At 48.6% G+C, this 144,179-nt stretch overlaps 1 protein-coding gene across 4 annotated transcripts; it reads right to left on the minus strand.

The window, feature by feature from the left end:
- Positions 1-35,266: 35,266 nt before the first annotated feature.
- ICE1 (interactor of little elongation complex ELL subunit 1) lies at positions 35,267-104,534 on the minus strand. 4 transcript variants are annotated; one of them, XM_060400281.1, is made up of 20 exons: positions 104,202-104,534; positions 88,148-88,206; positions 85,763-87,452; positions 84,405-84,489; positions 83,991-84,157; positions 83,100-83,211; positions 81,143-81,219; positions 80,121-80,158; positions 77,802-77,884; positions 77,551-77,590; positions 77,417-77,473; positions 67,386-67,472; positions 64,754-65,127; positions 57,925-62,457; positions 56,328-56,496; positions 50,854-51,014; positions 47,849-48,039; positions 45,933-46,039; positions 38,840-38,938; positions 35,267-36,538 (listed from the first exon to the last, which is right to left on the minus strand). In XM_060400281.1, the coding sequence occupies exons 6-20, from the start codon at positions 83,175-83,177 to the stop codon at positions 36,357-36,359; spliced, it is 6,276 nt and encodes a 2,091-aa protein (XP_060256264.1). In that variant the 5' UTR covers positions 83,178-83,211; positions 83,991-84,157; positions 84,405-84,489; positions 85,763-87,452; positions 88,148-88,206; positions 104,202-104,534; the 3' UTR covers positions 35,267-36,356. The 4 variants fall into 4 exon arrangements, with proteins under 4 accessions (XP_060256264.1, XP_060256262.1, XP_060256263.1 ...); XM_060400279.1 differs by having other exon boundaries at positions 83,991-84,489; XM_060400280.1 differs by having other exon boundaries at positions 84,405-87,452.
- Between the last annotated feature and the right edge of the window lie 39,645 nt (positions 104,535-144,179).

A 144,179-nucleotide genomic window follows, 5' to 3' on the forward strand; every position in this document is an offset into this window, starting at 1 on the left:
CATTAAATAGAAATGTTTTAAAACTATCCAACAGGGACTATGACCCATCTTATTCCTTAACTCTCCTGGAAATGAGAGACCCTCTGCTTGTCTGGAGGCTGAACTAGTCTACTCCAGGCAGAGGGTAAGGGTCTTCTGTGTTATTAATTCCTAAAATCTCTGATCATGGACACTCTAGGAGTGACGTCTTCTCTATCTGCTATGCCTTGGTGCTCAGGTCCTTGTGGACAAAAGAAAAAAGGTCCCAACTTCTTTGACTTTTGCCCCATCACAGGACTGAGACTGTGTCCTCTCCCCTCAAGTCAGGGCAGCCTTGAGATGGCTTCAGTCAAGCAGTATGGTGGAAGGGACCCTGTGTCTTCTGGAACAAGGTCTTAAAAATCATGTTGCTTCTTTGCAGTCCCCTGAAGCCAGTCCTATGCAGTGAGAAGCCACGTGTGGACACACCGCTCAACCTTCCCGGGGAGCCCGTGCTTCAAGCCATCCAGCCCAGGTAACACATGTCTGGGTGAGGAAGAAACCAGATGGTTCCAGTCCCCAGCCTTGGGCCAGCCCAGCCATTCAAATCTTTCCAAATGAGACCCTAGACCTCCTTTCTGTGTTCCATACAGTTTCCTGACCCACAGCATTTGTGAACATGTTATCTTATCCCCACAAAGCTTAGGGTCATTTGTTACACAGCATTCAACCAGAACACCCACCGTTACTTCTGCCCATGTTGCTCAAACTTGTCCTGAGTCCACCTCTCAATCTGCTTCTATCCTGACTACGGGCTTCTCCAGCAGCTCAGTGGTAAAGAATCCCCCTTGCCAGTGCAGGAGACACAGGAGACGTGGGTTCGATTCCTGGGTCAGGAAGATCCCCTGGAGGAGGAAATGGCAACCCACTCCAGTGTTCTTGCCTGGAGAATCCCATGGAGCCTGGCGGGCTACAGTCTGTAGGGTTGCGAAGAGTCGGACACGACTGAGTACGTATGTGTACATACACACACACACGCACACACGCCAACTGTGAATTCTCTGCCAGTCCTAATACAAACTTCCCATCTTAACACTCACCCAACTTTACACTAATATTCTTCTCATCGTAATATTTTTTTTGTATTTATTTCCAAAATGTATTTGTAAAACCATTTTACTATCATGGGATGTTTCCATTCTTTTCCATTATAAATACGCCATCATAAACATCTTTGTATGTGATTTTATGCTTGAGTTTCAGATTTGTTGTGAAGGGTCGATTTTCAGAAGTTCAATTACTGGGTTAAAGAGGATTAACGCCTTTAGGCTCTGGAGACATACTGGCAAATTCATTTTCAGAGTTATAACAATTCAGAGTGACACCAATAATCTATGAGCATGTCTGTGCTGCTCTGCCCTCTCCAGTTAAATTAAGCTTTATAATTAAGAAAACACTAATTTGAAGCGTAAAATTCACGGTTTTGTTTATCTCACAAATTTATTTAGAGGTGGGATGACAAGGGCAGCTAGAATCATAGGTACATCACAGCACGAGATACGAAAACAGACAGAATATAATTTAGAAGAGAAAGAGCAAAAGGAAAGATTGCTGAGCCCACGGTGGGCGGAGAGAGAGAGATGATACAGAAGGAGATGGGAGAAGGCAGCAGAAGGACCCTCAGACCATGGCAAGACCAGATGCATGAAGAAAGAGGAAACCGAAAAGAAATGTGAATTCCAAGCGGCTGTGTGGGTCACTGTGTGGATCAGAGCTCCCAGGGGTCAGGTAGTAGACAGGTCTCCAGGGGGTTTTCAGCTGTGTCTGAGAATCAGACCAAGGTATTGGAGAGACCCAGATGCATAGTCTTTTAGAGAATAAGAAAAGAAAAATTCTGATCAGCAGTGTCGTTGTGATAAAATGTCCACTTGTTTATCACCTCACACTTTCATCAGAGAGAAGCAAGAGGATAGAACACTAGCTTTAGATAAACAGCAATAGGAAAAATGTTTTCAATATTCAAAATATTCCAAATAATACTTGGAATGGAAGTGAATTTAATTCGAATACCCTTACTGTTATTTTCTGAAAGAACTAACAATCCATCTTCTCGAAGTTAAATGCAGTTCCTTGAACTAAGAAATGTATAAGAAAATTCCAAACAGTCTTTTCAAAGAGTGTATTTTTTGAAATCGTACTGTTTAACGGTCAGCTTGTTGCACAGTTTTATTTATTTCTTCCCAGATACCAAGGCTGGTGATAAAAACATCTGGTCTGGGTGAGCCTGTTTTTGGCAGCAGCATATTATGTAAATAAATATCTGCTTAAAAATGCATCACACAATTGCAACTGGTATCATCAGCTCCCTAGTTTCCTAAGAACAATATGAGATAAACCACGATTAAGTCTTCTAAACAAGAAGAGAGTGACAGTTAAAATAGTCGGTTTTGTTTAAACTTTGCTCTGGACTGGCATTAGGACCTGTGTAACTCAGGACATTGCAGGCTGCTGGACTTGCAGAAAGAAACATCTTTCCCCCAGACCACACTCAAGGGCTTGGCACAGACACCTCACATGTGCAAGCAAATCAATATTTTATTTCCTACTGAGCCAGGAAATAGGCAAACTAAACACTCTACTTCATAGTAAAAGTGATATTTACATGTCAGGTGTGATTGCTTGTATTTGTACACTGACCTACAACATGCTAAGGTGATGTCCTTCTTATATTCCATTACGTTATCACCACAATTCTAACAAAAAGCTATTAGTCATCCCACTTTTTTCAAAAACTGGTGCTAAATAAATCCAACTGCTTGCCTACATGTGGGGAGCTCAGTGCTGAGGGGGGAAACTACAGCTGCCATTTGATGCAACTTAGAACCAAAGTTTTCCTATTGCACCTGGGCCCTCAGACCCCGCCACACCTGGGCCCTCAGACCCCGCCACACCTGGGCCCTCAGACCCCACCACACCTGGACCCTCAGACCCCACCACACCTGGGCCCTCAGACCCATCACACCTGGGCCCTCAGACCCCGCCACACCTGGGCGTTCAGACCCCACCACACCTGGGCCCTCAGACCCACCACACCTGGGTGTTCAGACCCCGCCACACCTGGGCCCTCAGACCCCACCACATCTGGGTGTTCAGATCCCACCACACCTGGGTCCTCAGACCTCCTCACACCTGGGCGTTCAGACCCCGCCACACCTGGGCCCTCAGACCCCACCACACCTGGGCCCTCAGACCCCGCCACACCTGGACCCTCAGACCCCGCCACACCTGGGCCCTCAGACCTCACCACACCTGGACCCTCAGACCTCACCACAGCTGGACCCTCAGACCCCACCACACCTGGACCCTCAGACCCCACCACACCTGGGCCCTCAGACCCCACCACACCTGGGCCCTCAGACCCCACCACACCTGGGTGTTCAGACCCCACCACACCTGGACCCTCAGACCTCATCACACTTGGGTCCTCAGACCTCACCACATCTGGGTGTTCAGATCCCACCACACCTGGGCCCTCAGACCTCATCACACTTGGGCCCTCAGACCTCACCACACCTGGGCCCTCAGACCCATCACACCTGGGCCCTCAGACCCCACCACACCTGGGCCCTCAGACCCACCACACCTGGGTGTTCAGACCCCACCACACCTGGACCCTCAGACCTCATCACACTTGGGTCCTCAGACCTCACCACAGCTGGACCCTCAGACCTCACCACACCTGGACCCTCAGACCTCATCACACTTGGGCCCTCAGACCCCACCACACCTGGGCCCTCAGATCCCACCACACCTGAGTCCCCAGATCCCACCACACCTGGGCCCTCAGATCCTAGTCACACCTGAACACACCACATTTGTATCCTCAAAACCCACCACACCTGGGCCCTCATACCACCAACCCACGCCGACCTCACCTCCCACCTCAGAGGGGGTCTGGGCCCTGCCTGAGGACCCACCAGCTGCCGGCTGCCCTGCCCTGCTCTGCACTGCTCGCTCTGCATGACCGATGTCCGACTCTGTGTGACCCCACGGACTGTGGCCGGCCAGGCTCCTCTCTCCAGGAGATTCTCCAGGCACGAGCCCTGGAGGGGGCTGCCGTTTCCCTCTCGCAGTGCCCACTGTGGTTACCAGGCGCCCCTCCCCATGAGCTCTACCACCTGCGTTTCCAGGAGCGGACCTTCCACAGGCCAGTGGCGGGCAGAAGGCCCTGTGTCTGCAGGGCCTCCGGGTCCGGGGACCACCTGGAACACCACTTTCTGGAGAAGCCCCTCCTGCTCACACCAGCACTCCACAGGAGCAGCAAGGCCTCTCTCTCATGTCCAGAGGCTCTTTGAAGAGAGGCCTGCTGTTTTCCAACCTGCTTTCCCTCCACGCGGCTGACACCCCCTCTTGGGAAATGAGGCTTTCTCCTGCGGGCCTTGGGAAAGCACAGCGGGTGGCTTTTCTCACAGCTGCGGGGTGCTGCTTATGAGGCAGGGGCCCAGGGAGGCCCCCAGGGGCCAAGCAGTGGGTCCCAGTCTCTGCAGCTCCATCAGTCTTCACAGACGAGGCTGGGAAATGTGATAGGGAAGGCGGGGGAGCTGGACCCAGGCCAGCGGGCAGCATGGGTCCATCCCGGGGTCTTCGGCTGGGGGCCGGCGGGCTTCAGTGATGCTCTGTGCCATCAGATTCCACAGCAGCAGGCCCGAGGCGAGGGGCAGAGGCGTGTGATGGGACGGGGTGTGGGCGGGAGATGAATGGTGTGAGGTCCCGGCTGGAGGAGAAGCAGGAAGCCACGAGGCGGGCGTGGCTCCGGCCTGATCCCAAGGGGCCCCAGGTGTGAGTTATCCCCCAGTGCAGTTCCAGCCTGGAGCCAGGAAGTTCCAGACCTGGAACCTGGCCACGTCTCCGGGGTCGTGGCTGTTGGGGGCAGGATGGCAGGACCTAACCTTTGGGCACTTCCTGTCTGTGCAGGTGAAGGAGGGGTCAAGGTCAGCGTCCCACAGAAGAGCCACAGCTCCACTGGGGAGGTGGGTGCAAAGGCAGGAGGGGCCTGAGGGCTTCAGAATCAAGCACCAGCATCGCCCTCCACAGGTAACAGGTATTTAATTGCTTAATACTTGGGCTTCTCTGGTGGCTCAGGCAGTAAAGAACCTCCCTGCCATGCAGGAGACCTGGGTTCAATCCCTGGGCTGGGAAGATGCCCTGGAGGAGGGCATGGCAACCCACTCCAGTGTTCTTGCCTGGAGAATCCCAAGGACAGAGGAGCCTGGCGGGCGACAGTTCATAGCGTCGCAATGAGTGGGACACGACTGAGTGGCTAACACTGACACTTGCTGCCAGCACTGTTCCTGAGTGGGTTCCCTTTGCCCTCCTGACAGTCCTCACTGCCCTGACTTCACAGAGGGCAACCTGTGCACAGAGGTTGAGGCTGTGTTCCCTGGTGGTCGCACTGCCGGAGGCAGGGCCTGGCCCTGGGCCGGTATTAGGGCCTGTGTCTGCACGTCTCTTGCACAAGAGCCTGTTTCCTCCTCTAAGATAAAGAAGCAACTAGCTGGGAGGGTTGGAGACAATCCTTATTGATTATGATGCGGCCCTGCCTTATGCCGGGGCAGGAGCAGGGAGAATCAGGAAGGGGAGCAGACACCCGCAGCCTGGTCAGCTCCGTGTGGGGTGAGCCTCTGGCGCCCACGTTCACTCTGATACTGGCTCACAGACAGAAGGGCTCTCCAGGTGTCTCAGCGGTAAAGCGCTCGCCTGCCAATGCAGGAGATATGGTATGGGTTCAATCCCTGGGTCGGGAAGATACCTTGGAGGAGGGCATGGCCACCCAGTCCCGTATTCTTGCCTGGAGAATCCCATGGACGGAGGAGCCTGGCGGGCTAGAGTCCACGGGCTCACAAAGAGTCAGACACGACTGAAGCGAACTGAGCGCGCGCTCATAGGCAGGAGCAACCACGCACATTTAACTCCCTTTTCTCAAGACCTCAGTATGAGGGCACCTACTCCATCCTATTTCTCAGGATGTAACCGACCAGCTCCCACGGTACGTTTGTGTGTGTGCGTTAAGTCCCCTCCGTCACGTTTGACTCTGCAACCCTATGGACTACAGTGCGTGCTCTACACTGACTTGGCCCAGTAGCCCAGTTCACCAAGCCCTGGTCCAGGCAGTGATATCCTTGGTGGTTTGTTTTGTGTTTGAACCCTGGATTCATGCCAGGTCAGTGCACCTGGGGAAATGCACGGCCAGGGTCCTGAGACCAACACGACTTTGTCAGCAGATCAAAACTGAGCCTGCACTGTGCGCTTCTGTTTAAAGACACTTGTTTAACATATGGTTGAGTTACTAACACTGAATTCAAGCCACCATCTCTGGAGCTTGTGTCTGAGTGAAGCTCATCTAACACGTGTATTTTCAGAACCTCTTGTTCTTAGGACCCTGGGCAGTGTTTCAGCATGATGCTTGAGGGAAATTTTAAACAGTAAAGGCATCAACCAGAAGCCTAAATATGGGGAAAATGCGTCACTAAATAGACTGTGAAAAGGCCGCTTGTTCAGTATGGGAGCCGAGACCAGGAGGCAGAGTGCCTTGGTTCCCCCTCTGCTGGGACCGTGCCAGGAACTCAAATTCCCCATGCTCTGCGGTTAGACAGAGAAATCCATGAAAGCCCTGAGACTATTGACCTGGGGCCGCAGATAAATGTTAGCAAGTGGGTGAATGCACACACAGGATCTGCCCCTACTGAGGACAAGCTGTGTGTGATGCTGGTCACCAGGTCACCTTCACGACGAAAGATGTCGTACTGGAAAAGCTCCACGACTATAACACAGATGTCACCGATGAGAACGGACACGGGTGAGAACAGAACCGATGCTCTGGCCCTGAACAGCTGCAGGAGACACCAGTGCTTCTACCAGTCAAGTGCCAGCTTCCAGCCAGAGAAGGGCTGGTGGGCAACTGGTGCTGGCCAGGCCCTGCCGCAGCCTCTGCCAGCATCGCTGGTGAGGATCCACAGTTCTGCAGACCAGAGGTTTATGACACGGAGCTCAGAGGAACCGCATGGAAGTAGCTGTATTATCCACAGAACTGGGATCCTAAAAGCCCTGCCCAGGCTGGCACCATTACCTGGGTCCATGCAATGCCTGTGAAGCCTGGTGCAGGCCCAGGGCCCAAGGGGGCAACCTTGTATATGTCAACACAATGAGTGAGCAAGCCTGGGCCCCTGAGGCCTGGTGTCCTGGGTAAGTGACCGCGGTTTTAGGGTGATGTGGCCTTGGGCAGGCTACTTAGCCACCCTGTGCCTCAATTTCCTGACCTCAGGCACCCACCCCAGGGGCGGAAAGGGAGAACCAGAGACCCCCCAGCCTCCAAGGGGTGCGTGGGAGGTGCTGTCTGTCACCTTTGCTGTTACGGCCCAAGTGCTTCCCCTCTTCTCATCCTGTAAAATCCTGATTAAATGAGCTGTGTCTGCCACTCCTGATCTCCGTCCTATTCCATTTCACACTCGGAAACCAAGCATGCAGCATTTTGTCCAGTTACGGAACACAAGCTGAGGAGATGCCGTTCACAGCACGTGTGTACCCCGAGGACCTTACCTTTGGTGCAATAAGGCAGGCACAGAAAAACAAATCTCATGTGGTATCACTATACTGAGAACCTAAGGAGGTCAAATTCACCAAGACAAAGAGTAGGTAGCTGGTTGCTAGGCGCTGGGGGAAGTGAGAAATGGAGAGAAACTGATCAAAGTTACAAAGTTTGTTATAAGATGAATGAGTCCTAGTGACCCACTGTACATTAGAGCTGGCTCGAGTTAGCACTATTGTACTATGTACTTAGAAATTTGCCAAGAGGATAGATCTTATGTTAAGTGCTCTTATCACACACATACAAATTATGTTAGGAGGGAGGAGGAGGAGGGGAAGAGGCGAGGAGAAGCGAAAACTCTAGGAGGCGATGGCTATCTTTGCAGATGGCAATGCTGGCTCCGCGGTGTTTGTATACTCCAAACTCATCAAGTTGCGCACACTAAATATGTATAGCTGTTTTCATGTCAATTGTAGTTGTTCAGTTGCTCAGTCGTGTCCCACTCCTTGTGACCCCATGGACTGCAGCACACCAGGCTCCTCTGTCCTCCACTATCTCCCAGAGCCTGCTCAAATTCATGTCCATTGAGTCGGTGATGCCATCCAGCCATCTCATCATCTGCCTATTCTTTCTCCTTTTGCCTTCAGTCTTTCCCAGCATCCAGGTCTTTGCAATGGGGTTAGTGTCCTTCAAAGAAGGAGACCCCAGACCTCGCTTCCTGCCTCTCTCACTTTCTCTGCCACGTGAGGACACAGCGAGAAGACCACCATCTGCACACCAGGAAGGAAGTGGCCCTTGACCAGTCTGCAGGCACCTTATCTCCAGAACTGTGAGAAATTAAGGTCTGTGCTTAAGCTGTCCAGGCTGTGGTTGTAAAGGAACAAAAAAAGGCAGCCCTGGGGCCTTGCGCCCCGTATGGCACCGGCTCATAATCCTTTCCTCAGACTCTGCCCTCTGGAGGATACAGCATTGGTTTCAAGTGTTCAGTTTTTAAAATGGAGATTAAAAGATCTATCTTGCATGCCTGTCGTGAGCACGAAATCAAACATATGGGGAATGAAATCACACCCACCTGCATAATCATTTATTGGGCATTAACCATTGACAGAGAATGTGCTAAGACTTTCACAGTCACAGCCTCTGGTCCTCAAACAACCTATGAACGAAGCCCTGTACCTGTTACCCAGATGAGGAGAGGGAGACAGAGGGATTTGATGAGGTTTATCCAAGGTCAACATTGCAGTGAGGTCAGGAACTGGGAAGGAATTCGCACTTGGAGATCTGGCCTGGGGGTGGCGCCTCCGTACCCCCTCTGCACGATTGGTAACACTAGCAGGACAGACCGGCACAGGGAAGGGGTTTACAGATGACAGCTTCTCTTTCCCTCCATCTGTCTTTACAATCATCGTGTAACATGAGCTGTCATTACTTCAACATAGCTTTGTAGCATGCTGCTGCTGCTGCTGCTGCTAAGTCGCGTCAGTCGTGTCCGACTCTGTGCGACCCCATAGACGGCAGTCCACCAGGCTCCCCCGTCCCTGGGATTCTCCAGGCAAGAATACCGGAGTAGGTTCCCATTTCCTTCTCCAATGCATGAAAGTGAAAAGTGAAAGTGAAGTCGCTCAGTCGTGTCTGACTCTTAGCAACCCCATGGACTGCAGCCCACCAGTCTCCTCTGTCCATGGGATTTTCCAGGCAAGAGTACTGGAGTGGGGTGCCATTGCTGGTAACCCCCAAATGCATGTTTCCAGCTGTGGGGAGAATTAGTCCTGTGACATCCCCTACAAGCGCTTGGACCACGCTGGGAATTGAGGCTCAGAAACAACAAAATGAATGGACTGTAGAGCAAACATCATAACGTCTTTCTGCAAGGTCCTTAAAAATGCATGAGCACCCATCCTGATAATCAGTTGTCCCTGGAAGCTGGTGGCTGTTTCTGAAACACTTGCAAGTTTTGATTTGTGTTTCAATACTGAAAAGTTATTCAACTGTATTATATTGGGTTCTTTGTGACGGTGATTGTGCAAGCAACTTTCTGATCCACCCCCACCCCCACAAAAAAAAAAGCAGATGAAAGCTGGCTCTGGGTTTGGCACAAACCACACTTGAGTTTGGAGCCCCTCACCTTGTCTCCTCATAAGGTTCACGTGCAGCAGAAGGGCCGCACAAGGTGTGCAGTCCACCGACCACTTTCTTTTCTGGCGTTAGAGGACGTTATCTTCACTGAAAGGAAGCCAGCCATGGTGCGCATCTTGCAGAAAATTTGGAACCATTATTGGAGAAAGCAGTGCTCTACTCAGGTCCTGGGCCTCCTCAGGTGCACAGTCCAGCTGAGGCTGCAGGAGAGCAGTAGGTCCAGGAGGGGAGCAGGTGAGGGTCTCCAGGCCAGAGGTGGGGTCCAAGTGCAGGGTCTGGGGCAGGGCAGGAGACAGCCTCCTCGGGGCAGGGAGAGAAGAAAGCAGCCAAGAGGGCACACTGCGGCGGTGGATTGGGAATCTTAGTGCTTGTCCGAGAGAGAGGGGGAAGGGACTCCCCAGGTAATAAGGCCGGTCGGAGCACACCCAGCAGGGTGTTTAGGACAGGTGAGTGCAGATAGGAGCTGGAAGGACGAGGCTGGGGATGCAATGGGCAGGTGACATAGCCTTCTCCTGGGCCTTCCAGTCATCCAGAATGACAGGTAAAACAGAGCAGGTGATGGTAGAGGCAGCCAACTAAACACATTAATGACCCGGGTCCAGAATGAGGCTGCGGGCCGGGGTGTCAGCCCCACCCGGGTCCTGTCCACGCCTGTGAAGAGGAAGGAGAGAGAAGAGGCAGAGGGGCACAGGGCAGGAGCACTGGCACCTCTGCCTGGTGGTGGCGGTGGAGGTGGGAGTGCGGAATGGACATCAGGGTCTGCAGGAAGGTCCTGATGAGGGCAGCCTCTTCCTCAAGGCCCCGCCTCAGGCTTCTGCTCTGCAGCCTGCATCCTATCCCAGCTTGGAAGCCGTGGGTGCAAGACAATCCCGCCCCCTCTGATACACTGAGGACTGCAGACTGCCGCTGAGACCCAAGGTGGGATCCTAGGGTCTGCACCACACACCACAGACGAGACGGAGGGTGCCGTGGTTTCAAAGGCAACCACGTAACTACAGAAAGAAGCTGCTGATCCTGGGACAGAGAAGCAAAGGGCTTAGTACACCCCAAGCAGTGGGGTGCGGTGGGGGGCTGCCTCCTTCCAGCATTATGTGGTCCTATGGGCTTGGTTCAGGAGGGGTGGACAAAACCCCCTTCCCCCTCACTGCCTTCACTCTGGGGTCCCAGTCACACTCAAGCAGTTAATCCCACGTGACTCTGAGAAGCTGACCTTCACCCACTGCTGAGTTCATGCTGGAGCCCTCAACAGCATAACAGTCAGCAGAGAGAGGCACATTTTGATTAAAAAGCCCACAAACCCCTGGAGAATAGATTGTGGTGTAACAGTTTTGCACCTGACCACTATTTTTCATGGGGGAAATAATGAACAGGTACATCAGGAAGAATTATGTGATGAGCACTCAGCATCCCATTCTAGGGAATCTGGATTCAGAAATATGAATGTCCTTGTCCCCAAACATGCCAGCTGGCAGACACCATCATCCATCACTCCAGGAACGTTTCCTTCCAAATAAACGACCTTTCACCCTGGGCCACCTGCTTCCTCTGACTCAGGTTGTGGGGCTGGTGTGGAGGGAAATACAGTCAGAGGTTAGTCTGGGTTCTCCAGGGCCATGCAGTATAGGACATATTTGTCGTGGAACGTGGCTCTGAGTCTCTGGAAGACCACGCTATGCTGATGGATGGATGGATGGATGGATGATGGTGGATGATGGATGGATGATGGACAGATAGATAAGGAGGATTATAAATATGATCTCTCTCTATATATATATATTTCTGGATACATAGATATATATATGTATAGATCTCTGTATCAAATATCTGTATATGCATGCATGCGTGCTAAGTTGCTTCACTCATATACGACTCCTTGCGAACCTTTGGATGTAACCCACCAGGCTCCTCTGTGCATGGGATTCATCAGGCAAGAATAGTGGAGTGGGTTCCCTTGCCCACCTCCAGGGGCTCTTCCCAAACCAAGGATTGAACCCGTATCTCTTATGTCTCCTGCACTGGAAGGCAGGTGTTTGTTTTTGTTTTTTTAACCACTAGCGCAGCCTGGGAAGCCCCTATCCACATATATCTATATGAAATCTGTGGGAATCTCTGGCGGCTCAGTGGTAAAGAAGCCACCTGCAATGCAGGAGCTGCAGCTTTGATCCCTGGGTCAGGAAGATCCCCTGGAGAAGGAGATGGCAGCCCACTGCAGTATCTTGCCTAGAGAATGTCGGGGACAGCGGAGACGGGCAGGCTGGTCCTTGGGGTTGCACGAGTCCAACACGACTAGGCGACTGAACAGCCACCGTGTGTAACCTATGCCTCTCTGTGTGTGTGTGATCTCTGCTATTGTTTCTTCATTTCTTTTTCACTTATTCCAGCTCTGATCTTTATGATTCCTTTCCGTCTACTGACTTTGGGTGTTTTTTGTCGCTGTTGCTGTCTTTTTCTAATTGCTCTATGTATAAAGTTAGGTTGTTTATTTCAGGATTTTCTTGTTTCTTGACGTAGGATTGTACTGCTGCAAATTTGCTTTCTTAGAGCTGCTTTTGCCGTGTCCCCCAGTTTCTGGGTTGCCATGTTTTCATTGCCATTTGTTTCCAGGCACTTTTTTATTTCCTCTTTGATTTCTTCAGTGATCTCTTGGTTATTTAGAACTGCACTGCTTAGCCTCCATGTCTATGTGGTTTTAGGCGTTTTTTTTCCCCTTAATTGATTAATTGATACCTAATCTCTTAGTGCTGTGGTCAGAAAAGATGCTTGATACGGATTCAATTCTCTTCATCTCTGGGTATAGATATAGCTATATAGAGACAGGGATTTATTCTAAGGAATTGTCTCACGTGATTACGGGGCCAGGAAGTCTGAAGCCCATGGAGCAGGCTGGGAGTTCAGGGAAGAGCTAACACTGCACCTTCCAGGCTGAATCCCGCAGGGCCACCGGCTGGAATGTAAGGAAGAGTTTCTAAGGCTGTCTTGAGGCAGAATTGCTTCTTTGGGAAATTTCAGCCTTTGACCTTGGGAAATTCAACTGATTGGATGAGGCTTACTCACACTATGAAGTGCAACCAGCTTCAAAGTCAATTAATTGCAGATGTTAATCACATCTAGAAAGGACTTTCACAGCGACACCTGGAAGGATGCTTGATCAAAGAGCAGGGCAGCACAGCAGAGCCACACTGACCCCTAAAGCGAACCACCCCAGATGGTGTCAGTTTCCTTCTTTGTGGAACTCCCTCGGGATGAACAGTCATCTTTTCCTAGAGGCCAGCTGTGCTCTTGGATCAGCTACCTGGCTGTCCAGGGGCCAGAGAGAACTGGGGTGACAGGAGATCAGAGAGGGGAGCAGGAGTCGGTTGCTCTGTGATGGTCTCAAGGTCAGCTTTTGTCCCCTTCTGGAAATTTCCTCGTGAAGGCAACTTCAGGCATCAGGTCTGCGCTCTCTCAGTTCAGTTCCATTCAGTTCAGTCACTCAGTCAAGTCCGACTCTTTGTGACCCCATGAATCGCAGCACGCCAGGCCTCCCTGTCCATCACCAACTCCCGGAGTTCACTCAGACTCACGTCCATTGAGTCGGTGATGCCATCCAGCCATCTCATCCTCCATCGTTCCCTTCTCCTCCTGCCCCCAATCCCTAGGCATGGCAAAATGCCCCAAATTCACACAAGTAAAATTTTTTTGAATATAATTTATACACATTGATGTGCTCAGACATCAGGTGAACTATTCGACAAGACTTCTATGAATATTATGAAGACACATAACACTTTCACCAGCAGCTACATCCCCTTCTCACTGCCTCCCTCCCACCCAGAAACCGTGGGTCTCTGTTGCTTATTTTTGACTATTTTGCCTGTTGAATTATATAATATGTATGTTTGTCTTTGGTTTATTCCAGTAAGTCTATTATTCTGAAACTTATATCTATTGCTTGTTTAACAGTAATTGATTCCTTTTTTTTTTTTTTTTTTTGTATTAAGAAGCACAGTTCAATTCAGTTCAGCTGCTCAGTCATGTCCAACTCTTTGCCACCCGACGGACTTCAGCATGCCAGGCTTCCCTGTCCATTACCAACTCCCAGAACTTGCTCAAACTCATGTTCATCAACTGTGATGCTATATCCAACCATCTTATCCTCTGTCTGTCGTCCCCTTCTCTTCCCACCTTCAATCTTTCCCACCATCAGGGTCTTTTCAAATGAGTCAGCTCTTTGCATCAGTTGGCCAAAGTGTTGGAGTTTCAGCTTCAGCATCAGTCCTTCCAGTGAATATTCAGGACTAATTTCCTTTAGGATGGACTGACTGGATCTCCTTCTAGTCCAAGGGACTCTCGAGAGTCTTCCCCAGCACCACAGTTCAAAACTATCAATTCTTTGGTGCTCAGCTTTCTTTATAATCCAACTCTCCCATCCATACATGACTATTGGAAAAACCATAGCTTTGACTAGATGGACCTCCACTGGCAAAGTAATCTCTCTGCTTTATAATATGCTGTCTAGGTTGGTCATAGTTTTTCTTCCAAGGAGTAAGCATCTTTTAATTTCATGGCTGAAGTCACCATCTCCAGTGATTTTGGAGCCCAAGGAATAAATTCTCTCACCATTTCTATAGTTTCCTCATCTATTTGCCATGAAGTAATGGGACCACATGCCATGATCTTAGCTTTTTGAATGTTGAGATTTAGGCCAGCTTTTTCACTCTCCTCTTTCACTTTCATCAAGAGGCTCTTCAGTCCCTCTTTGCTCTCTGCCATAAGGGTGGTTTCATCAGGTATATGAGGTTACTGATATTTCTCCCAGCAATCTTGATTCCAGCTTGTCCTTCATTCAGCCTGGGATTTTGCATGACGTACTCTGCATATATGGTGACAGTATACAGCCTTGATTTACTCATTTCCCAATTTGGAACCAGTCCATTGTTCCCTGTCCCATTCTAACTGTTGGTTCTTGACCTGCATACAGGTTTCTCAGGAGGCAGGTAGGGTGGTCTGCTATTCCCATCTCTTTAAGAATATTCCAGTTTGTTGTGATCCACAAAGTCAAAGGCTTTGGTGTAATCAATAAAACAGAAGTAGATGTTTTTCTGGAACTCTCCTGCTTTTTCTATGATCCAATGGATGTTGTAATTTGACTTCTGGTTCCTCTGCCTTTTCTAAGTCCAGCTTGAACATCTGGAAGTTCATGGTTTATATACTGTTGAAGCCTGGCTTGAAGAATTTTGAGCATTACTTTGCTAGTGTGTGAGATGAGTGCAATTGTACAGTAGTTTGAACATCCTTTGGCATGGCCCTTCTTTGGGATTGGAATGAAAACTGACCTTTCCCAGTCCTGTGGCTACTACTGAGTTTTCCATATTTGCTGGCATATTGAGTGCAGCACTTTCACAGCATCATCTTTTAGGATTTGAAATGGCTTAACTAACAGAAGCAAAAGATATTAAGAAGAGATGGCAAGAATACACAGAACTGTACAAAAAAGATCTTCATGACCCAGATAATCATGATGGTGTGATCACTCATCTAGAGCCAGACATCCTGGAATGTGAAGTCAAGTGGGCCTTAGAAAGCATCACTATGAACAAAACTAGTGGAGGTGATGGAATTCCAGTTGAGCTATTTCAAATCCTGAAAGATGATGCTGTGAAAGTGCTGTATTCAATATGCCAGAAAATTTGGAAAACTCAGCAGTGGCCACAGGACTAGAAAAGGTCAGTTTTCATTCCAATCCCAAAGAAAGGCAATGCCAAAGAATGCTTAAACTACCACACAATTGCACTCATCTCACATGCTAGTAAAATAATGCTCAGAATTCTCTAAGCCAGGCTTCAGCAATATGTGAACTGCAAAATTCCTGATGTTCAAGCTAGTTTTAGAAAAGGCAGAGGAACCAGAGATCAAATTGCCAACATTTGCTGGATCATGGGAAAAGCAAGAGAGTTCCAGAAAAACATCTATTTCTGCTTTATTGACTATGCCAAAGCCTTTGACTGTGTGGATCACAATAAACTGTGGAAAATTCTGAAAGAGATGGGAATACCAGACCACCTAACCTGCCTCTTGAGAAATCTGTATGCAGACCAGGAAGCAACAGTTAGAACTGGACATGGAACAACAGACTGGTTCCAAATAGAAAAATGAGTACGTCAAGGCTGTAGATTGTCACCCTGCTTATTTAACTTCTATGCAGAGTACATCATGAGAAATGCTGGACTGGAAGAAACACAAGCTGGAATCAAGATTGCCGGGAGAAATATCAATAACCTCAGATATGCAGATGACATCACCCTTATGGCAGAAAGTGAAGAGGAATTAAAGAGCCTCTTGATGAAGGTGAAAGAGGAGAGTGAAAAAGTTGGCTTAAAGCTCAACATTCAGAAAACGAAGATCATGGCATCCGGTCCCATCACTCCATGGGAAATAGATAGAGAAACAGTGGAAACAGTGTCAGACTTCATTTTTGGGGGCTCCAAAATCACTGCAGATGGTGACTGCAGCCATGAAATAAAAAGACGCTTACTCCTTGGAAGAAAAGTTATGACCAACCTAGATAGCATATTCAAAAGCAGAGACATTACTTTGCCGACTAAGGTCCGTCTAGTCAAGGCTATGGTTTTTCGTGTGGTCATGTATGGATGTGAGAGCTGGACTGTGAAGAAGGCTGAGAGCCGAAGAATTGATGCTTTTGAACTGTGGTGTTGGAGAAGACTCTTGAGAGTCCCTTGGACTGCAGGGAGATCCAACCAGTCCATTCTGAAGGAGATCAACCCTGGGATTTCTTTGGAAGGACTGATGCTAAAGCTGAAACTCCAGTACTTTGGCGAACTCATGTGAAGGGTTGACTTATTGGAAAAGACTTTGATGCTGGGAGGGATTGGGGGCAGGAGGAGAAGGGGATGACTGAGGATGAGATGGCTGGATGGCATCACTGACTCGATGGACATGAGTCTGAGTGAACTCCGGGAGTTGGTGATGGACAAGGAGGCCTGGCACGCTGCGATTCATGGGGTCGGAAAGAGTCGGACATGACTGAGCAACTGAACTGAACTGGACTGAACTGAACTGAGAATCCCATCAGCTCCACCAGCTTTGTTCGTAGAGACCCTTCCTATGGCCCACTTACCTTTGCATTCCAAGATGTCTGGCTCCAGGTGAGTGACCACACCATCGTGGTTATCTAGATCATGAAGATGTTTTTTGTATAGTTTTTCTGTGTATTCTTGCCACCTCTTCTTAAAATATTCTGCTTCTGTTAGGTCTATACAATTTCTGTTCTTTATTGTGCTCATCTTTGCATGAAATGTTCCCTTGGTATCTCTAATTTTCTTGAAGAGATCTCCAGTCTTTCCCATTCTATTGTTTTCCTCTATTTCTTTGCATTGATCACTGAGGAAGGCTTTCTTATCTCTCCTTGCTGTTCTTTGGAACTCTGCATTCAAATGGGTATATCTTTCCTTTTCTCCTTTACCTTTTGCTTCTCTTCTTTTCTCAGCTATTTGTAAGCCCTCCTCAGACAACCATTTTGCCTTTTTGCATTTCTTTTTCTTGGGAATGATCTTGATTACTGCCTCCTGTACAGTGCCATGAACCTTCACCCATAGTTCTTCAGGCATTCTATCAGATCTAATCCCTTGAATCTATTTCTCACTTCCACTGAATAATTGTAAGGGATTTGATTTAGGTCATACCTGAATGGTCTAGTGGTTTTCCCTACTTTCTTCAACTTAAGTCTATTTGGTTTATAGGAGTTCATGATCTGAGCCATAGTCAGCTCCTTGTCTTGTTTATGCTGAGTATATAGAACTTCTCCATCTTTGGCTGCAAAGAATATAATCAATCTGATTTCAGTGTAGACCATCTGGTGATGTCCACGTGTAGAGTCTTCTCTTGTGTTGTTGGAACATGGCGTTTGCTATGGCCAGTGAGTTCTCTTAGCAAAACTCTGCTAGCTTTTGTCCTGCTTCATTTGGAACAAGCACAGCTTATCCATTAAAAGATGCTTTCTCTTGGGACAAAAAGCTATGACAAACCTAGACAACACATTAAAAAGCAGAGACATCACTTTGCCGACTAAGGACTGTATATTCAAACCTATGGTTTTTCCAGTAGTCATGTAGGGGTGTGAGAGTTGGACCATAAAGGAGGCTGAGTGCTGAAGAATTGATGCTTTTGAATTGTGGCACTGGAGAAGACTCTTGGAGTCCCTTGGACAGCAAGGATATCAAACCAGTTAATCCTAAAAGAAATTAATCCTGAATATTCATTGGAAGCAATATTGCTGAAGCTGAAACTCTAATACTTTGGCCACCTGATGCAAAGAGCCAGTCCATTCGAAAAGACTCTGATGTGTTTCCATCAGATGGAGGGCAAGAGGAGAAGGGGGCGACAGAGGGTGTGATGATTGGATGGCATCACCAACTCAATGGACGTGAGTTTGAGCAAATCCTAGGAGGTAGTGGAGGACAGAGGAGCCAGGTGTGCTGCAGTCCACGGGGTCACAAAGAGTTGGACACGACTGAGCAACTGAACAGCAACAATTCATTGTGCGGCTCAATAGTCAAGATTTCACTATTATAAAAGTCTTATGAAGTGCTTTGCATGGACATACACACACATTTCTTTTGCACACACACCTAGGAGTGGAGTTACTGGGGAGGCTTCCCAGGCGCTGCCAGTGGTATTCTTGCCTGAAGAATCCCACGGACAGAGAAGGTTCGTGGGCTACAGTCCATAGGGTCACAAAGATTTGCTCATGACTGAGGAAACAGTGCACACCCACACACACACCCCCACACACACACAGAAGTGGATTTAACCCTTCAGAAACTGATGCTTTGCCAAAGTGGCTGAACTGTCTCACTTTCCCGCCAACAGCGTGTGCAGGCACCAGCTTCCTCGGAGTTCTTCCAGATTTGCCGCGGCCAACCTCCTGTGTCTCAGACTTCCTAGTGGAGCAGGTATGACATCTCACTGGGTTTTTAGTGTGCACTGTCCTGGTAAATTATGAAGGTGAAGAGTTTTTCATGGGCTTATTGACAACTTCATATTTTCTCTCATGAGGCGCCTACATGCCTTTGCCTCTTAAAATTGAGCTATCTTCTTGTTATTGATTTTTCAGGAGTTCTTACTGTAGGTGCTGGATAGAAATATTTTGTTTTATGAACACATCCTCACAGTCTGTGACTTGCTTGCTTATTATATTGACAGTGTTTTATGAGGAAGATTTCTTCTTTGTATTTGATGAAGTCTGACTTCTCTTTCATTCCATGACTGTGACTTTTGTCTCACAAGAAAACTTTTCTTACCCTAAAGTAACAAATATATTCTTCTATGATTTTTTTGGATTGTTTGTTTTAGGTTTTACATTTAGGTCTACAGTTTATCTCAAGTAGGTTATCATTTGAAGTGAATTAGTGACTGAGGTTTTTCTTTTCTTTTCTTTTTATTCAAATGCACCTCACATAAGCACATTTTAGACCCTGCTTAAAAGGTATTGATACATAGCAACAATAAAATCTTTCCTTAACTTAGCTATTAACACAAGTTTTGACAACTTGCTTTAATACACCTGGGAGCATTAGGCGACCTCACAAAATCCAACGCCTCTTCTTGCATTTTAAGCTCCTCTGCATGGGACCACTCTGACTCACCAACCACACGTATTTATCACTGTCGGTCTCTTGCTGTTAAAACGGCGGCCCTCCCCACCCCTCCTGTGTACAGTACAGCACACGTGCCAGTCTCCAGATGGGATCACCTCTCTTGATTTCTTCCTTTTTCTATTGCTTTAAATTATGGAACTTGCTATTCATACACATATGTGAATAGATGTATATATATATGCATATATATACAATTTCAAAACTCCACACACATTGATAAAATTGGCTTAGCTGGTAAAGAATCCACCTGCAATGTGGGAGACCTGGGTTCGATCCCTGGGTTGGGAAGATCCCCTGAAGAAGGGAATGGCTTACTCACTCCAGTATTCTGGCCTGGAGAATTCCATGCACTGTACAGTCCATGGGGTTGCAAAGAGTCAGACATGACTGAGTGACTTTCACAGCACACAGCAATCTCAAGATCTTTTAAATTTGTACAAATACGTGACTTTTCTGTTGCTCTTCGTGGCTGCCCATTTATGTGGCTGCCTATATAGATTCAAGGTTGAGTCTGATATAATTTTTCTTTAAACTGAAGAAATTGTTTTAGTTTTTCTTGCAAAGAAGTTCTGATGGGGAGAAATTCTCTTAGGTTTCATCCTGAAAAATTATTTAGTTTGCCTCCAATTTTTAAAGTGTATCTACTTATTCTGGGAAAATAGTAGATTCCCATGAAACAGTAAGGAATACATAGAGATTCCACATCCTTTACTCAGTTTCCTCCAATGATAACACCTCACAATACTACATTCAATATCATAACCCAAGTCATTGGCACAGACGTAGTTAAGATCCACAGCATTCCATCCCTACAAGGATCTCTAGTGTTGCTCTAGTTAGTAAGGCCTCTCTCCTCTCTGCCTCCATCAGTGATCCTGGGTAACCACTAACCTGTCTCCCTGAAGGCAATGGCACCCCACTCCAGTACTCTTGCCGGGAAAATCCCATGGATGGAGGAGCCTGGTAGGCTGCAGCCCATGGGGTCGCACAGAGTCAGACATGACTGAAGTGACTTAGCAGCAGTTGCAGCAGCCTGTCTCCCCACTTTATAATTTTGCCATTTCAAGAATGAAATTTTAGGATGGAACAGTTTGAGATTGCTGTGTGCTATGAAAGTCACTCAGTCATGTCCAACTCTTTGCAACCCCATGGACTATACAGTCCATGAAATTCTCCAGGCCAGAATACTGGAGTGGGTAGCTGTTCCCTTCTCCAGGGGATCTTCCCAACCCAGGGATCAAACCCAGGTCTCCCGCATTGCAGGTGGATTCTTTACCAGCTCAGCCACAAGGGAAGCCCAAGAATACTGGAGTGGGTAGTCTATCTCTTTTCCAGCCCATGTTCCCGACCCATGAATCAAACCTGGGTTTCCTGCATTGCAGTCAGATTCCTTACCAACTGAGCTATCAGGGAAGCCTAATAAATGAAAGTCGCTCAGTCGTGTCCAACTCTTTGCAACCCCATGGACTATACAGTCCATGGCCAGAATACTGGAGTGGGTACCTGTTCCCTTCCCCAGGGGACCTTCCCAATCCAGGAATCAAACCCAGGTCTCCTGCTTTACAGGCAGATTCTTTACCAGCTAAGGCACCAGAGAAGCCCAGTTTGAGATTGATTTACCTTTATTTTTAAGGCTATTTTTGTAAGATATGGACTTCTAGGTTGACATTTCTTTGTGTATGAGTGAGGGGTGTGTGTGTGTGTCTGCTTTATTTTTCCTGATTCGTGTTTTCTGAGCTCTTTGGATGTGGGGGTTGACATCATCAACAATTTTATACCATTCTCAGCAAATATTAAATATTTCTTCTTGTTCTCTTTTCTCTTTCTTGGGCTCCAATTATGGATATGTTGGACCAATTGATCAGTTCAGTTCAGTTGCTCAGTTGTGTCCAGCTCTTTGCGACCCCATGAATTGCAGCACGCCAGGCCTCCCTGTCCATCACAAACTCCCAGAGTTCACTCAAACTCATGTCCATCGAGCCGGTGATGCCATCCAGCCATCTCATCCTCTGTCATCCCCTTCTCCTCCCGCCCCCAATCCTTCCCAGCATTAGAGTCTTTTCCAATGAGTCAACTCTTGGCGTGAGGTGGCCAAAGTACTGGAGTCATTGATATTGTCCCATAAATTAAGAGACTCTTATTTATTCTGGGTTTTTGTTTTGTTATGTTTTCTTTTGTTCGTTTATTTTTGGTTTGCTATTTTTTTCTGAAGTCACCTGTCCTCAGGTTCACTCATTATTTCCTCTGCTGAATCATTATGATACTAAAACTGATTTAATTTTTATTTCTTATAGTGTGTATCTCATTTCTAGAATTTCTACTTGATTCACTTTTGTAGTTTCTTTGTGTTTGCTGAAATTCACCATCTCCTCATCTATTCTGTACGCTTTTCTGATAGATCATTCAGCTTGTTTCTAGTTATTTTAAAGCTCCTGTCAAATAATTTCAACATCGTGTCACCTACAGTTCTACTTCTATTGCCTGTTTTCTTTCTTCGTCATGAGATGTCAGAACAGTGGAGTCTAAAGCAAATAATAGTTCCCTTCATAAAAGGCTTTTCTTCCTTGTGTCAGGTCACTGGTTTGGAGTGACTGAGTAAATCTGTTCTACAGTCAATTTGGTCTAAGCTTCTTGGCAAGTGTAATTTGTTTCAGTTCAAGACCAAGCTACAGATACGAGAGTGGGTGCTGGGCTCAGGAGTTTGCATTCTGTGGGGCTCTAGGCGTGAACACTACCAAGTTGATTCATCTTTTCCACCAGTTCTCCACACCAAGTTAGCTCTGTCTCTGTAGATCTCTCTCTGGTTTGCAACTCGATCGATGTCTTTGTACATTGTTGGGTAGTTCTCTTTGCTTTTCAGGCTTTTGGACACCTGTGAAGACCCTGTTCCATCCAGAATACTTTAGAGGGACTCCTTCAGGCCTCTTGCCCCATCTACAGCTGCTGTCTGTGGAAAATCTGATGTGTTTGGGGAGTGGAAGATTCCGGGTCTCTTGCTTATCCACAGCCCTTGGCAGCTGGAAATCCAACGTGCCTTTGGCTGACTTATCTCAGGTCTCCCCTCGTTTCATAGTTGCGTCCTCAGCTCTGACTGGCTCAGAGAGACTATGATTTTATGCCTTATGCATCTTGTTTGGGTTAAAAACAGCAGCTCTAGTCATTTTCCACTTTCTAACCAAACGGACGTCTTCCATGTTTCTTACCTTCTCTCTGTTTTCTCTCATTCTGTCTCTGAGTTGTTTCTTGTTATATTCAGAGCAATCTTATACCAATATCTCACCATTTGCAACCAGTCAGCTTCCATCCTGTCCCTTGGTTCTATATCATACTTGGAAATACACACGTATGTATTTATATTTTTTTTGTTTTAGAAGTTCCAAAGTTTGTTAGTTCTTCTAATCTATAGTCTGATCAATTTTCATAATCTTCTTTTTCCCTTGTCATACTTTCACAGTCCCCTTATTTTTTAAACATGTTGAACACAATTATTCCATGTATTCTAAACCTGGTAAATAAAACATACAATACACACTCCATAGATCTGACCTCAAACATGGTGGTTGTTTCTGGAAAGTCTCATTCATGGAGTAGGTTTTTTTTTTTTTTTTCATCTGTTTTAGTACTTTTGTGGGTATGAGTATGAATTCATGCTCCTTGGAACTTTTATCTGTGGGGATTCTTCAAAGATGGGGTTTTGAGACGATCTTTCCCAGGTGCTTTAGTGGGACTGAACTGGGAGCACTAGCAACTGACGTGGTGGAATTGGGGCCACACAGAGGGTGTGCATTCCGGCCCAAGCTCCCATGAGAACAGGCCTGTGGACAGGAACTCTCACGTAAGACCCCAGTGAGCGTTAGCGGAAGTGGGGTTGGGGTCCTGCTCCACCTGTAGCTAAGATGGTAGGGGTTTCCTATTCCTACCTGCTCCTTCTGTGGATGTTTCCTGGTCTTGACCTGAGACCTCCTGTGTTTATGGGGTGGGACTGTCAGGGATATCACATTATTCTGGCCCCAGGACTCAGCTCCGCTGACTTTCCTCATGGCCTGTAAACTTTAATCTCATTTGCCTCTCGGACCAGTTTCCTCCCACCCATTCCCCATTCCCATCCAGGCCAACACTTCAGTGATCCTTCCCACCATGGATTTTGGCTTCCTTGTCTGTTCTTACTCTCAGGAGATTCCCTTATGTTCTGTGGGCTCAACTGTGCAACACACTTCAAAAATCTGATACAGTAATTACACACTCATCTGGATATCCACTGTGTAGATCTTCCAAATGGGGCAGCCTGCTCTTGCCTCAAGCCGCTGGACCATTCCAACTTTAAAATTATCATGTGGAAGTGATTCTCATATTAGTCTTTATCTTGGTAACTGTAAATGTTGGCATGAATATAGATATTACTAAGTTTAAAAGGTAAACTTTTACTACATTAAAAGTTTACATTACTACAAACTTACTGTTTTAAATTTCAAACAAGACTATATGATTTAAAGAACAATCCTTAACAAACTATGTCTAATTTTACAGTAATTGTTGGGCAGAAATATACACTTAAATAATGACTAGACATTGTCTGGTGTTAACTGTGCTTGCATATTTTTTGTAAAAGGTTGAATAAGTCTGTGCAAGCTTAACTTAAACGGGAAGCACATAATCAAGCTGGAATTACACAGAAATGTTTTGAGATAGTCTGGAGTAAAATGTATCTGATAAAGTGGAAGTAACTGTGATGTTCTTAAAATGTTCTATCTTCCGTTTCTGCAGATAAGTAATCTCACATGTTGTTCAGTCGCTCAGTCATGTCTGACTCTTTGAGACCCCAGGGACTGCAGCATGCCTGGCTCCTCTGTCCTCCACAATCTCCCAGTTTGCTCAAATTCATGCATCGAGTCAGTGATGACACCCAGTCATCTCATCCTCTGCCGCCCCCTTCTCCTCCTGCCTTCTATCCTTCCTAGCACCAGGGTCTTTTACAATGAGTCAGCTCTTCGCATCAGGTGGCCAAAGTACTGGAGCTTCAGCTTCAGCAGCAGTCTTTCCAATGAATATTCAGGGTTGATCTCTTTTAGGATTGACTGGTTTAACCTCCTTGCAGTCCAAGAGACTCTCAAGAGTCTTCTTCAGCACCACAGTTGGAAAGCATCAATTCTTTGGCTTTTGGCCTCCATTATGGCTCAACTGTTACATCTGTACAAGACTACTGGAAAAACCATAGCTTTGATTAGACTCACTATGGGGCAGTGAAAACCAGGCAGGCTCCAGATTGAAGCCAGAGACTGGTTTGCATCCTCCTGCTGCTGCCATCAGCTCTGTCCTGCAGGGTCCCTGATGCTGTGGACCAAGTGAGATGGGTCACGGAGAAGCTGCTGCAGAGGGCCACTGAGGGGACGGTGCCCTGGCCTGGCTCTTGCTGCCGTCTCCTCTGCCTCGTGCGGTCAGCTGGCTGTCCTGCTCTACTGGCAGGGGCTATGCCAGCCTCCTTCTTCCTCTGAGTGAGTGAGTGAGTGTGTGAGTGAGTGAGGTCGCTCAGTCGTGTCCGACTCTGTGTGACCCCATGGACTGTAGCCTACCTACCAGGCTCCTCCCTCCATGGGATTCTCCAGGCAAGAGTACTGGAGTGGGTTGCCATTTCCTTCTCCAGGGGATCTTCCCTACCCAGGGATTGAACCCGGGTCTCCGGCATTCCAGGCAGACGCTTTAACCTTTGAGCCACCAGGGAAGCCCTTCTTCCTCTAGCAGATGCCAAGAGACAATGAAGTGCCTTTAAACCAGTTCTAACATTTCCACCATCTTTCCTCACATCTGCTCTCTGCTCATAGGGAAACGTCACATGGCGAAACGCTCAATCTGGGATGCGGAAAACGTGCTTCATCCCTAGACGTTAGAGACCTCCCGGGATGCGAGGCGCAGCCTCGGGTTTCTAGGGTCCCACTCAGGGCTCCCTGCAAGCCCATAATCCACGGTGCTGAGGTCGCCTTGCCCTCCCGTGCGTAGGTATGCAGCAGCACCTGATTTCCAAGCAGGCTCCCAGGAAGACAGAGATAGAGCATGCCTCTCTGGTAGAAGTTTTTCTTGACAAGCTACCAAGTAATACTTTTTAAAAGCTAGCCAGGTGAGGTTGGCAGCACATCTTTGCTTCGATAGTTAACAAAGAGTATTGTGATATTTGTGTAGGAACTTGAACTCTTAAAGCAAATTCCCTTTCCTTCTCTCCCCTCAGTCCCGCAAAAAAGAAAATACCCTCAGAAACAAGAAAATAATAAGGGTGAAAGAAAGGGATGGAAATGATTTCACTTCAAAGCTGAGCGTCGGCATCAACTAACAAAGCAGCAGGACCGCTACTGAGTACTGAGTGGACCACGCTCTCAGCTAACGGAAGAGACGTCTCCAGGGCCGAATATCTCCTGAGCTCAGATCCTCGTCACCTGCGTGGGCACTCGTGTTACCGGAAGGGGGACCCACCCCTTCCGCCCGAGAGTGGGCTCTTGTCTAACACTCAGGAATGAATTATCGGAGGAGACACACGAGCTGACGAAGCAAGAGGCTCTATCGGGAAGCGGCGCAGGGCGGAGAGCAGCTGGGGAAGGGAACCCGGGAGGACGGCTCTGCCACGTGGATCGGCGCCTCGGGTTTTATGCTGATGAGGTTAGTTTCTGGCCTGTCTCCTGCCAACCGTTCCGACTTGGGGTCCTTCCTGGTGGCGCAGGCATCGCTCAGCCAAGATGGCTGCCAGCGAGGAGGATTCTGGGAGGCGGCCGCACGTATGGGCCGCAAGGACTCTCTTCTTTTGACCTTCCCCGGGCTCTTCCGGATGGTGGTAGCTCGTTAGTTCTGTGTTCCTTACCAGGCCCTCTCCTTTAAGATAACTCACGCAAGTGGTAACTACTGTCCTTGGTCAGGGCGGGCAATTTCAATCAGTGGTTCCACTAGCATTCTTAGGGGCATCTGTATTTTCTATAGAAAAAAAAAAAAGTTTTGTAACCTCACCGACATTTCTTGGGTAGTCAGACTCTAAAACACCATCTATGGGATACCTGGCTTTTCATCATTGCTACCCTGAGACAGGAGACAAGGCCCAGGGGTGCAAGGAGCCACGCGAAGCCACAAAAGGCAGGCAGACGTTCCCCACTCAGCCTCCACCCGAGAGACTGGGTCAGCGACCCCGGGTGAGCTGCCCTGCGATCCGGTAACAGGGGAGGGTGGACTTGCCCAGTGCGCCCCTAAAACCTGGGAGCTGGGGGGCCCTTCCCAGACCCCTCGGAAACCCAGCCACCACCAACGGACGCAGCCTTTGCCTCGTGGAAACGTCTTCCTTGCAGGACACCGGGAGCATGTGAAATATGCCTTGATGCCCTCCGGTTTCTTTTCTCTCCTAAACCTGTGTTTCTGTGTCTGAGTGGATGCGTGGGTGGTTCTGGGCTCAAGACCAAGGTGTAGAGCGCCACCTGCTGGGAAGGTTAGGCGGCTGCAGACCCCAGCTTGAAGTAGAGCAAGGGAACCGATGAGGTCAATGTATTTTCCATCGAAAATTCTGGCATGAAATGAAAAAGAAAAATACGTATGTATCAACTCGAGCCGGGCACAAGGGTTTTATTATCTGAAGATTCTGTTCTCCCTCTCCTTTCTCTCCCCTTGGTCAGACTGTGGAATTTGAATGGAAAGGAACGCCAGGTAAGGACAAAATGCAAAGCTCGACCTGTGAGAAAGAAATCATTCATGATGACATGTCCCTTTTCTTAAGTTCATTGAAAGGGGGATATGCACAGTGCTATATTTAACATGGATCACCAACAAGGCACTACTGTGGAGCACAGGGAGCTCTGCTCAATGTTACGTGGCAGCCTGGATGGGAGGGGAGTTTGGGGGACAATGGATACCAGGATACGTGTGTCTGCTGTCCACCTGAAGCGATCACAACATCGTTAGTCAGTGATGCTGCTGTTTAGTCCCTCAGTCATGTCTGACTCTCTGCAACCCCATGGACTGGGGCCCACCAGGCTCCTCAGTCCATGGAATTTCCCAGGCAAGAACACTGGAGTGGGTTGTCATTTCCTTCTCCAGGGGACCTTCCTGACCCAGGGATCGAACCTGTGTCTCTTGCACCGGCAGGTGGATTCTTCACCACTGAGCCACCAGGGAAGCCCTGTTAGCCAGCTCTTGTTTTTCAGTGGCTAAATTGCATCCAGTTCTTTTTGACCCCATGGACTGCTGCATGCCAGTTTCCCTTGTCCTTCCCTATTTCCTGGGGTTTGCTCAAATTCATGCCCATTGAGTCAGTGATGCTTATCTAACCATGGCATCCTCTGCCACCCCCTCTCCTTTTGCTTTCAGTCTTTCTCAGCATCAGGGTCTTTTACAGTGAGTTAACTCTTTGAAACAGGTGGACCAAGTATTGGAGCTTCAGCTTCACCATCAGTCCTTCCAATGAATATTTAGGATTGATTTCCTTTAGGATTGACTGGTTTGTTCTTCTTTCAGTCCAAGGGACTTTCAAGAGTCCTCTAGCACCACAGTTAGAAAGCATAAATTCTTTGGTGCTCAGCCTTCTTTATGGTCCAAGCCTCACATCTGTACATGACTACTGGAAAAACTATAGCTTTGACTATACCTTTGTCGGCAAAGTGACGTCTCTGCTTTTTAATACACTGTCTAGGTTTGTCATAGCTTTACTTCCAAGGAGCAAGTGTCTTTTAATTTCATGGCTGCAGTCACTGTCCGTGGTAATTTTGGAGCCCAAGAAAAGAAAAAATTGTCACTGTTTCTACCTTTTCCCCTTTGATTTGCCATGAAGTGATGGGACCGGTTGCCATGATACTCCAATATAAAATAAAAAAGCTTTTAAGAATGTCATATTTAGCTAAAGCCAGAAAAAAGGAAGCAAACCTACAGTTTCTGAAATTGTATTATTTTTCATTTTACCTTAGTTTTTCCTATGCCAATATCTCTATTTAGAAATTAAAGTCATGCACTGCAAAATTGCATCCAAATCCAGAAAATTCATTTCCCTGTCACTAATCAAATAGGTTTATGAGCAGAAGACACATTAAAAATATTATTCTGGATGATCTGGCAAGATCGTAGGAGCTAAATTTCAGTCTCTTTAAAAATACAGAATAGGAAAGGTCAAGAGTGAGTTCTTTAAAAATTCTATTTTCTGCTCCACTGCTGATTTAATAGACAGATTTTCAATGTGCACATCAAGGCTGCTTCCCAGTTGCAGATACTCAGGGTGGAGGCTTGACTCTGCAGGTAGCCCTTCGGTTCAACCCAGGTTCCCCGAGTCTCAGGCAGGAAGAACAGCTATGACCTGACCTGCAGGAGGCGTGGACCACACTTCATCCAGCACTCCTGCAGGATTTTAAGGCAGGACACGGTCCAGTTTGGTTTTCTCCCTCGGCCGATGACACAGCTCTGGAGCAGATACCATCACCCTGAGCAGGCTGTCTCCACCGCAGAGCCCAACACTGCTTTTCTAGATGTTTCCACAGTAACAAGACTCTGGAGGAAGCACACTCTACATGGGCAAGCTCTCTCCAATATCTGAGGGTGACGGGAGAACAGAAGTCCTGCCAGCCTCAGGATGACTGAGGGGAAGCATCTCAGTGACAGGGCTCGAGATCCAGGCCCCTTGGACCTTCCTCTGCCTGGTCGGGAGTGAGAGCCGGCAGCTTGCTTCACTTAACAAAACAAAATGCCTCTTTGTGAAAACATCCCCTGCCCCCTCGAAAGTTGAAGCAAAGGTTGAAAAACATACAGGGCTACAGATGGGTCAGGAGACCTTTCTCCTGCAGAAACACACACTTACCATGGTTCCCTATGAAGGATGCTTCTGGAGGTCAGTCATGGGTTCTAAGTCCAAACACTTTGCAAATGACTGTTGTTTTCTGTTGAAAAGTCTTGATCCCAGGTAGGTGGCTGGTGGGCAGGCCAAGCTGGAGCTTTGCCCATTGCATGTGGGACAGGTCCCTGACCTCTGAGGGACAAATTGGGTGAGGTGCCCAGGGCGGGGCTGACTGCCTGGCGTTCCTGTGATGGGCCTTGTCTTGTCAGCTGCCCCCCATCCCCCAGTGCCTCCAGAGTCCACGTGACCAAGGTGACTTCTGTACAGGGGGAGCAGATGGGTGTAAATGGACAGACAGCATCTCAGCGTCCCCGCAAACAAGGTGACCTCACCAAGGACGCAGTGACTGCCTGTACACCCTAACCCTGGAAGCCTCACAGGGAGCTTTTCCATGAAGAACCGTCCTCAAACTTTAAATGTGACTGTTACTCAAAAATCACAAGGGTTATCTCCTTTCTTCCCTGGTGGCTCAGATGGTAAAGAGTCTGCCCGCAATGCAGGAGACCCAGGTTCAATCCTTGGGTTGGGAAGATCTCCTGGAGAAGTCCTGGCAACCCACTCCAGGACTCCTGCCTGGAAAATCCCATGGATGGAGGAGGCTGGTGGGCTGCAGTCCATGGGGTCACAGAGTTAGAGACTGAGCGACTTTACTTTTTCACCTCCTTTCTGGTTTTGCTGCATTTTTACTAACGATGGTTTTAAGGATCTGTTAACAACTGGTGTGGGCTTGGACTGTAGGGAACCATAACTCAAGTACCATAACCACCAAGTTGGGAGCTGAGGTGTGCAGGCTGCCTGGGGTGACAGCTGACAACACGGGGCTGCCCCAGCCGCACCCACAGCGAGCTGCAGGCTCAGGGGAGTTGATGGAGAGCAGCGCCCCGTGGAGACCACCCAGGGGGCTCCGTTTCCTCCAGGGGGCCAGCGAGCAGCAGCTCCAGGGCCCTCTGGGACCACTTCCCCAGGCAGAAATGCACTCCGGAGACAGCCAGCGCCTAGACAGCTGCTAACCCCGAGGCCATCAGATGGAGCAGAGCACAGCAAGGAAGGTCCCTGGCGTTGCTAGTCCTCCACCTGAGCCGGACCGGGCATCTCTGCAAGGAAATCCAGAGCCTGCTCACAGAGCTGCATGGAACTGCAGCACCCGGGTGATGGGGTACAGTGTGTCAGCTGTTTCAATGGTTAATTCACTGTAGGCATACAGAACTAGCGTGGAAAGATGAAACAAACAAAACACACTGGATTACAATTTAAACTATCAAGGTGGATGTTTAATACTACTAATTTACTTATAAAACCATGGCAATCAAGAGGGGGCCTCCTGTGAACACTGAGGGTATGGTGGGGTCAGGGCTCACTTCTTCAGCCACCGTTTTTTTTTCCTCTTCATTTTTGTCATCTGCTCACAGTTTAGGGTGAGATAGTCTGAGTAGCAATCAATGACGATTTGTTAGGAAAAAATTTTTCGTTAGGAAAAAATAATGTTCTTAAAAACAACATAAAGAATGAAAAACAAAGGCTTCGCTGGTGGCTCAGGGGCAAAGAATCCGCCAGCCAATTCAGGAGACAGGTTCGAGCCTCGGTCCGGGAGGAACCCACAGGCCAGGGAGCAGCTAACCCACACGTCACACTACTGAGGCTGTGCCCTGGAGCCCAGGACCACCAGCGCTGAAGCCCACGTGCCCAGAACCTGTGCTCCACCCCCCAAAAATGAACACAAAAAAAGCCAGAGTCTGAAAAAAAGAAAAATGGGCAGGGACTAGATTTCTTTCAAGCTGGAATCAAGATTGCTGGGAGAAATATCAACCACCTTAGACACGCAGATGATACAACTCTACACCAGAAAGTGAAGAGGAACTAAAGAGCCTCTTGATGAAGGCGAAAGAGGAGAGTGAAAAAGCTGGCTTAAAACTCAACATTCAAAACAGCAAAGATTATGGCACCCATTCCCATTACTTCATGGCAAATAGCTGGGGAAAATGTGGAAACTGTCAGATCAGATTTCATTTTCTTGGGCTTCAAAATCAATGCTGCTGATGACTGCAGCCACGAAATTAAAAGATGCTTGCTCCTTGGAAGAAAAACTATGACAAACCTAGACAGTGTATTAAAAAGCAGACATCACTTTGCCAACAAAGGTCCGTCTAGTCAAGGCTATGGCTTTTCCAGTAGTCATGTATAGATGCGAGAGTTGGACCATAAAGAAAACTGAGTGCTGAAGAACTGATGCTTCTGAAGTGTGGTGATGAAGAAGACTCTTGAGAGTCCTTTGGACTGCAAGGCTATCCAACCAGTCCATCCTAAAGGAGATGAGTCCTGGGTGTTCATTGGAAGGACTGATGCTGAAGCTGAAACTCCAGTACTTTGGCCACCTGATGTGAAGAACTGACTCATTGGAAAAGACCCTGGTGCTGGGAAAGATTGAGGGCAGGAGGAGAAGGGGACGACAGAGGATGAGATGGTTGGATGGCATCACCAACTCAATGGGCATGGGTTTGAGCAAGCCCCAGGAGATAGTGAATGAAAGACAAGGAAGCCTGGCATGCTGCAGTCCATGGGGTTGCAAAGGGTCAGACACGACTCAGCAACTGAACAACAACAACGAAGACTCATCTCCTGATGGCAGAAGGCGATCAATGTGCTCACCTCCTCTTCCTCCCAAATCCCCACTGAAATGGATCATGGAGGCTGCCTGGAGAGTGGAGCTCTGACCTGAAGGCAGCATGGATGGGGGAGCAGAGGTTGCGCCCAGAATCTGAGCTGCGGGTGTCCAGGGCAGGCTGGGCTCCTGGGCTGCAGACTGCACACCTCTCCCGGGGCTGGTGCACTGGACAGCCCCATCTAGTGCCCAGCATGTCCTGGGCAAGGCTGTACCCTCTGAGAACCGCTGGTCTGGGGACCAGCTCGCCAGGCATCCCCTCTCTCATCCCCCAGGGCACAGACCCTGACAGGTCCAAGGTAGCATCACCCTTCCCAGCTGGAGAAGCAGAGGCCCCCTGGGAGGGCTGGATCCAAGCACAGGCAGGGAGCCCTGGTCCTCAAGTCGGGCACAAAAGCCCAGGGTCCTTCGTAAAAGCAAGAGGATGCTGCCATTTTCATGAACGGGACCGAAGCATCCCTCACCGCTCTCCACTGTAACTCTGTCTCTGTCTGCCGCACTAGAGCCCCCTTCTGGTGAGCACACTGACTGCAACACCGCGAAGGCCGATTCATGAAAACAAGCCGCGCATGAGAAGAGAAACGTCACGCCACGAGAGCAGGGCTCCCTTAAAACCCGCTTTCAGAGGCAAGAAAAGGAACTTCCTGCTTGTTCCACCATCAAACAAGCATGCTGAATTTCTCTGAGAAAGCATCCGGGGAGTGAAGGAAATGCAACCCGGAGGTGTTTAGCTGGACGGCTCTTCCTTTCCAAAGTCCCCTCAATTCCTAGAGCGTTCCTCAGGGGCACTTGTGCAGCATCGTTGGCCTTAATCAGGCAGGTTGACCAAATTCTGGGTCACGGCGCTCTCTGCACCGTGGTTCTTCACGAGGACGTGCTCCTGGAGAAGAACGGCACGCATCCCGGGGAGGCAGGGGGAGTTATCCACCTTTATTCACAGCATCGGGCCACGTCACACGACCCTCCACCACACCCATCATCAGCACTGCCCACCTGGCACATTTTATTTTTGTCGAAGTATTTTGTTTTAGGATCATTAGAAAATATCCAAGAAATAATCTGACCAAACTGGCAAATATTTGCTTCTATTTTTTTTGGTGGTGGTGATGGGAGGAGGAAGGAATTACCATGAGCTTGTTGTTATTCAGTAGACAAGTTGTGTCCTACTCTTTGCGACCCCATGGACCGCAGCATGCCAGGCCTCCCTGTCCATCATCAACTCCCAGAGTTTGCTCAAACTCATTTCCGTTGAGTCAGTGATGCCATCCAACCATCTAATCCTCTGTCGTCCCCATCTCCTCTTGCCTTCAATCTTTCCCAGCATCAGGGTCTTTTCCAATGAGCCAGTTCTTTGCATCAGGTGGCCAAAGGATTGGAGCTTCAGCTTCAACATCCGTCTGATGCTCTTGAATACCATCTATTTTACAAGTTACTCTTTCCACACGTGTTCCCCACCTAACTCCTGGAGAAAAGGGCCCGGGTAGTAAAACCACCTCTGTTCAAGGCCGCGGATGTGGGCAGACGTCTTCCAGACAGCTCAACGCAGCCCAAGGAGCCCTCTGTGTCTGGGGCCCTGCGATTCGCAGTGGGGCCACAGCGCCCTCTAGTGGCACCACGCTGCTCCTTCCCGGCCAGGCACAAAGCCCCTTTCACGTTTCTGCAGGAAATTTGTGAGTTATGCTGTTTCACCCTCTCTAAAAAAAAACCAAGTAGGCAATGTGACCAAGCATTCCTGGGGAGGGGGATTACAGCCTCAAGTGTCACCTCCAAGCTGATTTTGAGCTCCGAATGAAAAGCTGGGGCCTTCCTAGGAGTACTGGGGACAAGTCCAGTTAAGAGGGCTGGCCATGTGTATGTGGGGTGGGATGGGGAGGGAGGTGGGAGCAGGCTTCAAGAGGGAGGGGGCGTACGCATGTCCAACTCTTTGCAGCCCCATGGACTATACAGCCCGCCAGGCTCCTCCGTCCATGGGACTCTCCAGGCAAGGATACTGGAGTGGGTTGCCATTTCCTTCTCCAGGGGATCTTCTCGACCCAGGCATGGAACCCAAGTCTCCTGCATTGGCGGGAGGGTTCTTTACTGTGAAAGAAAAAGTCACTTAGTCATGTCCAACTCTTTGCAACCCCATGGACTGTACAGTCTATGGAATTCTTCAGAATACTGGAGTGAGTTGCCATGCCCTCCTTCAGGGGATCTTCCCAAGCCAGGAATCAAACCCAGGTTTCCTGCACTGCAGGCAGATTCTTTACCAGCTGAGCCACCAAGGAAGCCCAAGAGTACTGGAGCGGGTAGCAGTTCCCTTCTCCAGGGGATCTTCCCAACCCAGGGATAGAAGCTGGGTCTCCTGCACTGCAGGCGGTCTTGACCAGCTGAGCCACCAGGGAAGCCCTCTTTGCTGTGGCCATATGACAAACCATGTGACGCCAGGCAAGTTCACCCCCAGTGTCCCCAGACCTGCCCTCTCCTCCTCACCTCCTTTTACTCTGCAACCCTCCAAGCTCAGCACACCACCCCCCCCCCCCCCCAAGCAGCAGAATCCACCCACCCCAGCCGCTCCTCCAGGACCGTGGACCTCACGGCCTCCGGCAGCTCAGGGGCTGCTGCCTGCCCTCCTGCTCCCAACTCGGGCCAGGGCGCAGGTGCCAACGTGCTTCTCGGCCAGCCCCTCCTGGCGCTTCCTCCTCTGCCCCCTCCCAGGCGTCTTCAAATCACAGGAGGTGCTGAGAGAGGGAAGTTACTTGTCCTAGGTGACCACTCGCTTTAAACATCCTCCGAGCTCTGTCACCTTCCTGACGTCTGCCCCAGCTCAACTCTTGTGGGTGCAGGCTCCCGGCTGCCTCCACATGGATGTCTGCGTCCCAGCACACGCCCATGGTTTGTGGCTCCTATCACCAACCTGGAACCCCCATCCCCAACTCAAAACTGTGGGACCCCCCAACTCCTTTGTCCTTCATCCAACTCAGCACTGTTTTCACCCCCAAGATCCGTGTGACATCTGCCCCCTGCCCCTGCTGATGGTCTGTGCCCACCAGCGTCAGCCCCCTTCCCTGTCACACCTGCTCAAACCTCCCTCGGAGTGTGACTGAGCCCAGGGCTGCCCAGGTCCCAGGGAGGGGTGAGCATCCTGCTGACACAGGGCAGACCCTTCCCCCTCAGAGCCAGCACACCTGTCCACCAGGACCATTCCAGGGCCCCTCCTCTCAGGGCCTAACTCACAAGTGGCCCCTGCGCGGGAGCTCTCCTGGGCCTGCTACACTGCTCCAGGTCCCCCTGTCCCCCTCACTGCACGTAACCGAAGTCTGGGGTGACAGATCACACAAGTCTTGGTGAACCTGGCCGCTTTCTTCACCAGCTCCCCCCAGCCAGGCTCTGGCCCGGACCACGCACTCCGGAGACAGAGGGAGAAAGAAGGAACACACAGACAAAAAGCATCCCAAGGGCGAGGCAGAGGCTTCTTTTTATAAATCTCCATCTGTTATAATTCCTTTAAAAACGGGGGAAGGAGTAACAAAACAGTTGTCAGAGGTAATTTTCTAAGGGGAGCATCTCTAGCTAAACGGAGACGTCCAACACTGAGGGCCAGGCAGTGCTGGCGCGGGGTCTGCCAACCCCGAAAGCCTTGGAGGGTGCGGCAGTGAGAACCCCGCGGTGTCCGTGCCCGTGTCCGCGGAGGAGGCTCCGGGGCGGCGGCTCCCGTCTTTGGTCAGCACTGGGCGCTCACTTCATCTTTGGCTGGAGTAGAAGGTGGGCAAGGGTCACTCTGTACTCACCAGGACTCGTGCATGGCTTACTTTCACTTTTTATTATAAAAAAACACATACAAGAATTTTAAGAAATGATGACTAGTGGACAAATCAGGACCAGGGTGAGTTATTAAACCCATTTTTCTCTGTACAAATACTAAAATTCCGAAAAGTGGAATATCATCAAATGTGAGACACATTGTTGGCTGTCCGTATATACAGGGCACACGCGGGGGCCCGCCTGCGCAGGGCTAGGTGCAGACTCTGCGAGTCTGGACTCGCTCTCTCCTCCCGGGGCGGGGGCTGAGCGGCGGGAGAGGTGCCCCGGGTCTCGACCCTGAGCAGCGGCGGCCCCTGCCGGTGAGGACACTGGCAGAGTCTTCAGCCTCCGCCGCACGTGCTCCCAGTCAGTTGTTTGGGCACAAGGTCCAAAACTGGCTCAGGAACCAAATTAATGTTTTTATATTAAACTCATTACAAAATGCCACTCAGTTTCAAAAAGCGACAAAAAAAAAAAAAAAAAAAAAAAACTTTCTGCAGCAAAAAAGGGCTAAGTTCAAGTTTCTGTTGTTTGACCAAGACACACAAATTCCAGTCCAAACGTCCGTGCTCACCACAACCGGAAGGGAGACTTGCGTGGCTCGGGGCCAGCCCGGTGTCTCGGCCTCGGCCCAGGGGGCGCAGCCCGGCCTCTCCCCAGGGCCCGGGGCTGCATCCTGGAGGCCAGCTGACCACCGGCCCCGAAACACGTGAAGGCACTTGGGCGCGGCGCAGGCGCTCAGCCTCGCCCCTCCGCGCACAGCGCGCCCACCTCGTCCAGGGCACCAAGCACCGCGGCGGGGACGCTGCGCGCCGTCTCCCTGCGCCAGGCCTCCAGGATCTTGGAGATCTCCGCCGGGTTGCTGGGGCTCAGGTCACACAGGGCATACACTGCTGCCAGCTGGACCCCCCATGGGATATCTGAAAAGCATTTCCGTATCAATCATCACAAGAGAAAAGCTCTGCTGTTCACAATCTTAATGTTGTTAATCTAGTGAATCGCTATTCATATACTTTCTGCCAGCAATGAAAACTAACAATAATAAAAACAAAATCGACAATGAAAGAAAAGCTCATTAAGTCCTCCCAGGAATGGAAGAAACAAAACGGAGCCCAGTCTTGACAGGCCCTTGGTGATGCTGGCACCCTGGGATGGCGTGCGGAGCAGAGGGCACATAGGGAGTGCCCCTCCTCCAGACTACAGCCAAGCTCTCCAGTGGCAGCTCTGGAAGGACCACACCCAGCACTTAAGGTTCAACAGAATATGGATCCCACAGCATCCATCAAATAAACGACTCCATTTTCCCAAGGCAAGTATTTACACATGGACTTTGGAAAGGAAAAACAATGAAATGAGAGCAAATGAGAAACTGGTTTTTAGTATGAAAGTGTTAGTCACTCAGTCGTGTCCAACTCTTTGCAACTCCATGGACTGTAGCCTGCCAGACTCCTCTGTCCATGGGATTCTCTAGGCAAGAATACTGGAGTGAGCTGCCACTCTCTTCTCCAGGGGATCTTTCTGACCCAGGGATCAAACCTGGGTCTCCTGCTTTGTCTGCATGCTCTTTACTGTCTGAGCGACCAGTGGAGCCCAATACAGTACAGCAAACACTCTTACACACCTGAACACAGTGCACGATCACAGACATGGCATTTCACTGTAGACCAGAGCTAGCGTAGAGATTATGGTATGTAAGAGTTCCCGTTTAGCTTGAGTTTATTTAAGAGTTATTTAATTCAAGCTTAATTTAGTTCAATTTTACTCGCTAAGTTGTCCCCGACTCCTGCGACTCCGTGGGCTGGAGTCTGCCGGGCTCCTCTGTCCATACAATTCTCCAGGCAAGAATACTGGAATGGGTTGCCATTTCCTTCTCCAATTTTAGTTAAATTCACTAAACTATTTAGTTTAAAAAATTTAGGAGTCATTTCTTTAACCTTATTATTCACTATACACTGTTAGTGATGCAGTGTTCAACAGGAAGCGTCACACAACCCACAGGCTCAGATGGCGATGCTGTGGGTGCGGGCAGTGCTGCTCCAGCTTTAGAGTGACTTCCCCGTTCAGCTACATGGCCACCAGAGAAGGGGACACAAGGCTAAAACAAAAAGCCTAACAGAGGAGTCACACGGGGCGTGAAAGCCACCGTGATGAGCAGGAGTGCGTGCGCAGCTGCGGCTCTGGCCTCAGGCCCAGCTGTGAGCTGGCAGCACGATCCAGCTCGAGGTCTCTCCTGGGGCGTCCGCTTCCTGAGCATAACACAGCCAGCGCCGCCCAGGAGGGCTGTCCGGGGACCCCTATGCTGCACTGGCGGCAGGCCCAAGTGAGTTTCCTCGAGCCTCCTTCCTCATAGGAAATGTCTGAGCTGGCGGCTCTGGGGACAGTCCGTCAGCCACCTTCCAGGAACTCTAAGATGACAACACCCTGTCTAGACGGGAGGGGAACACCGTCTAGCGGGAAGGGAACACTCTCACGGGCATTATCTCAGCAGATTAAAGAGAAAGAAGTTCTCAGCAGCTCAACCTGCCGAGTCTCACCCTGGAAGAGGACAATCCAGAGGTTAAGCTCATCTGGGATGTAGATTTCAGATGTCACTGTGCGCTCCTCACGAAGCTGTGTAAACGCATTACCCCTTGATGGCACAGCATTCAAATAAAAACAAGAGGGACTCACTGCTTCAAAGGGTCACTTTTTGAGCTTTAAGCTCTTCCCGAATAAGACTATAAAATTACATGCTCTGCGGTATGCACATTAAAGGAAATAGGTAGCGTGAAGACTGGCTCAGGGGTTTCCAGTCTCCGAGTTCTCCCGGGTGCTACGGACAGACACCCAGGCTGCAGTGAAGCCGCTGCTTCTCATGTGTGACCCCACTTATCATCAGGACACACCTTCGGCTGGGCGCGTGGGGACAGCGGGGGTCATGGGGCGGCATGAAGCCAGTGCCAACGGCTGCTGAGACAGAATGCCAGCACCAGGTCAGGAAGAGTCCCTTCCTCCTTAGGGGTTCGCCACCCAAGGGCATGAGTGGCGACCACGGAAACGGCAGGAAACCCACACAGGTTCTAATGCCGGTGCTGAGAACACAGGCAGAGTGTGGCTTCGTCAAACTCACGCCCAAGCAGTGGGGGACATGCAGAGCACGGCACACGGTTAAGAACGCGAGAGACACTGGATGAGAGGAATGCAAATGATCTGAAAATAAGTGTGATAGACAGAAGCTGTACCTTCATCCTGCGCATGCTGGATAAACATACCAATCACCGTACTAATGTTCTTCACCGCAGACGGGAACCCTTCCTTCAAACCCAACTGACCTAAACGACCTAGAGGGGGAAAAAAAAAATGTAAACAACCTTGGGTTAACTGCTAACTTTTCATAAGAATTTAAAACTTATGTTTCCTTTTGTTCAACATTATGTGCACTGAGCTTCAGGATCTGAAACCAGGTTGTTGCTGCTGCTGCTGCTTAGTTGCTCAGTCGTGTCCGACTCTTTTGAGACCCCACGGACTGTAGCCCACCAGGCTCCTCTGTCCATGGGCTTCCCGAGGCAAAAACACTGGAATGGGTTGCCATTCCCTTCTCCAGGGGGTCTTCCTGACCCAGGGATGGAACCCGGGTCTCCTGCATTGCAGGTGGGGTCTTTACCACCGAGCCACCAGAAAGCCCAGTGTCAAAGAAGTACACCCACAATTAAGTACACCCAACAGGCTACTGAAGTACTCCTCTCATCAGCTACAGACTGTCCCGAGACCAGATTTTCTCCAAATACCTCAACCGGAACAACGTGCAGCCACAAGAGAATGCAAAGCAGCTATGGGAAACCAGACAGTGAAGAGGCTTACAACAAGATAAGGTTCCATTCTATTTTTGTTTGGAGATGGCTGGTTTTCATTAAAAATGCCATTTACAACTACTAGTATCATTTTATTAATTTCAAATGAATAGCCAAAATTTTTTTAAAGTATGAGTTCTAATTTCAACTACAGTCATTGACACACAAAACCTGGGCTGACGAAAGCTCTTTGGGGGTCTCACCAGGGAACTCACCAGGACAACGCTCCTCGCCGAGCCGCCACTCACCTGGGGGCACTGGCCTGCTCCAGAGCAGGAGCCCTCCCTGCCCCAGGGCCAGCTGTGTGGCCTGCCCCCTCTCGCGTGGGAGGGGGTTCCAGGGTGAGCCTTAGATGCCGCTGTGCCCAGGGCCACTCCCCGGGCTCTTGTGGCCAGGTCACCCTGCCCAGGCACCGCTGTACCCACGTGCTATCTCAGTGCTACAGACAGCCCACAGCTTTGTCTGTGAACCAGTCTACCTGGCCCTCTGTGTTGGCCACGGAGAAACCGAGGCACGGGGCACCACAGGAGCTGGTCACTCTGCATCCCCCATAAGGGCTCGCTGTACTGGTTATGTGCACCCTGGACGCTGCAACAGACACAGCCCTCCAGGAAACTCTTTCTACCAGGGACTCCCCGGGTAAAGCCTAACCCGGGGTGAAACCGTAAACGTCTGGATCCTGTCTCAGGCAGTCCTTCACTGAGGCTGAAAAGTAACAGACTTCAGAGATGAGAAAGTCAAGGCACTGTCCCTCTTAAATACCTCCTTGCATGAGGTCAAAGTGCTAAGTGCCTGTCCCCAGCCCTGTCCCCTGAGACCATCCATGAGGCGTGTTCAGTGCACGACGCACAGCAGAGAAAGCGGTAGGGTGCATGCCTCCACAGCTGTGGGGCCATGTGGCTGTGTCCCCAGGAAACACGTGGGCTTCCCTGGTGGCTCAGCGGTAAAGAACCCACCTGCTGGTGCAGGGAATGTGGGTTCAATCCCTGGACTGGGAAAGCTCCCTGGAGAAGAGAATGGCAACCCACCTCAGTGTTCCTGCCTGGAGAATCCCATGGACAGAGGAGCCTGGAGGGCTACCATCTACGGGGTCGCAAAGAGTCGGACACGACTCAGCTACTGCAGCATCACCGCCAGGTAACACCTGACTGTATTATACTGGGTCCTCTTCTTTTAATTAAAGACGCTTAATGAGTCGGATTTCAGAAGCTATCTACCAGAGTACATCAGAGATACAGTAAGAAAAACTCATGAATCTGAGTATACGGTTCAGGACTTGGCACTTACACGTATGATGACTTGACAAAGATGATGGATAAATATGCTAAAGAGATGGGAAGAGAAGGTCCCCCCCCCAGAAGGAATGTGGGCGAGTCCAAGGCAGCTGGGCCACAATGAAATTCAGGTAAGAAACATGGAGGTGATCTCAGATCAAAGACAACACGCTCCACACTCAGGGAGGCCTGAGGAGAGCTGAGGGTCATAGGGAATGTGGCCTAGTCTACAGGGCAGGGCTCAGAGCGGAACAGTCACCCAGGGCTCTCTGTCACGGTTTTATATGCAGGTATGTTAGGGAAAGGATGTTAAGACAGTTCCACAGAAAAGCTGAATGACGTGGCGAGACCCTGGACAGAAATGAAGCAGGACCGGCTACCACAGGAGACGTGCAAACCCTGGTGGGAGGGACAGGGCCGCCCGAGCTCGGGGCTCTGCTGACCTCAGCCAGGCTGTTTAAGAGTTAGAACGCTCGGGGCAGCAAGTGGTATCATGTGGCTTTATATGCCTCTGTGTCCAGTGGAGGCCGACTTCCAGCCTCACTCCACTCCCTTTCGACTCAGGACCTCAGACGCACTCACCTCTCCCCACACCCCAGCTCTGCCGGGCTCTCCACTCCTCCAGAGCCCTGGGCTCCACTGGCATTCAGGCAGGTTAATAATCAGGCGTGCCCACGGTGTGTGCTCACGGTGGTGTTCACACTCCAACCCTGCACCAGATGGCCTTGGATCATCCTGCTTTATTTCCCAAGGAGCAGAAACCCCACTGGGATTTACACATTTAGAGTTAAGAATGCAGATGATTCCTGTTTCATGAACACCTGCTGTGTGACTTCATTTATTATTATGAAGTCATACTAACCAACTTAATTATTCACTAAATTCTTTAGTAACTGTCAGCTTCAGAAACTGTTAAGATGCTTCTCCAACTCTTTCTTCTCAGAAACGGCTCAAACTCCACCTGAGATGAGTGCATGGGAAGGACAGCACCTGTCCCGCCCTAAAGATCTCTCAGGATTCCGCCCTGTCCTCAGACTGGGCCTCACGGGTGCCCAGCCCCAGTCCCCCACTAAGGAAGCCCCCAGCACCTGCTGTGCATGGGGGTCAGGAGAGCCTTCAGTGCCAACAGACATCGAGCAAAGCTCGCTGAGGCCCTCCTGGAACGGCCTGGCGGCCCCCTGCCCTCTGCACACCAGCCTTTCAGGCATGTGAGCTCCACCCACCCTGGTCCTCCTATGACCAAGCAGCGTTTGCCAGGTAGGCCAGACTCTTGTTATTTTCCACGTGACACTTGCTTCCTAATTACCCTTCCTTTGATCTACATTTACCTCTACATTACTGTTTTATTATACAGTACTGTTAACTAAATATTAATTATCCATTATTAATTACTCCTATGGGCTTTCATGGTGCTCAGATAGTAAAGAATCCACCTGCAGGATGGGAGACCGGAGTTTGATTCCTGGGTCGGGAAGATCCCCTGGAGGAGGGCATGGCAACCCACCCCAGTATTCTTGCCTGGAGAGAGTATTCTTGCATGGACAGAGGAGCTGGGCTGGCTACAGTCCATGGGGTCACAAAGAGATGGACATGAATTATTGCTGTAAGATACACAACTGCATTATATGTCACTCTTAATTATGTGTGTATATATATATATATATATATATATATATATATTACTCTAAATAATATGTCATCAAATCTTACAAACTATTCTGTCAAAGTGTTAGTTGCTCAGTTCAGTTCAGTTCAGTCACTCAGTCGTGTCTGACTCTTTGCGACCCCATGAATCGTAGCACGCCAGGCCTCCCTGTCCATCACCATCTCCCGGAGTTCACTCAAACTCATGTCTATCGAGTCAGTGATGCCATCCAGCCATCTCATCCTGTCTCATCCCCTTCTCATCCTGCCCTCAATCCCTCCCAGCATCAGAGTCTTTTCCAATGAGTCAACTCTTTGCATGAGGTGGCCAAAGTACTAGAGTTTCAGCGTCAGCATCATTCCTTCCAAAGAAATCCCAGTCGTGTCCAACTCTTTAACCCCAAGGACTATAGTCCGCCAGCCTCCTCTGTGAATGGAATTCTCTAGACACAGAGGAGAATTCTCAAGAGGTACGAACAATCCTTCTTGAATCTGTTAAGAGAAGCTGCTACTGAAACCAGGGTTTCCAGACACACTGATGCCATCACCTGACAGCTAGAAACGCAGCTACTGGCCCGTCCGTGTTCTGGCGGCCCCGCCAGGGACACTGATCTCACAGGCTCAGGAGAGCTGCGCCCTAAGAAGCCATCTGTGCTCCCACACCTCCATGCTTTCCTGTTCGGAATCTTAACTCCAAAGTATATGCTGGGTTATCTCCAGTGAAAATTAGTAAATGTCCACCTTGCAACCAGGCTGTTGTCAAGACTCAGCTAAGTATTTATTTGCAACATTCCTATGTTTGCAGGCGAACGCGCACAGTGCATGTCAGCAGACACAGCAACAAAAGCAGTCAGAGCCACTGTATTTCTTCCTGTGATCCTCTTACAAGACTGATTCACACGACTTAAAAATTCTTAAACCTCATTTCAAATGGCATTATCTTTCAGTTTTAATTAAATGCCAAAGATACAGAGGATGAGACTGTTTCAACTTTTTTTGACCTCATGGACTGCAGGACGCCAGGTGTCCCCGTCTTTCACCATCTAACGGAGTTTGTTCAAACTCATGTCCACTGAACCAGTGATGCCATCCAGCCATTTCCTCCTCTGTCATCCCCTTCTCCTCCCACCTTCAATCTTTCCCAGCATCAGGGTCTTTTCCAATGAGTCAGTTCTTCACATCAGATGGCCAAAGTATTGGAGCTTCAGCTTCAGCATCAGTCCTTCCAAAGAACATTCAGGACTGACTCCCTTTAGGATTTACTGGTTGGATCTTCTTGCAGTACGAGAGACTCTCAAAGAGTTCTCCAGCACCACAGTTCAAAAGCATCAATTCTTTGGTGCTCAGCTTTCTTTATGGTCCAACTCTCACATCCATACGTGACTACTGGGAAAACCATAGCTCTGACTAGATGGACCTTTGTCGGCAATGTAATGTCTCTGGTTTTTAGTATGCTGTCTAGGTTGGTCATAGCTTTTCTTCCAAGGAGCAAGAGTCTTAATTTCACGGCTGTAGTCACCATCTGCAGGGACTTTGGAGCCCAGGAAAATAAATCTGTCACTATTTCCACTGTTTCTCCATCTATTTGCCATGAAGTGATGGGACTGGATCCCATGATCTTAGTTTTTTGAACGTTTTAAGCCAACTTTTTCACTCTCCTCTTTCACCTTCATCAAGAGGCTCTTTAGTTCCTCTTCACTTTCTGCCATAGGGTGTTGTCATCTGTGTATCTGCTGCTGCTGCTAAGTCACTTCAGTTGTGTTTGACTCTGTGTGACCCCACAGAAGGCTGCCCACTGGGCTCTCCCATCCCTGGGATCCTCCAGGCAAGAACACTGGAGTGGGTTGCCATTTCCTTCTCCAGTGCATGAAAGTGAAAAGTGAAAGTGAAGTCGCTCAGTCGTGTCCAACTCTTAGCGACCCCATGGACTGCAGCCTACCAGGCTCCACCGTCCATGGGATTTTCCAGGCAAGAGTACTGGAGTGGGGTGCCATCGCCTTCTCTGCTGCGTATCTGAGGTTATTTATTGATATTTTCCCTTGCAATCTTGATTCCAGCTTGTGCTTCATCTAACCCAGTATTTTGCATGATGTACGCTGCATGTAAGTTAAATAAGCAGGGTGACAATTTACAGCCTTGATTTACTCCTTTTCCTATTTGGAACGAGTCTGTTGTTCCATGTCCAGTTCTAACTGTTGCTTCTTGACCTGCATACAGATTTCTCAGGAGGCAGGTTAAGGTGATCTGGTATTCCCATCTCTTTCAGAATTTTCCAGTTTGTTGTGATCCACACAGTCAAAGGATTTAGTATAGTCAATGAAGCAGATGTTTTTTCTCTTGCTTTTTCTATGATCCAACGGATGTTGGCAATTTGATCCCTGGTTCTTCTGTCTTTTCCAAGTCCAGCCTGACCATCTGGAAATTCTCGGTTCACGTACTATTGAAGCCTAGCTTGGAGAATTTTGAGCATTATTTTGCTAGCGTGTGAAATGAGTGCAATTGTGTGGTAGTTTGTACATTCTTTGGCATTGCCTTTCTTTGGGATTGGAATGAAAACTGATTTTTTCCAGTCCTGTGGCCACGGCTGAGTTTTCCAAATTTGCTGGCATACTGAGTGCAGCACTTTAACAGCATCATCTTTAAGGATTTGAAACAGCTCAACTGAAATTCCATCACCTCCACTAGCTTTGTTCACAGTGATGTTTCCTAAGGCCCACGTGACCTCTCACTCCAAGATGTGTGTGTAGACATGATAACTATCTTCAATGACCTAATGGGCCCTGACAAAGGAATTGGGTGAACCCAGTTTTGTTTGCTCCCAGGAGATGAATACATGGCAGAGAGTCAGTTCATAGTAAAGACAGCCTTCTAATAATGAATAGATCATATCAGTGATAATGAAATAACATAAGGAATGTAGAGCAGTTTGTCAGAGATGTGGCATAAAAAGGAAGAAAGTAAGTCAAAGTAAAAAGTAAAGACTTGTAAGGAGCAAACAGAGCAGCAGAACTAAAGGGTCACCGAGGTCCTCTTCAGACCTGAGACTAAAAACAATCCGTTTCATTTAAAATATTTTTAAGCAGTGATTTTAATTTCTGTATATTCAGCTTAGAATTGTAGAAACAAAATAAAACTAGTTCCAATTATGGAAGTACATTGTTATCCTTACTAAGCAAGTACAAAAAAAAAAAAAAAGGGTGAAAGTAGGGAAGATAAATTTATTTTATAAATCAAATTAGACTATAACTTATAGCAATTTATGTATCCTGGTATGTATATGTATATATCTGTCTGTATATTAAAATTAGTATCTGGGAATCAAGACTTCGATTATAAATAAAATGTACTAACAAGAAAAATCTTGACTCTCTGACAAAGATGAATAAAATGTTAACTTATAAAGAGTATGAGTAATGAAAATTAATTTATTGCAAAAGTACCAACGCTAATGGCTGTAAAGCCAGTCATAGTGAAGTTTCAGTCAACATTTACCATTATTCCACAGTTACTCTCCCACCAGGACAGCATCAATAACAAGAACAAATTCAGTACAAGAGACAACTCACCGATGAGCCTCAGAACTGACGCTACGATGATATCAGGAGTGTAGGCGATGTTCGGATGCCCTTTTCTGTACTTTATCCACCTATCCATTACAGGCCACAGCTCCTTGCTGCAAGATAACAACAAATATAGACACGTATGTATGTGTATGAAAGTATGCACGCCCACCATGGCTCAAATATTAAGAACCTATCTAAAAATGGTGTATAAGTGACAACCAGTGACGAAGAGGAACTTCTAAAGACGCAGCATTTTTGGCTAACAATAGAACAGACTCTGAAAACTCAGACTTTCCAGCTATCCAGGATCTGAGTGCTCACAGTGGCTTTAGGAAAGCTGCAAACTCCCGTGCCGGCATCTTTCTTCTGTTCAGGCCCTCTGCACAAGGCAGAGTGCGCGGCACCGTCCCCGAGCTGCAGAAGTGGAAGCGCGGAGTCTGGAGTTCATGTGCGCCCTCTAGACACCAGGAGCACCTGTGTTCTAGAAGCCTCGTTTCCTGGGGAGGAGCAAGGGCAGTCTGTACTTCATAAAGAAGGACTAAACCAGAGGAAACGAACCACACTTCATAGGGATTAAAGGAGCTTTCTACTGAACAGTGGCAATTCCTCTTTGCTTTCTCTTTTCAAAAATGTATTAACTTCTTACACAGTATTTATAACATTAGAAAAGTTTAATACAGACAAACGAAAGGAAAGTGTAAATTAAAAGCACCCCAAATAACACACTGCCAGTTAACTATCATTCTTCTAATTTGGGGCTCTTCCTTCCACACACGCCTACACCTGCATTTATGTAAGAAACACACAGTGACCACAGAGCTCAGGGATCAGGGTCACAAGTCGCTCAGGTAGGGATCCTGCCTTTCACCACTCCGTCCACTCCACCGGGGGGACCCTGGACAAAGCAGCTCTCCCTGGCACCGTCCACAGTGGCCTCACCTTTCACTGGGAGAAGGGCCCTGCCCCCAGCTCCTAGGAAGAGGGGACCCAGGGTAGACACTCGCTCGTCATTACACAGCACAGAACAGATGGCCCTGGCACCTTCTTAGTAACAGGCTACGAAACACTTTCGTCTCAACACATACAGATCTATGCAGCACAGCTCTTAATTCTAAAATGGCTGTGCCTCCTTACACAGACGCCCCAGAATTCAGTGATCTGTTGCTTCACATTTAGATATGGCATCTTTTCCCAGTGTTAGGAGAAAACAAGTTTCCACAGGATATCAAGATACATACTATCAATCCTTTGGGGACTCCTTTTCAATGTCATAAGCCCCTTTAAACCAGCCTCTCTCAGTCAGAGTTGTAAGAAAATTAAGGTTATATTCAACCACGGAACAATTATAAATACTTGACTATTTTTCCATTCTCCAAAGATGCTGCATATTTGATGCACAGAGAAAAGTTAGCTCATTACACAAAACAGATGCCTGAGCATATCAGACTCCGCTCTCTCCTGCAACTCCAGCGAGAAGAGGCGCCAGGGCAGAATCCCGAACAGCCCTGCTCCTATGGCCTCTCCACAGCACCTGAACGTTATGACAGTGACCACGGCATTCCATCTACATGTGCTCGCGGAGCGCCTCGCTTGAGTAGGCACAGGTCTCCACGTGCCAGGGAGGCCAGGGAACCAAAGGCCCCCCACTCATCAGATCCATTTCCCATTGGGAAAGAGACAGTAATGAGCGAATACAATGAAAAGTAGTGAAAGGTACCGTAAGAAAATAAAGTGAGGGGCTGTCACAGCGACACTGGCATTTTACAAGCAGTTTTATTAACTCTTACCAAATCAAAATGTGCCTTCTAAACGGTTCAGCTGCCTTAAAAGGAAAAATGATTTAAACCACAATTCGGCAATCGCTGAACGTACTGCTGACAATTCAAATAATCCAGCCTGAGTCAGGAGAGCAGTCGTACCTGATAATGTTGTCGTGCGTCCAAACCCACTTCTGATGGCAGCAGAGCAGATCGATGGCACATACGTGCTCCCAAGTGCTATCACTCAGGTCTTCCCCAAACCTTGCACTGGACTGAAATTCTGTTTTTGGACATAACTGTATGGTCAAAAGCAGCTTAGAAACCATGAAGCCAACATCTACAGGCGCATTCTAGCAAATAAAGGGAAAAAAAAGGGAATTTAGAATTTCGAATGTAACGCACCTTCTGTGGGTGATCTTAAGGCACATAACGAGCATCAGATGAGTCATCATGTCACTTTAAAAGACACCCTTTGAAAGCTGGATTTTGAAGAGGGAACTGTGTTTATCTAGGCGTAGTACCTGTCCCTAAATAATTATACAATAGTGCCAGAGAGGCCAGGTAAAAAGCTCCAGGCACAATGCAGAAGCCAACCAGGAAAGAAAAGACTCCACAATCCACACAGGAACGCAGTGTCATTAACTCAAACCAGAGAATTAAAGTTACAAATAAAAAAAAGTTTTTAATATTTAAAAATTCTTTAATAAACTCATTCAGCCATCTTTCTGACCGTATGTATCAACCTGCTTTTTCCAGAAATTCAAAAAACTGAACAAGACTGTACTAGAGTCTTTCGTCTGCCTCCTTTTACAGCTGAGCCCTGTCTTTCCACGTTCTTGAGTGTAGAGGTAGTTTCAGCATGCCTTCTCACTGCTGAGCAGGGACCTGGTCATACCATGGTTTGGATATACCAAATCATGGATATACCATGGTTTATCCTTTCACCTACTGAAGACATGTGGCTCATTTACAGCTTTAGGCTACAGTTAATAACGCTGCTTTGGACATTTCTGTAGAAGCCTTTTTGTGGACATAAACTTGAATTCCCTTGGGTTCATATCAGCAGTGGATTTATAATGTTCTTCTCTTTCTTCAGTTTTTCTTTTATTGGGTTTTGTGATATAAACTGAACAAGGAGCTTTCAATCTCTGATGCCTGAAAAAGACTGGAATTAATTGGTTCTTTAAAGATAAGATTTAATGTTCAGGTAACATCTATACACCCTTCTTGTATACTAAGTTTCCAATTATCTTTTCAGCCTTTTGTAACTGAAAACTGGCTTACTGCAGTGTTCGACTCTGAAGCCAACTGTTGCGTGTGTCTACTGCTAAGAGGCTGCCCGGGTCGAGCTGCCTCTGTGACGCTGCAGGTGGCAGTCTTCTCATTTTTCACCCTCTGTCTCTACTCACATCTCCTCTCATCCTGAAATCCTGAATTTGCTTTTCTCTTTTTATAGTCATTTGAACTGAGTTATCTGTTTTATCAGCATTTTTTTAAAGGCAGTGTTTTTTTTTCATTCTCAACTTCATTACTGTTACTTTTTAATAAAATCACATTTTTTCTTTCCTAGATTCCTTCTCAAATTTTTAATTTTCAAGATGGTTATCAAAGAACTTTGTTCCTGTGTTTAATATTGAAGACATTTAAACTATCGCAATGAGTGTGAGTCTTCCAAAAATGAGAGGTCTCTGCTAATGAAGGATTCCAGATACTGAGATTTTACTTTGAGTTTCTATTTGTTCACAGACTGTCCAGAGACTGTGCATCTCAATCTCTGGGGAATTTTTATATAATTTTTAAATTATTTATGTCTAATTTTACTAAATCATTACCAGACAATTTTGAGTGTAAAATATTTACTTTTTAAAAATTAAAGTTCTTGTGTGGCCAAATTTATGACTGCTTTTGTAAATGTCATAGATATGAAAAAATAGCCTTCATTCAAGTTTACTTTTTGTGTTGTTGATTTCTGCTATCTCTTTACTTATTTTTTGAGTATCACATCTGTTGAGTTCTGTAAGACAGAATATGGACATCTTAGACTATAACGGTATTTTCCCCCCCAGGTATTTCTCTCTTTTTTTAAACAGCTTTGAGTTTATATTTTTATTTGACATGATACAGAAAAAATACACTTATTAAAATTCTCCCTTCTTTGTTAATCATGGCTTTTACCACCTTATCCTATCTAGCTTCAACCTGAACGGGGCTGGAGGAGGAGACCCCCAGTGCACAAGCGGGAGGATTCAGCAGGGGAGGGCGCCCGGCCGGCCGGCAGGTAACCACAGAGGGCGGGACGCATGCCAGACGTGGGAGGGCTCTGCTCACGGCCAATGGAGTACAATCAGATGGGACCCCACACAACACACTCCAGACTGTGGAGGTGGACTGATGGAGGGCTGACTGCAGACCCGCTGTTTAATACTTCCCTAACTTTCTACCCACCAAGCCCTTCCCCTTTCTTAAGAAAATTAAAGTCTAATTGACAGTAACACCAGAAAGAACTAAAAAGGAAAGCACGATGGCACAGAAACACTGTCCACAGGTGCAAGCCAGTATTTTTTTTAAAAAAGGACAGTAATACAGTCCTAAAACAGGGCAGAACACAGTGAAAATCAACCTGTCACTGACTTCGGTGCCTCTTCAATATCTCGTCTTATAGTTTATCACTATCAATGCAGCACCCAGCAATTCTCATTAGAGAAAATCTATGAACAGAACACCAATCTACATATTATATTAGCACATCAGTCACTAAAGAAAATAAAGTAATAAAAGAAAGCACACAACACTCCAAAAAACTACAAATTTCATCAACTGGGAAGAACAGATTACATTCAGAAAAATCATCAAAGGAAGGAGTTGGCAATCTCAGTTTTCTCACCTAAGTACCACGTTTAGAAGCAGAGCTTTGCATCTTCTCGGGGCCCTTACATATGTAAGCATGGGTATGGCTCTCACCAGCGGCAAATTAGTACCCAAGATAAACTCAGCTCAATGGACATACTTAATGAACAAAATGCACAAGCTTGGACTAAAATGGTATTCTGAAGGATCTAATATGAAGAATAGTAACTCTAAAATGCTCACGAACACAAAACCAAAGAAAACACTTATATAAGGTCTATGTGTGCAATATTGCACACAATAAAGAGAAACCTCACCTTCTCCCAATTGAGGAAGGCGCGCAAACAGTTCAGAACTTCTCCCTTGGCGCGCTGCCTGGCTACCAGCTGCATCGCCTTATTAATCACCGACTGAGAGATGAATACATCATGCCACATGTTTGCAATGAACAAAGTCAATTTCTCAGACTCTGGAAAATCTATGAGAAAGAAAACAAGATAATAAACCTTCATGTCTGATTAAGTGAGTAAATTACAAAGCAAGAACATATTTAAACAATGCCCCCCCCTCCCCGTGCACAGCAAGGCCGCCTACACCTGAAGAAGAGGCAGCCCCATGAGGCCGGAGCCTCAGCTGCCTCAAATCCACTCTGTCCCTCCCACCTAACCCTCCAGTCCTCTCCCCCAGCCTCCAGCCAACTTTTCCCTTCGGCAAAGTTTCTTTAATCAAATTTGAAACCCAGCATGAGTATACACCACTGTAGAGAAGAACAATAAACTCTAAAGCAAGCAGAGAAGGCAGACACCCTGTCTCAAGAGTCCACATTCAGAACCCTGCTACTAGACGAGTGTCCTTTCAGGCCGACCCCTTGATGGATCACAGCCTCGTTGTGGTGAAGCTGCAGGGCTACCAAGATGGATGGGTCATAGCGTAGACTACAGACAAACCACGGTCCACTGGAGAAAGGAAGGGCAACCCACCCCAGGATTCTTACCATGAGAGTCCCATAACCAGTATGAAAACGCACAAAGATATGACACTGGAAGATGAGTCCCCCAGGTCAGAAGGTGTCCGATTTGCCACTGGGGGAAAGTGAAGGGCAATTACTGATAGCTCCGAAAAGGATGAAGAGGCTGGGCCAGCAGAAACAGTGCTCAGCTGCGCAAGTGTCTGGTGGTGAAAGGAGAGTTCGATGCTGTCAAGGAACGACGCTGCACAGGAGCCTGGAATGTTAGGTCCATGAGTCAAAGTAAACTGGGCATGTTCAGCAGGAGACGGCAAAACTGAACACGGACATCTTAGCAATCAGTGAACAAAAATGTACCAGAATGGACAAATTCAACTCAGATGACCATTGTATCTACTACTGCGGGCAAGAATCCCTTAGAAGAAATGGAGTAGCTCTCAGAGTCAACAAGAATCCGAAATGCAGGACTTAGGTGCAATCTCAAAAACTGCAGAATGATCTCAGTTCATTTCTAAGGCAAACCATTCAGCATCACAGTAACCCAAGTCTATGCCCCAACCACTAATGCCAGAGAAACTGAAGCTGAACGGTTCTATGATGACCTACAAGACCTTCTAGACTAACACCCAAGAAGATGCCCTTTCCATCATAGGGGACTGGAATGAAAAAGCAGGAAGTCAAGAGATACCTGGAGTAACAGGCAAGTTTGGCCTTGGAGTACAAGATGAAGGAGTGCAAAGGCTAACAGAGTTCCGCCAAGAGAAAGCACTGGTCAGAGCAAACACCCTCTTCCACCAACATAAGAGGTGACTCTACACGTGGACATCACCAGATGGTCGACACCACTGATTATATGGTCGACACCAATGATTATATGGTCGACATCAGATTGATTATATTGCAGCTGAAGATGGAGAAACTCTATATGGTCAGCAAAAACAAGACCTGAAGATGACTGTGGCTCAGATCATCAGCTCTATATTGTAAAATTCAGGCTCAGAATGACGACAGCAGGGAAAACCAGCAGGCCATTCAGGTATGATCTAAATCACATCCCTTATGATTATATAGTAGAGGTGACAAACAGATGCAAGAGATTAGATCTGGTAGACAGAGAGTGCCTGAAGAACTACAGAAGGCGATCTGTAACACTGCACAGGAGGCAGTGACCAAAACCATCCCAAAAAAAGAGAAAGAAATGCAAGAAGCAAAGGGGTTGCCTGAGGAAGCTTTACAAACAGCTAAGTAAAGAGAAAAGAAAGGCAAAGGAGATTAGAGAAAAATATACTCAACTGAATACAGAGTTCCAGAGAATAGCAAGGAGAGATAAAGAGGTCACCTTTAACAAACAATGCAAAGCAGCAGAGGAAAACAACAGAATGGGAACGACTAGAGATCTCTTCAAGAAAATTAGAGATACCAACACTTCATGCAAGAACACAAACGGTAAGGACCTCACAGAAGCAAAAGAGATTAAGACAAGATGGACAGAATACGCAGAGAAACTCTACAAAAAGACCTTAATGACCTGGATAACCACGATGGTGTGGTCACTAACCTAGAACCAGACATCCTACAGCATGAAGTCAAGTGGGCCTTAGGAAGCACTACTACTAACAAAGCTAGTGGAGGTGATGGAGTTCCAGCTGAACTATTTCAAATCCTAAAACGTGATGTGCTGCACTCGATACGTCAGCCAATTTGGAAAACTCAGCAGTGGCTACAGGACTAGAAAAGGTCAGCTTTCATTCCAATCCCAAAGAAGGGCAATGCCAAACGATGGTCAAACTACCATACAACTGTGCTCGTTTAGCAGGCTAGCAAGATTACTCTCAAAATCCTTCAGGTTAGGCTTTACCACCAGTCTAAACAAGTCAATCCGAAAGAAAATCAGCCCTGAATATTCACTGGAAGGATTGATGCTGAAGCTGAAACTCCAATAATTTAGCCACCTGATGCAAAGAACTGACTCATTGGAAAAGACTCTGATGCTGGGAAAGACTGAAGGCAGGAGGAGACGGGGACAACAGAGGATGAGATGGCTGGATGGCATCATGGACTGGATGGACATGAGTCTGAGCAAGCTTGAGAGTTCTTGATGGACAAGGAGGCCTGGTGTGCTGCAGCCCATTAGGTGGGAAAGAGTCAGACATGACTGAGTGACTGAACTGCAGTGAACTGAATGGTGAACTTCCGGAGGCACAAGCTGGGTTGGGAAAAGGCAGGGGAAACATAAATCAAATTGTCTACGTTCACTGGATTCTAGACAAACCGAATTCCAGAAAAACATCTACTTCTGCTTCACTGACTACACTAAAGCCTTTGACTATGTGGATTGCAACAAACTGGAAAATTCTTAAAGAGACGGGAATATCAGACCACCTTATCTGCCTCCTGAAAAATATGTTATGTGGGTCAAGAAGCAACAATTAGAACCTTACATGGAACAATGGACTGGTTCACAATTGGGAAAGGGGTAGGAGAAGGCTGTATAGTGTCACCATGATTATTTAACCTCTATGCAGAGCACATCATGCAGAACGCCCATTGGGATTAATCACAGTATGGAATCAACACTGCCAGGAGAAATACTAACAACCTCAGATATGCATGATACCACTTTAATGGCAGAAAGTAAAGAGGAATTGAAGAGCCTCTTGATGAGGGTGAAAGAAGAGAGTGAAAAAGTTGGCTTAAAACTCAACATTCAAAAAACTAACATTGTGGCATCTGGTCCCATCACTGATAGCAAATAGATGGTGAAAAAGTGGAAACAGTGACAGACTTTATTTTCTTGGGCTCCAAAATCACTGCAGATGGTGACTGCAGCTATGAAACTAAAAGACGCCTGGCTCCTTGGAAGGAAAGCTGTAACAAACCTAGACTGTATTAAAAAGAGAAACATCACTTGGCCAACAAAGGTCAGTACAGTCAAAGCTACAGTGGTCACGTACGGATGTGAGAGCTGGACCATAAAGAAGGCTGAGCACCAAAGAATTGATGCTTTCAAACTGTGGTGCGGGAGAAGACTCTTGAGAGTCCCTTGGACTGCAAGGAGATCCAACCAGTAAATCCTAAAGGAGATCAGCCCTGAATATTTGATGGAAGGACTGATGCTGAAGCTGAAGCTCCAATTCTTTGGCCCCCTGATGGGAAAAACTGACTCACTGGAAAAGCCCCTGATGCTGGGAAAGACTGAAGGCAGAAGGAGAAGGGGACGACAGAGGATGGGATGATTAGACAGCATCACCAACTCAGTGAACATGAATTTGAGCAAACTCCGGGCAACAGTCAAGGACAGGGAGGCCTGGTGTGCTGAAGCCCATGGGGTCCCAGAGTGTCAGACATGACCTAGCAACTGAACAATGACGATGATAAATTAATGTTTAGTTTTATAAGAAACTAAGTGTTTTCGAGTGGTTATACCAGTCAACACAAATATTTGTATCCTGTTTGGCATGAAGCCGTATCTTTTTCATTTTTTCTGTTCTATTTTATCTAAGGCTGTGCTGTGTTTAGAAGGAGAGTAACCCAAAGCATACACTCTCTGGGCTACTTTGATCTGTTACTTGGGAAACTGCTTATCTGGTCACACTTCCTCCTGTCCCAGGAAATCACAGGCTGTTCCCTTCCCCTGGAATTCTCTCCCTCGCTTCTGTCTTCACATCAAAGCTCAAAAGTCACTTTGACAAGGAAAGCATCCCAGGCCTAAGACTCGCTCGAAGCCACCTTCCACTGTACCTCTCATTCATTCAATGGACACTTAGTGGGAGTACACAACGCATTCTTCCGGGGAGAGGATGTAACAGGAACAAGAGAAACAAAACTGGTACTCTGACGGGATCTAGCGGAGAAGAGAGGACAAAGGGAAAGGGAGCTGTCTGACCAGCACCAAGTGGAGAAAGACGCTCCCCGAGAGAGACACGGTTATAAAGATCCGCACGGGAGAGGGTACTGGGCGCGTCTGAGGGAGAGACAGAGACCCAGGCGGGCCTGGCCGCCCCGCGGGGCTTGCCTCCCCACCGCCCTCCACCGCGGTAACCCTGCTGGGTGCTCCTATGAGGTCACGGCCAGGTGTACATCACTGCAAGGCTGTACCTGGGTCGGGTTACCATCAAAGCATTCACGCTTATGTATACCCTGTAACTATTTGCTAATAAGACAGTGACTGAAAAAATAAAGAAAAACAAAGCGGGCAACCAACACAGCAGCTTCACGCACAAGTCTATACGTGGTAGGTTCATCCAGATTCAAAAACCCCATAGCCATTATGGTGACACAAGGTTATCAGCCTCTGCAATCGAGATTAGACTCTGACACGACAATCAGTTGCATTTGCGTATCATGTTGCTATTTCAACGTTTCCCTGACGACCTGATGTAAAGAATGAGGCCTTCTCCCCATTAGCAGACTGAAGGCACAGCACTGAAAGGAAAGACTCGAAGGGCAGCACTCCTCCCCACGTCTCCCTGAAACCGCTCCTGAGCCCGCGACTCCACCAGTTTCTGCTCTTTCCAGCCAGGGACACAGCAGAGCAGTTGCTGCGTCACAATGACCCCCTCCTGTGCCAACCACGTCCGACTCCAAAGCAGCTACACAAGCAGCTACACAAGCACCAAGACGCAGTGGGGAGAGGCCCTCCCACGCACAGCAGGGATGCGTGTGCTGACCTCGGTAAGCTTCAGTCACATAACTCCTCCACTGCAAACCAGGGAGACGCACAGAAGACACGCAGCAGCTCCGCTGGAGGTCCAGAGGCACGTGTAACCAGGCCAAAGAGCAAGCCCCTGCTTCCGAGGCCAGACCGCCACCACCCCCGCGTACCTTCCTTGAGCAGGCCGTAGCAGAAGAGGCGCGCCCTCTCCAGGTCTCCCAGCTGCCGGCAGACCCCAACGTACACCCTGCAGAGCGCGTGGATGTAGCTGTGCTCCACGGACATCTTCTGACTTTTCAGCTCTGAGAGGATAGAGTGAAGCAAGCTCTCTGCTAAATGCTGAATTGGGGGAAAAAAAAAAGACGATGTACGTTGATATTTATCGTTAGCCTACTATGGAACAGCTACAAGCTACAAAATCAAGTCTTTGGGAAAGCTGGAAAAATAAAAGGGGTACTGTCTCGGACAGAGGCCAGCTGCCACTGCGGTTAAGTAAGCCCTCAGCAGGGAAGCCAGGAGGCTCTGCGGAGAAGGGGGCCCCCAGAGGGCAGACGGGCGGTTCGGCAGAGGTCAGCATGGCGTGGGGCCCACAGCTGGTCCGACTCCTGGTGCCCGTCACTACTGCCACTCCAACAAGCTGCCACTTTTTGGCTTTTACTAAATTAATCTGTGTGTGGAGCCCACTCTAATTCTACCGCCATCCTTGTTTTCTGAACTGCAATATACTCTACACATTTATCCCGTTTGTGCAAGTGAACGTCACTCGGTCATGTCCAACTCTGTGACCCCATGGACTATACAGTCCATAGAAGTCTCCAGGCCACAATACTGGAGTGGGTGGCCTTTCCCTTCTCCAGGGGATCTTTCCAACCCAGGGATTGAACCCAGGTCTCCCACATTGCAGGGAGACCTTAGAATATTGGGTTAAAGTTTCCTTACTCAGGTAAAGGAGTACTAAATAACCTGATACATTCAATCACGGGAAAATACATATCCTTCCAAAGTTACCTGTATTGCTCTTTATGCTTTCTGAAATGAACAGCATGTATGCCACTGTGATTCCAGGCATATACAGATACCAATACTGTTAATCCAGGGACACTGGAAGTCACCCACCCACCATCAACATGAACATGGAAGAGATAATAACCTAGGAAACTCCTAAGAAACCCCACATGCAAACCTATACACTTCTCTCCCCACCTCCTCTTGAAACTAAGCGTGTGTTCCTATTTGACTGGTGACCTGCATTAAGTGTGGGGGGAGAGAGGGGGACCCACACACTTTCTCTCAAAATTCTCAAATGTGTATGTAACACCACTGACAAAAAGGCTCTATTACAAAGCAACTGATGCTCTGAAGCAAACCATTTTGAGCCTTTAAACATGTCAGAACCAATGGGAACTGTGCACTTTAAGTCCTGACAGGCACCTTTTTTTTCCCTTTAAAATTTTAACTCATGTAGTGAATACAGACTACCAAGTCTCCAATGTCTGACCACTTCTCAGATGTACAAACTGCTGGCTAGAAACAGAGCACAGGTCCTGATGCTTACAGGGGTGACTGTCCAACCCGGACAATAACCTTCTATTCAGGGGCCCCCTCGCTGGCAAGAGGCAGCCTGTGTCAGGGGACGGGGCCTTCTGTCCAGGGCCTCCCTTGCTGGCGGGAGGCAGCCTCTGTCGGGAGACGGGCAATCCCAGCGCTCTCCGAGCAGCGCCGTGTACCTTTTTTGTGGGTCCCTTGCTGGCGGGAGGCGCCGCGTACCTTTTTTGTGGTGCTGAACTCGTAGACGACGTCCTTCTCCTGGTCTCGCATCACCGGCTTTGTGGAGATGTTTCCCACATACACGTGACTCCGGATGACAGGTAACAGGTCAAAGGTCGCCTCCCCGATTTTTCTCAGGGCCTCCGCAATGGCTCTCTCGGGGGACTCTGTGGTTTCTTCAGGGCTGGGGGGGGAATGCGAGGCTGGGAGAGGATGCCTGTCGTCCTCTGTGCTCAGGGCTGCAGCCTGGGGGGTGTCTGTGCGGGGGCTGCAGCCCATGCCCTCCAGGGTGGGCTCTGGCTCTGGGGACCCACTGTCCAGGCGCAGCCTCTTGGCGCTCCTCAGTGTGCTGGCAGACAGCGTCCTTTTCCCAGCCAGGTCCTGCGGAGGCCCCAGGCCTCCCGCCTTGTCGTGCTTGCCGTCGCTGCTGGAGCTACCCCCTGCCTTCACGAAGGCGGTGGAGCTGGAAGCGATGGCTTGGAAGCCTGTGATGGTGCCCACAGGCCCCGACAGACCTTTACGATCGGCCGGCGGGCCACGCGTGAGCTGGATGTTCCCTTTGAGGATGTTGAGGGTGCGGGCCCGGGCAGACAGCTCCGGGTACATCGTGTCCAGGATCTTCACAGAGTTCTCTGGGGGCGCTGCCACCGCAGGATGGGCAGGTGCAAGTGGGGGCAGGCGGCCAGGCACTGGGAGGGCGTGCTTTGGGGTTGCTGCGCAGAACTGCAGTGGAGACGACAAGACCCTGTCCCCGGCCGGCGCGGACGATGGGGATGGGGAGGCACACGGAGGAGAGCAGGGTTCTGGTTCCTCCGGCAGCGGGGACGCCACAGGAGGCACCAGGGGCTCGGATGACGGGGACGTTGGGCAGAGTGGGGACAGTGGCGAGGAAGGGCTGGAGCTGGAGATGAGGGGAGATGCCAGCCGGGACGTCCTCGGCGGCGTGGCGATCAGGGGGGCCAGCAGCGGGGGCAGTGGGGGCCCCACCTCCTGCCGTATCTTGCTCAGCGTGTCCACGCAGCAGTCTGCAGGTGTGGACGTGTCGGCATTGGCCAGGATGGTCTGCGTGTGACTTCTCTGGGGTTTTCTGTGACCTCCGTCCCCTGAAGATGATGGAGAGACTTCACGCTGAGTGGTTTCAACTCGGCCTGATGCCAGAGTCTTGACTGGCTTGTTGGACTGATCTCTGTTTGAAACCTTTGATCGATTCTTGTTTTTGCCCAGTGGCTCCAGTTTCGAGTTATAGTAAGTGTGATCAAACGGAGCAGTCTGCGACTCAAAGTTCTGATCATATATCTCAGAGCTGATCCTCACGCTGGGTTTAACAGGTCTGTTTCGCAAACGACTTTTATCAAAGTTACCACTCTGCCCGCTGCTTGAGATATCCTCCTGGGTTCCAGTCGCACTGTGGGCACATGGGGGCTCCTGAAGAGGTGAGCCAGGGCAACCAGCCTCTGGGGACCTCTCCACGGGAGGAACCAAAAGGAAACCAGCCGCCAGCTCTTCCGGATGAGTGGAAAGGGGGGGGTCCTCCGGGGCGTCACACAGGATCACCTGGCCCAGCTCCGGCATGAGCGCCACCCCATTGATGATGGTCCAGTTGTCCCCTTTCTCAATGACTAGGTTCTGATCCTTGTTGAAGAGCACGTTGATGACCTCAGAGGTCACCGTGGATATCTGACACTGGAGCCTCACCTCTTCTGGCCCCGCCCCCGGGTCAGCGGTAGGGACCGAGGGCTCCGCAGGTTCTGACTGGACCTCCTCCCTGTTGCCTGCCGGCCCGACCGCGTCCATGCGGCCCTCTGGCATGCTTTGCGTGCGCTCACAGCCGGGTTCAGCACGGGTGGGAGAGCCACCCTGAGTGTGCGTGCCGGCCCTTGGCGTGGGCGAGGCAGTGATGGCTGTGTCCAGAGGTGGCAGTTGCTGCTGGAGGTGCTCTGCCGTCGCGCTCTCAGGCCCTCTGAGGAGCAGGAGCCCCGCAGCCTCCTCCGCCTCGCTGTCCTCCTGGCTGGCCTGCATCTCCTGCCCGAGCCTGGTGAGCACCTCGGACAGCGTCTCCAGGGAGCAGCGAGGGAGCTGAGCCCGCAAAGGACAGTCGTCTTCCTCCGACTCCACCCACTCTTCAGAGGTCTCCAGCGCTTCCTCTTCACAGAGCTGACTTCCATGCCCTTCTCCTGACGGTCTGCTGTGCCTCAAATTCTCCTTCATTCCTCTAGTCAGTGTTCCTTTGCTAGAACATTCTGAAACGGAGTCCGCTGAACTATAGTCTCTCAGCTGACAGCTTTCAAGAAACATGGCGACCTCGGACGTGGACAGCCTGTCCATCTCAGAGAGCGTGCTGATGTTGAAGTCCTGCAGAGCTGAGGTCAGGGAGCCCACCTCGACAGAAGGCCCAGCCTCTGCAGCCCCCGCGCCCCACCTGGGGGGCCCACTGTGAGGGTCCGGCTCGGGCTCGGTCTCTCCCTCGCTGCCGCTGGGCGCCTCGCTCTCCTCCACCTCGGTGTCGCCTCCGCCCGCCTCCCGGATGCCACTGTAACAGCACGGGGCAGCGCGTGGAGACGCGGTCTTAGCGGCGCCCAGGCCTTCAGGAGGCGTGCGGCCAGAACTCGCAGACTCCAGCTGCAGGTGTTCCTTCAGGCCATGCTGCAGGGCAGGTGGGGCCTGTGAGACCGCCAGAGCCACCCCAGGGCACCTGCCTGCCTTTCCAGCAGGAAAACCTCTGGAGAGAGTCAGCTCCATGTCTGGACGTTTATCTACATCCAAGCTGGCCGTGTCCACGCCTGTGGCCAGAAGACCGGGACTCCGCTTCTGCGCCTCCTCCTGCACCGCGGCGCCCGTCACAGCGTCCCGGTTTGGGGCTGGGATGTTCTCAGAAGAGAATGAGGATTTACAGTCTGTAGGATGATGGGAATTTTCTACTGGGAAAGAACCTCTTGGAGCATCAAAATCTAACCTTCCCCAGGAGGCGGGGGCTCCTGAGGGAGGGCTCCGAGCGCTGCTCTGCATGGGGGACCCCCTCTCCCTGCCACGCTGCGCTCCACACTCTGGCCAGCCAGCCCGGGTGTCACTGCGGGGCGCCAGGGGCTCCGGGCGGGCAGGCTGTGTGGGACCAGGCCGTGCCTGCCTGGTGATCACCGACACCTGATTGGGCAGCACGGATGCGGGGGCCTGGGGCGCAGCGGGACTGCGGTCCTCCCCGGCAAACATGGACGCCGACCTACTGCCCTCCGAAGACCACGCGGCCCAGGGCCTGGCCTCACCGCCCCGCCGCAAGAGGTCACTGTGGTGCCAGGAAGCGCTCCTGCCAAAGCCGAAGCTGCTCCTGACCAAGCTGGACGCAGGCCCCGGCGACGCTCTGAAACCTGTCCGAGCCGGCGCGAGCTCCACCCTCAGCGCCTGCCCCGCAGCTAGCCCAATGCCGGCCGCTCCAGGGAACGCCGAGCGCGGGGGGAACAGAGGCTGCGGGAGCGAGCGGGCATCGCTCAAGTCCTTCACAGAGGCTGCGCATCCCAGCGGCCCGCTCCTCTGACCAAAAGGACCAGACGCCCCCGACAGGGGACTCAGAGTTGGGAAGCTGCTCTCGAGACGGGCCCCTCCTGAGGAGCACCCCGGGGGTTCCGGGGGCACCTCCACCGCAGTCACCCTGGCAGCGGGCGCGGTCTGCTCTGAGCCGCGAGGGCGGGGAGGGCCAACGGCAGGGGGAACAGCGGGACCATCGCCATCCTCCAGCCCCGAGGGAGATGGGTGGCGGCCACAGCGAGGGGAGGCGCCTGAAGCCAAGGAGCAAGACCACACATCTCCCAGGCCGAGCCCCGTGGCTCCCGGGGTGGGGGGCGCGCCCAAAACGCACCCCTGCGTGGCTCCTCTTTCCTTTTCCAAGGCTCTAGGCTGTCCCTGGAAATGACCAGAGGCTGACTGCTGCCCTGATTCTGAAGCAGTTCCATCAGTGAGCGTCCACCTGGCCAGCTCTAACTTGGGTGATTCGATCCCTGGGACCAGCAGGGTCTTCCCATCAGGTGCCCCGGGCTCCCTGAGTGGCTGCAGGCCCAGGGCAGGGGGACGTGGGTCTGACCGACCGCGAGCCATGCCCTCCTCTTGAGCCAGGCCGCCCGACAGCATCTCAGCAGGCTCACCGCCTGGGGCTCTGGGACGTGTCCACACTGTGGGCACCAACCTGTCCTTCTGCCCGACCTCTCTGGGCCTGCCCGGCTCGTCCACAACACCCTTCTCTCTCCCACTCCCGAGCTCAGAGGACACGGTCCAGAGCTGCTCCCGAGCAAAGGTGAATGAGGCTGTGGGCCCCCTCAGGGTTGCTGCGAAGGTCCCAAAGCCGAGCGTGGTCCCTGCGCTGAGAGCCGGGGTGGCCTCGCGGGTGTGGGGCCGCTCCTCCCAGGCTCCCGCTCCTTTCCTCTCTCCAGGTAAGCCACAGCAGTCCTGGGCCTCAGGCGGATCTTCTTTGGCCACAGGCTCCGAGTTCCCACGTGGGGCCGAGTCATGATCGCTGGAGTCAGCACCCTCTCCAAAGAAGGGTTCCTTAAAAACAAAGGAATTGTATCTGTCAGTTAAATACCACTTCAACCAACTACACAGTTACTGCTTCAATGCACTGGACACAGATACGCTCCGCAAGCTTCTGAGGAAGGCAGGCCACCCCAGGCGCCCCACGGGTGGGTGGGCAGGGGTCGGGGAGCCAGCGCTCTCCCCTTCTCTCCTCAGAGAAACCCGCCAGGGCTCCGCGCACGCGCACTGCTGCTCCCCGAGGGGCGTCCGGGCGCTGCTGCACTCGCAGCCGAGGGCTCGCTCTGTCCTGACTCTGAACCGTCCTCCTCAACTCGGAAGGCCCACTGCCGGCAGCTGCCCAGCTGTCCTCTCTACCTCCGCTCACCCCTCCTGCCCCCTCAGCCTGGCCCCTGCTCTGGGGGCTGCCCTGCGAGCCCCTCTGCCCACACCTCTCACCGAGGCTGCACCCCAGCTGCAGTTATCCCTGGACCCTTCCAGTTCCCCTCCGTGTACGGACTACGCCCCTTCCCCGTGGCCTGTGACCTCCACGTCTGCTCCAGAAGCCCTCCGCGACTCGCGACCGCCCCTCTCGTCCTGAGACCTGCCTCCGCCACCCGGCCCCAGAGAGCCAGTGCACCACCGCCCTGCCCTCAGCCCTGTGCAACAGAGGGATGAGGAGTAACCAGCCGGGACCCAAACAGGCTCCCGCCACAAAAGCCCTTCCTCCCGTGGGCTCCAGGGCAGCCTCCCATCCTGGTTTCCTCTACGGCCAGCGGCGCTTCCAGCCTCTTCCCTCTGCGGCGGCCTCACTGGCATTCAGTCAGGATGCGGCCCTCACCTCCTGCCCACTCTGAGGGAGTGACATCGCCGGCCCCAAGCCCTCGCTGCACCCCAGCTCCCCGCCCCGACCCCCGGCACCCCCAGGGAAGGCCCGCCCACCCCTAAGGTGGACCATTTCCTGCCCAGAGAGGCTCTTCTTCTCTGTGCTGGCTCCAGCGTCCCTGGCCGCCCCTCCTCTCACAGCCACACCACAAATCTCACCAGGCTCACTGCTCTCTCAGCCTGGAGACCTTTTCCAAACCAGTACCTACCAGTTAACTCCAGTGGCAACTGGGTTCAGGGGTTAAGAACGCAGGACACTGCTGATCCCAAGACTCCAGTCCATGGTCCTGCCTCTCCCCGGAGTCTCCCACTTTCTTCCCATCCCCACCGCTACTCAACAGAAACTTTCACGTGGAACCCGACCTTTAGGTCCACTTCTCTGGACCCATCAACAGCTCCCCACTGCTGTCAGGAGAAAACGCCAAGCCCTTAAGATGCACACGGGCTTGGGCCTGGTCTGGGTGCACACTCCCCGCGTCAGGTTTGCCCCGAGCGTCACACCTCTGAGAACAGCACGAGACAAGCGGCACCTCCTCACGGGCGGCCGGACGCCAGCACCCGGGGGCCTCTCCTATCAGGTGTGTGCTAGCCTCCCGCCAGGGTGAGCCCCCAGCCCAGCCTAGCCCTCGGCAACACAGATGCCACCACAGCGCCCTCATGGGCAATCACCCAAGACCCAAGCAAGAGTGACCAGGTCCTGTCACCTCTGTGCCCACGGTGTCCAGCACCATGTCCACAACATAACAGACATGCATTACGGTTCCTAAATGAAGTGATTCAAAGGAGCCATTAATCTCTTTCTTCCTTAAGCCAAAAAGCATACACATCTGCTCTGTCCTAACTTCCTCTATACGTAATTTGGTTCTGTGTTTTCCAAGTCTCCTAGTAAGTATGTTGTCAAGTAAAAGTTGCTAAGTTGTATCCAACTCTTTGTGACCCCTATCATTTTCACAATTTAAACAATAAAAAGGAAAGAGAAAAAAAAGACTAACTTCCTAAGAAATCACATAAACCATTCTGCAAATACAGAGATGATGAATTCATTGCATGAAGGTGGAGAATACAGCAACCTAAGCTAACAGGCGGGCATGCCATACATGGACTTTCTGCCTCTGAAACACTCCAGGCTGACAAACACCTGTGTAACTCACTCACTCACTCACTCCATCCCCGCCACGTGTCCAAACCTAAAGGTTAGAGTAAACAACTGCGAAAGTCCTCCACAGGAGACTTAAAGCACGCTGCAGATGGAGACAGTGAAATGCACCCCCAGCACAAAATGAAGACCATAACGTGTGCACGTGTGTGGGTTTAAGATGCGGACCCCAGGGGCACTGGCGTGCCTCGCTAACTCCCGGGTTCCTCCTTGACACTGTGTGGGGCACGCCCACGTGTCAGGGTGGACGACGTGGGCACCTGGTGAGGCCAGTACACAGTACCCACTCACAGGTGCAAGCAGGGAGGGTGAGACGCCCAGGTGAGGCGGCGATGCCAGCGGCGGGGAGGGCACTGGGGACAGCAGAGGCGGAGGCAGCCTGAAGAAGTCAACCGCAGCCTGGAGGTCCTCGTCGAAACCCGGGCCCTGAGCCCCACTCTTCCACGCCGCAGCCTCAGGATTCAGGTCCTCTTGAGAGAGGCCACTGTCGCGACCTGCTGCTCTGCCCACGTCCTCACAGGCAGAGAAGTCACCCTCGATCTCCATAGACAGCTCTGCCAGGCACGTCTGCACTGCCGAGGTGCGGACGCGGCTGCCATCTGCTGCAGGGGGCATGCCATCTTCCCCGGACTCTATGGATCTGCAGTATTCTTGGGCAGGATTTTCTGCGGGGGAAAAAAGTGAATATCAAATTATTTACAGTTATCAATTTTTAAAAAAAACACCTATTTTAACAGTTCAAAATGCTTGTATTAAATCCAAGTAGAAACATTTTTAAAAGCCAACAATCCCTTCCTAAAGAATATCCTATAGAACTAAACATATTCCACAAAAGTATGCTTCCCTCAACAAGCAAACGAGAAGACGGCCAGGGGGAGGGCGAAACGCCTCTGTCCACAGGCAGCAGGTTGCGCCTGCCACGAGAAGACGGCCGGGGGGAGGGCGGAACGCCCCTGCCCACGGGCAGCAGGGTGCGCCTGCCACGAGAAGACGGCCGGGGGGAGGGCGGAACGCCCCTGCCCACGGGCAGCAGGGTGCGCCTGCCACGGCTTCCGTCTGTGGCCACGGTGACGGCCCTCACTGGCACGCCCGTGCTCTCAGGGAGTCAGTGGCATCGAGGAGAAACAGCCTTCTGCAACAAGGCAGCAAGAAATAAACTTCTCCTTCTAAAATCAACTGATACCAGGCCTACTCTATGTAGGGCCTCCCTTGTGGCTCACCTGGTAAAAAGTCTGCCTACAATGCAGGAGACCTGGGTTCGATCCCTTGGTTGGGAAGATCCCCTGGAGAAGGGAAAGGCTACCCACTCCACTATTCTGCCCTGGAGAATTCCATGGACTGTATAGTCGATGGGGTCACAAAGAGTTGGAAACAACTGAGTGACTTTCACCTTCACCCCATGAAAGTATTTGTACAGTACTCTAAGGAACCTGACTATGTCACAGAAATACTTTGCACTGTAACACAGCAGAAAACTACTATAAAATGCCAGTTATCTTTGGGTTTTGATTTTGGTGAGCAACAGCAATGCTAATTGTAAGTAAAAATATTGTGTCCTGGCAATTAACTGGAAACCACCACCTGTCATATTTGAAAACTGTAAAAATATATGAAAGCTACAAAAACACCTTTCGTAGAAGGCCTCAGGGTTCCCTGGAGCAGTGGCTGATTACAGGGCTGGGGAGGGGAAAACACAAGCTGAGCCCGAGACAGCTTGCAGAACCAGATGTAAAGATGGACATGCCTAAGAGCCCCAGATGGTCCCAGTGACTGCACCTGCGGCAACCTGAGCGATAAGATGAATACTAGAAGTACTGGATTATAATGCACAGAATAAAACAAGTGTCTCTGAGACCATACTGACAGAAGTGAGTGAATGAAAAGTGAACGAATGAGCAAGTGGAGAAAAATGACAGTTCCTCCTTACGGAAGAACTGCAGTTAATACCTTCCGGAAAACAAGGGAATTACAAAAGCCGCTATTCGATCAAGTAGTAATCGCAGCCTACAAGACGCGCCAGCAAGGCTAAAATCAGGGGCCGGCGCTGGAGAGAAACCGAGTACGTACGTGACAGGTCACAGCGCCTCCCCCGGGGGGGCCACTGAGTCAAGAAGCAACAGCAGTTTCACAGGAGGAACTGGGCCGACACCGCCTTCCACAGAGATCAAGGTTAACAGTCCCCAGGACAAGGCAGACCACACGCTCTCTCCCCAGCACACACTAGGAGTTCTTGTGGAAAATACACAGCCTCACTCTAATACAAGAAAACATGCCACAACCCACAGGCTTTCTACCCAATGATCGGTACTCTCCAAAAGGGTCAGGAGACAAGGAAAGATAAGTACCTGTCAGAGCACGGGCAACTAAAGGCAGAAAGAAATGACAGTGGAAGCACCAGTCGCTCAGCCACAGCTCAGTTCTTTGCGACCCTGTGGACTGGGGCCCTCCAGGCTCCTCTGTCCATGGAATTCTCCAGGCAAGAATTCTGGAGTGCATAGCCAATCCCTTCTCCTGGGGATCTTCCTGACCCAGGGATTGAACCCAGGTCTCCCACACTGCAGACATCTTTGCCATCTGAGCCACCAGGGAGCCCAATTAAAGGAACCCGGGGAAGGGGACATGGGCGGGGAAACAGGGAAACTCGGTCTCCACCTGCACCAGCCACACACACTCCCCCTCTATGAGTCCTTCCAGTGTCCGTGGATGTTCCCTGATGAAGCAGCTATTACAAAATTCAAAGCCAGACGCATTCAGCGAGACTAGAAGTCACGCTGGAAGGAGCAGAGCTCTGGATGACTGCAAGTGCCCATCTCAGTTTATTTCACTCTTTCAGTGAGAGATTCAAGAAATTAAAGACGTACAACGTCCACAGTAAACACCGCCACTGCCGTATGAAATGAAGCTCTGGAAGCCTCCCCCTCACCTGGGATGCATCTGCCGCCCTCACCAGGGAGTCTGTGTGTGGTGTTGATGCACAGCCAGAGCTCCTTCAGAAGCAGCTTTACCTTCCCTGTGGAAGAGAGGCAAGTGTTAGTCATGGCATTCGGCTCACTCAGCCCAAGGCCAAAACACACTCCTGGGAAATCGGGATTTACCACGGAATTAGAAAGCTAGGTAACTTAAACCCCCTTCCCCTCCTTCAATCACTGAACACAATTCAGCCGGCTACTCAATTGAAGGCATATTGACTGAAGGCTGAACACAAGCCTGGGTTTTGTTTGGAGATCGGTGCACACATGGCAGGACTCAGAAAACCCAACGTGCTTGTTGGGAAAGGTCTTGCCCACCACTACACAGGCACAGGATGAGTAAATCTCTGGCCTCTGCATTTTCCACAGGCAGTGACATGTGACTTGGGAGCACAGGGAGGAAGCCCAGCTAGAATGACCGGTGTAGATCACTGCTCCACAGATTCCACAGGGAAGAAACAGTATCCACTCAGTTCCATGAGGTCATCAGAAATGCCACCAGAGGTGACCAGGTGGTAATTATCTTAGGGGCTTTGTGGGTCTTGGGAAATCCTTTAATGGCCTTAAGGGGAAATGGGAGGAGACAAACGTGTGGGTATAGATATATGGAGAGGGAGAGAGTCACCCGCGCAAGCAGACACACAGAAAGAAGCATCTACATCTATGCAGGCAAAGTGAGAGCTTCGGAATTTTTGAAAGTTTTTTTCAAACGGGTCTGAATTCCTAAAGCAGTTAAGAATCACTGGTTCAAGTTGAAAGGCAAAGGACAATGGTAACTAAATGAAAGTCATATAACATAAGAATATCACATTGTGGTTTTAAAGTAAACTTAACATTAAAAATACAAATTCCCCAAAATGTTCCAAGCAAAAAACATTCATCAAAATATAAATATGAATAGTTTGTGTCAAATACACATAAAAAGACACGCCACATTACTTAAAGTTTAACTGAAAATAGTTATTAAGTACTTGGTAATTTCAAGTCATCTCAAAATTGTTATAGCTCCATTGAGGTTATTAAAAAGAATCATTTCTTGAAAACACTGAAATCTTTAATCCGGTTCTAGAGAAGCTAAAAAGATCAATCTTCTAAACCAAAATATCTCCAAGGAATCACAAATTTTGGAACAGGACAGCCCTACTTAATGGCAAACTACATCTATAGCAGAATTCCACAATGAATAAATTCCACAGAAAGAGGACCAGGACAAATAGGGCAAACTTACATAACTTGGAAAATTTGGGCATTTCCAAATGGAAACAGTGTCAGACTTTATTTTTTCAGGCTCCAAAATTACTACAGATGGTGACTGCAGCCATCAAATTAAAAGACGCTTACTCCTTGGAAGGAAAGTTATGACCAGCCTACATACCATATTGAAAAGCAGAGACATTACTTTGCCAACTAAGGTCCGTCTAGTCAAGGCTATGATTTTTTCCACTGGTCATGTATGGATGTGACAGTTGGAATCTGAAGAAAGCTAAGTGCCGAAGAATTGATGCTTTTGAACTGTGGTGTTGGAGAAGACTCTTCAGAGTCGCTTGGACTGCAAGGAGATCCAACCAGTCCATTCTGAAGGAGATCAGCTCTGAGATTCCTTTGGAAGGAATGATGCTAAAGCTGAAACTCCAGTACTTTGGCCACCTCATGCGAAGAGGTGACTCATTGGAAAAGACTCTGATGCTGGGAGGGATTGGGGGCAGGAGGAGAAGGGGATGACAGAGGATGAGATGGCTGGATGGCATCACGGACTCGATGGACGTGAGTCTGAGTGAACTCCGGGAGTTGGTGATGGACAGGGAGGCCTGGTGTGCTGCGATTCATGGGGTCGCAAGGAGTCGGACACGACTGAGCAACTGAACTGAACTGAACTCACCTCTCTTGACCCAGATTATCCAGTCACTGTGTGAGGTGCATCCATATTTAAGTTGCAGAATTTTATTATCAAGTAGTTTCAAGTATCTACATTTCGATTAACCCACCCAAAAGTCTGCTTCCAAATACCGTGACCCCCTTTGCTTAAATGACCTGACCAGGATCCCTGCTTATTCAGTTCAGTCCAGTCTTTCAGTCATGTCTGACTCTTTGTGACCCCATGAATTGCAGCACACCAGGCCTCCCTGTCCATCACCAACTCCCGGAGTTCACTCAAACTCACGTCCATCGAGTCCGTGATGCCATCCAGCCATCTCATCCTCTGTCATCCCCCTCTCCTCCTGCCCCCAATCCCTCCCAGCATCAGAGTCTTTTCCAATGAGTCACCTCTTCGCATGAGGTGGCCAAAGTACAGGAGCTTCAGCATCAGCATCATTCCTTCCAAAGAAATCCCAGGGCTGATCTCCTTCAGAATGGACTGGTTGGATCTCCTTGCAGTCCAAGGGACTCTCAAGAGTCTTCTCCAACACCACAGCTCAAAAGCATCAATTCTTCAGTCCTCAGCCTTCTTCATAGTCCAACTCTCACATCCATACATGAACACAGGAAAAACCATCGCCTTGACTAGACGGACCTTAGTTGGCAAGGTAATGTCTCTGCTTTTGAATATGCTATCTAGGTTGGTCATAACTTTCCTTCCAAGGAGTAAGCATCTTTTAATTTGATGGCTGCAGTCACCATCTGCAGTGATTTTGGAGCCCCCAAAAATAAAGTCTGACACTATTTCCTCTGTTTCCCCATCTATTTCCCATGAAGTGATGGGACCATGTGAAGTGATGCCATGATCTTCGTTTTCTGAATGTTGAGCTTTAAGCCAACTTTTTCATTCTCCAATTTCACTTTCATCAACAGGCTTTTTAGTTCCTCTTCACTTTCTGCCATAAGGGTGGTGTCATCTGCATATCTGAGGTTATTGATATTTCTCCCAGCAATCTTGATTCCAGCTTGTTTCTTCCAGTCCAGCGTTTCTCATGATGTACTCTGCATAGAAGTTAAACAAGCAAGGTGACAATATACAGCCTTGACATACTCCTTTTCCTATTTGGAACCAGTCTGTTGTTCCATGTCCAGTTCTAACTGTTGCTTCCTGACCTGCATACAGATTTCTCAAGAGGCAGGTTAGGTGGACTGGTATTCCCATCTCTTTCAGAATTTTCCACAGTTTATTGTGATCCACACAGTCAAAGGATTTGGCATAGTCAATAAAGTAGAAACAGAGTGTTTCTGGAACTCTCTTGCTTTTCCATGATCCAGCGGATGTTGGCAATTTGATCTCTGGTTCCTCTGCCTTTTCTAAAACCAGCTTGAACATCAGGAAGTTCACGGTTCACATATCGCTGAAGCCTGGCTTGGAGAATTTTGAGCATTACTTTACTAGCATGTGAGATGAGTGCAATTGTGCAGTAGTTTGAGCATTCTTTGGCATTGCCTTTCTTTGGGATTGGAATGAAAACTGACCTTTTCCAGTCCTGTGGCCACTGCTGAGTTTTCCAAATTTGCGGCAAACACCCAAAAAAGATGTCCTTTTCATTATAGGGGACTGGAATGCAAAAGTAGGAAGTCAAGAAACACCTGGAGTAACAGGCAAATTTGGCCTTGGAATGCGGAATGAAGCAGGGCAAAGACTAATAGAGTTTTGCCAAAAAAAATGCACTGGTCATAGCAAACACCCTCTTCCAACAACACAAGAGAAGACTCTACACATGGACATCACCATATGATCAACATTGAAATCAGATTGATTATATTCTTCGCAGCCAAAGATGGAGAAGCTCTATACAGTCAACAAAAACTAGACCAGGAGCTGACTTTGGCTCAGATCATGAACTCCTTATTATCAAATTCAGACTTAAATTGAAGAAAGTAGGGAAAACCGCTAGACCGTTCAGGTATGACCTAAATCAAATCCCTTATGATTATACAGTGGAAGTGAGAAATAGATTTAAGGGACTAGATCTGATAAATAGAGTGTCTGATGAACTACGGATGGAGGTTTGTGACACTGTACAGGAGACAGGGATCAAGACCATCCCCATGGAAAAGAAATGCAAAAAAGCAAAATGGCTGTCTGGGGAGGCCTTACAAATAGCTGTGAAAAGAAGAGAGGCGAAAAACAAAGGAGGAAAGGAAAGATATAAGCATCTGAATGCAGAGTTCCAAAGAATAGCAAGAAGAGATAAGAAAGCCTTCTTCAGCGATCAATGCAAAGAAACAGAGGAAAGCAACAGAATGGGAAAGACTAGAGACCTCTTCAAGAAAATTAGAGATACCAAGGGAACATTTCATGCAAAGATGGGCTTGATAAAGGACAGAAATGGAATGGACCTAAGAGAAGCAGAAGATATTAAGAAGAGGTGGCAAGAATACACAGAAGAACTGTACAAAAAAGATCTTTATGACCCGGATAATCACGATGGTGTGATCACTCATCTAGAGCCAGACATCCTGGAATGTGAAGTCAAGTGGACCTTAGAAAGCATCACTACCAACAAAGCTAGTGGAGGTGATGGAATCCCCGTTGAGCTATTTCAAATCCTGAAAGATGATGCTGTGAAAGTGCTGCACTCAATATGCCAGCAAATTTGGAAAACCCTGCTTGTTACAAATACCCAAAGAGAAAACAAGGAACCTTAAAGAAAAAACAAGAAAAGTTCCTTCTCTGTTCTTACAGAGGCAATCAACCAGAACTATGCCTATTCCAACTGAGCACTCCTTCACTACTTCCAGTCTGACATGAGAGCTATCCGATACCAGCAAGCAGAGAACAGCCCACTCCGTCACACCTTCAGGACTTAGTCGTGAAAACCTTTCGGCTGAACCGCACACCTTCCCCTGACCCTTTGATAGATGCTTCCTTTACCAAATGCCAGGATTCTCTGAGGAGAGTGTTTCTAGACTTGCCTACTCCACTGACTTGTCAGTGTCCACATCAATGGCACGCATCCTTAATCACGACAACTTTGTAACTATGTTTTAGTACTGTGCTGGCATGACTGTGGCTCAGGGTTAAATTATTATCATGGAGTCTATTGCTTCTGATAAGCCATCCCCATCCAGTCTTAGAGTATACATTTATACATACATGTGGGGAAAACTCCCATCTCTGTGCCTCCACTGTTTGGACCCAGGAACACAGCATTTGTGTGCATGTTCGGCGGTTTTAGAGCTTTCTTCACAGAGGCAGGCACGCTGCCTTCAGGTACTTCCCTGGGCGTCTGACCGATCTGCAGCAACCTGAGAACGGACTGTTCTTATCCCATCTGTTCCAACAGACTAGTGACGACCCACCGTGCGTCCTCACTGTACGCACCAGCGCTTGCCCAAGCTCCAACACCGCTATTTTCCCTTCTCTACCTAGTCAGTCCCCTCATTTAAAATGACAACAATCTGACTCTTCCTTATTAGCACCCACAGCTCCTGCTCTGTGAGTCCGCTCGGGTGCATGGCTCAGGGTCTCCAGCATACACAAAAAGGGTGGAGGAGCAGGCTTGCCTTGTTTCTGATGCAAAGACTACACTCTCAGTGTTTCACTTTTCTCAAGTTCAAAGTGTTTTTTCTATTATCTTGTCTTTTTTTTAAAAATGAGGAATGGATGCTGAATTGAGATGACCCTATCATGCGCTCTTAACCAGTTGTTGTGGTAGTCCTGAGATAAATCCTCCGTCATAACTTGTCCATATTCTAAATTACTAATAGATGTGAGTTCTTAAAATTTTAGTATTTTCACAGCTTTGTTGCTAAGTGACAGTTCTGAGTCTTGAAGATATGTGTGCATATCTTCACATATACAATTAGTTTTGGTACACGGTTAGTCTAAAAGAATGAGACAGGAAGCAGTCCGTAGTTTTTAAGCTCTAAAGCAAAAATAAAGACATCAGGTTTTCACTGAAGACCTGCTCACCTGTGAACCGTCCAGATCTTTCATAGTATTATCTTTAATTTTTAACTTTCTTACGGGTTATTTCTCTGTTCAGGATATTCCAACAACTGCTCTATGTCAATCTGAGTGTGTTTTCCTACAAAATAGTCCATTTTATAAACATGATAAAATCTGAAATTTGGAAATTCAGAAATTCTCCAAATGTAGTTTGACAGCTTCCTCAGTCCTGGTGCTGTTACATTTTTCTGCCTTCCTTTCTTGATCAGCTTCGCCAAAGGTTGGTCAGCTTCACCAGCATTGCAGAGAGCCAGCCCTTCATGTCCATGGTCCCAAATTAACTGCTCTGTTTCCTATTTCATCATTCATGTTTCCATCTTCATCAATTCCTTCCTTCTATTTTCCTTGGGTTTCTGTTGTATTTTCCTACCTTCTTAAGGCATTCATTTCCTGGAATTCTTGCTTCATTCACTGTAATTCCTGCGTCCTAACATCGCTTACCAGGTAGTGCCAGAGGTAGAGTTCACCTGTGAATGCAGGAGACTTAGAGAGACTGTGGATTCGATCCCTGTTTTGGGAAGATCCCCTGAAAAAGGGCATGGCAACACACTCCAGTATTCTTGCCTGGAGAATCCCAGACAGACGAGCCTGGTGAGCTACAGTCCATGGGGGTCACAAAGAGTCGGAAATGACCGAAGCCACTTGGCACACAAGGGTGTGTCTCAGGGATCCTTCCTCCAAGGCTGCCCTGTGTCTATCCTCATATCCTCATAACATCACTTAAGTCCACAGATCCCTCACTGAATACTGGCAATATCTCAAAGATTTCAATAAATGCTGCCTTATTTTTATTTCCAAAACCATTTACTACTTCAGCTTTTATCTTTTCTGTTATCCAAGAGCGGTTTATTGTGTGTTCTGTTATCAGTTTCTCAGGAAGGAGGTAGGAAAGATCTTTATTAATATCTTTTCAAATATCTATAACCTAATCTCAGATTGCAGCTTTTCATTTACTAAACAGTCTGCTTTTAGGTATGTTTGAAAAGCAGTTTAAAGAATCCCCAGTCTTTAAGAGTTAATGCAAATCATCCATCCTGCAATCATGATTCCCATTCCATCTCCCATTCTGTTTGCTTTTACTCTCTATTTCTAACAAACACACTGAAGTCTTTCGTGAAGTCAGATTCGGCTCTCTCCCCTAGAATATCCAAGCGTTTCACCTAATGCAGTTTTATGCCTGAAGGTCACAAGAGCAGTATCTTCTTGACGAATTGTACTGCTGACCATTCTAGACGGTTCCTTTTAATCCAGGCAAATTCATTCCTAGGCGTGAATTATTCTTTGCGTTATATGGTTGGTTTAGTTGCTAGGTTGTGTCCAACTCTTGCGACCCCATGGTGCCAGGCTCTTGTGTCCATGGGATTCTCCAGGCAAGAATACTGGACTGGGTTGCCATTTCCTTCTCCAGGGGATCTTCCCAACCCAGGGATCGAACCCAGGCCCCCTGCACTGCAAGCAGATTCTTTACCAACTGAAATATGAGGGAAGCCCTTTGTGTTATATGACCGCTTTCAAATTAGAATTTGCTTGAACTGCAATTTCTATATCCATCCCCCTCTATTCAATCTTTCTGTGTCATTTGTTTTTAAATGTATTTCCTCTGAACAAGTCAGGGATGGAGACTGTACATAAAAATCATGCTCTACAGTTGACAGGTTTTTCTAATATAACTATCACATCAGGGTCTTGATCTGGGAAATTTCCTATCATTTCTTGATCACACTCTCTCTGGAAAGAGTAGCTCTGTTCTCCGCTTTGGGAAGTCCTAGGTGACCATCACAACATCTGGCTCTACACTCCAACAGCTCAGATGTTCCCTAACGCTTTTTATTTCCTTATGTTTGTATACCACATACTCAGAGATATCCACGATCAAACCCCTTGGCTCATCACAGCAACCTTCTGTTTGCCCACTCAGCAACCCAGCCTTTCCAGTGGTTCACTTCTACAGCCGTGCTTTTAGTATCAGAGAACTGACCCAGACGGCACAGCAGCGGCCCACAGCTATGCCCCCAGATGCCCTCTCAGGACTCGACTTCCGCTGGAGACATTTCTCCCTGCTCACGACTGGCCTCAGGGCCTGCTCGGGGCCTACTCGCTCCTGGTGTCTTTCTCTCCCGTCCCTGCCCTTCCTCAGGACAGGAGCACCACGCACAGCCAGAGAACGTCTCTTCAGCCTCCACCCACAGTCCTGTTCCTCTGACAATGAACGCAGGTCCTCGTGTCATGAACCTACAGAACATGCCTTCATCAGGAGGGCAAGCAGAGTGAGAATGGTGAGGACCCACAAGGCGCACACATACCTCACTCTCTGGAAACAGGGGGAGCTAGCCTTCAAAGCAGCACCATTAACCCAATTTTCTGACACCCACAGCCACCCTGGGTTCTCCCGTGTCCTAACTCATCAGAAGACGAAACTTGGGCCACAGCCTGCAGCCAGTCTGGGTCACAGCCCGTGACAGCGTGCAGCCGGACGGCAGCAGCCCCCCCACCCCATCAGCCACACTGCTCCTCCTCGCCCTGACACTACCCCCAGTCTGGGGACTCTAGGTTCCCGCAGTCAAAGCCTGCCATTTTCTCTATGACTGGGGATTTCATCACCAATTGCCACCGTCTGCTTTACACCTTCCTCAGTAATTGTTAGCACGTTTTAACTATTCTTTTTTTTTTTAATCTTCTGCCATCTTTAGTTAAGGAATATGAAAGAGAGACAGGCCAACACAGGACTCAGGCAGTCTTTTCAACAGTGAAACCAGCCCAATGCTCTTTCCAACTCATAATGTCCTTCAGAAGTCCAGTATTAACAGAGCAAAGTGTTAAAGACATACTTAAACATTGGGAATTAAACCCACCAAGCTCCACAGCTAAATAATCAGCAGATTCCTAAAGACTTCATTTATTTGGATAAAAGAAAATAAACAAGATCCTTTCCCTCACAGAGAAGATATGTTAAAAAAAAGATTTTACTAGTTCTAGTAAAACTAGTAAGTAGTTCTTCGACGAAAAATCAGAACATGAGGCTAGCGAGCAACTATGGAAGGGAGTGAGGGTTCTGTTTTAAACAGGAAGGCCTGATAACGGCTGACTCCTAAAACTGAGACGACCAAACTCTAAAGCTGGCTGTCAGCTGGCAGAGCCAAGCACTTTCCAGCGCTCGCTTTCCTCAGCAGCGCCAGTACGCAAGTCTCCACACCTCAGAGCAGGAAGAGCCAAAGACACGTGGAGCAAGTGTCAGTGATGGCGACAATCGGAACCAGGCCCCAGGCGGCTGAAATGCGCCAACTGTCTGTCTAACCTGAAACCTTGAACTGCGGACTAAAAAAAAATAGAGGAAGGAAAAAAGGTAAAGGAGACTTCTGGAGAGATACTGCATACCTGCACACAACAATGTGTTTTTAATAATTTCCATTTGAGAAAACATGGATGGATGACATGAAAAGACCATTATTTACTTATTAATCATTTTGAACTTATCTCTATCAAAAAAGCACAAGATAGCACAGCAGAAATTCCTACCTTTTTCAAAACTGAGAATGAAAACACACAGAAGGGAGGTACATGGCCAAAGGTCCCACAACAGGTGGAAGTGGTGATGTGAACCCCAGGGTCCCCACTTCTCGTATCACGCCTCCACCATGTGGCGGCGGGCGCAGCAGGCGACGAGCAGGGCGCAGGGCAACCCTACTGTCAGAGGACCACCGCACCCTCCGTGGGACGTCCAGCCTCCCCAGGTCTTCTGTCTGCCAAAACACCCGGCAGGGCTCAGACTCCATGGTCTCCCTGCCTGCCTTCAGCCACTTCTATACACCTGGCACCTAAGAAATCGAGCGTTAACTCAATAAACTATAACCTAACAAGGAAACTCGACTTATTTATTGCCAAGTGTGGAAATTATACCTCTCTCAGCTTACTGACTCCTTCATTCAATGGACTGCTTTATCCGACGGCAAGGTTACAGATCTAAGCACGACAGGAAACAGGAGGGGTCTTTTCTAACAAAATCATTACAAGTCCTGGAATCCCCATCATTATAGGTGAGAGTAACAAGCAACCTCCCAAACCACTCAAAGAAATGCACGGAGATTAAAACTACATTTGTAATATACTCACTTTTATCGATGCTTCCGTAAGAATCACTTGAAATTTGTGTTCCAATATGTCTCAGTTCTAAAATGTGGGGAAAAACAATTAGAATAATGTGTGTCAAAACAGCATTTTTAAGTAAGCATTAACTGAATACTCACCCCTTTCATTTTTCTGCTTAGAAAATTCATCGAGTCTTTCCTGTGAAAACAAAACAGAAGCAGTGTAAGCAGTGGATAGGAGGGCAGCTGTTTTGGATGGATGCACGGGGGAAGCCCAGGGGCGCCCCTCGCTGCCCTTGCATCCGTGGGGCCTCCGACTCTGCATGATGGGGACCCACTGCACTGAGAGAGGACACGAGCAGGTCTGGAGAGGACACGCGGACACAGGCGGCACTGCTGTGACCCATTACCTGTGTCTTCTTAAATTCCTTTTCAAGTATTTTCTTTTCATTCCTTAGTTGCTTGAAGTCCTGAGTTTGCTTGACAGCAGCCTCTTTATTTAAAGAGTACAGTGAAGTAAAAGAGAAAAATAATTTACCAAATTTATAAGCACCATTGATGAAATACTCAAAAAACCTACTGAGAGCTTTTCTCATTTTTTTTCAAATTTGAAACAGATTTTGTAAAGTTACCGTTCTTTCAGTATTCTGTCGGAATCAGGAATAAAGGAAGAAACACTTTTGATTAAACTATTACCTACAAAAACGAAGAACTGTCACAGGCCTTAAGAAACCTTTCCAATCCCCAAACAAGCCAACCCAGACCCTTCAGTCAGGCAAAAGGCTGACACTCAAGACCTACAGAGGAGAAGCTTGCTGTGCTCACTCCTCAACAACCAGCAACACTCCGGCGCCAGAGACTCAGAAGTGTGACTCTGCTAAGCAGCTCTGCTAAGCAGTGGTTCATTCATACCCTGCTCTTTATCTGGGGGGAGGGACAGCCTTCCTGGTGTTTACTACACCGCTGTGCCTTCCTGCCCAGAGTTACCCTGCCTCAAGTCAACTCACCCCACATCCCGTAACTATTACAGAGGCACTTCTAACACGTTTGTGTGGCTCCCCTGTCGACCAAGAGCAAACTCTTCACTCAGGTTTTTGGCTCTGAAGCACCAAAGGGTTCAACTATACTATAAAAACCTGACCAGTACTGACTGCATCCAAATATGTTCACATACAATTGCTATGAGAAGTAAAATCCTATAAATACCATAGAGACAGTCCCCTCCTGATTCCTCTAACAAACCTGTCTATTTCTTCATCTGATTTTGATGTCCTATCACTTACTAGAAACATGTTTTTGTCACATGGAAAATATATTTTTGATTCAAAGGAAGTTTGTTGTAATAGCTTCATACACTCTCACAGGCACTTTGGATCCCTTTAAAACATGTCCATAAATAGACACTTATCCCCACACACTAGCGAGAGGTCATCTGGGAAGGAACACAGTGATGTTGTACTTACTGCCACAATGCTTTTGCAAACACCAAATCAGGGGAAAAGTTGTTACCAAAATATCTAGAGCTTAAGTCTGAAAAACCGGGCTCAATTTAGGCAAGCTAATAACTGGAAACATATTCAGCAACCTCTATTCAAATTCCCAATTCACACTCGAAATGAAAATAACCTGTTCTCTGACGGACTCCTGGTTGCCAAGGGGGATGGAGAGAGAGGCAGCGGGAGTGTGGGGTTAGCAGATGCCGACCAGTATACACAGAATGGGTATCAGCAAGGTCCTACCACACAGTGCAGGGACTAAACTCAATCTGCTGTGGGAGCCATAATGGAAAGAAGATGAAAAAGGATGCTTTTTTAAAGAAGAATGTTTATATTATGTGAGTCACTATGCTGTATGGCAGAGATGAACACAATGCTATACCTCAACTATACTTCAATAAAAAAAATTAACTAAAAAAAATAAACCGTCCTCTGAAGCAGAGCACTAGTGGTGTGAAAACAGGGCCAGTGCAGGGTCAGGAAGGCCTGCAGTAAGAGGGCAGCCCAGGCCCACACCTGGCTGAGAGCGCAGGGCACCGGGACCAGGGAGGGTCTGCAGGGCTCCCTCGTCTCTACTTGATGCTATCTCCACATCACAACCATAGAGTGAATGGGGAGAAACAGAAGGGAAGGTCTCAAACTCGACTCCTGAAAGGGCTCTTGGCTGCCACAGGACTACGTAGCAGACCCCCGTGTGGCCCACACCCGCCATGCTCAGCGCAGACACAGGGCCCTGACCAAACGCGGTGGTGTTGGGCCAGGGCAGGGGTGGGCGGGTGGGCTGTCAGGGACAAGGCGGAAAGCCCCGATGCAGGGAGCCTCACAGAGATCTCTCCATCACGGGAGTCATGCACATCCAAATACTCTTTTGAGTTTCTGAGTACTAAAAGGAGTATCCTTTCCTACTAACCACTGATTTCATCACAAAAAATGAGAAGGCCCCATGAGATTCAGCTTTCAAAATTACGTCCTTTGACTGACTGCCGCTTCTTACACGGAACATGTGGGCTGTGTTCTGAGTGGACACGACAAGGACCTGCACGTCTGTTCAGGAACTCAGAGGAGCATGGTGCTCACACTTCTGCCCAAGGGTACCCTGAACGTGCTCTCCCAGGGATACGCTGTCACAAGCAGGACTGGACCGCCTGACTGAGACCTGCAGCCCGGCACAAACACCAATCACTCGCACGAGGATGACAGCCCCCACCAGCGGGGTGACAGAGTGCCAATTACCTTCCAGCTTCTTCACTTTGGCTTCTAGCTTCTTCTTCCTGAGAACAAAATTGTACACATTAACGTGATGAGGGAAGTATTAATGGAAAAAACATATGACAACCTCAAAATCTGTGGTACATGTTTCTTTTTTTTAATTACTGAGATTTATGTAACAGAACGTTAGCCACGACAAGCATCACATACCAACCACTAACACCACCAACTGTTCAGAAGGCAGAGCAAACCACAGAAAGAACAGTATGCTGTTTTCATGCAGTATTTGGAAAATGGATTTAAAATTCTCTGTTTATCAGGCATGCCACACCTGGGACTTAGATGAGCATGGTTCATCTAAGCCAAGCTCATGTGTCCAGGTGATATCTTGATCAGGTGAGGTTACTTTAAGAAGCATGTCTGATGGGAACAGTCACACCATCATTTTATAGGAGATAGTGGCTAGAAAACTACACTTTTTCAGTTTTAGGCAAGATTTTTGAGTCAGAGAAGGTAGGAAACCCTCTGAGAAAGTCTCTTGAGTTACTGTGAAATAACTGTATGTGTAGTTCACAAGCTTTGTAAATGATGTGAACATAGTATTAGACTTCAAAACAATTAACTGACATTTTGGAAGAGCCCTTTGCCTTAATGGAACAAAGACACCCATTCCACATAATATGTGTTAAAGGAGATGACAATTATGTTTTTTTGTTTTTGTTTTTTTTTTACCAAAAAAGGAGATGACAATTACGTTTTCTCTGTGGAAATGTAACACAGACACACACCCACATATAGACATAAAAACTTTTATGGAGTTCCTTCTTTGTGCAGGCCCTTAACATATGACAAGGTATTTTATCCTATTAATCTTTCAACACAGAATTTCCAGACATGCGGAAACCAAGGTTAAGAGATTAGCTCAAGATCACCCCATTAATTATGGCGAATAAACCCAAAGACAGAGAAGACAACACTACTCATATAAGCATTAGACAGCGTCAAGGTTGAACACCTTATTTTCACAGTAATTTTTAAATACATACTGAGCATCAGTTTTTAAGCATTCTTCTTTCACACGAGCATATTCCTGATGAGTGTCCTGATACAACTTTAGAGAACTCTGGAAAAGAAATTTTATATATTGAAATTTACATATTGATTGACATTCACCAATGTGAAAGTCACTGACCATCAGTGATAACTGATTTTGACCTTGATAAGCTAAATCATTATCATTTAATAGCATGAAATTAACCAAATGAATAAATATGTTTAGGCAGGAAACCAAAGTACACTGAACACTTTAACAGATATAACCAAACTCTCAACAGAGGTAACATGATTAACAGTCTAGTCAAACAGAGCTATAAAATTTTAAATATGCTAATTTTAAATCCAAATCTTCGTAACATTGAATAGCTAATATTTTTGTCTCAACCAATTAGAATTCAACAACCCTAGAGCAATTTTCGAGCTTAATAAATGTAAGTTACTATTGCCGCTGGGCTTCCCCAGGTGGCTCAGTGGCAAAAAATCCACCTGCCAATGCAGGAGACGCAGGCTCAATCCCTAGGTCAGGAAGGCCCCCTGGAGGAGGAAGTGACAATGCACGCTAGTATTTTTGCCTGTAAAATCCCAGGGACAGAGGAACCTGGCAACCGTCTATGGGGCTGCAAAGTCAGATACAACTGAGCAACTACACAGCAATTATTACCACTGTGCAGAAATATCAATCCTTACCCTTCCTGGTAACCAGGGAGCTGTGTTCACACCAACCACAGGCACGTGTACCGGCACCGTGGGTACTGGCACCATGGGATGGGAAGGAACACACTGAGCCTGGCCACAGTCCTCCTGTGCACACAGTTCTTCAACTGCCAGAGCTCGGAGACACGGTCTTCCTGACCCCTTTTTACAGGTGAGGGGCCTGAGGATTCAGAAGCTGAGGAATTCTTTGAAAGCCAAACTACAGGATTGACTGTTGAGGGTTTATTATTCAACTCTGACTCCAGTATTAATGCTTCCTCTCAGGTGTGGTTGATGACATTACTTTGTCATCAGGGGCAGACAAAATTCAGCACGATTGTTTATCTTTCACCATGTAGATAAATATATAATACTTTCTAAACAAACAGGAAAATCAAGCACTGTTAAAGTAGGAAAACCTCAAGGAGGCACACGGCATGACTTGAAGACTAAGAGGCGCAAGTGCTGCCAGGTCAAGGAGACAGGAATCAGCGTGGCTACCACTCATCTCCTGCTAAACACCTAACTACCGGCTTCAGAGTTTTTAATCTGTAAAAGCCGTGAATTCTCTTCTAGAGCTCCAGTAAGAGTAACATGAATTTTATATTAAAAAATAAGTTTACAGCACTTAAAACTGTTTTATTCCAACTGGGTTTTGAAACAGAGAACCTAATTTTTCCCTAAGTTTAACAAAGTCTGAACTTTTGCGTGCTATTTTACACTTATGTGCTGTGCTTAGTCGCTCAGTCATGTCCTGTTCTTGCGACTCTGTGGACTGCAGCCCGCCAGGCTCCTCTGTCCGTGAGGATTCTCCAGGCAAGAATACTGGAGCAGGTTGCCATGGCCTCCCATGCAGGGGATCTTACCAAACCAGGGATGGAACTCAGGTCTCCCACGATGCAGGCAGACTGTTTACCGTCTGAGTCACCACAATGGCAGAAAGAAAAACAGAGAAAGCAAGCAATGCAGGACACACAAAGTCATACAAATTCACAGCTAAAAGGTTCTTCTACTAAATCTCTCAAAAAGCATACTAATAAATACAGACTTGCATTGATCACTAATAATTACTGTTAAGGACTGATGCATCAGTCAACTAGTTCAGTGTTCTCTAAGGACAGCAGTGCACTTAACAGTCCTCTCATTTCTCTCTGCTTTGTTAAGATATACAATGTCCCCTTATCTCAATGATAGTAAATAAGCAGATCTTATTTTACTGAAGATAAACCTGTGTAGGAAAATTACTTTAGGTACCTTTTTCTCTTCCAATTCGGCTTTTAAAAATCCCAGTTCTTCCTGACATTTCTGCAGAGGAGAAATTTTTTGAAGCATCTGCTCCACTTGGTGATGCAGAGTACTATTCTCTCTAAAAATGGACAAAGCATTAACGTTATTATGAGAAGTATCTATGATAAATTATTAAATATATCTACTGGTGAGTTTCAATTTTTTTTTCTAAAAACAAAAAAGAAAATAAGAATCTCTTTTTTTAAATGCACTCTATTTATTTTGGTATTTTTAATACCAAAATTATTTACATATCACTTTTTATTTCTTTGACATGACTCTATTTCTAATAAAAGCACATCAAAAGCCATCTGAGAAGCAGACACCACAGGCTCTCAAGCCACTGGAGAACATAAGAATACTGGGACTGTCTGTCAAGCGATGCAGCTTTTCCAATAATAAACTCATCACCACTGATTTAAATTAAATGACAGGCAACTTTGTGATTCATTTTATAACCACACTTTGCCTCCTTCTAATTTTAAGTGTAATCAGTAGCGTTGTACACAACACTACTACATTCTAAATAAGATCATTTTAAATTGTTTAAAATATACACAGTGAACAACCACATTAAATTGTCCAATTCACAGAGACACTAACTGATAGTAATAAGCTTCAACTCAAGCCACATGGTCAGTAAAAGTAACTGAAAAACCAAACCCTAGCTCGTAATTTGAGATCTCAGTAAGCATTCATTTAAACAACTTAACAGGAAGGAAAATGTACATCTTTTATTATGAGTGCTCAAAAAGCCGACATCATGGGTCAATTCTATGCGGCACTTTGTTGAGTTTGTGTAGAAATCTAGTCCAGTAAATGTCTACCCTGAATCGACTGTGAAAGCAGGCAGCTTACCTTCTTGCAAACTGCAGCTGTAAAACTTGTTAAAGAAAACCGTGACCACTTTACAGGCACCAGGTACCGGTCTGAAGACAAAACTCCCTTTAAAACTGTGATAATTTGTGTTCAATACACATACAGGTAAGATCATAATTTCTAGAAAACAGCATTCAAAATTCCACCTGTAGCATATGATAAAAAGCTTTTTACTGAGCTACTCCTAACTTACAGCATTAGCATAAGTCGAAATATATATTTCTCTAAATTAAAAGATTCTTAATTAATTGTATGATTAATATGAAACTCTAGACAAAAGCGAAGACCAAGGAATAAACAACTAACGAAAACGACCTTGAATCCCCACACATCCTGCCTTGCCTTTCTCAGAGTCCAGAGCACAGTTCCAGCAAATAAGAGTTACGTACTTACTAAAATCGTACACATTTATGTATCTATATGTTTAATGAATACAGGTGGCTCAGATGGTAAAGAATTGGTCTCCAATGCGGGAGATCTGAGAAAAGAAATACAAGCAGAACATAAAATCTGAAAAACCTTTCACTTTTACAATCGGCACAGTTTGATAACTTCATTTCCCATCACGCTGCCAGTAAAATATTACCGAAGACAGCAGTTTCATCTTTAAGTTTCATCTCCTGTAAAACCCTACTCTCATATCACAATACAGAAATGCCTATTGGTCATAACATGTCTGTATCCTCCTCTATTAGAATATAAACTTCTAATGGAGTATGTATTATTCATCCTAAATTACTGCAGTCTTTGCAAGAAATAAAAAGTCACAAAAATTTCTGATGAAATAAAATATACCCTCTGTCCTATAGAAAGAGAAACTGATGAACAAGACGACGGTCAAATGACACAAAAGAGTTCAGAAAGGAAACTAAGGCAAGGTGAAAAGACAGCCCTCAGGGTGGGAGAAAACAGCAGCACATCAAGCAACCGACAGAGCACCAACCTCCAAAATACACAAGCAGCTCGTACAACTCAACACCGGAAGGCAAGCAAGCCGATCCAAGAGTGGGGAAGACCTAAACAGACATTTCTCCAAAGAAGACATACAGGTGGCTAACAAACACATGGAAGGAAGCTCAAGGTCGCTCATTATCAGAGAAATGCAGAGCAAAACTTCTATGAGAGATCACCTCATACCAGTCACAGTGGCCATCATCAAAAAGTGTACAAGCAACAAATGCTTAAGAGGGTGTGGAGAAGAGGGAGCACGCCTGCACTGTGGGTGGGAATGTAAACTGATACAGCCACTGTGGAAGATGGTATGGAGATTCCTTAAAAACTAGGATAAAACTAGGCCATATGGTGAGATGACCCAGCAATCCCACTCCTAGACATACACCCTGAGGAAACCAAAACTGAAAGAGACACACGTATCCCACTGTTCACTGCAGCACTACTGACGATAGCTAGAACACGGAAGCAGCCCAGATGCCCATCGACAGATGAATGGATAAAGAGGTCGCGGTGCACATACACAGTGGAATATGACTCAGCCATAGACAGGAACACGTCTGAGTCAGTTCTAATGAGGTGGATGAACCTAGAACCTATTATACAGAGTGAAGTGAATCAGAAAAAGAAAGATAAATACTGCATTCTAACACATATATACAGAATCTACAAAAATGGTACTGAAGAATTTATTTACGGGGCAACAATGGAGAACCAGACAGAGAATAGACTTATGGACATGGGGAGACGGGAGGAGAGGGTGAGATGTGTGGAAAGAGTAACATGGAAACTTACATTACCATATATAAAATAGACAGCCAGTGGGAATTCGCTGTATGCCTCAGGAAACTCAAACAAGGGCTCTGAATCAATCTAAAGGGGTGAGGTGGGGAGGGAGGGAGTTCCAAAAGGGAGAGGATATACGTATCAGTTCATTCAGTTCAGTCACTCAGTCATGTCTGACTCTATGGCTGATTCATGTTGAGGCATGACAGAAAACAGCAAAATTCTATAAAGCAATTATCCTTCAATAAAAAATAAATTTTTTTTAAAAAAAGGAGTACAGAATCAAGTCACATAAGATGCTGTATTAAACCGACAGCACTGGTACCTCAGGCTGCAGAGTAAACCACTGCATACTGGAGGTGCAGTGAATACGCACTGTAAGCAAATGTCAGCCGTGTTTATTGAAAAAAAGTATCTGTATTTACCTGTAGTTGAGGCTGAAGCAGATCACCCCATTACAGGGGGAATTCAAGAATAAGTTTTATCAATTTTTAATAAACTATTCTAATAATTTTGATCTTTACAATTTCATAAAGTTTAGGAAAGCAGCTCAATAACTTCCCTGCTAGAAGACATCTGTCATCACCTCAGAAAGTCCATACCATTTCTTCCAGAAAGGACACAATAAGTACATATCTGCCTCCTACTGGAATCAACTGCCTATTTCCTTGTTTTGCTAATTAAAGGTATTTACAGTTTTCACACAGCTTTCAAAACCAAAGGTATCACTCTTGTAGTAACACAGACTTATAGTTAAACAGATGGACAGTTTCAATAAATAAAACACAAGAGGAGATTTTCAGAGGCCTGTTGTTTTAAATGTAAAATTTCAGATACTAAAGAGATTGGAATGCTACGCTTTGATTTTATTACTCCAATCATACAAATCAGATATGATGGTACCAACACAAACCAATAACATGTGAGTTTAGGAATGCCAGAAACGAAACTGAAACCAGTCTTAGGTTAGTGCAAAACCTAAATAGGAGCATTTGCTCCAACACTGAAGCTTGAGCTGCAGGTCAGTGAATCCCTAAAAATACGTATGTTTATTGTCATAGGAGAGACTTAATTTTGCTAAGTATTAGCACAGCATGTGGCAGAATAACTGGGCACACAATTTCCCCCCTTTCAAGAAAATACAGAAGCCGATTTGCTCCAGATGGCTCCTGAACAAGTGGGGACTCAGAGCCCAAGAACTGTCCAGCGTATACAAAAGTACACTATGACTTGGCAAATATTTATTACTCTCTACAAATCACAAAGCTAATTAACAAAAGTTAACCTTCCAACATTCTGATACTCCTACAGTATAATTCTTACAGAAACTCCCAAATCTTCTCACAGCATCATCTCAGCTTCACATTACTCCTAAACCTAAAGAACATAGGTGATGTCCTCAGTGCAAATGAAAAAGACCGACTCTTTAAAAAGCTTACAAAACCTGAGAAAATCAGCATTAATGACAAAAACAAAACATTCTGAAACAAGGAGACGAGCAGCCTTGATTTAGCATGTGTCTAGAGTAGAAGACAGCTGCTCACTGAGCTTATTAGAGGCACTTCCTACTTTGAATCTGTAAACACCCCTTCCCAAAGGATAACCATGAAAATTATCACATTTGTTTACATTCTCAAAAATTCAAAGGAAAAAGCCAGTAAAAGGATATCATCACATTTCTTCTGATATTCTGTTAACAAATTACTGCAACAAAGAAAAGAGTTACGTTACTTTTGAATCTAGAAAACACACTACGTTTCAAGCTTTTTTCAAAATGTACAAGGCACTCTTCTCCCTAGGTTTCCTGCAACAAATTTAATTCATTAAATATATGTGCACACGCACGCATATGCAGAACCTTAAATTCCTTAAAAGCACTGCACGTATATGGGTTTTTAATTTAAAATCCCTTTGATCTAAATACTATCTTTGCCCATAAATTCCTGTGATTTTTAAAGGATTAAAAAAACAATCTCACACCATGACCATGAAATACCACAAGGAAATCCATCCAGTCCTAAAGCTAAGAAGGCTTTAAAGAATTTTTAAAGCTCTTAGAATTTTTAACATTTCCAGCTTAGCAGAAATTATGTCCCAGCCCCTGAGCTTTGCTGTAAAGGTCTGAGAGCACTGGGAGTTCCCCAGTGGTCCAGGGAGCTGAGACCGTGCAAGTTCCACGGTGCGGCCACACACCAGAGAAGTGTGCACACCCGTAAGACCAGAGGCCTCCCCGAGACCAGGCCAGGCCCCGAGGAGCTGCACTGCCCCCCACAGCACCACGTGGGCCCCGGGCAAGCAACCCCCGGTCTACCCTCAGCCCAGGGCACCACCACCACCACCCGCTCCAGCTTGTACGTCAGGTTCATGCGGTTCGGCCAAACACACGAAAACATACTCACTCGGTGTTAATAATTTTTTGCTTCAAGGTAATTAATGCATCAACGTATTCATTCAAATTCTGCAAGAAAAAAAGCTGCAGTTAGCCATTTGTTTTTATAATATAAACTTTTCTGTAACATTTATGATAAAATATAAACATACAGTTCACTATATTATACAAACGCAGAAATATGTGAGTCTATTATCTACGTTGTACTTAACCCCCCTGGGATATTCTGTGTGACACTGGGCCCTTGCTCCATCGCTCAGAAGCTCCTTCTTTACCTGAACCACCACACATTAACAGCAAGATGCTCTGCCTGTGCGTGCTTTGTCACTGTGAGAGCTCAGTAAGCAGTCACTGTTTTAGTTCACTCACTACTACTAACCACCAGTCTACACTTCACTCTGTGTTATTTCCAAAAGGACTTAATCCAAAAATACACGTAAACTCAAAAACAGCAAAGAATGAAAAATAACATGGGAAAGACAAACAGGAATATTAAAATAGGGTCAAGAGTCAGTGAAGTTTCTTTCTATAAGGATCTATTTTATATTTTAGGGACAACTACAAATTTGGCTCTGAATCATTGCTACCAATTTGATGGAAAAAATTAACTGTTCAAAATGTTTCTAATACTTAAAACTGAACAGATATTTTTAAGTGACTTTTTCCTTTACTGTCTCCTTTTTTCATTGATAAACATTTCAGAACTAAGAACTTATTTTTCATTAATTTTCCCCAAAATGTCTTTATCTAACTTATTTTGAGAATTACAGAACAATTTCCCTTCACACTAACGCACATTTTCTTTGCAATCATACATGTAACATTTATTGAAATAAGAAATCAACACATTAAAAAGTATGTACCTTCTTATATAATCTCAACACCTGTCAAAAGCCACTCTTACTTTTTGTACATATCTTTTCAGAACTTCACTGTACATTTAAAACATGTTTGGATGTATTCAATTCACCATTTTCCCATGGAAGACCAGGTTGGGTCCTTTTCAGTCTTTACCATATTGTTAATAATACACTGGGCAATATATTTTCTTGCCCAGTCTTCTCGGAGGCACCTCTATTTTCAAATCCGAACAGGCTCCCTGCATTAGTGATAGCTGGAAGCTCGATCATCTCAGAACCATGTTTTTCATTTATATTTCTTCACGAGTGAAACTGAGAAATCACCCTTGTCTCTTGTGGCCATTCTTAGAAAAAATTTTAAAAGCTCTTAAAAATTAAAAACAGACACCCACTAGGACAGCTAAAATCAAACTGACAGGTAATAACAAGCGCTGGTGAGCATGCAGAGAAGCTGGAACTCTCCTAACACTGCTAGTGGAATAGGAACTGTACAGCTGCTGTGGAAAATAATGTCACAGGTCCTCAAAATGCTGAACAGCTAACTATATGATTCAGCAATTCCACTCCAAGGTATACACCCAGAAGTGAAAGCACATGTCCAGGCCAAGTTTGTACACTCTTATTTAAAGCACTTCCCAGGTGGCGCTAGGGGTAAGGAACTTGCCTACTAATGCAGGAGATGCGGGCTTCATGGCTTGATCCCTGGATAGAGAACGTACCCTGGAGGAGGGCATGGCAACCCACTCCAGTATCCTTGCCTGGAGAATCCCATGGAGAGAGGAGCCTGGCAGGTTACAGTCCATGGGGTCACAAAAGAGTTGGACACCACTGAAACAAGTTGGCATTTAAAGCAGCATTTATTCACACTAGCCAAAAAGTAGAAATAAACTAAACATCAACTGATAAACGGATGAATCATCATCTGATGAAGGAAAAAATAAAACGTGGTACAGCCGTGCAATGTGAATATCTGACAATGAGCAGAAATGGATGGCCCATGCTACATCGTGGATGAAAACTGAAAACCTGCTAAGTGAAAGAAGCCAGTTACAAAAGGCTAATGCTGTGTGCTCCATTCATGCGAACTGTCCACAACAGGCAGAGACAGACAGACAGAAAGTACACTGGAAACCACCAGGGCCTTGGTCTGGGGAAACGGGATGACTGTTGATGCTTAATGGGTTCTTGGAGAGGGCACAGGAGCAAGAAAGACGTGTTTAACAAGTGGTAACCAGTTTCCATAACTGTCAATATACTAAAAACCACCTAACTGTACATATTAAAAGGATGAACTTATAGTATGTGAATTATACTTCAACAAAACTGTTTCAGCTAAATTAAAAACAGGAAAGCAAAATAAAAGACTCAAAAGTTTTGGTGGTAAAACTGGAAAAAAAAAAAAAAAAGCCCTCCAAACCCCTCCCTCCAAAAAAGCAGAGACACGGGAAAGAATTCAGAAAAGTAAAAGCAATCGGTGTGTCAGTGCAAGAAGTCTCACCTGCCTGATAAAGAGTCTCGGGGAAGAATGGAAAAGATAGGGAGATAACCAAACACTAAAATTTCAAGAAGAAAAACCCAGAACTGCGGCCACAGTTGCTAAACTGAAAGGGCCCAGCACAAGGATCCAAACTGGATCCAAACCAGGAAACAGAAGCACAAAATATCAGAGCCTGAGGCAAAATAAGGGTCCTGTAAGAGTCCTGAGAGAGAAGAAGTCAAAGTGACACAGTTCAGCTCAGTTCAGTCGCTCAGTCGTGTCCAACCCTTTGCGACCCCATGAATCGCAGCACGCCAGGCCTCCCTGTCCATCACCAACTCCCAGAGTTCACTCAGACTCGTGTCCATCGAGTCAGTGATGCCATCCAGCCATCTCATCCTCGGTTGTCCCCTCCTCCTGCCCCCAATCCCTCCCAGCATCACAGTCTTTTCCAATGAGTCAACTCTTCACATGAGGTGGCCAAGTACTGGAGTTTCAGCTTTAGCATCATTCCTTCCAAAGAAATCCCAGGGCTGATCTCCTTCAGAATGGACTGGTTGGATCTCCCTGCAGTCCAAGGGACTCTCAAGAATGGACTGGTTGGATCTCCCTGCAGTCCAAGGGACTCTCAAGAGTCTTCGACAACACCACAGTTCAAAAGCATCAATTCTTCGGTGCTCAGCTTTCTTCACAGTCCAACTCTCACATCCATACATGACCACTAGAAAACCATAGCCTTGACTAGACGGATCTTTGTTGGCAAAGCAATGTCTCTGCTTTTGAATATGCTATGTAGGCTGGTCATAACTTTCCTTCCAAGGAGTAAGCATCTTTTAATTTGATGGCTGCAATCACCATCTGCAGTGATTTTGGAGCCCAAGAAAATAAAGTCTGACACTGTTTCCACTGTTTCCCCATCTATTTCCCATGAAGTGATGGGACCAGATGCCATGATGTTAGTTTTCTGAATGTTGAGCTTTAAGCCAACTTTTCCACTCTCCTCTTTCACTTTCATCAAGAGGCTTTTTAGCTCCTCTTTACTTTCTGCCATAAGGGTGGTGTCATCTGCAAATCTGAAGTTATTGATATTTCTCCTGGCAATCTTGATTCCAGCTTGTGTTTCTTCCCATCCAGCGTTTCTCATGATGTACTCTGCACAGAAGTTAAATAAGCAGGGTGACAATATACAGCCTTGACGCACTCCTTTTCCTATCTGGAACCAGTCTGTTGTTCCATGTCCAGTTCTAACTGTTGCTTCCTGACTTGCATATAGGTTTCTCAAGAGGCAGGTCAGGTGCTCTGGTATTCCCATCTCTTTCAGAATTTTCCAGTTTATTGTGATCCACACAATCAAAGGATTTGGCATAGTCAATAAAGCAGAAATAGATGTTTTCCTGGAACTCTCTTGCTTTTTCCATGATCCAGTGGATGTTGGCAATTTGATCTCTGGTTCCTCTGCCTTTTCTAAAACCAGCTTGAACATCTGGAAGTTCACGGTTCACGTATTGCTGAAGCCTGGCTTGGAGAATTTTGAGCATTACTTTACTAGCGTGTGAGATGAGTGCAACTGTGCAGTAGTTTGAGCATTCTTTGGCATTGCCTTTGAGATTGGAATGAAAACTGACCTTTTCCAGTCCTGTGGCCACTGCTGAGTTTTCCAAATTTGCTGGCATATTGAGTGTAGCACTTTCACAGCATCATCTTTCAGGATTTGAAATAGCTCAACTGGGATTCCATCACCTCCACTAGCTTTGTTCATAGTGATGCTTCCTAAGGCCCACTTGACTTCACATTCCAGGATGTCTGGCTCTAGGTGAGCGATCATAACATCGTGATTATCTGGGTCATGAAGCTCTTTTCTGTACAGTTCTTCTGTGTATTCTTGCCACCTCTTCTTAATATCTTCTACTTTTGTTAGGTCCATACCAGTTCTGTCCCTTATCAAGCCCATCTTTGCATGAAATGTTCCCTTGGTATCTCTAATTTTCTTGAAGAGATCTCTAGTCTTTCCCATTCTGCTGTTTTCCTCTACTTCTTGGAACTGATCCTGAGGAAGGCTTTCTTATCTCTCCTTGCTATTCTTTGGAACTCTGCATTCAGATGCTTATATCTTTCCTTTTCTCCTTTGCTTTTCGCTTCTCTTTTTTTCACAGCTATTTGTAAGCCTCCTCAGACAGCCATTTTGCTTTTTTGCATTTCTTTTCCATGGGGATGGTCTTGATCCCTGTCTCCTGTACAATGTCAAGAACCTCATTCCATAGTTCATCAGGCACTCTATCTATCAGATCTAGTCCCTTAAATCTATTTCTCACTTCCACTGTATAACCAAAAGGGATTTAAGTCATACCTGAATGGTCTAGCGGTTTTCCTACTTTCTTCAATTTAAGTCTGAATTTGGCAATAAGGAGTTCATGATCTGAACCACAGTCAGCTCCCGGTCTTGTTTTTGCTGACTGTATAGAGCTTCTCCATCTTTGGCTGCAAAGAATATAATCACACAAGTCACATACAAAGAACCTGGAATCAGAATATCTTCTGACTCCAGCAATCATCCAGAGACCTGAGAAAGCAAGCCTTTAGCATGTTGGGGGAAAACAAATTCCAAGGTAAAATTCCACACAAGCTATCAATCAATCACGATGGAAAACAGATATTCTAACACTTGGAGTCTCCGCAAACTCACTCCCCAGACGACCCTGCTCAGGGAGGTACCCAAGAACGTGAACAGAGCCCACCCTAATCATGAGATAAACGGAGAGAGGATGAGGCAGGCACGAAACAGAGGTCCGGAGAACCCAGCAGGGCAGCTGGGCGCTGCTGGGCAGGCCCAAGGGCTCAGAGGGGATTGTTCTCCTTGAAAACCCAGTGGAATGAAGGCATTACGTGGATCTAACTGACAGAGCTGCAAGGGAGCGTGGAGTCATCACGCACTGAGATGGATTATTTTTTAAGTCGCCTCTTCCCACCCGCCCCCAATTCTCTCTCAAGTTCTCTGCAGGCCAACGTCATCTCCCCAGCCTCGCTTCCAGGGGCCATTCTGTAATGTCCAGAACTGTGCCAGACACATTCCAGAAACCTCAGGCCCTGCGGTTAGACAAAGCTGGGCTTAAATTCCTCTTCCACCACTTTCTAGAAGGGTGCACTGGGAAAACCAACGTAACTTTCTCTGCCTCAGTACTATTTCCAGGTTTACAGACAAGGCGACTGAAACACTGGTTTGCGTATGTTTGGGGGTGGGGCAGGTTATGTATCTGGCCTGCTATCAGATTAAACAGAAGCAGCCATATAAAGCATTTAACTTCATCTCTGCCATATTAACATTCTCAAGATTAATCCACTGAATTAAGGATATAGCTATTAATCAGGGGAAACACTAGAAAACACAGAGGTAAGGAAAAATAACTGCAATTTATTCCATATTTGGCTCTAACAAACAGTCATAATGATGTCAACTCTGAATAGTGACCTAAGGGGCATTGCAGCTACACTGAGAGGATTGTTTTTTCCACTGGAGGTGGGGGTGTAGGTCCAGCCTCACCCTCCAAAGGCAGAAATGGAAAAATAAGTCTGAAACTGAAAAGCAAGAAGCAGCGACATACCTCTATTACTTAACAATATGCAACAGTGCAAACAAAACTGGCATCTCTCGAGAACACAGGCAGGCTGGCTGGGGGCTTAACAAATCTGGCGCGTCTAGCTGTCTTTCTAAACTATGCTCACACAGTACTCTGACTTTAAAAACTTAAAATCACAAAACGCAGCATTACCCAGGAAAGCAGCATACAACACCAGGTGAGGACTATGCCGTGGCGGCCACCGCACCCCAGTCCCTGACCTCTCCTCTGGCCCGAATGACAGGTCTGCCGCTGCGCTGTCCTCATGGAACAGTCTCTGGGGCTTCTCCGACCCCGCTCGCAGTCAGGGCCGCTAGCAATGCGTCTGGGAACCGTGACCGCGCTGTGGAGCGGGGGGCGGCAGGCCCTGGCTGACCGATCGCCCGCACGTGCATGCTGTGCCCTCCCGGTGCCCAGGCTGGGGTGTCCTGAGACCACTCTCCGGCAGCCCGTGCTCTCCTCTGGAACCCCGTTGCCGCTGTCTCTGTTCTATGTCTCTGTGCGGACACAGCTTCCTCTCCTTCAGGGGCTTCTGCCTCAGCATCCCCTGGAAACCTCACGTCCCCCAGTCTCCTCTGCTGTCCTGACTCCCTCCTCCGGCTTTCCTCGGGCTCCAGCCCACGCTGCTCACTCCCGTGCTTGCTGACCCAGCCCCCAGGGCAGCCCCCGAGTCCTGCCGCCTGCTCCACAGCACGTGGTTCCACGAGCCAGGCCCCCGCCCCCGAGTCAGTGAGGACATGAGCACCGAGAGAACGGGGAGAGATGCGGTCCTCTCTGAGTCCCACCTTCCCTCCACACAGCGGCTGTGCACGCGGGGCGGGGGCACACCGAGGGCCCAGGGCTGAGAGGCGGGCGGGGCGGCCCTTGAGTTAGGGAAGCGGTGTTACAAGACACAGACATCGAGCAAATAAGGAAACACACGATGACAGTGGGCTAAATAAACTGCCTGAGTCCGCCTGTGAGCACTGACGTTTGGGGCGGGAAGGTTCTTGGCTGCCTCTGGAGTGCCCTTCCCGCCGTAGGGGCCTGCCACCTTCACGGTCACTCCTCACCCCACAGCCAGAGGCTGTCCACCCCCCGGGACTGGTGCAGACCAGAGCCCACAGGGCAGGCCTGAGACTGCAGCCCTCAGAAAGGCCTGCTTGCGAGGAGGAGGGCCTTGGCTGGCGTCCAGGAACCTGGGTTTCTGAAGGGTTCCCACCATTCCCCAAACCAGTAAGAGTGGTACCCAGTGGCCCGATGGTGAGACGTGGCTGCTGCTGAAACCTGCTCTCCTCCCGGGAGGCTGGCGCCTGGGCATGTAGGCAGGCGTAACCACATGGCCAGCCCACAGCAGCCTCTGAGCTCGGAGTCTCTAACAAGCAGCCCTGCCGGACAATACTTGACATGCGTCACAACACACGGCTACACAACCCTTGAGTCAAGCACTCAGCTGGCTTCCTCCACATGGCACCTCGCTCGCCTTTCCTGGGTGTGCTTCACCACAATAAACCACTAACCTAACCCTGCATCAGTCCTTCCTGGGCATCACCAAACCCGGGGCGGTCATGGGGCTCGCTACTACAGGGTAACCACTTAAACGTCTCCAGACCTGGCCAAGTGTTTCGCAGAGAATATAAAGCTGCCCTGCAACTTCCCAACACACGGGAGAAAGACCAACGGCAAGAGGCAGAAGAGACACAACGACACACAATACATCTCCCTGACAGGACCTCGCACCAGGAGGGGGAAGCCACACCTGGCCGGGATGTAGGCCCCTCAGGTGGGTCTGCAGACAGTGACCTGAGGGAAATCGAGCCACACGGAGAGGCCAGAGGAAGTGCGGCAGGAAGGCTTTTGGCCCGATGGGAGAGCTGAGGCTCTGCTGGAAAGCGCTCAGATCTCGAGGAAGCACACTGAGTGTGGAGCTGGAAAAAAGTGTGTGTGTGTGTGTGTGTGTGTGTGTGTGTGTGTGTGTAGGTAGACCAACAAGAATGTGGAGCAGGGAGAAAGTGTGTGTGTGTGTGTGTGTGTGTGTGTGTAGACCAACAAGAATGTGAAGCGGGAAGAAAGTGCGTGCATGCGCGTGTGTGTGTGTGTGCGTGTGTAGACCAACAAGAATGTGAAGCGGGAAGAAAGTGTCTGTGTATGTGTGTGTGCGTGTGTGTGTGTAGACCAATGAGAATGTGGAGCGGGGATAAAGTGTGTGCGTGTGCATGTTTGTGTGTGTAGACCAATGAGAATTTGGAGCAGGAAGAAAGTGTGTGTGTGTGTGTGTGTGTGTAGACCAATAAGAATGTGCAGCGGGAAGAAAGTGTGTGTGTGTGTAGACCAACAAGAATGTGAAGCGGGAAGAAAGTGTCTGTGTATGTGTGTGTGCGTGTTTGTGTGTAGACCAATGAGAATGTGGAAAGGGAATAAAGTGTGTGTGTGCGCATGTTTGTGTGTATAGACCAACGAGAATTTGGAGCGGGAAGAAAGTGTGTGTGTGTGTGTGTGTGTGTGTGTGTGTGTAGACCGACAATGTGGAGCGGGAAGAAAGTGTCTGTGTGTGTGAGTGTGCGTGTAGACCAACAAGAATGTGGAGAGGGGAGAAAGTGTGTGTGTGTGTGTGTGTGTGCGCGGGCGCACGTGTAGACCAATGAGAATGTGGAGAGGGAATAAAGTGTGTGTGTGTGCGTGTTTGTGTGTGTAGACCAACGAGAATTTGGAGCGGGAAAAGTGTGTGCGTGTGTGCATGTGCGCATGTGTAGACCAACGAGAATGTGGAGCGGGGAGCAAGTGTGTGTGTGTGCGCATGCGCGTGTCTGTGTGTGTAGACCAATTAGACTGTGGAGTGGGGAGAAAGTGTGTGCGTGTGAGTGTGTGTGTGTAGACCAACAAGAATGTGGAGCGGGGATAAAGTGTGTGTGTGTGTGTGTGTGTGTGTGTGTGTATAGACCAACGAGAATGTGGAGCGGGGAGAAAGTGTGTGCGTGTGTGTGTGTAGACCAACGAGAATGTAGAGCGGGGAGAAAGTGTGTGCGTGTGTGTGTGTAGACCAACGAGACTGGAGTGGGGAGAAAGTGTGTGTGTGTGCGTGTGCGTGTGCACGCATGTCTGTGTGTGTGTAGACCAACGAGAATGTGGAGTGGGGAGAAAGTGTGTGTGTGTGTGTGTGTGTGTGTGTATAGACCAACGAGAATGTGGAGCGGGGAGAACGTGTGTGCGTGTGTGTGTGTAGACCAACGAGACTGTGGAGAGGGGAGAAAGTGAGTGTGTGTGTGTGTGCGTGCGCGTCTGTGCGTGTGTAGACCAGCGAGACTGTGGAGTGGGGAGACAGCGTGTGCGTGTGCGCGTGTGCGCATGTCTGTGTGTGTGTAGACCAACGAGACTGTGGAGTGGGAGAAAGTGTGTGTGTGTGTAGACCAACGAGACTGTGGAGTGGGAGAACGTGTGTGTGTGTGTGTGTGTGTGTAGACCAACGAGACTGTGGAGTGGGAGAAAGTGTGTGTGTGTGTGTGTGTGTGTGCGCGCGTCTGTGTGTGTAGACCAACGAGACTGTGGAGTGGGGAGAAAGTGTGTGTGTGTGTGTGTGTGTGTGTGTATAGACCAACAAGAATGTGGAGCGGGGAGAAAGTGTGTGCGTGTGCGTGTGCGTGTGTGCACGCACATGTCTGTGTGTGTAGACCAAGAGACTATGGAGTGGGGAGACAGTGTGTGCGTGTGAGTGTGCGTGTGTGTAGACCAGCGAGACTGTGGAGTGGGGAGACAGCGTGTGCGTGTGCGTCTGTGCGTGCGCGCATGTCTGTGTGTGTGTAGACCAATGAGACTGTGGAGTGGGGAGAAAGTGTGTGTGTGTGTGTGAGTGTGCATGTAGACCAATGAGAATGTGGAGAGGGAATAAAGTGTGTGTGTGCGTGTGTGTGTTTGTGTGTGCAGACCAACGAGAATGTGGAGTGGGGAGAAAGTGTGTGTGTGTGTGTGCGTGCGTGTGTGTGTGTGTAGACCAACGAGAATGTGGAGTGGGGAGAAAGTGTGTGTGTGTGTGTGTGTGTCTGTGTGTGTAGACCAATGAGAATGTGGAGTGGGGAGAAAGTGTGTGTGTGTGTGTGTGTGCGTGTCTGTGTGTGTAGACCAATGAGAATGTGGAGTCGGGAGAAAGTGTGTGTGTGTGTGCGCACACGCGTGTGTCTGTGTGTGTAGACCAACTAGACTGTGGAGTGGGGAGAAAGTGTGTGCGTGTGAGTGTGTGTGTGTAGACCAACGAGACTGTGGAGTGGGGAGAAAGTGTGTGTGTGTGTGTGTGTGTGTGTGTGTAGACCAACGAGAATGTGGAGTGGGGAGAAAGTGTGTGTGTGTGTGTGTGCGCTCGCGTCTGTGTGTGTAGACCAACGAGACTGTGGAGTGGGGAGACAGTGTGTGCCTGTGCGTGTGTAGACCAACGAGACTGTGGAGTGGGGAGAAAGTGTGTGTGTGTGTGTGTGTGCACGCGCATGTCTGTGTGTGTAGACCAACGAGACTGTGGAGTGGGGAGACAGTGTGTGTGTGTGTGTGTGTGTGCGCGCGTGTCTGTGTGTGTAGACCAGCGAGACTGTGGAGTGGGGAGACAGTGTGTGAGTGTGCGTGTGTAGACCAACGAGACTGTGGAGTGGGGAGACAGTGTGTGCGTGTGCATTGTGTGTGTGTGCAGACCAAGGAGGACGTGAACCCAGGCGCCTTGGCCGCCTGTGAGCGGGGGGAACAGAATATCGGCCTTCTCTGCGCTCTGCCGGCAACTGTCCTGGAAGTTCTAAACTATTTCAAAATGAACTCTTTAAAAACCACAAATTTCTCTGATTGCTGTGCTGTGGGTGACTTGGCTAAATGACCAGCTTGAATCCTCTCCAGTGAGCCGCGTTTCCTCCTCCTGTTTGCTAACTTTTTACCTACTGCGGGTGAATGGAGTCCGGTGGAGCTTCATGAGGGCCAAGCCTGTCCCCGAGCGGTCAGCCAGGGCCCCGGGTGATGCCCCTGGCACAGTGGGAACGCCCACCCCTCCACGTGCACACACCTGCTGGGACTGCTGAGCGGCTCTGGCTCCGGGGAAGGGCAGGCTCCAGCCTCACGGGCCTCTTCTTCCCCATCCCTCTGCTTGGGGCTTGATCACTCAGGGATTCCGTTCCCCTCCTAGTCTCTGCCCACACCTCCTCTGCCCACACCACGCCCCTTCCATCTCTTCCCTCTCGTTTATCACAAATGGTTCTTCAGGCCTCGACGCACTTCCTCCGCGAAGCCTTCAGCTGCCCCTCCTGGATGCTCCCAGGGCGCCTACCCTGAACGTCCCCTGGAAGAGAAGAGCTGACCTCTGACCGACAGGGTCTGAACTGTGTGGGTCCCACCTTTTACTCAGATTTTCTAAGTATCATTACGAGACACGGACACTGTGGGTGCTGTCTCATCCTCTGTAACCTCAACCACAACACACGCTCCGTGCCTCTTCTGTTCATGCTCACGTTCCAACACATACCACCGTCTCACAAACACGGTGACGCTCGAAAAGCATTTACTGAATGAATCTCAACTCCGTGAGCATTTGCTATCGCCACTTACATTTCGGAACAGGTATGTTTCAAGTTGCAAATAATGGAAGTTGAAACCACTGGTGATTATCAATGGAAGTCCAACACAAATTTCTATTAACAATTGGCTCAAAGCTGCTCCAAGGACAGCCAAACACCATTTATTCTGAATCTATTCTAGTTACATAAGCTAAACAGTAAGACTATGTGCTTCAAACTCTCATCTGGATTCTCCAGAGAATTAAAATGTTTTACTCTGCAATAACTAAAACTGGTTAAAAAAAAAAAAAAGTGGTGGGGGTGGAGAGGCCCTCTCCTTCACCAGAATAAAGGGGCTTCCACCAGCTTGACTTAAAACCTCTCAGCTTAAGATTTGTTTAACAGTACATAATACCAGTGTGAGGATCCACACAGGTTTAGGATTTCCAAAGTTTGGCAACCCATACAGACACTGGGGTACAGATCAGTGATCAACCATCGTAACCAGTAAGGATGAGAAAACAGGTGAGGTGATACGAGAGACTAGGGAAAAACGTGGTCAATCTATAAACTTCTAAATCAAGCCACAAAAGCAATGTATCTCTGCACCCGCTAAAGAAAAAGAGGGCAGGGAATTCCCTGGCAATCTAGTGGTTAAGACTCCAGAGTTTCACTTCTGAGGGCTCGGGGTCAATCCCTGGTCAGGGAACTAAGATCCTGCAAGCCAGAGGCATGACCAGAATGAGAGAGAGAGAGAGAGAGAGAGAGAGAGAGAAGAGGGCCGGGAGGAGAGAGATGGGGAGGAAGCCGCGCAGCCCGCGCAGAGCGCTGCTCTGCGGGCACAGCTGGCCTCCATGGGCTCAGGGGGGAGCCACAGCGCTGGCCCGGGGGCTCCTGCAGGCAGACCCTCCTGATGTGCACGGGAAACTTCTGCAAGACCCAGGACTCCCGGTGCGCCAGAGCTCACAGCAGGGTGTGCTCGCCACAGACCCTCTCTCTCTGAGGCCCACAACGCGCTGCGGTGCCCCGCGACCCTGCAGAAGCGTCTCTGCTGCGGGGCCGACCGCGGGCCTGACTGGCAAATGCCTGTCCTCACCCTCCGGTCTCCCCATCCTGATCTCCCCCACGCATCCTCTTTACCTCCGTCTGTCTGCTGCTCCTGGCCTCATGACCCCACACCCACCTCAGTGACCAGCAGGCGTGGACGAACACCCTCCTCCACTCTCCCGTCCCCGCTTCTCCCCAACCAAGATTCTCACAGTGAACTCAGGGCACATCTGACGTAGCCGCTTCGCTTTTTCCCCAGAGGGGCCTGTGGTACCTGGAGGCTCCACACCAGACGTGAACACAGCTGAAACCCCTCAGGGTTTCAGTCCACACTTCCAGTGCCCGTTCCATCCCACAAACTAGGGTTCCCCCGAGCATAACCACATCCAGCCCTCCAGTGCTACCCGTGGGTGTCTCCACACTACAGGCTGAGACCACAGCACCTAACTATTTATGATCCTGCCGCTTTCGGAAAAGGCCTGCAGACTCCTGTACTTAGAGACCTCACAGGACGACCCCTACGGCTGCTGGCTGGCTTGAGAACCAACAGAAGAATGTGGCGCAGCAGGAAGGAGGGAGGTGCCCAGGAGGTGGCTGCAACAGCCTCTGGGCCAGAGATCACAGAGGTTCACACGAGGGGGTAAGCAGTGGGGACAGGGAGGAACAGGTGGACCAGGAGAAGACGACAGTAAGCTGATGGGCTGGACGCAGGGTGTGAGAGAAAAGCAAGGAACCAAGGGGGACATCGAGTTTCTGGCCAAGCCACCAGGAGGACGCAGTTCCTACTCTGAACGAAGACCAGGTCTTTGAAGGAGATTCGGACCCATGACTGGACACTGTTATTTACACTCGTTGTTCTACAGAAAAACCTGTGACTCACTGTCCTTTCAGAAGAGCCAACATCCTTACAACAGACTCGAAGGGCATCCCCCGTCAGCCTCTCCTCTAACTTCATCAAATTCCGTAGGTCACTGTGCCCCCCACCAAATTCATACACTGACGTATAATCAGCTACAGGACAGGCACAGCAGGGTGGTCCTCCGCTGGGTGAACAGGTCAGAACGGCACAGCCTTCGGGGATGGGATCTGTGGTCTCATGAAGGAGGCCCTAGAGCTGCCAACTGAGGGCGCAGCAGGAATCACGAACCAGGAGTGCCGCTCTCACCGGAGAGCAGACCCGCCAGCCCCTGGATCCTGGGCTTGCCGGCCGCCGAGACTGTGAGGAGTGAATCCCTGTCGCTTATGAGTCACCCGGCCAGGACGGCCCCAAACCCACCAAGACCCCAGCGCGCGCTCCACCCCAGCTGCCGTGCCTCCACGTCTTCCCAAGCACACGAGCGACTGGCCACCACAGCAACCTCTCGGCCGTCTGGGGTGCTCCTCTCCAAAGACGTCTCCAGAGCTCATCCTCACCCTCCCTGCCCAAAGACAACCTCCCCGAAGCCTCCAGGACTCCCTACGTAAATTCTACCAGACACTGGCCCTTTCCTCAGCCTTTTATTCCTCTCCCTTTCTCGGCTCAATTTATTTCCAGCACATTTATTACCTTCTCACATAACTTGTTGACCATCTCCTCCCCCCACCTCCTAACACAGAGGCTCTGAGATGAAGAATACTTGCCTTTTCACCCACTGCTGTAACTGCACTTCCTAAAACACAGCAGGGGATCAAAAAACATTTGCTGAGTGAATAAACAGCCCAGAGAATAAATACAACTTACAAACGATTCAAGAGAATTTCCCTCATGGACATGGGTTTTGAGGGGAAAACAAAAGCACATTATGAATGCCTCCATGAGACATCTCAGCTCAGACAGTGACTTTCCCATTTGTTCCCCCTCTATTTCAGAGTGCCAGGGCAGGACTTTCTTCTCTCCCACCCTGCTCCCAGCCCTTAAAATGTTTGGGATCAGCTCATAGATGATGCTGTTAGAAAAACAAAGCCCCAAACCCTCAGCTCCTCTGATGGCCTCGGGGCCTACCCTCCCTCCTCCCTTCACAGAGCTCTGCCTCTGCCCCAGCCGGAGCTCCTCCGGTTCCTCAGATGCCTCGCTCCTTTTCACCCCCAAACCCGATCACCTGTCAAACCTTCTACCTAGGAAGCTCCTCCACACCTATCCAGTCTGCTTCTCACCATTCACGTGTCCGAATGTCACCAGCTCAAGAGCAACCTGCCCTCCCGGCAGCCCCCAGCGGAGAAAACACCACCACTCCAACGCCTCCCTTATTTTCCTAACACTTCAAGCCTTCTGAAGTCTCACGTTCACACACACAGCACATCTGCAAGATGCTCTGGTCACCATTGCGTTATTCACCACTATGTCCCTGGTGCCCAGAACACCGGGTACAATAGGAGTAACTCAATTACACATCAGTACCACGCTGGACTACAACCAGAGGCTCTGCCAGCTCAGATGGTAAAAACTCCACCTGCCAAATGGGGGAGCCGCAAATTCGACCCCTGGGTTGGGAAGACCCCCTGGAGAAGGAACTGGCAACCCCCGCCAGCATATTCCTGCCTGGAAAAAAAAAAAATCCCATGGACAGAGAGAGGAGCCTGGAGGGCTACACATACAGCCCATGGGTCACAAAGAGCTGGACGCGACTGCGCACACAGGCACAGACGGAGCACAGCGCTACTTTACCACCGAAAAACACTGATGACAGAAGCAAAAAGAGAGACTCCTGACATCAGATGGCTGCGAGAAGTCCAGCTGGGGAGGGGCACTCCTCAGGGCCTGAGGCCGACGCTGGCAGCGGCTCCTCTTCTGCCGGGGGCGCGCACACTCCATGCTACACTTCAGAGACCTGCAGCGTCCACGTGCCTTCGGGGGACGAATGACCCTCCTGGCCAACCCGCAGGCCACATGAGCACCCGCCCCCACCACCCCCACAAGCAAGAAATACGGAAGGACTGGCCAGCACAGTAAAAAAACCACCACCTTCTCCTGGGAGAGATTAGCTTTCCTCGGCATTCTGACCACCACTCCTCTCCCTCGGAGTCAGCCTTGGGGGAAACACCGGGATTGGAGAAGGGAACCCCGGGGGGCCCCCCACCCCTCCACCAGTGCTGCACCTAGGAAATGAATCCCAGATTCCAAGCCTGAAGAACGCAGCGAAAAGTCACTAAAACATGTTCAACTCTTGCAAGCCCATGGACTGTAGCCTGCCAGGCTCCTATGTCCATGGGATTCTCCAGGCCAGAATACTGTAATGGGTAGCCTTTCCCTTCTCCAGGGGATCTTCCCGACCCAGGGATCGAACCCTGGTCTCCCGCATTGCGGGCGGATTCTTTACCAGCTGAGCCACCAGCGCAGTCCAAGAATACTGGAGTGGGTAGCCTTTCCCTCCTCCAGGGGATCTTCCCGACCCAGGAATCGAACCAGGGTCTCTCCCTGCATTGCAGGCGGATTCTTCACCAGCTGAGCCACCAGAGAAGCCCTAGCCTTTCCCAAAACGGGGAGGGGGAGGGGGGCTTCCGCCCGAGGCCCACCCCCACCCCCGCCCCGCGCCCCGCACGGCCCGGCCCAGCCCCTCCGCGCCCTCGGCCTGAGGGGCAGACGCCTCACCTGCTGCAGAGAGGCGCAGCCCTGACAGCGCGAGAGGTCCGCCGCCGTCCCCGGCGCCGCCGAATGGGTCTCGCCCGGCATCATGGTGCCGCCGCCGGGCCCGCAGAGCCCGCGCGCCTCAGGGGCCGGCGGCCTCGGCCCCGTCCTGCCTCTGCTGACGCCGCCGGGGCCGCCTGGCCCTCCCGGGCCGCTTCCCGCCGGGTCCGGGCGGGTCCATCCGTGCACCGAGGTCCCCGTGGAGCCGGGCGAACGGCTCTCCGAGCCAGAGCCACCTCAGGCGCTGCAGACAGAAACGGTACACCCGGCGCGGCCCCCCGAGCGTGCGACGCCTCCGAGCCAGGACCCCGCCCCGCCCCGGCTCGCCCCGCCCCCACGCCGCGGCGCGGGGCTGCCCGCCGCGCCGCCTGAGGGAAAACGGGGCGCGGGACTGCGCCGCGGCGGCGGGGACACACGCCCCGAGGAAACAGCGCGGGGCGGAGAGGCGTCGGACGGGCCCCCTCTTCCGCCGTGTAGCGTTTAGTCTTCCTTTGCCGGCTTGCTGTGTAGACGGCTTTCGATAGACACCTAAAACCTTCGCCGAGGGGGAGGTGACCTGAGGTGACGTCACTGCAGGCGCCTCCCGGCGCTGAAGGACCCCGCACGCTGACGGGCCGGTGCGCAAGTTTTAACTGGAGCGGCGCGCTCCGTCAGAGTGCGACCGGGCCCAGGCGGAGACCCGAGGACTACGTCTCCCGGCGGCCCCCGCGCGCCGGGCGGACCCCGAGCAGTTCTTCCTGCCGCCGCGGGCGCCCCTGAGGGGGCGGTTCGCCTAGTTAGACGTTGTCGTCGTCGCCGCTGACCAGTCCTTCTTCCCAGACGTCTCTCTTCTCACAGCTCCCCCGCCTTCCGTGTCCACTTGCCGTCCGGCCCCGCGCTCCTCGGCCTCTTCCTCACCCCCACCCCCACTCCGGAAGCCCTGCCAAGCACAGCGCTTGGCCGAATCCTGGGCAGTGGCCGGCTGCTAACAAATGTTATTAAAATATCTTGCAAAGGGAAAAAGAAAATCTTCACTTTACAGCAATTCCCGGATACACCCAAGTCCTCATCCTCTTGTTTGAATCGAAGTTTCCCCCGATATCCGCTGCCACCAGAATCTTTTGGATGATCCCAGCTTGTTGCCATCGGTTACCTTGCTCGGAAGCCTCAGACGTCGCTTCTCGACGTCTGGTTAGGAAGTCCGAATTCTTAGCGTCCCATACAAGAACTGCATGCATTAAGGAGACGTCCCAGGCCCTATCAGCTCCTTAAATCTTCGGATGGAAATTGCAACTGAAAACAGCACCCACCCCCCCCCCCCCACCCCCCGCCACTTCCAAGAAAGCAGTCTGTGTTCCTCTCCAAACGCCGGCATCCCTGTCCTTGCTTGTACACGCTCTGCGGTTGAAGCTGGCTGTGAAGTGGAGGGACCAGGTGTCCAGCAGTCGCTTAGATCACCTGCCCTTGGCACTGAAGACACGTCTGTACTCGTCCGAGGGGCTAATGTGGGATGTGCAGAAGACAGGAGTAGGGTTAAAGTGAAAGGAGAAGCGAGAAAGGGGAGAGGAGCCCCTGTGGTCCTGATGACTTTACATGTTCCATGTCTGCCTTCCAACCTCGGACAAACAGGTCTTAACAGTAGCTTCCCTCCCCAAATGTTTCCCCCCACCCCCCTCCCCACCCCACCCCTCCCCGGCCCAGGGTATCTTAGCCAAGGAGGCACCAGCTTATGCTCCAGCGTTGGCTCGCTCTGCACTGTCCACCCGCCTACACGACATCCCTACCCTTGCAGGAACTGGGAACTCGCTGCTGCCTTCCTGTCCCCTGCACCTGCCTGGAACGCCCTTCCTGCCAGCGTGGCATTCTGTAACCCTCCTGTCCTGCCAGGCCGCACGTTTTACCTCCACGACCACAGTGTGTATGTCCTTTTTTGTCTGCTTGTGGTTTCCTTACTATGTCATATCCTAACTTCTTTGTGACCCCATGGACTATAGCCCACCAGGCTCCTCTGTCCACGGGGTTTCCCAGGCAAGAACACTGGAGTGGGTTGTTGTTTCCTTCTCCAGGGGAGCTTCCTGACCCAGGGACTGAAACTGTCTCCTGCATTGACAAGCAGATTCTTTATCGCTGAGCCATCAGGGAAGCCCCTTTTTGTTCCTTATCACTAATTTTTTTTTTATTAATACCACATTTTGACTTGGATAGTGGTGTTCTTTATGTCTTAGAGGTGAGTTTTCCTTTTAAACACTGCAAAGTGCAAAGGCAATGGCTTCCCCACTCCAGTACTCTTGCCTGGAAAATCCCATGGATGGAGGAGCCTGGTAGGCTGCAGTCCATGGGGTCGCTAAGAGTTGGACACAACTGAGCGACTTCACTTTCATTTTTCTGTTTCATGCATTGGAGAAGGAAATGGCAACCCATTCCAGTGTTCTTGCCCGGAGAGTCCCAGGGACGGTGGGCTGCCCTCTATGGGGTCACACAGAGTCGGACACGACTGACGCGACTTAGCAGGAGCTTAGCAGCAGCAAGTGCTGTACACAGTAGGTGCTCTGTGGATGGCAGAGTGAGTCAGATTTGCTGCGGCTAATTGAAAGTGAACAATAATAAGCACTTCCACTCAGAAGTGAAAGTGCATTTGTTCCATCTTCTACCTTTATCATAAGATATTCAAAGGGGGAAGAAAGACCAACGGCAGCAGTCTGTTTTGTGTAATGTACTGTGGGCAAACTTTCCATAAATGGCCACACAGTAAATATTTTAGGATTTGGGGAGCATACAGGTCTTTACTGCATATGTCATTTTCTTTGTTTGTTTTTGAGAAACCGTCTACAGATGTAAAACTCATTCTTACCTGGCAGGCTGTGCAAAAACAAGTGTAGTTGTAGTTCATAATGGAAATTGGTGTTGGCCACTGGTTAGGGAGTGCCGGAAACGACATTTTTCCTCTCCTGTAAGAATGGCCACCCCTACTGTGTCATCCTGTAGCCCCTGATGCGCAGAGCCCTCTCCTTGGAGAAGCCCCCGATGCTGGGAAAGATTGAGGGCAGGAGGAGAAGTGGGCAGCAGAGGATGAGATGGTGGGCTGGCATCACTGACTCAATGGACACAAGTTTGAGCAAACTCTGAGAGATAACTGAAGGACAGGGAAGCCTGGCGTGATACAGTCCATGGGGTCACGAAGAGTCCAAGAGAACTTAGCAACTGAGCGACAGTAACATTGTGTCGTTGTGATGGAGACACACAAGCATATGTCTACATGCAGAAAATGGCAAGCAGTGACTTTGGAACCACACACCTGGCTTTAAACTCTCAAGCAAGTGATCTCTTTGAGCTGCTATTTCCTTACAGAGGAGTAGCTATAATTTAAGGGTAAAATGAAAATGGCAAGGCCAAGCCCATAAGCTCTACCATACAGTGAAGAGGTATTCACAGTTTATTGATGGTGTCATCTAGTTTGGAAAATAGATAATATCTCCATCCAACTCACATAAAAAAATAATAGAAGAAAAAGGGGGAGGGGAAGAGGTTTGGTTTGGGTTGGGGTTTTTTGTTGGTTTTTTTTTTTTTTTTTGCAATTTTTTTTTTAATTTTGATCAAGCTTCCAAGGAAAACTGTTTTTCTGTCAGACTGTCCTAAGACCTGGAGGTATGTCTAGATTCTGGTTCTGATTTTGGGGACCCCTGTGCCTGGAGTCCAGGAAGCTATTGAGAGAATCCAACTATAATAATCTCAGTTCTTGCCTCACACCCTCATCATCACCCCCCATATCCTTGGTAGCTTCTCAAAGTTAATGCTTTGAAGAATAACAAAATTTAAAGGTTAATGAAATTGATTATTTAATTTATTAACATGATTCCACTGAATGGCTAATAGATTTTGTCTAGAAGTCAAGGCTTATATCACAAGAACTCAGAATGGAAAGCTGTTTGTTCTTTGAATGTTCTGATATTTTGCTTTATGGAGAGCTAGTCTTTCACCTGCTGCCTTTATCCACAAGCAAAATAAACTGTGTTTCTTCCTTCTTTTAAATTCCTGAGAGGCGCGTTACGGAATAGTGTGTAACTCTAGCAGTCTGCAGTTCCGTGGTGTTATCTGATTAAGTTGTGCTAATTTCTGCATCTGTGATGTAATGCTAACATAAGCCCACAAGATGTCTGTCTTTCCCTGTCTCTGGTTTAGACCTAAATGGAGTTTCCAACCATGTTTATGACTTATGGCACCCCACTCCAGTACTCTTGCCTGGAAAATCCCATGGATGGAGGAGCCTGGTGGGCTACAGTCCATGGGGTCGCTAAGAGTTTGACACGACTGAGTGACTTCACTTTCACTTTTCACTTTCCTGCATTGGAGAAGGAAATGGCAACCCACTCCAGTGTTCTTGCCTTGAGAATCCCAGAGACGGGGAAGCCTGGTGGGCTGCCGTCTGTGGGGTTGCACAGAGTCGGACGTGACTCAAGCGACGTAGCGTAGCAGTACTTTGGCCTCCTGATGCAAGGAGGTGACTCAATTGCTGGGAAAGATTGAAAGCAGGAGGAGAAGGGGATGACAGAGGATGAGATGGTTGGATGGCATCAGCGACTCAGTGGACATGAGTTGAGCAAACTCGGGGAGACGGTGAAGGAAGGGTAGCCGTTGTGCAGTCCATGGGGTTGTAGCAAATCAAACATGAACAACAGCAACAATCCCTTCCGGGTGGGGAGGGATGTTTGAGTTTTCCCCAGGGATCAGCGGTGGGCTCTATGCCTTTGCTTCTTTTTTTAAAAAATTATTTATTTATTTGGCAGCATTGGGTCTTAATTGCAGCACACGAGATCTGTGCTGCATCATGCAGGACCTTTTGTTGCAGGGCAGAGATTCTTTAGTTTTGGTGTGCAGATTTAGTTTGCTTTGCAGCACTTGGGGGTCATAGTTCCCTGACCAGGGATCAAACCTGTGTCCCCTGCATTGTAAGGCAGATTCTTTACCTTTGGACTATCAAGAAGTCTCTTCCCCAGCACTGGGGTCTTTTCCAATGAGTGGGCTCTTCACATCAGGGGGTACAGCAGGGGTGGCCATTCTAATGGGAGAGGAAAAATGTCATTTCCAGCATTCCCTAACCAGCGGCCAACACCAGTTTCCATTATGAGCTACAACTACACTTGTTTTTGCACAGCCTGCCAGGTAAGAATGAGTTTTACATCTTAAGTCAAGGGGTCTTACCTGAAAGATTGAGTTTACTGAGAAACCTGAAGAACCAGTTTTTGGAAGACACCCTGAGGCTGGGAAAGATTGAAGGCGGGAGGAGGAGGGGACAGAGGACGAGATGGGATGGACAGGAGTTTGAGCAGTCTCTGGGAGTTGGTGAAGGATTGGGAGCCCTGGCGTGCTGCAGTCCATGGAGTCACAAAGAGTCGGACAGGACTGAGCGACTGAACAACGACCTGGGAGACCAGCTTTTGCTTTAAAACAAGCATGATTTGGAATGGAAGGCAGAACTGATACAGCTGATACGGATGAAGTGCGATGTAAAGGACTTCCTGGTTGCTAAAGCCCTCTGCAGGGGAGTGTGAGGTATTTTGTGAACGTCTGGCAGCTGTAACTCCCGGTCACCTGGGACTCTTCCATGGTCTCCAGGATTTGCATCCTGAAAGTTCCCACCCTACAGACCCAGTAACTTCTGGCCCCTTCCAGCACCAGGATCATCTACACTGTTTGGGGGGCCAGATATAAGATGAAAATGCCAGACCCCTTGTTCAGAATTTCTGATGAATTCTAAGATGCAACAGCAAAGCGTCAAACAGGGGCAGTCCTCTTGTGAGCGAGGGTCAGTCTTGACAATGGGCAGCATGCTGAGAAAGTGGCCCCGCCGCCTCCCTGTCTGGAACCAGACCTGCCCCCAGCTCCCCTCGCCTCCCAACGTGGCCCACCCTCCCCCACGCCTGGAGCGCAGAGCTACGTCCTCCCTGCTCCCACCCTCAGCCCACTAGGTGGTCCTCCCTTCCTGTCCTAAGAGACGCCAACACCAGAGTCCGACCAGTCCAGAGACATCGTGGGCGGACTTCTCGCTTCACCGAAGGCTCTCATCCTAGGTCTCGCGTCTCTCCTCCCTGTCTGTCCATCCATCTGTCCAGGCCCTTCGTGATCCTGGTTGCACATGGTCTCAGCCACCCGTGTTGTGGGTCACTCCCATCTCCTACGTCTGTGACTGTAAAACTCCACGGAACCCTGGGATAACTTGCAGGGTGACCCCAGGAAAGTTCTGAAGGATGGCTCAAAATGTTGTTCTAACTGTGAAAGAAAAAAAAAAACCATGTTATTTCTGACACTTGACAAAGAACAGCAAAGCCTTTATTTATGCCCTGGTGACAGGCGTAAGGAGCCCTGCTGGGTTTTTGCGGCAGGAGAGGGCTTGGGCCCCATGCCAGCAACCAAGAGGAAAGGTGGGGATTTGCAGCCACAGCGCAGGGCGGTGGCGGGGTGAGGGTGGGGCAGGGGGTGGAGCGTTTCTAAGAGAAAACATCCAGCCTCCAGGGGTGGGGGCAGGGGTCCTGGCTAAAGCATCCTGACAGGACTCTAGCTGCAGGCAGGCAGGGTGGGCAGATCTCACGTGGGGGACGTGGAAGATGGGGAACGTGGAAGATGGGGAGCATGATCAGACGTCTCCGGGGTCCCGTACCCAGGGTGGGGCCTCCTGATCCAAGTGACTGAACAAGACTCTGCCTCAGATCCAACCAGGCAGAGATGAGCCCTGAAGCCCGGGGGTCAGGGCCACACTGAGAGGACAGCTCAGAGGAGGCCTGTGCAGGGGAGACCTGGCGGGCGGCAGCAGCCGCGCTCCTGGGGTCTGCTCCGGCCGCCCCTCCACGTGTCACCTGAAGCGAAGCGCTCTCTCCTGGAAGAAGCCTGAGGACCTGTCTCTCTCTCAGAGCCACCGCTCAGTCCAAGGACGAGGAGAGCTCTGTTGAGGCCATTCTGTGTCGTGTTAGTCGCTCAGTCGTGCCTGACTCTTTGTGACCCCATGGACTGTAGCCCTCCAGGCTCCTCTGTCCGTGGAATTCTTCAGGCAAGAACACTGGAGTGGGTGCCATTCCCTTCTCCTGGGGATCTTCCTGACCCAGGGGTCGAACCCAGGTCTCCTGCATTGCAGGCAGATTCTTTACCACCTGAGTCACCAGGGCAAATCCACCAGGACATTTCTGGATAAGAATAGCCTTCCCTGTTAGCACTTCAAGGCTGCCAGTGGGTCCCAGCACCGGTGACAGCAAGGCTGGACCCACAGTGAGAGAGGGAAGACAGAGGTCACCACAGGGCACCGTGGCGCCTTCCAACCCCTGATCCTTTCGGGCAGGTCCAGAGGGAGGAAGGGTCTCTGGCAGACACGGTCTGAGGGTAGTGGTGCTCCTTTGAGACAGGCTTCCTTTTTCCGCTTCATGGGAATCAAAGCCGGTGCGGACGCAGCATCCCCAGGCCCAGGGAGGCTGTCCTCCCAGCTGGACGAGCTGCGGGAGCCTCCCTTCTCCCCCCGGCCCTTCACACTCCACTGCTGGCTCAGTCCTCACCCTGGAGTCCTGCGGGCACCTCCGTAGCAGGCACATGAAACCCTCTGCCCCGATTTTTGCTGCAAGTCATACTGTGTCCCAGTGTTTTATGGAGACAGTGATGGATCCACTCCCTGCTGTGCCTTCCCTAGGGCCTCACCTTCCCTCCCGCCCTCTTCAGAGTCTGCTCTGAGCTGAGCTTTGGTCTTCAAAGTCCCTGCTGGCTTGGCCTGTATCCTTGAGCGCTTGGGGAATGACTCTGGGAATGACCTGTTATGCCTGTGATCCCCGTGGCCTCTGTGCACTGAGCATCCTTCTTGTTACTATTTAAAGGGATCCATCCTCACTAATATAACCAGAACATCTCCTGAACTGGCATGTGTGTTCAACAATGTTTCACCATCATCTTTTAATGGTTATTAAATATGAGGTCCGGTGAGCCCCACTCAAGGTTGACACAACACTGCCCCTTGGTGGCCTCAGTCCCATCCCAGTAAGTGTCTTCACGCACCTGTGAGCTTGCCTCTAAGCCTGGGTCCCAGCTGGGCCCTGCTCTGAGGGGCACTGGGCGTCAGCCTCACACACTGCAAATTCTCACTCCACATCAGGGTTTCCCAGCCTCACCAGCTGTTCTCTTCTTTAGCTGCTGAGTCATGCCCAACTCTCTGTGACTCCATGGACTGCAGCCCTCCAAGCTTTCTTGTTCTTCTCCAGGTCCTACAGCTTGCTCAAACTCAGCCTTCCAACCCATCTCATCCTCTGTTGCCCTCTTCTCCACCTGCCTTCAGTCTTTCCCAGCATCAAGTCTTTTCCAATGAGTCGTATCAAGTGGCCAAAGTATTGGAGCTTCGGCTTCAGCAACCCTGAAAGTGAAAGTGAAGTCGCTCAGTCGTGTCGGACTCTTAGCGACCCCAGGGACTATAGCCTACCAGGCTGCTCCATCCATGGGATTTTCCAGGCAAGAATACTGGAGTGGGTTGCCATTGCCTTCCCCCTGGGACTGGGTAATTCTGGAGAGTTGTGATGGTGGGGCCTCCCTGTGCACCTCAGGATATTAAACAGCAGCCCCCAGGCTGTATACCAGATGCCAGGAGCCCCTCACTCTTTGTCACCGTTGTGAAAACGAAAACTCTCTCCAGACCTTGCTCACATCCCCGGGGTGGAGGTACGGGGTTCAAAACCACCCCTGCTTGAGAACCACTGCACTGCCTCACGGAAGTTGCGTCTTTAATTTTCTTGGTGGCTGGAAGGGAAAACGTGGAGGTGAGGGAGTATTTCTTAAAGACGGAGGATGCGCATCTCAGCCTGCACCGCTTGCCTTTGTCGTAGCTGCTGGTCACCCTTTCCCCCTTCCCTGGGGTCTTACTGGGGCCCAGACACCCTCTCCTCTGGACGCCCCCTATCCCACAGGCTGCTCCTCCTCAGTCTCTCTTACTGGCCCCCCGGACTGGCCCTTGCAGGGTGTCAGTGCGGGCAGACCTGGAGCGGCCCGCCTCCTCCCCTCCCTCCGCGTTTACTCCCCGTGCTCCTCAGTCTGCCCTGCTTCGAGTCCCGGCTGACACCACACAGTGTGGTCCACTGGCCTGAGCTCTACAGGGGCAGGTCCCCGCCTCTGTGCGCTCTCCCGCAGCGGGGAAGGGGCGTCCTGACCATCTGGCCGGGTTAGCCACCGTGTGTTCTCCACTTACAGGCCCAGAGCAGAGGAGGTCCCTTCCCTCCTCTCCTCTCCTGCACGTCCAGCTCGCGGGCAGCTGGGCCGTCCAAGCACGTGCATCCCAGGCTCCCACCGTGCCCACCGCCCTCCCCCGCCCCGTCCCCCTTTACTCATCCCAGCAGTGCGTTGACACACAAGTCGTCTCAGATTCCCCAGCGGACCAGGAAAGAGTGAAGTCAAGGCCGACCTCGCTGCCTCTGCGTTCTCACTGTCCCCCACCCCTCTCAGATGTGCCCCGACAGGCTCCAGGCACCTCCGACCCCCTTCAAGGGGCTCTTCCTTCTCCTCCCCATCTGTGGGCCCCTCCCCCACCTCATCCACTTCTCTGCTGCAGCCCCCCTCCCCCAAGCAGAGGGTCTGCCAGGGGAGTCTGTCCAGATCAGCTTGGCTCTCAGTCTTCTGAGCTCTCGTCACCACCCCACGTGATCTGCCTGTGTGCTGATGGCTTCACTCGGCTGGAACTGGCACTTCGTGGAGGAGAAGCTCTTTGTATTCATTTCGGGTCCTCAGCACCTAGAGCACGCCTCACGTGCCTAACATTCAACAGGTTATTCAACAGGTCTCATTGTGGAAAGAATTAATGAGTGATCAATTAACAATTAACTAATCACTAATTAACAAATGAGCGGTTAATTAACAAATATCTGGATTAAAAAATATAGGTTAGTCAGATTAAAAACCAGGAACTCCACAGTTGTGCTCCATGACAATTTTTCCAGCTGAATTAGCTGAAAAATGCATGTCATCACGTGGGTGTTCATAACAACTTTGTTCATAATTGCTGAGACTTGAAAGCAATTCAGATGACCTTAGTAGGCGCATAAATAGATAAACTGTGGTCCATCCAGTCAATGGAATACTATTCAGTACTAAAAAATGCACGTTAAGCCATGAAAAGTTCAGTTCAGTCGCTCAGTCAAATCTGACTCTTTGCAACCTCATGGACTGCAGCACTCCAGGCTTCCCTGTCCATCACCAACTCCTGGAGCTAGCTCAAACTCATGTCCACTGAGTCAGTGATGCCATCCAACCATCTCATCCTCTGTTGTCCCCTTCTCCTCCTGCCTTCAATCTTCCCAGCATCAGGGTCTATTAAAAGACATGGAGGAGACTTAAGTGCCCATGACGAAGTGAAACAAGCCAGTGTTAGTGGGCTACATCCTGTGTGATTCTGACTCTTACGACATTCTGGAAAAGGCAGACTATGCAGACAATAAAGGCTTCCCAGGCAGTGCTAGTGGTAAAGAGCCAGCCCGCCAGTGCAGGAGGCTTAAGACAGGCTTCGATCCCTGGGTTGGGAAGATCCACTAGAGGAGGAAATGGCACCCCACTCCAGTGTTCTCGCCTGGAGAATTCCATGCACAGAGGAGCCCAGCTGGTTATGGTCCATAGGCTCACAAAGAGTCAGACACTACTGAAGTGACTTAGCACGCGTGCATGGAGACGGTGAAAAGACTGTGGTCTCCAGGGCTTGGGGAGGGGAGGTGAACAGGTGGAGCACAGAGGGTTTTTAGAGCAGTGAAAATAGTTTCTGTATTAGAGGATAATAACGGTCAGATGTCTTATGTTTGTCCAAATCCGTAGGCTGTTCATCACCAAGAATGAACACTCACCTAAACTGTGGACTTTCGGTGATGACGACTCATCAGTGTGGCTTCGTCAGTTATAACAAATGGACCACAAGGAGGGAGGTGTTGGCAATGGGGGAGGCTGTGTGGAGGAGGGGCAGGACAGGGGATATATCTGTACTTACCATTTTGCAGAGAACCTGTAATGTCTAAAAATTAAAATTTGATATATATATAGTGTGTGGATTCACATACGTATGCAAGAAGTTTCAGGCAGTGGGACTCACAATAAGTCTCTGAGTCAGGGCCTCTGGAGTGCAGTGAGCCCGGGGCCAGCAATACTGATTAACTGAAGTGATGGTAGGGGCACAGACAGACCACAGAGTCTGGTAAGCCAGGGTAGAAATGCTTTAGATTTGAAGTGCAATGGTCAGCCACTGGGCTTCCCTGGTGGCTCAGATGGTAAAGAGGTCAAGTTGCTTCAGTCTAGTCTGACCCTTTGTGACCCCATAGACTGTAGCTTGCCAGGCCCCTCTGTCCATGGGATTCTCCAGGCAAGAATACTGGAGTGGATTGCCATGCCCTTCTCCAGGGGATTTCCCCCGCCCAGGGATCAAACCCGCATCTCTTATGTCCCCTGCATTGGCAGGCAGCCTCTTCACCACTAGTCCCACCTGAGAAGCCTTCTGAAAACACAGATGGGAAAGAAAGAGTGTGCCTGGAATCCAGGAGACGTGTTCAACGTCTGGGTGGGGAAGATCCCCTGGAGAGGGGAATGGCAGCCCACTCCATGGGCAGTCATTCAGTTCAGTCGTGTCCGACTCTTTGCAACCCCATGGACTGCAGCTCGCCAGGCCTTCCTGTCCATCACCAACTCGAGGAGCCTGCTCAAACTCATGTCCATCGAGTCGGTGATGCCATCCAACCATCTCATCCTCTGTCGTCCCCTTTCCCTCCTGCCTTAAATCTTTCCCAGCATCAGGGTCTTTTCCAGTGAGTCAATTCTTCGCATCAGGTGGCCAAAGTACTGGAGCTTCAGCTTCAGCATCAGTCCTTGCAATGAATATTCAGGACTGTTTTCCTTTAGGATGGACTGGTTGGATCTCCTTGCAGTCCAAAGGACTCCCAAGAATCTTCTTCAACACCGCGGTTCAAAAGTATCAATTCTTCAGCACTCAGCATTCTTTATGGTCCAACTCTCAAATCCGTACATGATTATTGGAAAAACCATAGCTCTGAGTAGGCAGCCATTGAAGGTTTTAAGAAATGGAGCGGCCTAATAAGATTCACATTAAAAACATTTCATTCTGGCTGTCTAATGGAAATAGCCTAGGAGACTGGGAGTTCTTTCCTGAGTTGGGAAAGAGTAATCAGCTTTGGGCAGAGAAGCAAGGATGAGTTCCTCTAAAGACGCGTGTAACTTAAGAGGTTGTCTGTGGCTTTCACAAGAGAGATTACACAATAAAATTATCTGGGCCCCTGAATGACAAAAAGATTTTGAAAAGTAATATTTTAAGTTTCTTACTAGCCTTTACATGGCTTCCCTGGTGGATGAGCAATAAAGAATCCACCTGCCAAAGCAGGAGACATGAGTTCAATCCCTGGGTTAGGAAGATCTGGAGAAGGAAATGGATACCCTCTCCAGTATTCTTGTCTGGGAAATCCCATAGACAGAGGAGCCTGGTGGGCTACAGTTCATAAAAAGAGTCAAACATGACTTCAAGACTAATAGCTACCAAAAAACCGGCCTTAAGAAACCATGATTCTCAAAGCTTTCTCATTTCTGAACCTGAAGGTCCAGATTGTGAGTTGGGATGGTTTTATTCTAAGATCCTGAGAATATAGCCCATTCCGTAATTTATCCAGGCAGGAAAGGATTGCCAAAGAGGGAAAAATATATATATCTATATCTTTCATTTCGAATAAATGTTGAGCAATTGTTTGAATTTTAGATAAAATGATACCAAACATCTTTGGCCAGAAATTTTCCTTTGGCCTCATCCTCAAGCCCTGACATAAAGAAAAATGGTGCTAAGCTTTAACAATGCATTCCAGATATATGGCAGACGCTCCAAGTCTTGGAGGTAATCATTCAACATATACTAGAGTGAAAAAATAGCTGCATGTTCTTCCTTAAAAAAATAGGAAAGTGTGAACTCCAAATGCCTCTAGGACATATCCTATTGAATTGGTTGTTATATTTTGAATTCCTAGTTAAAAAAAGAACTTTTGTAGCCAGTAAGGAACTTTATAGCTTTTGAGGAAAAGAATTAAATATCTGTTTAAGCATAGTTTAAAATTTTTTTGAAAATTCAGAAGTAAAATCTGAGAAGGGCTGTTGTGAAGACAGATTACATCCTATCTAACTCTGGAAGTAGAAGTTGCAGGCTGTTAAGTTCATCCTTGTTCTCAAGAACTAGGACATCCAGTTTTTGTGAAAGGCAAGAGGCGAGGTGAGGGATGATGCTTCCTTTTTCTTTGCAGCAAATATAAACGATCCGTTGGACTACGAGGAGATCAAACCAGTCACTTCAGTTCAGTCGCTCAGACCTGTCCGACTCTTTGTGACCCCATGGACTGCAGCACACCAGGCTTCCCTGTCCATCACTAACTCCTGGAGCTTGCACCAGTCAACCCTAAAGGCAATCGACCCTGAATATTCATTGGAAGGACTGACATTGAAGCTGAAGCTCCAATACTTTGGCCACTTGATACGAAGAACTGACTTATGGGAAAAGACCCCATTGCTGGGTAAGATTGAGGGCAGGAGGAGTTGGGGGGGGCAACAGATACGGTTGGGTGACATCACCGACTCAGTAGGCATGAGTTTGAGTAAACTCTGAGAGACAATGAAAGATGGAGGCCTGGCATACTGCAGTCCATGAGGGTCACAAAGAGTCAGACACAAGTTATCGACTGAACAACAGCAAGGAAACAACCATGGGGCCTTTCAAACAGGCAAAGTGATTCAGTGAAAGTGTTGAAAGTGTTAGTCACTCAGTCGTGTATGACTCTTTCCAGCCGCAGGGACTGCAGCCCGCCAGGCTCCTCTGTCCATGGGATTCTCCAGGCAACAATGCTGGAGTGGGGTGCCATTTCCTTTTCCAGAGGATCTTCCCAACACAGGGATCGAACCCAGGTCTCCTGCATCATAGACAGGTTCGTTACCATCTGAGCCAAATGATCCAAGGCCCTGCTAAAGCCAGGTAGCTCTGTCACTTGGGAATGATTCAGTTGTAAGGAACAGGAAATATACTCTCATTTGACTTTTAAAGGAATGTCTTGGCTCCTGTTAACTGGTCTGATCCAGGGTTAGCAGATCTGAGCTTTTAACTCTGTCAGTGATCAGACAGGCCCTCCCTGCCCAGGCACGTGATAAGCTGTGTCCTCAGGATTCTCCTGCACTAGGAGCGAAGTTCCTGCTCCTACAAACAAAACCTTGGCTCCATAAGGCCAGGTGCACACACCTGAACCAGCCTCTGCGGCTGGGAGAAGCTTAGGTCTGGGTCACTCGCCTTGCTGGACAGCCAGGCAGCCGCCCACACCGTGGGGTATGTTGTTGTCCAGTCGCTTGGTCATATCCGGTTCTTAGTAACCCCGTGGATGGCAGCCCACCAGGCTTCGCTGTCCTTCACCATCTCCAGGGCTTTGCTGAAACTCATGTCCGTCGAGTCGGTGATGCCATCCTCATCCTCTGTTGCTTCTTATCCTTCCACCCTCAGTCTTGGCCAGCATCAGGGTCTTTTCTAGTGAGTGACCATGGCGTGTGGGGCCAGAAACTGAAACGAACTCAGGTGCTTCTACGCCTGTGAGAAGACGATGCTGGCTGTCCACCCTCCAGCATGGGTGGCGATTCCGGGGGACCCTGTCCCACTGCGCTGCCCTCTGCGCCTTCCCACTTTGTGGACAGGACTGGGATGTAACGCCCTGGGTGGGCAGTGACTACTTTTATTCCTCAGGTGACTAACTGTAGCAGGGGCTTTAGTGAAAGGGAACCAGATTTGAAAGGGTAATTATGAAAGCAGATTTTTTTCATCTGTTCATTTATTGGGTATATTTTAGGGGACAGCACCCTCCTCTATGGCAGGCACTGTGTTCTGTGCTGGGATAAGGAGATGCAGGCTCATCTTACCTTGTCCCAGGAGCTCACTTAATTGAGAGTTAGGAGGGAAGAGTGTCTGTCATTGAAACCATACAAGAATAAGAAGGATGTCTTGAAGAAGCTCAATGGTCAAATAGCATTGGGAAATTGAGTCATACCTGGATATTTATTTTAAGAGGCATATGCTGCTGCTAAGACGCTTCAGTCGTGTCTGACTCTGTGCAACACCACAGACAGCAGCCCACCAGGCTCCCCCATCCCTGGGATTCTCCAGGCAAGAACACTGGAGTGGGTTGCCATTTCCTTCTCCAATGCATGAAAGTGAAAAGTGAAAGTGAAGTCACTCAGTCGTGTCCGACTCAGCGACCCCATGGACTGCAGCCCACCAGGCTCCTCAGTCCATGGGATTTTCCAGGCAAGAGTATTGGAGTGGGGTGCCATTGCTTACATGAACATCAGGGCTTGGCCCTTTACAGGCAATTATTTTTAAAGGATAAGCAAAAATGCTTGCTCAGCACTTGTTTAGTTGACTGCCCTACAATGATTAGTCGTTCAGATTAAGAAGCTATAAAACCAGGACACCAAAACTTACATTATGGCGATTTAATCAGATTGTAGATGAAGTAATAGAGAAGAAAACAGCAAAGTTCTCCAGCGGTCCCACATTTGCAAATCTTTACCTGGAGTCGAGAGAAAAATTATACACATAGTAAATAAATTTAAATCACATGCAAGGAAACGGATGCGTAAAATGAGAGTAGATGCTGTCTGTTTAAAGGTGACTTCACGTGGTAGAAAGAGGTAATTGGCGATCACATCCTCTCCTGATCTCCCTGGTGTGTCTTTCGCAGATTAGAGGGTCTAGAAAGCTAACCCAGCTGTGCTTGTACATCCTTGCAGCGAGGCTGGTGGATGTGAATTAGCGTCTGCCAGTCAGACTTTATTTTTGGGGGCTCCAAAATCACTGCAGATGGTGACTGCAGCCATGAAATTAAAAGATGCTTACTCCTTGGAAGAAAAGTTATGACCAACCTAGATAGCATATTCAAAAGCAGAGACATTACTTTGCCAACAAAGGTCCATCTAGTTAAGGCTATGGTTTTTCCAGTGGTCATGTATGGATGTGAGAGTTGGACTGTGAAGAAAGCTGAGCGCTGAAGAATTGATGCTTTTGAACTGTGGTGTTGGAGAAGACTCTTGAGAGTCCCTTGGACTGCAAGGAGATCCAACCAGTCCATTCTAAAGGAGATCAACCTTGGGATTTCTTTGGAAGGAATGATGCTAAAGCTGAAACTCCAGTACTTTGGCCACCTCATGTGAAGAGCTGACTCATTGGAAAAGACTCTGATGCTAGGAGGGATTGGGGGCAGGAGGAGAAGGGGACGACAGAGGATGAGATGGCTGGATGGCATGACCGACTCGATGGACGAGAGTTTGAGTGAACTCCAGAAGTTGGTGATGGACAGGAGGCCTGGCGTGCTGCAATTCATGGGGTCGCAAAGAATCGGACACGACTGAGCGACTGAAATGAACTGAACTGAACTGAACTGAATTGACAGTGGTCGCAGAAGAAGGAAGCCAGGGGGAGGCCGTGCTTCTGCTGCTGTGGTCGGGTTAGGTTGGTTTGTTTGTATTTTTCTCCAGCAGTATTCCAGGATGCTATGACTAGTTTCTTAGCTGTTGAGAACCCTTTGCAGCAGTGACGGCTGGAACGTCTTTGGACACCTAGGATAAGAGGTCCCGCCTGGTTGACATTGTCCCTCTGACCCTGTACCTTCCCCACTGGGCACAGGTGGCCACTCCTGGTGAGTCTGGACCTGTGGTGCACTGGGCTGTTCCTGGAGGCCCACCCAGCCTGGAGACACTTCCAATTCAGTGTGCAACAGCTCTATGGATTCATTGTTTTAAATTCTTTCATGCTTAAAATAGTTGTGGTGTCTTTTATCCCTTGCAATGTAATTCTCACTCATCCAGAAGTTGGCAATCAAAGTCGTCACAGGCAACAGACCCTGGGGGACTGAGACGGTGAGGCGATCTGTCAGTGGAATTTGAGGGCAGTGAGGATTCAGTCACCATGACAGGAATTGGATAGGTGTGGCAGACAGTAGGAAAAGCTACAGAAACTCTCACCCCGAAGTGTCCAGGAGTGAAGAGTCTGTTGAAAGCAAGACACCAGTGGACCAAGCGGCTGCTGCAACCTCGTGGCAAAATGAGGAGCACACGGTGGGGGGTGGGCGGGAAGCGCGTGGCTGAACGAGGTTTCAGAGAGAGAAAGAGTTAGGCCAGGTTTTCACATTCTCTGCTGTAGTGACAGTCGGACAAGGAGCTCCTAAGTCTGACAAATAGGGCTTCTTCCTGGTAGCTGAGGACATGACCGAAATGATCACTCTCATTGCTGACTTGCAGAGTCAGCTGAATTCAAAGCCTTGTCAAGGCTCCTTTGAAATACAGGAGGTTGTTTGGTTAAGAGTTAGAACGGGAGAACTTTGGTTGAGAGATTTCCTTGCTAAGAGAACTTCCTCCTTCTTTGTCTGACGAGGTCAATCTTATCGACATCTGACATAGTCTCCTGGAAAGGAATGCTGGCTCTCTCCTTGCCTGTTCCTACCTCCTTGTCACCCCTAGACCTGTAATTAGAATCAGATCCCCACATGCTTCAGAGGCAAAGAATAGAATCTGACTCAGGAAGAGAAGACATACTAATCAAAAGAATCATCATTTGTTTTTACAGTCAGCCTTCTGTATCCGTGGGTTTCACATCCATGCATTCAATCAACCATGAAATGAAAATATTTGGAAAAATATTCTGGAAATTACCAAAAAGCAAAACTTGTGTCACTCACTGGCAGCTGTGTAAATAGTATTTGCATTGTATTTAGAGCTCTTTGCATAGAATTTACATTATACTTACAATTATTTACCTTGCATTAGGTATTACGTCTAGAGATGATTTAAAGTATGCCAGAAGATGTCTGTAGCTTATATGGCAAACACTAGGCCATTTTACATTTACCATTTTACCTGAATATCCATAGATGCTCCTATATCCTGGGAGGGGTCTTGGAACCAATCCCTCCTGGATATCTAGGAAGTGTTAGTCACTCAGTCATGTTCAACTCTTTGTGACCCCATGGACTGTAGCGCTCCAGGCTCCTTTGTCCATGGAATTCTCCAGGCGAGAATACTGGAGTGGGTTGCCATTCCTTTTTCCAGGGGATCTTCCCGACTCAGAATCTGCATTTCGGGCAGATTCTTTTCGGTCTGAGCCAAGAGGAAAAGGGAAGGGAAGGGTTAGATATCTAGGAAGGATAGTATTTAATTAGATGAGAAGCCTGGGTAATATGTTTTGGAATCGTTTGGCAACACTCTAAATAAACTAGAGGGAAAGGAATATATCTTTAGTTTGGGCAAAATGTATCAGTTGTTCTGGTCTCTCACTTTAGATCTGTGTCAACATTTTCATTCTCTGACAATTAGCCATAGGAAATTTGAGTATCTTACCATCCTACAGGGACAGAGGAGCCTGGCAGGCTACAGTCCATGGGGTCACAATGAGTTGGACATGACTTAGCAATTAAACCACCACCGCCGCCATCATCCCTTAGGGTGCCATATTTATTCAATTTGTTGATGGCTTTGTGCTCATTGAACTTGGGGGGCCAGAAATAGCCTATCGTGTGTAAGAGCAGGCAAGATAGAACTGATGAAGAGTTCCAGGGGTCCCCACCAGCACTGAGCTTCTTGCAGACCCCCATGCAGCCTCCATGGGAGGCGGGGCATGAGTCGTGGGTGCTTGAGACTCTGCCATGGAGAAAGAAGCTCAGGGCTTGGTCAGACGCTTTTTTCTGTTTTGAGGAAGAATACACTACGTGTGGGTGTTTTGGGGAGCACTTGCAGGAAGTAGATTCCCTTACACTCTGTGTCAGGGCCTCTGCTCCAGACCCCTAGGCTCCTCAATGCAGCCTTGACCCATTTATTTGAGTAACCTGGAAGACAACCAGCTTCTGAGGAATGCAGAGCAGGAGGCGAGATGCTCTGACACCTGGCTTCCTAGCAGACGCGGAAGCCCTGACCAAGTGAGCCATCAGACCCACTGCAGACCTTCCTGGAGGAACTGGGGAGCCTTAGACTTTCGGCACAAAAGGTAATGCCTTTTATGGAAATTGCTGTTCACTCACTAAGTCGTGTCCGACTCTTTGTGACCCCAAGGACGGCAGCATGCCAAGCTTCCCTGTCCCTCACTGTCTCCCCGAGTTTTCTCAAACACATGTCCATTGAGTTGGTGATGCCATCCAACCATCTCATCCTCTGTTGTCCCCTTCTCCTCCCGCCCTCAATCTTTCCCAGCATCAGGGTCTTTTCCAGTGCGTCAGCTCTCAACATCAGGTGGTGAAAGGACTGGAGTTTCAGCACAGTGGTTTTTCTAAAATATCTCTTCATTGCTACAGGAACCCGGAAGAGATCGTGGGACATCGTATGTCCTTATGATCTAATTGATTTGGTCATGAAGTGTGGCTTCCAGAACAGCACTGGGTCAAAGGGAGATGACATTGGAGAGCTTGAGCATTAGCAGGCCTTGAAGGTCAATTAAAATTGCAAAAACATTAAACCTAATTAATAGAGGGTCAGGCATAGTATGCCAGGAACAGCCTAGGATAGATCTTTGCAGAGTGACATCTCTCACGTTTGTTCCTGTTGATGTGTAGTCAAGGGCGTTTCTCCCTGGGGTGGAAATCAAGCAGTTCCTGTAACATCTCATTTTTATTGGAAGGAGCTATGGCCGCAGGTGTAGACCTTAACTGATCCACGGGAAGTCGAGGGAGTTTGGCTGCTCAGGGACTTGGAAGGAATAAGATTGGAGGCCTGGTCACAAGGGGTCTGGAGCACAGGCATAGCTACAGAATCTGCTTCCTACAAAAGTTTTGCTCTCCGAAGTCTTCAGTAAACAGGTAGCCCAGATGACCTGTCTGTGTGGATCAGTTACCCTCTCCCCACACCACCTTGGTTTTCCAGCAGCAAGCTGGCCGTGGTATCTTGGATGAAGATGAATAATAGCCCGGGCTTTCCTTCACAAAGCTGATCTGTCAGCCTGCCACGGGCTTCCCCGGCCAAGAGCTGACAGGGCTGAGTGTCAGAGACAGTGTCATTCCTTGGGGAGTGGGAAATGGAATGTTGCCCGCTGTATCAGAAAACAAAGGATGAGAGAGCCATCAGCGATTGCAGCCCCCCCCCCCCCCCCCCCCCCCCCCCCCCCACCCCGGGCAGCCCTGAGGGAACTCAGGATGGAAACTCAGGAGGAATGCCAGCCAGTCGTCATCACACTGAATCCACCACTGACCCCCACCCACTGGGCGGCCCGCGGAGGCTCAGGATGAGAAAGCAGGGATATTGGGCCCAGACAGCTGAGGTGCAGATCAAAGGACTGGTTTCAGTGAGCCCAGACTCTTGCATCTTCTCATACATAGGAAAGCACTGAATTCCTTAACCTGAAATGTCTGGCTTCCTTTAATTAACAATAAGCTTTTGATGTTCAGACTGCCTGCCCCTTGTCGTAAAACTTCTATATAACCTGGAAACCCCCTTCAGGCGGGAGAAGTTAACAGTTAACTCTGGTACGCTGCCCACAAGCACACAAACCCCAGACCAATTGGAACCTGAAGGTCGATTATGCTGACTCATACTCACGTCACCATCAGCCAACCAGAAGAATGCTCACAAGCTGATCATGTCCTCTTTGAAGCATTTCTATAAAACCCCACACTCACTCACTGGTGGGGACACGCCATTTTCAGGACTTTAGTCCCCTCTGACCCCCTTTGCCTGGTAAAGCAATAAAGCTGTATTTTCTGTTTCACCCAAATCTCTGTCTCCAAGATTTACTTCCGTGTTGGGGTGCAGAGGCGAGATTTGACTCCAACATCCCTGTGGGGTTATGTGGTCTTCCCTTCCTACCCAAACATCCACATGCAGCTGGGTGTTCATAATGCTGGAATAGTCTATCGAGTACCCAGGCAAGACATCCATCAGGGGGCATTGCTGAAGTGGGAGTAATGTGAGAGTGGGTGACGCCCTTGTAGGATGCACTGCTCGCTTTGAAATGGTGACTGATACTTGGTGCTGTTTCCCCAAAGGCAAAAATACACATACCAAAGACCCTTGGAGGTAGGGCTGGGTCCTTTTGTTATTACCCATAATGACCATCACGCAAAATTGCTTCCCGCTCCCCCAACTTTCAGGTTTCATTGCTTAAAGGTTTTCATTCCTGGGTAGGAAATGCTAAATCTCAGTTATCCTCAGGGACGGCTCTTAGAACTGCCGAGCCAGTGGCAAAGGCTAACGGAAGATTCAATCGACCGGCCGAAACAGGACCGCAAAGAGCTCAAGTCTGCTAAGAGTAAAGGTGCGATTGACCAGAAATAGCTGCAGTATTTTCCGAGTGGAGAAAAGGAGTCATTTGTAAATAGTTACATGGATAGAAGTACTATGTATGGCTTTGTGCCCACTTGCAGGAGTGAGCACCATGGTAACGCCCGATGTTTCTTTCCCATTCTGTACAGGTGGCTTGGCCAAGTCCCCTTTCTGTCGCTCACATTTCTGTTTTTATTTCACACGCACTGCTGTTTTTATTTCACACGCGCCATGTTGGCTGTGGTCAGCGTCTCGGTCTCCGGTTGCAGAAGGGGAGACTGTGACTGCTGAGGCCGTGGTCCGATGACGGATGTGCTGATGGACAAGAGTGCGGATCTCTCCTCTTGTGCAGAGAAGATGGAGTTAGTTTTCATTTGTATGAAGAAATAAATCCATTATGTCGGGTGGGAGCTTTCTTGTCCTTCCGGTGGCTGAGAAGATTCCTTGTGGGGTGGTGGGCGCAGGTCCGGGGCTGCCAGAACGGGTTGCTATGGCACGTTTCGAGGTGCCTCTCTCAATGTCCATCCCGAACCCCAGCTGTGCCTTCCCAGAGGGCCAAGGTTGGGACGATGTTTCTCTGCCTCCTCTCCAGTTACGATCTGGATGAAACTGGCTTCTGAGAAGCAGCTGTCTTCCCAGGACCGCTGCCAGGCAGAAGGGCAGAGAGCTTGCCTTGCTGCCGCCGTAGCCACGTCAGCTGATGCCCGGGACCAAGACGCTGGCTTCTGCAGCCCTGGTCCACTGTCTAGACGCTCACTTCGTGCACCTGCAGGCTGAGTCTTCTGGTACCTGGAACACAGAGAAGGCCACAGGTTCCTGAAGTCACCGATTCCATCGCGATGCCTCCAATCCTCTTCGCAGCAGAAGTGCAAGCCAGAAAGGACTTCAAATTATTCCCTGAGCCCAGTTGTACAGACCCCTTCTCCTTTTGACTCTACTAGAAGCACACAATCCGTTGCACTAAATCCCTTTTTGTCTAAAACACCTAGTGATTCTCGGGGACTTCCTGATGGTCCAGTGGCTAAGACCCCACACTCCCAATGCAGGGGCCCCGGTCTAGTCCTTGGTCAGGGATATAGATCTTCCCTGATGGCTCAGCAGGAAAAATCCACCTGCAAGGCAAGAGATACGGGTGTGATCCCTGGGTTGGGAAGATCGCCTGGAGAAGAAAATAACAACTTACTCCAGTACTTCTGCCTGAGAAATCCCAGGACAGAAGAGCCTGGTAGGCTACAGTCCACAGGATTGCAAAGAGTCAGACACAACTGAGTGACTGAGCAGGCATGCGTTTGTCAAGCATGCAGGGAAACAGATCCCGCATAGCCCTTCAGGCTCCTCTGTCCATGGGATTTCCCAGGCAAGAATACTGGAGCCGGGTACCATTTCCTCCTCCAGGGGATCTTCCTGACTCAGGGATGGAACTTGTGTCTCCTGCATTGGCAGGTAGATTCTTTACCCCTGAGCCACCTGGGAAGTCGCAACCATGTAAATAAATAAAAATAAATATATTTAAAAGAAATATCGACTGGTTCTTGTGTCTGGTTTGTTAGCATGAGGGTTGACTTTGGAGGCAGAAATGCAAACGACACCTGGACTCCTAATTCCTGAGCTGGTTTCTCAGCCATCTTTCTTATTTTCCTCAAAGATCCCTTGCTCCCCCCACCAGCTTGCAGTTCCCTCCCTCTTGCTCCATTCCTCCTCACCACCTCCTCACCGCTTGGCTCCTGCAGGCTCCATCATCACACATTCACACCCAGATTACTGCCGACTCACACAGCCGCAGACATCTCCTTCCACTCATCCTTAACAGCATTGACGCGCTTGTTCTCTTAAAGCAGTTTTAAAAAATCAAAAACAAAACCAAATTACTCTCTTTCCCTAAGAAAGCTGTCGCTAAGGTCACCTACAAGACAAAGTCCAGGGGTCATAGAACGGGGTTCAAGCCTGCTCCCTCCCCCTGCCCACACATTTCCCACACCTCCTTGAAGCTTCATTACCAGTGGGTACGTTTAATCCCCCGGTCTCCCAGCCACACTTTGTACCTGCATGCCACACAACTCCTTCACGGGAGTGCCGCCCACCCAGAACTTCATCCACCCAAATGCCAACACCTTTGATCTCCCGGCCAAGCCCATCTCTTCCGTGAGGAATCCCTAATTTACCTAGCTGGGGGGAATTGCTCTGTCCCGTGACTCCTACAGGACTTAGAGTGAGGCTGGGCCATGCCCCCTACCCCACAGGGTGCTGTGTTGCTATTGTTTTATCCTGGGTCTCTCTACACTCTAACGGGAGGGTCCTCCTGCTTAGAAGTCCATGCTATCACCACCTTCCACAAAGCACATCACAATCCATTCATAAGACGGGCTCTAATCCATAATGACTTAACTGGCCTCAACACTTGGAGATAATGGATGGGGAACCGTGACTCTTTGCCGGGGTCCAGCCCCGGTGGATCCAGGGTGATTCGAAGGTGGGGAGACGGAGTCGGCGTCTTTGGAAAAATACATATTTAATCACAGATATAGAGAGATTAGAAATGGATAGTGTAGTAGGAAGATTAGTGGAGAAAAGGAGGCTGAATAACTTGGATTACGTGGAATAGCATCATGCTGCAGATGGGAATTCAGCCAGAAAAACGGGAGCAAGAAAGAAGCGACATGGGGGAATCAGTCTTTCCGGAAACTGATCCGATTTCTTTATTTTTGGGTTTGCTTATATACCTTTTGTTACACATAGGGATGAATACAGAGTCGTGCAGGGGTCAGCAGTCCTGACCTTTATCAAAATCAGGTGCTTCACATAAATGTATAAAAAAAAGGTCTTAGGGATATTACATCATCTTCTGGCCATGAGTGAGACCTGCTGACATTTTATGATCCTTTCTTTCTGATAACCAAAAACTTATTTCTTCCAAGGGTGTTTTTTCTTAAACCAGGCACCACCCTCCAAATAAAGTTACATTCCTATAGGGTGAGGGTGTAGTGAGTTACAATCAAGAAAGGAATTTATTTAACCCAAGGTTAACATGATTAACCTTAAAGGTTAATACTTATTTTTCCTATATGCTTAAAGGTTAATACTTATTTCTCCTATATGTTTAAAGGTTAATACTTATTTCTCCTATATGTTAGTTATATTCATTATAAGGGTAGGGAACATGGAGATTTAGCAGCAAACATCAGCCCAACAAATGAAAATCCTTTCACCAATGCTCCTCTTAAGATCTATTTAGTCTTAAGATATGATAAAGTTACATTCTTACACAGCAAGGACACAGTGATATATAACAAAGCACAGTGATCTATTACAAAAGAGAAAATCCATTAACTCAAAAAGTCTAGTATCGCTAACATCAAAAACTACTATATTTCCGTTTGCTATATTCCAAATACATTGATTAATATATTCCCAGGTGCCTAAGGATATGGAGGCCTGGTGGCAATCATTGACTCAACAAGAAGAAAAAGTCCTATGCTAATTAAGACTCTCAAAATACTCCAAAACTCTCTGTGCTGTTAACGGTTGAGAGGTAGTAAACAATCATGTGGCAGGAGTATGGATAATCCTGTCACACAAGCTAGTCTGTCAGCAGAGAGGTTTGACCTGAGACATCCTTTTCCCACCCAGAGCAGGGAATTAGCAACAATTATTGACACAACAAATGAAGAACCCTTCACCAATATAATTCCTAACCAACACACTATACTAATAATTTCCAACTCCCCAAAAGAATTTGCCTTTAGTAAGTCTAAAACATCTCATGCCTCTCAGATTTGGAGGCTGTAAACAATCACATGTGGCCGGACGAACCTATACAGGTGGGCTAGATAACCTTCAGAGGAGTCCGTAAGCTGAAACACTCTTGTCACGCCCAAGAACCTTTATTGCCTTGGAGCTGCACGTTTACTCCTTCTCAGAGAGAAACGGTTATGGGGGAGAGCCCCCAGTAAAGTCAGAGGTGTAGGTGAGAGCATAAAACAGACTCTGGTTTGGGGGTTAGATGCTCGGGAACAGGGGGTTTCCTGAGGCTTGATCACGCCTTTGCGTATGCCAAGCCTCCTTCCTCATGACCTTTGCCATGGGCGGAATTCCTCACGCTGGCCCCCGGCAACTCTTGCCATCACACTTGGAGGGCGATGTTAGATGCTTTCTGTTCTAATAGCAACGCAGGCATGCATTGCGTGTGTGCTTAAAGCATGTTTTTTCAGTGTGCGTTTTAGATTTTCTGCCCCCAGTGGAGGTATGTATATCGGCTCGTGCAGCAGGAATCCTGCAAAATGCAGTTATTTGTAAAGTACCTTGTTTCTCATTGTTAAGTAGCAACACGAAGAGAATGGTGTCATTTACTTTACGAAGTGTGTTTAAGTCATAGATCCGAAATTGGGGAAACGTAAAAGTGTTCCAACAAATTTTAAACTTGACACATACGATCCATTGTCTTTGAACCAAGTGGTACTAATTTGGCAAAGAAAAAGAAAAAAAAAAGAATCCTTATTGTTGCAAGCATATGTTTTCAACTCCCTTATCCAAAAGTTTCTCTCGTTCTTTTTGAGGGGAATTCCTTTTTCACACTAGGTTTGATGAAACTCCCATTTCTTACAGGAGTCGATTGCATGATTTCCTCATCTAAACGTCTCCCCAGGAAAGTGAGCGTCCATGTTGGAAATAGCACATTCACCTCACTTTGGTCTGCTGACCAAGCATGGACTGAGTGCCTCTGCTGCAGGCTGGGCCCAGCTCTGGGCTCTGGGGGTGGCTGGGGGGCACACCTGGCCAGGTGAGCGCCCCATGCGCTGGGACCTCAGGAGCAGAACAGGAAGGTGCAGCGTTGGGGGGTGCGGTAAGGATTTTTACCAGATATTCAGGAACTGGCATGGAGGAGATAAGCTTAGAATTCAGGGATGGATGTTAAGAAAGGATTTTACCAAGAACAGAACCACTGGGGCCAGCACATCTCCAGGGGAGGAAACAGCTTTGGCCAAGTCACTGGGTATGAAAGTATTGGCTTTCTGAGCGGAGATGAGTAATAGCACGTGGCAGGAGGGAAGGCGTGTAGGGCCAAGTGAAGGAAGACGGAACAAGAAGTGGGTGGTGGGGTGCTTAAGTTACCAAGAACCAGTCTGGGCCCCAAGGATATTGTGTGTTGTCGAGAGTCAGGGAGGAGAAGGGTTTGTCTAACTTGCTGGACTGAGAAAAGAGGAACTTCTCAGGTGGATTTCTTCTCTCCTCTGCAGGACAGACAAAAAGTGCACACAGCCTCACGGATGCTTAATGCCGAGTTGCACAGGTACCTCAGCACACATCAGATGTACGCATTGTGCAAAACCCTGCAGAGTCAGCAGCAACCACTACAGCAGCTTCTGAGGAATGCCAGGTGGCAGCGTGGGGCCATGCAAAGACTCGCAGCCTTAGGACGTGGCCACTCACTGAGATGCCTTGGCCGGATGCTTGAGCTCTGAGAGGGGACCTTTCTTCATGCTTCTCTAAGCTGGGGCAATGAGACTTCCCTTTGGTCCATGACGTAGGAGCATGCCTAAGACCTGACCTACAAGTAGATGCTTAGTATGTGGTAGATGCTATATCGTGGACATACCTCGTGTGCACAGATCCAGAATTTGGTCATTTCTCTCCACTCCTCTGCCACACAGGTGAGCTCTCACTGGGAGCAGGTCCACCTGGTTAACAAAGTGCTTGTTTTGTTAACAAAACAAAATTCGAATAAAACAAAAAAGCCTCCCACTTTGCCTTCATCTGGAATTCACCCCGGTGTTGGGCTGACCTGCTCAATTCTCAGAGCAGAAAGGCACCCAGAAGGGCGTCTAGCTCTGTGCTCGTCACTTCCAACACGCGCGGTTGTTGCATTAGGAATTCTTCCCCCTTGTCATGCTCACGTCCACACTTCCTGTTGTCTTCACGCGCCCTTGGAAGCCATCTGGCTGCGGGTTTTGGGAACGATGCAGAGAGAATGTTCTTCTCTGACCGCGGCCTTGCTGCCAGTGACCCACGGGGCTGCCTCCTGCCCTCACCACTGGTCTGACTCTGTGTCGAGGGGTGCCTTCTGGGTTTTCTATCTTGTGGGGGCTCCTCATAAGCATGCTCTGCTTGAATCTGGTTCATTTAGGAATTTGTGGTGGGCTGAGTGTTGGGAAACCGAAATGAGTGTGGGAATGCATGCCCACAGAACTGACTGTCTACACTGCATCAGATTACCACCCCATGGGCTCCATCAGCCTGACTTCTCTCCAGATAGGAGTAAGCTTGCAAATAACTTGACTGCCAATCTCAGGAATTTCCCCAATAAGAATTTAAATGAACCTTCATGTGCCCAATCTACGATGGATAGTAGTGTATATGTCCTCAAGACTTGCTGAATCCGCTTCTCCCGAGATATTTTATCACGAACTTTAAGCCATCCCAATCCCACCCCACTCTGCTTTGAAAGACCAGCCTTAACCCAGACATCAGAAATCTCATAAATGTCCCTGCTTTGAGCCACCCCCCTCCAAGACGAGTCCAAGGCCTTCACGGTGAAACAGAGCAGCGCCCCATGGTCCTTCCCACACCCACGTCCCCTGCTGCCTTTTGTCTGTGGGAAAATTTTAGGCAAAGAGCAACTATACTGTGAGTGAGTCACTCAGTCGTGGCCAACTCTTTGCAACCCCATGGACTGTAGCCCCACAGGCTCCTCTGTCCATGGGATTCTCCAGGCAAGAACACTGGAGTGGGTAACTATTCCCTTCTCTAGGGACTCCTCCCCACCCAGGGATCCAGCACGGGTCTCCTGCATTGCAGGCAGATTCTTTACCATCTGAGCCACCAGAAAAGCTTACTATTAAGAGACATTTCCAAGTATAAAGACGGATCAACTTGAAAAGTATCAGCAGATATATGCTTGATTTTATCTTACAATCTATAGACAATACATTAGAATAGATAAAGAATTCATATACCTTTTCCAAAAGAATACCTAAGACAGAAGGGCAATAAAGTTATAAATGACAATCATCAATCAGATGAAATAATTTAGATGGAGCTTATCTCTCTTGAAGAGATGGGGACTGGGCAAGTGGTCAAGAAGGAGACACAATGCGCTTTTAACTTTGTATGAAAAATAATGTTCAGTTCCATGTTGCTGAACATAATTCTGTTTTTGCCAAATAAATCCTCTACTTCGAATTACTGTCCGAATACTTTATTAAAATTCCGCTTCTGGCAGAAATGCAGAAACAGAGGGAAACAGTCAAAGGAGACCAAACAGCAATAGCTTCCTCATTAAGCAAAGTCAAAGACCTGCAATTCCAGAAAGTTATTCTGGGCCACATCCTGTGGGCTGCCTTACAGATACTGAGACCCCCACCACGTGGAGAAATTCACGGCATGACGACCACGCTGCAGCCACGATAGTTGCCACAGTTCTGAGAACTGGCCTCTGAGAAACTGGACAAACCAGCTCTGGAACTGAAGGTAAACTGAACCTAAAACAATCAAGATGACGCTGGTCAGACCACTGATGGCCAATTTCAAGGTGCCCGTCAGAGCTGACTGTGCTGTTCCTGCAAGCAGCTCCCCTCTGCAGCTACAAAAGCTCCAGCCCACTTCTTAGATATCATTTATAACTATTACCATGTCTGAGACACATTTGAGAAGCCAGGTGATACGTGGAAGAGGATATCAGGCACAGAAAATGTGAGCTAAAGCTTTGGGGTTGACCCAGGAGAATCTTGCAAAGGTCCACTGTCTTCAGACTGATGGCCCATCAAGGCTAAAGTCCTATTTGAGGAAAGTCCTGCGATCCTCACTGGTGTGGGGACAGAAGAGGGACTACCTTCACGGCTGACTTCCACAAGCCACGCTGCCTTCATTCTGTCAGGCTTTGGACTACAGTCTGCCCTTCCCTGCCGCCCGCCCCACCCGCCAGCATACAAAATAGAGCAAATTTTCCTTTCCAATAACTTACCGCCTTGTTGGCTTGTGAACTGCGATCAGCCGGACCCTATTTCCAATTACACAAGTAGAGTCCTCCTGCTCCTTGGCGAGTCACAGACTAAGCCTTGCTCTGCCAACAGCCTGCATTGGTGCGACTTTCAAAGAGCGGGCATTCAACTGCACGGATGCTCCAGTGCCCAGGTCCATCTGGTCGCCTCACTGCTCCTGGCTCTATGTTGAAGACGTGTGTCTCCGAGGACCGCTAGGGGCTGTAAACAGGATCATTGCATCATGTCCTGACTCTATTGCATACTAGCATTGTCATCCTCAACGAAGCTCTGGGTCCCTGGCTATAGTGTTGGTGAGGAGTGCTGAATAACGGTTCCTAGAGTTATCCATTGGAGAAGGCAATGGCACCCCACTCCAATACTCTTGCCTGGAAAATCCCATGGACGGAGGAGCCTGGTAAGCTTCAGTCCATGGGGTCTTGGAGAGTCAGACACGACTGAGCGACTTCACTTTGACTTTTCACTTTCACTTTTCACTTTCATGCATTGGAGAAGGAAACAGCAACCCACTCCAGTATTCTTGCCTAGAGAATCCCAGGGATGGGGGAGCCTAGTGGGCTGCCGTCTATGGGGTTGCACAGAGTCGGACGCGACTGAAGCGACTTAGCAGCAGCAGCAGCAGCAGCAGCAGAGTTATCCATCTCCCATCCTTGTTACTTTGCATGGCAAGATGGACTTTGCAGATGTGATAAGGTTAAGGATTTGGGGTGGGAAGCTTTTCTCGATTACCCAGGAGGGCCCTAGTAGTAATCTCAGGTATTCTTACAAGAGGGAGGTTTGCTAGTGAGGGGAACGCAGGCAAACTGAAGGCAGCATGACTTCCCGGAGTCAGCCGTGAAGGTTGTCTCCCTCTTCTGACCCCATGCCAGTGAGCGTCGCAGGACTTTCCCCAAATAGGACCTTAGCCGTGATTGGCCATCAGTCTGACGACAGTGGCCATTTGCAAGACTCTGCTGGGCCAATCCCAAAGCTTCAGCTCACATTTTCCGTGCTTGACACCCTCCTCCACCTATCACCTGGTTTCTCAAATGTACCTCCAACATAGCTGTAGTTATAAATGGTCTCTGAGGATGCATGGAATCATGGGATTTTATAACTATATTTTTTCTATCACAAAGTTCTCCTTTCTTGAGAAAATTTTTCACAGAATCTTCTCTACTGAGTCATTTATATACAATCTGATTTTGATCCTATATCATTTTTTTTAAGTTTTAGAAAAATTTGATAAATTTTCTGAAGATCTAAATTTTTCCAGGCTCGAGTACATTGTGCTAATTACTGAAAATGTTTAATTAAAAAAAGACATTCTCCAAAGCAGGCTTCCAGAATTCTATTTCCCTGTGGTGCTGTAAAAAGACCCATCTCCTCTCCTACTCAGTAAGAGAGAAACTTCCCACGATTGTAGGAACAACCAGCATTTTAAAATCTTTACTGAACGCGTGCTTCGGAGTCACTGGGAACGTCTTAGGCCAACACTACAGGCGGCCCTGGGCTGGGTGGCCACCCACCCCTGAAGACGCACCTCTGGGAAGGGGCGCAGCCCTTATCTTCCCAGGCAAGACAGGCTCCTTCCCTGGATACCGCATTTCTTCTGACGGTGAGTAGTTCTGAGCCTCCCCCAAGCACAGTGTTCAACGACAGAGGCACGGAACACTGAGTGAGCTGGACTGGGACAGCAGAAGGCCAGAGCTGGAGACGGCCTGAGCCTCACCCGTCACTGGCTGACCGGGCTGGGGAGGAAGGGGGTGCGGACAGTGTGAGGAGCTGGAGCCTGGGGGGGGGATGACCGCCGCTAAGCCAGCGGAGGGGCAGCGCGGGCTTGGCAGTGGGGAGCAAGGGTGTCCCTTGTGGCTCAGGGAATCCTTGGAATGAGTGAACAGGGAACATCCCAAAGCAACCACAGAAGGTCTTCCTGCCTGAAGATTTAGGCACAGCTGGTTGTCACCACTGCAGAGAATTTAGGTGGGAAATGATGGGTGGAGCCGAGGTCCAAAATCCACGCACTGTTTCTGTGTAGGGCAGCACGTTCCTGACTTTCTAAAGTGCTTGGGCAAGTGGCGATCATGACAACAGTCCTCTACCTGTCCTCCTTTTATGGCCCAAATCTTTCCAAAATACACAGTACAATTCCCTGTTTTACACAGTACGTGCATGCATGCTAAGCCACTTCAGTCATCCGACTCTGAGAGGCCCCCTGGACTGCAGCCTACCAGGCTCCTCTGGGCACGAGACTCTCAGGCAAGAATACTAGAGTGGGTTGCCAGGCCCTCCTTTAGGGAATCTTCCCTAACCAGGGATCAAACCTGCTTCTCTGACATGACCCTGCATTGGCAGGTGGGTTCTTTACCCCTAGCGCCTCCTGGGAAGCCCTACTTTATGCAATAATGTACAGTATCTATAATATATGTATAATGTACAGTATATATACTAAGGGCTTCCCTCGTAGCTCAGATGGTGAAGAATCCGCCTGCAATACGGGAGACTTGGGTTCCATCCCTGGGTTGGGAAGATCCCCTGGAGGAGGACATGGCCATCCACTCCTGTATTCTTGCCTGGAGAATCCCTGTGGACAGAGGAGCCAGGCGGGCTACAGTCCATGTGGTCACAAAGAGTCAGACACGACTGAGCTACTGAGCACACAGCACATATATACTATGTGAATATAGTTTATTGGCTGATTCTTTGATATTTGATGACATTGAAGCTCATTAGCTTCATATTTCAGCTGATCACTTCATTCCAAACATCAGTGATGATAGGAAGCACTGACAGGTAGCTGATTTCACCAGCTACAAGTTGCCCTGAATTTTACTTTTATTTTAGGAAAACTCTGATGGAGATAATAAACCTCTTCAGTTCAGTTCAGTTCAGTTCAGTTGCTCAGTCGTGTCCGACTCTTTGCGACCTCATGGGCTGCAGCACGCTAGGCTTCCCTGTCCATCACCAACTCCCAGAGTTTACTCAAACTCATGTGCATCGAGTAGGTGCTGCCATCTAACCATCTCATCCTTTGTCATCCACTTCTCCTCCCGCCTTCAATCTTTCTTTTCATCAGGGTCTTTCCAAATGAGTCAGCTCTTCGCATCAGGTGGCCAAAGGATTGGAGTTTCAGCTTCAGCATCAGTCCTTTGATTTCTTTTGGGATGGATTGGTTGGATCTCCTTGCAGTCCAAGGGACTCTCAAGAGTCCCAACACCACAGTTCAAAAGCATCAATTCTTCGCACTCAGCTTTCTTTATAAACCTCTTACAAAGGTTATTCCGTTCATATATTCACAAAGAAGAGGAAGCTGCCTGTATCAGTCATCACTTACTGGTTAACGACTCACCTCAATCGGGGTTTTCTTTCTTTTCAAAGGTGTCCCTTTCTCTCTCAACCATACTGCACAGCTCTACCCATGGAAATACGGAATGAAAGCCACCCGGTTTCAGCGCATCTGCAGAATTCGGCACTCTTTAAATCACATGACAATCTCAGGGAGATAGTCGCACGCACTCACAGATCAGGCAGAAATTGTATACTCCCAGAATAAACTGCTGGAGGGTGGGAGAAGATTTATTGGGCTTCAAGGAAAAAAGGGAAAATTACGTTATCAAGTGAAGGTTCGCAACCCACAATAAATTGGAGAACGCAGGACACGGCCAGCCTCCTCCCCGGGGAGCAGCAGGGCTGGCCGACCCTCCAGACCTCCATGGCCACAGGACCTTGAGAAGGCTTCACAAGGAGGAAATTCTGGGGGCACTTTTGGGGCCCGGAACTTGGAAAGAGGTTTACCTAAACTCTCCTCCCTGAGGTCTGTGATCATTCCAAAGTAACAGAAGAAAGTTGTCAAGCCAAGGGAACAATTTCAACAGGCACGTCAGTGTTCAGGGTGGACCCCATTCATTGCGAAATCACAGGGACAGATGTGCGATGGGGAATCCAGAGGACCAGAGCCCTGGGAAACTGCGGGAGGCTGCTGGTTAGCGCACTAATTTCACAGACGAGGAACCCGGAGTCAGCGACAGAGCCAGGGCTAAGGCCAGGTTTGGGCTGGACAATCCTGCGTGCCCCCATCTTGATGAGCTTGAGGCTCTCAGGCTGATTCAGTGAGTGGATGGATAAGGCCGGCCTAAGGGAAAGCAACAGGACCCTTGTCCACTCTGTCTGCGTCCCTTCCCTGGGCTGCTCAGAGGTCCACCTTTCTAAGGAGCAGTCCTGCAGCTCAACACCTAAGCTGTCTGCTCTTCAGCTGAGTGACAGGCAGGCCACCTGATTTAATCAGGAGCTTCCTAGGCAGGGTTCATGGCTTATAAGGGGTCAATGTGCTATCTGTCCAGACACACGCATAATAACAGTTTTAACTGTCTTAGAGACAGGACTCCTTAGTGAAGGAATCTCAGGCATCATCACACCACAGAGGAAATCAATCGATATAGAAATCAACTGACAAAAGATACAGAATAATAAATACTATAATACGTACATATGGCTTCCCAGGTGGCTTAGTGGCAAGGAATCTGCCTGCCAGGGCAGGAGACACAGAAGAAACCACTTTCAATCCCTGAGTCAGAAAGATCCCCTGGAGAAGGAAGTGGCTACCCACTCCAGTATCCTTGCCTGGAGAATTCCATGAACAGAGGAGCCTGATGGGCTACAGCCCACGGGGTTACAGAGAGTCAGACACGACTGGCTGTGCACACACACACACACACACACACACACACACACATTCACTCGCATACTACTTTCTATAGACCCATATAATGAATCTATTCTGTCCGTGGGAAATATGAGAGACAATAGTCTATAAATATACAACTATCTTATTAATACATTTATATTTCCTAACCATATGGTGATTCAAGTATATTTTGATAAATATTTTTTTCACTTAGCAACGAGTTCTAAATATAAATATGAATCTAGACCCGCAATATCATAGCTTTTCCTTACGCTTGCAAAGTATTGCACTTTGATTCAGCCTTGTCCCGGCAGTTGTACAGTTTGGTTAGGATTTCTCAGGCTTGGCACTGCTGGCATTTTGGGCTGGGTCATTCTCTGCAGTGGGACTGTCTTGGGTGTGGTGGGATATTGAGCAGATCTTCTTGTTGTGACAATTAAAACTGTGTTCAGAATCTGTTAGAGGCAGAATCACCCCAGACAGAGAACCAGTGATGTATGGAATTTTTTTTTTTCCCTCAGCTCTCATTACACAAAGTTGTCTGAACTTCCTTATAGCTGTCTTCCCACCTCTATCCAATTCTATCCAGAGGGTAAATTCCTCAATGCTAAATTACTGTCTCAGAGCAGAAACATCCGAGAACTTTAATATCCTTTTGCCAAATTTCTGTCAAAGTATCATTTTTTTTTTGAAGTTAAAAACACAACTCTCAGACAAACACACAGTGAACCTGTGTCAAAGATTTCTTTGTCTTATTTAGTGAGACAACCAGCAGGGTGGGGAGGCTGGTTCAGAAGGAAGGGAAGAAATGGTGCCCCAAAGCATCACAAAGACACTGGAGAGGGACGTTATTCAATCAGACACACAAGTGAGCTCTAACCTTGGCTCCTTCCCAAGGCTACCAGCATCACTCATTGCTTTGTGTGGGTGCGGATTCTTCCAAGGCTGTGAAATACTGTAATCAACAGATTCGTGCATGCTGGGTCAGTTAAGCGCGTCCTACTCTTTGCGACCCTCGGTACTGTAGCCCTCCAGGCTCCTCCTCTTGCCATGGGATTCTGCAGGCAAGAATACTGGAGTGCGTTGCCATTTCCTTCTCCAGGGGATCTTCCCCACCCGGGGATAGAACCTGTGTCTTCTGCAGCATTGCAAGTGGACTCTTCACCTCTGAGCCACAGGGGAGCCCCAATCAACAGGTAATGTAGGCAAACCAAAGGTACTTGCTCCTAATGAGTCAGGTGGGTCTTACATGGCTACTGGCCGTTTCTGATGGTTCTTCTCCTAACATTGCCCTCCTGCAGTTTTCGAAAGTGTGCTCTCATCTCAGTTGACCCAGCTCCCATAACCGTACCCAGCATGAATGGGTAGGTTCTCAATCTTTTTCTTACTATATTCAATATATATTCATATGCACAAGTGGTATTCATACACACACACATACACACAAAATATATTTTACTATATTCAACACTGTATTCAATTGTATGAATATCTCGTTACTTTTCCCCCCTTTATTTCACTGCCTTTGAAGCCAAATAGTTTCACCCACTGGCCATCCGTGATCTAATTTGTGTGTTCAGGTCCTTTGTCCATTCTCCTTTTAGAGAGGTCAACTTGTTCTCATTCGTTTGCAATCCATCAATTCTGTGTTTCTTTTAAATGTTAGAGATATGTTTCTAAATGTTCCTTTGCCTTTTGTTTCGTTTTTCTTTATTGCAGAAATGTCTGTAGGGGCTCCCCTGGTGGTTCAGTGGTAAAGAGTCCGCCTGCCAGTGAAGGAGACGCAAGTTCGATCTCTGGTCCAGGAAGATCCCATAGGCCTCAGAGCAACTAATCCTGCGTGACGCAGCTACTGAGCCTGTTCTGTAGAGCCAGGAGCTGAAGCTGCTGCAGCCCATGAGCCCTGGAGTCTGTGCTCCACTGCAATGAAAGCCCACGCCCTCCACGAGAGAGTAGCCTCTGCTCCATGCAACTAGAAAAAGCCCTGGCAGGAACCAAGGCCCCGCACAGACACAAGCAAAGAAATTTAAAAAAAATTATAAAGAGATGTGTGTATAAGTGGATTGATCAGTATTTTTATGATTTGACTCTGGGATTATGTTGAAACATCCTTTCTCAAATGCGGATAAAATACAGTTACCCTTAGTACCCACTGGCTCTGGGTCTGGATTCAGCCAACAGTGGATCAAAAATAACTGGGACAAATAGTCCAGAAAGCTCCTGAAAGCAAAACTCGAATTTGCCGCACACACACGGCAACACTTCACATAGCATTTGGTTGTATTTGCAATGATTTTCATGGAATTTACATTGCATTAAGTAACACAAGTAACCTAGAAATGATTTAAAGTATAGGGACGTATATGCCTGAGAGAGAAAGTATTAGTCACTCAGTCGTGTTTGACTCTTTGCAACCCCATGAACTGTACCCTGCCAGACTCCCCTGTCCATGGAATTCTCCAGGCAAGAGTACTGGAGTGGATTGCCTTTCTCTTTTCTAGGGGATCTTCCCAGTCCAGGGTCTCCCACATTGCAGGCACATTCTTTACCTTGTGAGCCACTGGGGCATGTGCCCAGGTTATATACAAATGCTGTGCCAATTTAAGTACAAATACTGTGCCGATTTCATATAAAAGACTTGAACATCAGTGAAGTTTATTAGCAAGAAAAAATAGTCCAAGAATAAAATTATGGTTCACCTGACTCCGTTTCATAAGGACTGTCATAAGTATCATCATAGATATTCTCATGATTATCCTCAGAAGGATTTGCGTGAGATGGGGGGTATCCTGGAACCAGTAACCAAAGGGTGTAGTGGGACAGCTGTATTTATCTGTGCTTTCTTTCAAAACATCTAGCAGTTATTATTTTATATTTAAATTTGTATTCTACTTAAAGTTCATTTTAAAATAGGATGAGAGTTGGAGATATAAGATTTCTTCCCCAATGAGTTAGCCAATTTCTTGACTCCAGTTCAGTTCAGTCACTGAGTCGTGTCCGACTCTTCGCGACCCCATGGACTGCAGCACGCCAGTCCTCCTTGTCCATCACCAACTCCTGGAGTTTACTCAAACTCATGTCCATCGAGACTGTGATGCCATCCAGCCATCTCATCCTCTGCTGTCCCCTTCTTGACTCTAGAAACTGTAACAATTCACTTTTTTAAGGTCCTATTGCTCATATGTGAAGCCCCTGTACAGGAGGGCCTGTTTCTGGACTGTCTGTTCTGGCCTCTAGATCTGCCTGCGTCTTGGCCCCAGACCATAAAACATAAATCACTGTTGATATATAATAGACTTCTTTATCTGGCAGGGTAGGTCTCATTTGAAATATCAAAACGTTTATTTGCAAATGATAGACTGTCTACTTGTATAGGATTTAGGTAAGTAAAAGAGCATTCTTTAGTTTTTTTTCTAAGGACAGTGATTTTTCATTTTCTTATCAAGCTATTTTCCTATTAGAAATATATTTTCACTTCTTAGTGAAATTTCTTCCTGTGCAATATAAGGCAATGAACCCTGTCTTAACTATTCTTACCAAAGCTCCCTTCCCTCTGCCTTATTGTCTGAGAATGTTTAGGTTCAAGGTCATGGTATGCTCACTCAGCCATGTCTGGCTCTTTGCAACCTTATGAACTGTAGCCTGGCCAGACTCCTCCACCCACGAAATTCTCCAGGCAAGGATACTGGGCTGGGTTGCTATGCCCTCCTCCAGAGGATCTTCTCCAGCCAGGGAACACGGATCTGCTGAATTGCAGGCAGGTTCTTTATTGTCTGAGCCCCCAAGCTTTAAGGTCATGGGGGGATGTCCAAAATCTGGCCAAGTCAAGGCCCCTGGGCAAAGGAAGGTGTAGACCCTCACACATCCATGATCACACACAGCATGACGGGATTGCACACAACACAGAGTCTGTGCATCTTTGTGTATTACTTCTTTGCCTTTATTAATCTCTGAACACGTTTTTTTCACACTGGGCTCCTCCCCCCTCCCCCCTCCCCCCTAATTTATCTGAGTGGCTGGAGGAAAGGGCTTTCTGGAGCAGAAGGGTTGGAAGGTGCCTGGTTAAATAAATCACGTCGAGCACATTCCTTCATAGCCAGACTTCTCAGGGCTTTTAATCTGCGAACATCCTGTGACTCTCCGAGAGCATGATGGTCAGCTGCGTTGGCACCTTCTCCAAGCGATAGCCATCAGCACGCCTGTGAACACCAGCTTTCTAATGCAGCCCAGGCAAAGCTAGTCTCCCGATACCATAATTTTTCAAGCAAAACTGTAAAAGAAAATGAAATGATATCTCCAAGAGTGAAAATGAAAACACGTGTAATTAACGATGCTCATTGACAAGAAGGTGACAGGATCCGCTCTATCTTGGAGGCAGTTTCCAGTCTTCCGAGCGAGCTCTGTGCATTCTCTGGGCGGCCCCCTGCTCTCCCCCAAGGGGGCTGGAGGACAGGAGCCGTCATCCTTCTCTGCTGAGGTCGTTGACATCCTGCAGCTGTGCGGTGGGGGCCTGCTCGGGAGTCGGCATCTGAACATCACCCAGCAGATTCCGTCAGTTTTCCTTTGCTGTGTAAAGTCACCAAAAGGTGCTGGAAAGAAAGTGAAAATGCAGTCACTCAGTCGTGTCCTACTCTGCGACCCCATGGACTGTAGCCCGCCAGGCTCCTCTGTCCATGGGATTCTCTGGGTGAGAATACCAGAGTGGGTTGCCATTTCCTATTCCAGGGGATCTTCCCGACCCAGGGATTGAACCTGGATCTCCTGCATTGCAGGCAGATTCTTTACTGTGTTAGCTCGTAATTTTTCAGTTCAGAGGGCCCTTCTCTGCTCAGGGTCCCACCTGGGGAAACTTGGCTGTTGGCTGGACTTCCTTCCTTTCCAGAGGCTCAGGGAAGATTATGATTCCAAGTCCTACAGGCTGTTGGTGGAAGTCGTTTCCTTACGGCTGTAGGACTGAGGACTCTGGGTCCCAGAAGCCATCCACACTCCCTGCCATCTGAAATCCCCTTCCATCTTCAAAGCCAGCAGCAGAGGGACCCCCTCACATGTGTCCCCCTGATGCTTCCAATCTCTTTCTTAAGGAAGAACCTTATCCCTTGTATGGGCTGACCTGATTAGGTCTGGCTCACCGTGGATAATCTCCAGATCTTGAAGTCAGTTTATTTTGGACCTGAATTCCATCAACAAGCTCCAGTCACAGCAGCACCTAGGTTACTGTTTGAGTAACTGGGAGCCTATGTGTGTCCACCACAGGGTTGGGGGGCTCTGGTGGGAACCTGGGGCTGTTTCAGAGCTACCTCCTCGATCATTGCCTTTTATTGCCAAGACTTCGGGCTTCCCAGGTGGCTCAGTGGTAAAGAATCCACCTGCCAACACAGGAGATGTCGAAGACGTGGGTTTGCTCCCTGGGTCAGGAAGATCTCTGGAGAAAGAAATGGCAACTTACTCCACTATTCTTGCCTGGGAAATCCCATGGACAGAGAAGTCCTTGGCTACAGTCCCTGGGGGTCACAAAGAGCCAGACACACCTGAGCATGCACACACCTGGATTGCACTGGCTTTAGACATTTTCGTGCTACTGAGATGTCCCGTGTGTGGCTGGGAAGATAAAAATGAATCAGGAGAGACTTGGGTGCCTGTGTGTGTGCTGAGTTGCGCCCGGTTCTTTGTGACCCCATGGATTGTATCCCACCAGGCTCCTCTGTCCAGGGGATTCTCCAAGCAAGAATACTAGAGAGGGTTGTCATGCCCTCCTCTAGGGGATCTTCCCAACCCAAGGATCGAGTCCACAGCCCCAGCATTGGCAGACAGATTCTTTACCACTGAACCACATGGGAAGCCTTTGCTCTTGGCTAGGGGTAGTAGAATGGACAGGAAACCCAGAGAGCCGCCCAAGAGGCTGTTGCTGACATCTTGGCAGGGTTCTGCCCGTTTCTGGCAAGGTCGCATTCCCCACAGCTGTTTGGCCCTGTTGTTCTGGGGATGGAAAGAATCTGT

Source organism: Ovis aries, chromosome 16 (genome assembly GCF_016772045.2).
Source record: "Ovis aries strain OAR_USU_Benz2616 breed Rambouillet chromosome 16, ARS-UI_Ramb_v3.0, whole genome shotgun sequence".
NCBI lineage: Eukaryota > Metazoa > Chordata > Mammalia > Artiodactyla > Bovidae > Ovis > Ovis aries.

Coding starts and splice junctions, on each gene's coding strand:
- ICE1 (XM_060400281.1), bottom strand. CDS start 83,177: ATGCTTCAAAAAATTTCTCCTCTGCAGAAATGTCAGGAAGAACTGGGA. Junction 80,159..81,142: donor TGCTTAAAAACTGATGCTCA/GTATGTATTTAA, acceptor TTTTGTTCTCAG/GAAGAAGAAGCTAGAAGCCA. Junction 56,497..57,924: donor AGTTCAGCACCACAAAAAAG/GTACGCGGCGCC, acceptor CCCCCAATTCAG/CATTTAGCAGAGAGCTTGCT.